This window comes from Lepus europaeus, chromosome 7 (assembly GCF_033115175.1).
Source record: "Lepus europaeus isolate LE1 chromosome 7, mLepTim1.pri, whole genome shotgun sequence".
NCBI classification, from domain to species: Eukaryota; Metazoa; Chordata; class Mammalia; order Lagomorpha; family Leporidae; genus Lepus; species Lepus europaeus.
Window position 1 is genome coordinate 14,188,253 of NC_084833.1, and position 138,254 is coordinate 14,326,506.

General features: G+C 54.1%; 5 protein-coding genes across 8 annotated transcripts; 4 read left to right on the plus strand and 1 right to left on the minus strand.

The window, feature by feature from the left end:
• Positions 1–2,959: 2,959 nt before the first annotated feature.
• PRG3 (proteoglycan 3, pro eosinophil major basic protein 2) lies at positions 2,960–7,527 on the plus strand. The gene is made up of 5 exons (XM_062197895.1): positions 2,960–3,020; positions 3,432–3,712; positions 4,996–5,127; positions 6,696–6,810; positions 7,469–7,527. Exons 1-5 carry the CDS (start codon positions 2,960–2,962, stop codon positions 7,525–7,527), a joined length of 648 nt encoding a protein of 215 aa, XP_062053879.1.
• A 5,647-nt stretch (positions 7,528–13,174) lies between these two features.
• P2RX3 (purinergic receptor P2X 3) lies at positions 13,175–44,198 on the minus strand. The gene is made up of 12 exons (XM_062197896.1): positions 44,080–44,198; positions 35,057–35,192; positions 34,602–34,673; positions 34,305–34,368; positions 33,628–33,721; positions 33,207–33,284; positions 32,450–32,591; positions 31,473–31,609; positions 14,686–14,779; positions 14,339–14,404; positions 13,704–13,781; positions 13,175–13,288 (listed from the first exon to the last, which is right to left on the minus strand). Exons 1-12 carry the CDS (start codon positions 44,196–44,198, stop codon positions 13,175–13,177), a joined length of 1,194 nt encoding a protein of 397 aa, XP_062053880.1.
• Positions 44,199–46,073: 1,875 nt separating this feature from the next.
• On the plus strand, positions 46,074–55,615 carry SSRP1 (structure specific recognition protein 1). Its single transcript, XM_062196128.1, has 17 exons — positions 46,074–46,176; positions 46,562–46,733; positions 47,165–47,350; positions 48,312–48,417; positions 48,698–48,888; positions 48,962–49,192; positions 49,344–49,447; positions 49,548–49,676; positions 49,905–50,126; positions 50,812–50,884; positions 51,302–51,440; positions 51,547–51,592; positions 53,238–53,367; positions 53,726–53,896; positions 54,082–54,170; positions 54,695–54,881; positions 55,135–55,615. The coding sequence occupies exons 2-17, from the start codon at positions 46,680–46,682 to the stop codon at positions 55,204–55,206; spliced, it is 2,130 nt and encodes a 709-aa protein (XP_062052112.1). The 5' UTR covers positions 46,074–46,176; positions 46,562–46,679; the 3' UTR covers positions 55,207–55,615.
• A 1,022-nt stretch (positions 55,616–56,637) lies between these two features.
• TNKS1BP1 (tankyrase 1 binding protein 1) lies at positions 56,638–81,703 on the plus strand. 4 transcript variants are annotated; one of them, XM_062196131.1, is made up of 12 exons: positions 56,638–56,712; positions 59,633–59,741; positions 60,817–61,450; positions 63,246–63,315; positions 68,106–69,473; positions 71,346–73,480; positions 78,573–78,918; positions 79,158–79,308; positions 79,439–79,575; positions 80,299–80,456; positions 80,715–80,787; positions 81,245–81,703. In XM_062196131.1, the coding sequence occupies exons 2-11, from the start codon at positions 59,648–59,650 to the stop codon at positions 80,773–80,775; spliced, it is 5,154 nt and encodes a 1,717-aa protein (XP_062052115.1). In that variant the 5' UTR covers positions 56,638–56,712; positions 59,633–59,647; the 3' UTR covers positions 80,776–80,787; positions 81,245–81,703. The 4 variants fall into 4 exon arrangements, with proteins under 4 accessions (XP_062052115.1, XP_062052116.1, XP_062052114.1 ...); XM_062196132.1 differs by having other exon boundaries at positions 56,654–56,712; positions 59,630–59,741; XM_062196130.1 differs by lacking the exon at positions 56,638–56,712 and adding an exon at positions 59,220–59,329 and having other exon boundaries at positions 59,630–59,741.
• Positions 81,704–133,829: 52,126 nt separating this feature from the next.
• On the plus strand, positions 133,830–137,346 carry APLNR (apelin receptor). The gene has a single exon (XM_062197897.1). The coding sequence runs from the start codon at positions 134,049–134,051 to the stop codon at positions 135,189–135,191; it is 1,143 nt and encodes a 380-aa protein (XP_062053881.1). The 5' UTR covers positions 133,830–134,048; the 3' UTR covers positions 135,192–137,346.
• The last annotated feature ends 908 nt before the right edge of the window (positions 137,347–138,254 follow it).

A 138,254-nucleotide genomic window follows, 5' to 3' on the forward strand; every position in this document is an offset into this window, starting at 1 on the left:
TGAGACCCCCAGTGAATGTAAATGCAAACAGTAAGCCAGAAACTTTGAGTTCCGTGGAAAACACTGGCACCATAGCTTAGATTATCTGGGACTATTGCATCTGAGTACACCAAAGAAAAGGAAAGCCTTGGGAGTCACAGATGAGCATCCAGTGTGTCACCTGCTACTGGCTGTGTGAACTTGGGGGGATCATTCAGTCTCTCTGAGCTTTTGAATTGAATATGTCTACTAGAGATGGCAATATCTGATTTGTAGAACAATTTTTAAGGATTTAGTCAGTAGGATGATGGATGTGAAAACCTTAGCAAAGCACAGAGTATCTGGTCCATGGTGGCCCTTTAAAGATGTTATTTCCTTTTTAAAATCAGACAGAAATTATCATGGTCATTGGTGAGATCCCTGAGGTCACTGGAATATTTAGGTCTAGGGTTTGTGTGCAAAAATAAGCAAATAAATAAAAATAATGAAAATGCAACCAAAACAAGTGAGAGCTGGTGAGGAGGTAGGACACAAGAAGGGGCTGGGGGAAGGCAGCTGTGGGATGGATAAAGAGCTGCAAGTCCAGGCTGGTGGTCTCTGGCTTGTGTGTGACCTTGGGTAACTCCTGCAAACTCTCTGCGATGCTATTTCTTCATCTGTAGAATGCAACAGTGTGTTATGAAAGCTGATAGTGGTGCTGGCTCAAGTCAGCAGCCAAGTCCATTGCTCATCCCAACCCTTAAATGAAATGGTGAACCTGGGGTGTGAGCTCCAGAGAGAACAATGGGGAAGGAGGTCTGTCCCTACCACCTCCCTCATGAGGGAGGTCTCAAGCTGGAAATCCAGAGACCAGGGCTTTGGATCCTGGCATTAACCAATCCTCCCACAGTCAGGTAGATAAGCTGAGGGTTTGGTCCCTTGGGCAAGGCAGATAATGGCTGATTAGTAATGACCATTGCTCTGCAATTAGGCCCAGAAGTGACCTCCTAGTTACTTCTCTATTTGTGGGTCCCTTGGGCTAGCAGAGGAGGGGAAAGGAACCCAGGCTCTCTGGGCCATTTCCTTGCTGCTCTGGAGAGTTGAACTGGAATGTGGGCAGCAAAGATGCACTGCCCATTAGGACAACCCAGAATTAAGTCGCCCCCTCCCTATCTAAGTGGTCCTGGTGGAGAGATCCTGCAAAGTTAGAGCTCAACCTTTGCTGGCCTCTCTTTGAATGGCAATGAATTTGGCTGGAACTCAGTCAGTTAAAATTTTGATATTTTGTTCATCATGGATATTTTGCCTTAATTCTTATTTTTAAGAAAGATCTCATGTGGCATGGCAGATTAAGCCATTACCTGCAGTGCCGACATCCCATATGGGTGCTGTTCATGTCCTGGCTGCTGCATTTCCAATACAGCTCCCTGCTAATGTGCCTGGGAAAGAAGCAGAGGGTGGCTCAAGTCCTTGGGTCCCTGCGATACATGTGGGAGATCCAGAAGAAGCTCCTGGCTTCAGCCTGGCCCAAATCTGACTGTTGTGGCTGTTTGAAGAATGAATCAGCAGATGGAAGATCTCTCTCTGTACTTCTGCCTTTCAAATAAATAAATAAAGCTTTTTTAAAAAGATCCCACTAAAGTATTATTTCCCAAGATTATTTCAATCCTGGGTCTTTTTGGTGCCTCTTTAAGATTTGTACTTGAGAGAAATGCCTCATTTGCCTGACCCTGGCCCTGACCCTGGTGGGGACAGAGGACTGGCCAGAGATGGGAGGTAAGGGTAGAGTGTGAGGGTGATTGTCAGAGTGTCTGCATAAGGTTTTTTTTTTATTAGATAGGCAGAGTTAGACAGAGAGAGAGAGACAGAAAGAAAGGTCTTCCTTCCATTGGTTCACCCCCAAATGGCAGCTACAGCTGGCGTGCTGTGCCGATCTGAAGCCAGGAGCCAGGTGCCTCCTCCTGGTCTCCCATGAGGGTGCAGGGGCCCAAGCACTTGGGCCATCCTCCACTGCCCCCCCCCCCCCGGTGACAGCAGAGAGCTGGACTGGAAGAGGAGCAATCAGGACTAGAACCTGGCTCCCATATGGAATGCCAGCGCCGCAGGTGGAGGATTAACCAAGTGAGCCATGGTGCCGGCCCCTGCATAAGGTTTTTTTTATCCCAGCTCTTTGCCAGCCCTGAAGACACACTCTGAGGTTGGACAAATTGGCACATCGTTGGTGATCCCCAAATGCTCTCTTCCTATGGTGCAGACCAGTGGGAGGTGCTCCTGCATTAAAGGGTATTGTTGAATGCTATAGGGCCACTTTAGCAGGCATAGATAATAGTTATGCCTGGATAACTGGCATGACATCTGGGGCTGTTTCAAGCAAGCCAGAGTGTATGAGCTAACATGTGAGGCACAGACCCTGCAGGCCCAGCACAGACAAAAAGGCATGACTGAGCAAACCTTATCAGTTCCATTGCTGCCCACCCCAGCCTGAAGCAACCATCCTGGCCCCTCCCCACATCCCCATATGCCTAATATAAGAGCTTCTCCTGGGGGCACAGCAGCCAAAAGCACTGAGAGCAGAGGCCTCAGGTTCTCGGACGGTGAGTGCTCTCTTGGCTGCCCAGGGAGGTGAGTCCAGTATCTGGGGGTAAGCAGGACCTTATATGGCCACTGTCCTTCCGCTTCTCCTTCTGAAGCACAAGTGAAACCAGCTCTGACTTTGCACAGCCCTGTTCCTGCAGGGGTGGTGTCTGGGCTGAGTGTGCTCCCAGGGAGCAGTGATCGGAAGTCTCAGGAACAAAGGATTTTGTTCCCGGATCACCTGTCTTCCCCATTCCTTTCCTAGTCACCCCAGCCCATGGTAGGAGGGGGAAGCCATCTCGTTGGCCTTTCAATCAATCATTTAGACAAATGTCTCATTTACACCACCTGCCACAGGTTGTTCTGGACCCACAAGGACAGACCCAAGAAAGAAGGCGAGGCCGTGTTGCCCACAAAAGACTAAGAGATGAAAGCCTCCTTGCTCATGCCCTTTCTCCTGCTGGTGACAGCGTCTGCTCTTCATCGGGGTAAGTCCTCTCCTTCCTTCTCATCTACCTTTCTCTTTTCTATGCCCTTTGATTTACCTTCAACTGATCCAGCTCCTCCTGGTAAGATTTCTCCTGGACTCAGAGCTGGGAATGGACCTTTTGTTGGGGATCCTGCTAAGGAAAGGACACTCATCTGTCAGGAGGAAGGCTGGAGACTGTTCTAGGCTCCTCATATGTGCTTGCTCTTTTCCCACTGTGCACAGCTGGGATGTCAGCCAGAAGTCAAGTGCTCATGTATTTCAGTGTGTGATCTCTGCTTGCTCTGTCTTGGCTCCAGATGGCATCTCCACTAGCAAAGCTGGAGCGGGACTGTTGGAGCTGTCCGCGGTCCTGGAATAGGGAGTGCCCTATTACCCTGTGACCAAGTGCCCTGTTACCGCCTCTCCCCAGAGAATGACGCCCCCCTTTTGGAAAGCCTAGAGATGGAATCAGACTGGGACCAGGATCTGGATGGCTCAGGGGAGCAGGAGGAAGAGTTGGCCCTGACCGAGGAAAGGATTCAGTCAATGGGAGAGGATGACCAAGATGCCATGGAATCGGACCCAGCTGTCTTAGATGAGGACTTGCAGTGCCCCAGGGAAGAGGACACAGTTCAAATGCAGGGAGGTCCTGGGTGTAAGACCTGCCACTTCCGGTTGGTGAAGAGTCCAAAGACTTTTAAAGAAGCTGAGGTGAGTGGTAGGAAGCTGCTGTGGGGTACCTGGGGGAGGGGCAGAGAGTGGCTGCAACCTTCATGCCTTATTCCTTTACATTAGTGGTTCTCAAAGCCTAGTCTCAGGATTGTCTGGAAGTCTTACATCAGAACACCTGCAGGTTTTCTTTATAGCGAATTCCCAGCTGGTATTGACACGTCGATGGTATGAAATTTTGGAGGATGGCTCTTTGAAAACCACTGACTTAGATAAAAGCCTTTGCTATTGGATATATCTGTGTTAAATCCTGCCTCTGCCTTCCCTTGGCTGTGCTACCTAGGAGGCTGTTTCAACTCCTAGTGCTTCAGTTTCTTTGTTTATAACATGAAGAAATACAGTTGTTGCTCAGCATAAGTGGAGGACTGGCTCCAGGACTTCTCATGGATACCAAAATCCATGGATGATCAATTCCTGTAAATAAAATGGTATAGTGGCTGCATGTAATCCATGCATATATTTCCATATACCTTAAATCATGTCCAGGCTACCCATAACACCTGATGCTGTGCACATAGCTGTTGTATCTTTTTGTCTAGGGAATAGTGACAAGAAAAAAGACACATGAAATTTTTTGAATAATTCTGATGCACCATTGGTTAAATTCATGGATATGCAATTGAAGGATACAGAGGGCCAACTGTAGACTGCTACAGCTTTAAAGCTGTGGTGAGGTTAAATGTGATAATATGTGGAGAGTATTGTGAATAAATGCTCAATAAATGGTGGCTATAATTATTAAGAATATTACCATTTTCTGCAAAAATGTTCTGATAACTGATTAAGAGGCAAAAGATAGGATTGAGCAAGGCAAGTACATCCCTCCTTGCCTACCTGCAAAGGGATGTGGGGCTTTCCTGGTGGAAATATAGGAACTTGAGGGAAAGGAGAGTGAATTCTTTTTTTTTGACAGGCAGAGTGGATAGTGAGAGAGAGAGACAGAGGGAAAGGTCTTCTTTTTTGCCGTTGGTTCACCCTCCAAAGGCTGCTGTGGCTGGCGCATCTCGCTGATCCGAAGCCAGGAGCCAGGTGCTTCTCCTGGTCTCCCATGCGGGTGCAGGGCCCAAGCACTTGGGCCATCCTCCACTGCCTTCCTGGGCCATAGCAGAGAGCTGGCCTGGAAGAGGGGCAACCGGGATAGAATCCGGCGCCCCGACCGGGACTAGAACCCTGTGTGCCGGCGCCGCAAGGTGGAGGATTAGCCTGTTAAGCCATGGCGCCGGCCCAGGAGAGTGAATTCTCTACCCTATCTTGTCTCTCTGCAGAAAGTCTGCAAGAAATGCTATAAGGGCAACCTGGTCTCCATTCACAGCTATAGTTCCAATAAGCGTGTTCTCTGTCTGGCCAGTGCAGTCAACCAGGCCCAGGTCTGGATTGGAGGCATCCGCAAATGCTGGGTAAGTCAGAAACCAATTGTCAGGTCCAAAGAGTTCTTTCTTTTCTTACAGATTGATTGATTGATTTTGAAGAAACAGTTACACACACACACACACATAGAAAGAGCGAGAGAGAGAGGGAGAGAATATCTTTCATCCACTGGTGGTTCACGCCCCCAAATGGCCACAACGGCTGGGGCTGACCCCGGGTGAATCTAGGAGGGTGGAACTCTATCCAGATCTCCCACATGGGTGGCAGGGGCCCTAGAACTTGGGTCATCTTCTGCTGCTTTCCCAGGTGCATCCATAAGGAGTTGGATTGGAAGTGGAACAGTGGGGACTCTAACTGGTGTGCATGTTGGATGTTAGTGTTGTGAACGGTGGCTTAACCCACTGCACCACAACTCCAGCCCTGAAGGATTCTTTCTGATTGATTGTCCTAAGGCAGCACCTGATAAGGCCACACCTCAATCCAGCTGCCAAGGAGTTCTTGGAGTGACAGGCTGGAGCTGGCTTGTACTGGCCTGGGAGAACTGATTCCACACTTCTCAGTGACTACATTCTTGTAGGTTGGGAACCAGCCATGATGGAAAAATGTACACCTAGGCAATGAGCGGTTGCTAAAATCAGGACTCCTTCCTACCCCTCAGCTTTCCCCCAGGAACAAGATGTCTTGAAACATGGATCAGGACATCGCTGGAGTTAGAAGACAGGCACCAGGCTCAGCTCAGTCACTCCCTAGTGGGAGGGCTTCCCTGCAGCCCAATTTCTCCAATTTTTTTTTTAAATGAGGACTTTCTCACAAGGGCGCTCTGGGATTGTGAATTAACAAGTGGATATATTGGACCCAGACACTTTGGTATGAAATCTTGGCATCCCAAGTAGTGTCTTTTTTTTTTTTTAACAGGCAGAGTTAGACAGTGAGAGAGAGAGAGACAGAGAGAAAGGTCTTCCTTTTTGCTGTTGGTTCACCCCCAAATGGCCGCTACAGCCGGCGCACTGCGCCAATCTGAAGCCAGGAGCCAGGCACCTCCTCCTGGTCTCCCATGCGGGTGCAGGGCCCATGCACTTGGGCCATCCTTCACTGCTCTCCCGGGCCACAGCAGAGAGCTGGCCTGGAAGAGGAGCAACCGGGACAGGATCGGTGCCCCAACTGCGACTAGAACCCGGGGTGCCGGCACCACAAATGGAGGATTAGCCTAGTGAGCTGCAGCACTGGCCCCAAGTGGTGTCTTAACTCCTGTGCCAAACGCCCACCCCGATGTGCTGTTACGGTGGGTGCTGAAGGTGTGCCAGTATCACTCGGTAGCTTGTCAGAACCACAGGCTGCTGGACCCCTTGCAGACCTCTGGACTCAGAATCTGCCTGTTAGTAAGCTCCTGAGGAGCAGTGTGTGTGCGCAGTACACGTACGGGAGGAGCCTGCTTGTGTGACAGCCCTGGAGAGAGAAGGCTGCTCTCTTGTTGCCTGCAGTCCTGCAGGGACGGGTCTCCAGGGCTCTGGCAGTGACAGTAGCCAGCAGTGGGTGTTCTCTGGGGCCCCTGGATCTGCCTGCTTCCTGGACCTTTGCCCTCTAATTTGACCCCTAGTTTCTCCTCTTCAAGAAATTCCGCTGGACAGATGGGAGCTGCTGGAATTTTTCCTTCTGGGCCTCAGGGCAGCCTGGGAATGGGCATGGCAACTGTGTGGCCCTGTGTACCAGAGGTGAGGGGGATGGGTCCCAGGGCAAGGAGAAGAAATCTCAGAGGCGGTCCCTCCCCTCTCCACAACTCATACCTCTCCCAGACTCTGCCTGGGGGGAGGGGTGGAGTGCTCTCTAGGGCACGGGGTGTTGGATGGAGGATCCTTTGTCGCCTGTGATGCAAGGGCGACAAATGGAGCGCCCGGTGAGATAAATAACAGCAGATGTGAATGTAAGGTGTGGATGGGGGAGAAGGTGGGACTGGGGTGGCTGGGAGACAGGACTCCAGCTGCGGCAGCTGCAGGGCTGCCAGGTGTGGTGGCTGAGGCCACTCGGCTGGCTTGGTGCCACGACAGGGCACCATTCACATCCCAGCTCCGCCACTCGCCGGCTGAGACTCGGGCAAGTGTTTAGCTACACAAAGCCTCGGTTTTCTCATCTGTGAAATGGGGATGATGACCACTCCCACCTCTTGGAGTCACGGTGAGATGCAAACTCTGTAGCCCATGTAAACCACTCAGCACACAGCCCGGGCCGACAAGGCTGGCGGATGACAGTGGCTGTCCAAGGGGCCGTGTGAGGTGTCGGGGGGGGGGGGGGGGGGGTAGGGGGGGTGGGGAGAAGGGGCGCATAGGCCGCACCCAGGCACGCAGCTAACGTCACTGCATTTTCCACTGCCAGGTGGCCGCTGGCAACGCATTCAGTGCTCCAGGAGGCGGCCCTTCATCTGCTCCTACTAGGCAGTGGGCGTGGGGACCACCTTGGGCGTGGGGACCACCTCGGAGCCTCCCCCTTCCCAGTGCCCGCTTCCTGTCCCTCCCTCTGCCGGTAATAAACGCAGACTGCCCACAGCACTTCCCGCCGCTCGTTTCTTCATTGCCCATTTTGGGGGACTTCCCCGGGTGTGTGTGTTGTAGCGGGGCCGGTGGGTGGAATCCTGGAAGCGTCCACTTTTGCTGGACGGGGACCGACGGGCGCCACCTGGAGGCGGAGCGCGGCCTGGCGGGCGCCCGGCTGGGGCCGGTCCCAGGCTCTGAGGCTGTCCCCTCTGCCACCCGCGAGCAACACTTGGGATTCAGCGTGGGGTGCATGGTGAAGCTGCTTTCCAAAATGGCAGTGAGAGCGCTGATGAAAGAGTTGGCGTGGAGTGTTGAGATCCCACTGGGGGGACCCAGGGACAAGTGGGGGAGAAAGTGGACTTCCTTTTCTTGGGCTTCTGATAATGGCCTCCATTCCCCCACTCTCAGCCACCTCTGTGTGAGTGCAAAGCTCTCGGCTCCTTCTGGGGTGTCCACCAGTCCACTCCCAGGAGGGGCGCAGGCCCCCTCCCTCCATCTCCTCCTGCCTGTGTGTGTGGAGGGGCACAGTCTTGGGGGGAGCTGCCTCCCTCCAGGAGGATCGAGGGCCAGAGGCGAGCAGGGGTTGGGGTGTCAGCATGGTTCCCACTTCCTCGCTGAGAGGGGTTGGGGTTCTTTGCTGTGTCCTGTGTGGGATGTTGGGTTCCAGGAAGGATTTGGTGAAGCAGGATACCCAATCCTGAGATTGGGTGTTAAGAGACTTCCTCGGGGCTGGCGCCGCGGCTCAACAGGCTAATCCTCTGCCTTGCAGAGGTTCTAGTCCCGGTTGCCTCTCTTCCAGGCCAGCTCTCTGCTGTGGCCAGGGAGTGCAGTGGAGGATGGCCCAAGTACTTGGGCCCTGCACCCGCATGGGAGACCAGGAAAAGCACCTGGCTCCTGCCATCGGATCAGCGCGGTGTGCCGGCCACAGCGCGCCAGCCACAGTGGCCATTGGGGAGTGAACCAACGGCAAAAGGAAGACCTTTCTTTCTGTCTCTCTCTCTCACTGTCCACTCTGCCTGTCAAAAAAAAAAAAGAGAGAGAGAGAGAGAGAGAGAGAGAGAGACTTCCTTGGGATGTATTTCTACAAGGGACCCAGGGAGAGTATGCAAGAATTTGTGTGTGCACAAGCCCATGTGTGCATATGCACACAAGTCAATCTTTGCATGTACGCACCTGCATACGTGGGCATCCATGTGGGCAAAAGTGCATGGTTCTGTATGAGACCCTGTGCATTGGTATGTTGTCCGGGTGTGATTACATTTAGAGCTCTCTATTTTTCTGGGTGTGTCTGTGTGCTTGTGTAGTTTTGCAACCATGCATGCTTGGATCATGTGCAGGCATGTATGTGTAAGCTCTTTCTCTTTGACCAGTTGGTGTGTGGGTGTGCATGTGTCAGGGTGTTTCTTCACATGGTGCGTTTCTGTGTGTGTATGTATATGTGTGTGTGTGTGTGTGTATACGTGTCTATTTAGACAGACAGCTGGTGGATGTGGGTTTAGGAACAGAAAGAAGAGTTCTCCCAGATGTGCTGTTCCCCAGAGTGCTGGAGTTGAGGGACTAGGATAAGATCAGAGAGCCCTGGGGAAAGTGGCTGTGGAGAGGCAGGAGGGATGGGTCCCTTGGACAAGCCTCTGGCGTCAGGAGAATGGGCCCTGGCATTGCCACAAACTTTACCAGTGCTGGACCCCAGGAGTTGTCTCTAGGCAATGGGCTTGTCCTCAGCAGAGGTGCCTGTGGCTGCCCTGGATGCAGACTGGGACAGGGGGCTCCTACGCAGGGCATGCAAGGGGAGCTACCTGGGAGGAGGCTCCCCTGGGAGTAGGGCCCCCACCCAGGTCTCTGCGCCACACACTGTGACATGAGAGTTCCTGATGCTGTGCTTTTTTTTTTTTTTTTTTTTTGACAGGCAGATTTAGACAGTGAGAGAGAGAAAGAGACAGACAGAGAGAAAGGTCTTCCTTTGCCATTGGTTCACCCCCCAAATGGCCACTTTGGCCAGTGCGCTGCACCGATCTGAAGCCAGGAGCCAGGGGCTTCCTCCTGTCTCCCATGCAGGTGCAGTGGAGGGCCATCCTCCACTGCATTCCCAGGCTACAGCAGAGAGCTGGATGGGAAGAGGAGCAACCGGGACAGAATCTGGCGCCCCGACCGGGACTAGAACCCGGGGTGCCGGTGCCACAGGCGGTAGATTAGCCAAGTGAGCCGTGGCACCGGCCAATGCTGTGCTTTTTAAAAAAACAGTGGACTCTGGCTGCAGGGGCTGGGAAGGAAAGGCAGTAGGGGAAACTGTGTGGGTCATTCGGGAGTGGGATTTCAGCTGAATGCTATGCCCCTTTTTATAAACTTCTGCTTAACTCTAGCCCAACCCAGTAGCACAACATTAGCCAAAACCAGGGGTGCATGTAGAGAGGAGGAGGGAAGGGGGCTAAGACCCCATCCAGACTAAAGACTACGTGAAGCAGCACGGAGTAGCTGACGTCTCTCAAATCTCCAGCACTATCAGTTACTGGGCCTTAACTTCAACCCTTATATATTCATTCCTCTGGCTTTTTAAGGCCTTCCAATCTCGACTAAGCCTTGATTAAAAAGCAAGTACTCTAGAGAGAAGAAGTTACCCAGAACGTTGTCTATTAAAAGCCCTGGGAGGCTGATTGGCACCTTGCAGAGAACAAGGTCTTGTGGGAAGGAACGCAGAGGGGAAGGATGTGTGGAATTGTCAGTGGGTTTGGCGGAGGTGGGCTGGGCGGGGGAGAAGAGAAGTTATTTTTAAAAAGAGAGATAATGAAGCAGAGACAGCGCTGTGTTTGCCATCTTCTCTCCCTGGAGACCCACAAAGACTACATTTCCCAGGATTCCTAGCAGCCAAGGTGTGCTCTGCACCTGGCTGTCAAATCCAAACATGGGAATGTTATTGCAGCAAAGCCTGGTTCAGCCTAACTACCACATAGAGAAGAGAGGGTGCCAACAACTTTTCTGGCTTTTCCCAGACACGTACAGCACAGAATCCAAGATCCCAGACTCCGGAGTCATAACGTTCCAGGTGATCCAAGCCCCAGTTCTCCCATTTCAGCTTTTTAAAATCAGAGTAAGCCCCTGCTTCTTCTTTTTTTTTTTTTTTTTTTTTTTTTTTTTTTTTTTTTGACAGGCAGAGTGGATAGTGAGAGAGAGAGACAGAGAGAAAGGTCTTCCTTTTTGCCGCTGGTTCACCCCCCAATGGCCGCTGCAGCCGGCTCATCGCGCTGATCCGAAGCCAGGAGCCAGGTGCTTCTCCTGGTCTCCCATGCGGGTGCAGGGCCCAAGCACTTGGGCCATCCTCCACTGCCTTCCCGGGCCATAGCAGAGAGCTGGCCTGGAAGAGGGGCAACCGGGATAGAATCCGGCGCCCCAACCGGGACTAGAACCCGTTGTGCCGGCACCGCAAGGTGGAGGATTAGCCTGTTAAGCCACGGCGCCGGCCGCCCCTGCTTCTTATGTCTCACATTTTACCCACTCTTTGTCAATGATGAGCAACTGATGCATGTTAGCTTTTATGTCGAGTAGTGCTAGGAATGACCGTGGGTGCCAGTTCCAATGTCCCTGCCCCTGTGCATTTCATTTGCCTTCAAGCCGGTCTGATAACCAATCACCCAACCTCTCCCCACAGTGGGTGTGAGGGTCCCTGCGATTGTGTTGGTGCCTGGAGTAAGTTGACCACGACACGACAGAGACACGAGAGCTGCTGTTATTACTACTGAGAGTAACCTTGCATCTGGCACGCAGGAGAGTAACTGGGTTCAGACATGGGGAGGATGGCACCAGGCTCACACACGCGCACTGGCAGGCTCAGGATGGCCTGGCAGGAGGACCACCCCAGTCTAGGGGCTGGGGAGGCCCTGGGGTCCCTACCAGGACACAGCCACCTCCGTATCCCCCTCAGAGAGCATCTCTGGGAGCCGGCCTCAGTCCAGCCTCCTGAGAGCTGGGACTCCTGGGTGGAGAACGTGGCACTGCCTTCACTGATACCTCTGTCTGCTGGAGAAATGAAGTCTGGTCAGACCTCCAGGCACAGCTCAGTTCCTGGGGCTGGCCCTGGTCAGAGGGGGGCACTATCCCACTGTCCTGAGGATGGGGCTGTGGGTGAAGGAAGGGGCAGGGGGCCGCGACTGGGGGTCTTACCCCATCTCCCCCAGGAAGGGGGGTTCATTGGGGTGGGGCAGTATCTGAGCCCCCAGCATCTCCCACCGAGGGGCCAGCCCTCCATCTACGGGCAAGCTCATTCCTGCTAAGATCTCAAGGTGGGGCCCACACGCCAGCTCTTCCAGAGGCCGGTTCACTGCGAGGCTAATGAAACTTACACTCAGGACACTCACTTGCGGGTATCCTTCTAACACCTCCCTTTGTACTGTTTTTGGAAAGATATCCCCCCAACCCTGCGCCATACACACACATTGAATATGCTTAAGGTTTCACAGAACCTGGGTGTGTCCTGAGCTCTGCCCTGGTACAATTTCACCCACCTTGGCGGTGGCCAAGTCATTTGCCCTTTCTGGCTACAGTCTGTTCATCAGAAGCAGGAGCACTGGACAGGATGGTTTCGGAAGCCCCTTTGGGCTCCAGCCTGGCCAGTTGCTTAGTACCCAGAGAGGGCCAGGACTGGCTGACCAGCTTTGCAGGGCACTGGGCCTCCTGGTGCCTTTTCACCACTGTTTTAGGTGAGGATAGCTGGCCAAGATGAGACCCTAAGTCAGGGAAACCCCTTCCACCCTGGAGGTGTCCTGAGCTGGCTCCCGGAGCGAGGGGGTCCAGGTCTGTGTGTGGTCCCAGAAGGAGGACAGGAATGGTCCCTTCCCTGGTTTGGGTTCAGAGCTGTGGGGTGAGGTAGGGAAAAACTCACTCAGTTTCACCTCTTGTTTCCTTCTGGGTTTGGAACACCCCTCCCCAAGTCATAGATGAGAACCCCACAGGCCCCCTAACCTGTGACCTGAGTTCCTAGGAAAGTGGGGACTTACTCTATGGACCTGGTCAGGGGGCAGCTGAGCCACAGGGGCACACGCCTCCCCCCGGGGGGACTCATTCTCTCGTGGGTGTGGGCGATGGAGTCAGACCTGGGGTTCAGAATCCAGCTCTCCTGCTCTCTGGCTGTGTGGCCTGGGGAAAATGACTCAGTCTCTCTGAGCCTCCAAAACAGGGAAACGAGTATGTAGCTTGTGGGATTATTCTAAGGATTAAATGAGATAGTGCATGTGAAAGTGCCCGGTACCACGTAGCCCTTGTGGCCACTTGTCCCTACTGTTATGATCTCTACTTGTTGGAAAGGGGATGACTCAGGTGCTGCTGCCCTGGGTCGGGTAGAGGCAGGCAGGGAGCAGGGGTGAGGGTGCAATCTTAGTGGGAGCAGTACCTGTCTGCTGGAGCAATGGGAGGCCCAAGGCCTGGGTCCTGGCAATGGCCTCATGGAATGGGCAACAGAAATGACAACCCCTCTTCCCCCCATCCACCTTGCCCAGGAAGGGCTCCCCTGTCAGAGATCTGCAGCCCATGGGTGAGTACCGGACTCTGGGCAAAGGCCCTAGTGGCCAATGGAGAAGGCTCCGGAATCTGTGGACTGCTTCTCCTCCGTGGTCTGGTCACTGGGGTCCATGGTGTTGGCCGAGGCAGTGACCTTCAGTGTTGTCTCGTTCACCTACAGGTAGAAGGACTGGCATTGTCATGCTCTGCTACGGGCAGGCTTTGACAGGAGCGGGAGTAAGGCCCATGGCTTGCCCACTAGGGAAGCTAGGGCAAGTCTGTGTGATTCCAACAAGACTCTTTCCACGTCCCCAAGGGCAATCAGACACTGGAGCTGTGCCATGCAGGGTTTGTGTTCCCCAGAAAAGGAGAGGGGATGAAGTTCAGGTGAGGATGCTGGCGGTGATGACCCCAAGATTTTCTGCAGGGTCCACTCTTAGCCACACCCCTCTCGTCTGAGGTTGTTTGTATGCTGAGGCCCAGTGAACTCCCCTGAGAGCCCCCGAGTGTCCCCCGAGAGTCCCCGAGGTCCAGCGCCCCTCCATGCCCTGTTTCCCTCTACCTTTCATGCTCCCCCGCCTCCAACTCACTTCCTCGAACTTCTTGGCTTTGTACTGGTCGGCCCCCTTGAGGAAGTTGAGCAGGATGATGTCACAGAGAACAGTTCCCTGGGGAGGGGAGGCGCACAGGCTCAGAGGAGCTCTCTGGCCTGGACAGGAGCAGGGTGGCTGGAAGAGGTGGGCTCGGGAGGCCCCTGAGCTGCCCGCGCCCTCCCTGGACGGAACTGCCCTTGGCAGACAACAGACCAGAGATAAGCTTCGAGTCCCTCAGCGAGGGCTGACTGAGGTTTGCTCTTAGAAAAGATCCCAGGGGCTTTGCAGGATGTCTTCATGGCCCCCTTCCCAGCTCCAGACCACAGCTGTGCAGACAGAGGGTGGAGACGTGGAGGGACAGAGGGGGAGGAGTCCCCACCTTGCCCAGGTGGGTTGCATTCCTCGTTAAGGAGTCTCGGGTTTGTGGAAACCCCTGAGTTTCTTTTCTCACCTTCACGGTGAGACTATAGGCAGGTAGCTTCAGCAGGAAATGAGCTCTTGAGACTCCAGCCCTGGGTGGGCTCAGCTTAGGTGGTGGGGAGGAGGACTTCATGTTCTAGGTAGAAGCGGGCCTTACGCCTGCCCACCCAACCATGCCACCCTGGGCCCTACCCTGGAGGGGCTGAACTCACCACTCCCACGGATGTAAAGGCTGCCACGGAGCTGATGATGGTGGGGATGATGTTGAACTTGCCTGCCTGGATGCACAAAGACCGAAGCGAGTGGGCAGAGGGCTCAGCGGGGTAAGGGTAAGGCCTAGGCTAAGCCAGAGGGACTGTGGAGCCACAAGGGCCCTTGGCGGATGAGCAGATTCCACCCCGTCATAGTACAGGTGGAGGTGGGAGATGGGATCAGCCCAGGGTTTCAAAGTTGGTCAGTGGCAGAACCCTGCCCCTCCCCCAGGGGAGCCTTTTCAGGGCCCAGGAACCGGTCTGGGCCACCTCCCCGGTCCACCCAGCTGCCCAGCCTGGGGACTCACATTCCCATATACCAGCACGTCGAAGCGGATGCCGAACGCCTTGAGCAGGGTGCGGTACTCACTGCCGTTCTCCATCTTGTAATACTTGGCAAACCTGGAGGCGAGAGGTAAAGGTGGGTCCCACCATGGGCTCCTTTCTCTTCTGCCTGAATGCCAGTGGTCCCCTAGAGCCCCGTGGCCCTCACCAACCTTGGCAAGACACCTGCCGTGGTCCTCTCAGGGGACCATCTGTGCAGACATCATCCTGGGGAGTTGTTAGAATCCCAGGGACTCGGCAACATCCCTGTAGGTGGGGCCCGAGACCCTGCCTTCTAAATACTTTGTCTAAATGATTCTGATATCTAATGACAGGCTTCTCCAGTGCTACATGGTGGGGTTTCCAGGACCCAGCTCATTACAGATGCCCCACCACGGGGGGTGCTTCTCGGCTTGCCCGGGCTCAAAGCCTGGCTCTGCCACTTGCTGGCTGTGCACCCTTGGGCCAGTTACTTAACCTCTCTGAGACTGTCCTTGCTTCTGAGTGGGAACAATACAAACGCCCTGCTTCAAGGGGCTGCAGTGAGAACTGAGTGAAACCGCATGTACTGGGCTTTTGCACTCAGAAGGTGGTTAAGTACCTGGGAAATGCTCGCTGATTGTTGTCAGTGCTGAGGAAACAGGTTGTGCCTGCGGGGTGACACCTCCTCTCCTCTCACCCTGGCCACACACCTACCGGGTTCTGTTTTTCAAATGAGCCTCTGGGGGCCTCAAAGCACCCAGAGGTCCCCCACTGCTGGGACTCAGCACTGGATTTGCCCCAGTGGGACACCTTGTCCTCTACGCCTTCTCTCTGCGTTGGCTGCTGGGGGCTGGGAATGGTGCTGGGGACTTCTGAGGAGGGTCTCATCCTCACCACCAACAGCTGTGGGCGTCCTGTCCCCACGGGGCTGGTGGCTGCGGTGGGGAAGGGCTTTACTCAGTGCCGGGCTTGGGATTCGAGTTGCATGGGTCCTTGGCTCCCTGAGCCAGGGCCATTTCCCCCCTGGGTCTGCCCAGCGTAGGCAAGGCCCCTACACTAGCACAGAGTCACCCCTCTGGGCCACTGCTCCACAGCTGGAGGATGGGGTCCTCATGCCAGTGTCTTTGGTATGTAGGAGTAAGTGAGCCGAGTCAGAGGCCCAGCAGACTGAACACCCTGGCCTTTCCTGTGAGTGTGTGGGGTTGACACGGATGGGGTGCTGGCTGCTCCCCTTGCGGGCTCCCGATCCCTGCAGATTCCCAAGCCTCTCCCAGGAGGAAGAGGGGCTGTAGATACTCCTCCCCTCGCAGTGTCACTGCTGGCTGTGACGTCCCTCCCCAGGGCACTTGCTTTGCACACTGCACAGCAGTGAGAAGGAACTCACAGCCCAAGCAAATCAATAACGGAGGGGCTGCAGATGTGGGAGGCACGAACCTGGGATGGGGAAGCGTCACCTTCCACCAGGAAACACAGGCCGCCGTCTGCTCCGGCTGCCATGCAGAAATCTTTGCAGCCAGAAAGAAACCAGTCTAAATCCCGTCTCCACCACTTGCTAGGGGTCTTTTATGTTACTTAGCCCTCGGGGTGTCAGTTTCCTTATTTATACCAATGGGTATGCTAGGGACACCTGGCAGGTCTGCTGGGAATGTGGGTAAACAGAGACCAGGCCTTCCGTGCAGGCACCATTGTGGGGTCCCTGTGTTAAATTCTGTCTGCTCTTATGCATGCATGTGCTGTCCCTACTCTGCCCAGCTCTGGGCCCTGGGCACTGCTTCCAGCAGCTCCTAGGTTTAGCCAGTGGCAAGGGCAACAGGGCATTAGAGGGTGGGAGGCAGGAAAGGTCAAGGCGCTTAGTCTCCTGGGCCTCTGACAGGGGCTTGATCCCCACCTCCATCACCACTAAGGCCAAGAACCTGTGGCACAGTCCCTGTCCTGCAGCCTTGGCTCCCTCCAGGTTCTGGGACCTGCTCCCTCTGCGTGCCGCGCCAGCCTCAGTGGGAGCTGCTTCCAGTGTTGCCAGTGCTAGGCTCCTTCACTGTCCCTCCATGCAATTGCTCCTCTTGAGCCTGTCCACTCTTTCCTCCCAGGACACCTCCTGCCCCCACCCCACCCCACCACCCCCATTCTGCAGAGGAGGAAGCTCAGGCTTGGAGAGCTGCATCTGGGCCATGGAGGGATGAGTGCAGGAGAACTGGGGCCATATTTTCTGTCTCTGCTATGCTTGAGCGTGGCCAGAGCCCATGGCCTTGGTGAGGCACCTGTTGCCCTTGTGAGGCTGAAAACTGTGGCCAGAAAAGTGTGTCGGGGGCAGCTTGATCCCACAAGGTGTTTCACGTAGGTTCTGCAGTAGAAGGGAAAAGCAGGCTTAGGCGAGAGGATCTTCTCCACAGAATAAGACCTACAGTAGGCCAGCACCGTGGCTCAATAGGCTAATCTTCCACCTGCGGCGCTTGCACACCAGGTTCTAGTCCCGGTCGGGGCACCGGATTCTGTCCCGGTTGCCCCTCTTCCAGGCCAGCTCTCTGCTGTGGCCCGGGAGTGCAGTGGAGGATGGCCCAAGTGCTTGGGCCCTGCACCCACATGGGAGACCAGGAGGAAGCACCTGGCTCCTGGCTTTGGATCAGTGCGGTGCGCTGGCTGCAGCGTGCTGGCCACGGCGGCCATTGGAGGGTGAACCAATGGAAAAGGAAGACCTTTCTCTCTGTCTCTCTCTCACTGTCCACTCTGCCTGTCAAAAACAAACAAACAAACAAACAAAAAACCTACAGTAACCATCAGTAGGGCCACAGAAAGGAGGTGATAGGAAGTACAGCCCCTTAGCTGGAGAAGAAAAGACATGGAGGTCAGGGACAGTGGGAAAAACCAGCTACGGTGTGGGAGGTGGCCAGAGAGAGCTTCACGGATCAGGACAATGAGAGCGACTCTGCTATGGCCCGGGAAGGCAGTAGAAGATGGCCCAAGTTCTTAGGCCCCTGCACCCACGTGGGAGACCCGGAAGAAGCTCCTGGCTCTTGGCTTCGGATTGGTGCAGCTCCAGCTGTTACGGCCATCTGGGGAGTGAACCAATGGATGGAAGACCTCTCTCTGTCTCTACCTCTCTCTGTAACTCTGTCTTTCAAATAAATAAAATAAATCTTTTTTAAAAAAAAAGAAAAGACAATGAGAGTGAATTCAAGTTACAGCTGCCTGAGGATAAGAGGACGGACACCAACAGGGGTGTTTCCAGAAAGATGCTGCTGCCCAAGAACCTCACCTCCAAGTAGGCTTCCAGGAGATTGGAAAAAGAAGTATCAAATGGCTAGAAGCTTCCAAAAGTCCTCCCTGAGGCTTTCAGACAGATCTGAGGCTAAGAATAGCTCGTCACCCACCATTTGTAAAGCCCCAGAAACATGCAAACCCCTTACTATAAGCACCCCAGTGAATCTCATGAAGGATGCACTGCTGTGGACCCATTAGACAGACAAGTAGGCAGATGAGAAGGTAACTAGCCAGGATTCGCACCCACACCAGAGACTCCACAGTCCCTGTTGCCACCACTGAGCCACCTTGCCCACCGGGCCTGCTAAGGAGAAGCAGCCCTTGTGAAGCTCTCAAAGCCCTCCCAAACTCTGGGTCTGTTTCCCAGGCCGGGAGAAGCTGAGGCCCCGCCTCTGAGCTGTGGCAGCTGATGCCTGGTGGGGACTGAGCCAGGGTTGGCCTGAGGCAGAGGCTTGGGCCAGGGCAAAGGTGGGGACTGTGGTCTTGCAGTCTTCATTCCCGGCCTAAGACTTCAACCATGAAAGACGCTCTGACATCGACTTGGAGAACGAGAAGTCGGCATCCGGGGCGCTGCTGCTCAAAGCGAGGGCTGGCTAAATTTATCCTGGGAAGGAATGGGAAGGGAACAGGGAGAAAAATGCAAGCGGACTTGGTTTCCCTCCAGCACCTGCCTTCCAAGAGGCAACAAGCAGGGGAAGATCATTATCTCACCACCACCCGCCCTCGGAGGAGGCTTGGCAGGGACCTGTTCCCTGCCTGGGTGGGAGGGAGGAGGAGCAGAACTCAGGGCGGGAGGGCCAGGCTGCAGACAGGGGAGGGGCCCAGGAGCCCTGACTACTGCTGGCAGGGACCCCAGGACGCAGCCCATCCCCTATGGAAGACATGGCTCGGCGGTCACCGGGGACTGGGTTAGCTTCTCTCTGGCACCTGGCTGGGCCACGGTTTCCATGTCCCTCGCACCTAGATGGGGCCCTGTGACTAGCTCTTGCCATGGAATGTGAATGCAAGCAAGGCTTGTGACTTTTTCCTCACCTGCTGGCCAGCTGCTCAGGTGCCACGCGGGGAGGATCCTGAGGCCGGAGCAGAGACAAGTCACTCCTTGAATGACTGTGCAGAGCTCCCCACCCCACCGGCCCACAGTGCACTGAGCTGTGAGCAAGGAAGCAGTGTGCCAAGCCACTGAGACGAGGGGCTGTTTGTCACAGCCGGGAGCGTACTTAACCCACGCTGCTACAAACGCCCCTCGTTTTATGGCTGAGAAAATTGAGCCTCAGGGAGGGGAAGTCATTTGCCAGAAACCAAGAGTTAGAGTTGGATAGTGATTCCAGAAAGAGAGAGAGAGAGAGCAGCAAATCACTGCACAGCTCCGTCCACAGGAACAAGCCCTCTGAGAGGGCCCTGGCAGACCTGGGTGTGGTGCCCAGGCAAACTGCTGACCTCTCCAGGGCTTTTATCTCCAAGAAAAGAGGAAGGAGACAGGGCTATAAGGGGGCTGAATCCAGAGAGGGCCTCTCAGTTCATCCAGAGCGTGCCCAGCCGTGGTGAGCACCTTTCTTTCTTCTCCTAGGATCAGGATTAAAGGAAAACATAATTCCTACATTTTCCTTCACCATCACACCCTGCCGACTCTGGGAGACAATCAGGTTCTGCAAGGGACATAGCTGGGATGTGGAGTTGGTTGCAATGTTAACAGCCAACATTTAGTTGAGTGCTTGCTATGTGCCCTGGCATTGCACCAAGTGCTCTACACTTAACTCATTGGACATAACCACCTCCATGAAATTAGGTATGGTTGTTCTTCCTATTTCACAAGTGCAGAATCGGATTCAGAGAGGTTAGGCCACTTGCTAAGCACTGCTGGGATTCAGAACCAGGCAGCTCAGCGGCCGAGGCCATATTCCTAACTAGCAATCTCATTCTTTGTGTTGCCTGATTTCTGTTAGGTCCTGACTAATTTCTTTCAGGTCTCCAGTAGCGGCTCTTTCAAATGTGCTTGATGTCGCTTGGCTGAGGGCAGAGCAGGAAGCACAGGAGAGCCACAGAGTGTTGGAAGAAGGACCCCCGTGGCTGAGCTACACCATGCCTGGGCCTTGGTCTCTCCCAAATTCTCCCATTCTCACCTCTCTGCATTTAGTGGTCTTCTCTGGGAAATGGGGTTGGTGGGGACAACCCTATCTTAGAACAATTGGCCTGGGATGCAAGGTCCCTCCCAGCCTGGCTCAGTTGCCTTTCTGGCCTCATCTGTAGGTTCCACTCTCACCACGCTCCTCAGTTCCAGCTGCACCACACCCCCTGCCTCCCTGTGTGTCCCCCAACTCACCCCATGGACACAGACAGATGTCCATGCTCCTGCCTGCACGTTTCCCCTCTTCTGCCCTTTCCACCTTGCAAACTCCTATTTACCCACTAGGGCTCAGCTCAGAGAGCCTCTCAGTCAGCAACCAACAGATGTTGCACCTGCTGTGTGCCAGACCCTGTGCTAGGCACCGCTGATAAGGCAGCAAGCTCTGCTCGCACTAGAGGCAGAAAATAGTCATCAATCACATAATCCCATAAACAGCTAAAATGAGACAGAAGGGAAGGGCTGGGAGGCAGAGGAGCTCCACTCTAGGAGCCCAGTTACCGAAGACATTTGACTTAGCTGGGGCTCTGGCAAGGCTTCATGGGAAAAAGACACGAAATTTGAGACTTGACGAGTGGGCAGTGGAGAGGAAGGCAGGCCAGGGGAAGGGGCGGCTTTCATGGCCGAGGGACCTGCAAGCCCTCTTGTGGGAAATGAGTCCCGAGTGGGCTGCACGCTGGAGGTGGATGGAAGCCCCTGTGGCCGTGTCCACCTTGCCCTGGCCAGCTGGGTGTGGGCTTTCCCAAGTCCTCCTTTAGTGACTTCATGCTTGAGATTGGCCACAGTGGTGTATTCACACCGTGGAGGTCAGCAAGCACCCCACATCTGGGCTTTGCTTTCTTTTCCTCTCCCGGGTGGGTTTACTGGTGTGAAATCGAGGCTGCGAATCACCCGAGCTGCCGTTCCTATCCCCACTGCGTCGAGACCTCTAGCGCAGCACCTGCCACACTGGCTCAGACACAACCATTTGGATTGCAGACTACGAGCTGGGCGTATCTCACAGCCCGTCTGCCCAGCGGCCTAGAGCCGGAAGTCAGGGGCTGGGCTGGATAAATGCTTGCTGGGAGAACAAATGGATTTCTGAGATTCTTGAACATCTCAGAGACTGAGTTTTGCAACATTGGCCTTAGGGTTTCCTCCTGCTAACTTGGGCCTTTCTGGATTCTGCTTGGGCAGGTGGAGCCAGGATGATGTGGTAACAACAGGCTGTTTCTCTCCCAAACAGAAAACATTTAGATCTGGCAGCTGGCGAGGTGGGAAAGGAGGTGCTGCGGGTAGGAATCAGACTCTGTGTTGGAAAGTGGGACTAAGAGTAGGGACACAACGTGTGTGGCGCCAAGCCCTAGACTGTTACAAGTTTCTGCGTCCATCATTTCTCTCAGGCCTCATAACAACAGCTCAGAGGGCCAGCTGGTGGCTTTGGGACTTTGGAATGAGGCAGTTCTGGGCCTGAATCCCGGCTCAGCCACTTGAGTTTGTTTATAAGGCCTCCTTGGGCAAGTTATTTGTCCTTGCTGAGCCTCAGTCTCTCCACCTGTAAAATGGAGATAATAGCAGTGACTGCAGGGTTGCTGTAAGGATTTAAATGAGTCCACTGGATGTGAAGGCTGGCACAGGACCTGGCACTCAGCTTTCAGAGAATAGTACCCACGGCTCAGCCGGCAACACAGTCCCGATTTTACAAGGCAGGAGAAAGGCCCAGCGATTTTCAGGCTATTCCACCTTGTAAGGTGTACAGCTGGGACGTGAACTTGGCTGTTGGCATCCAAAGCTCCTTCCTAGCCCTGCTGCTTCCCATGAAGAGCCAGAAAAGAGCCCTGGCTGCAGCCTCAGGGAGCGTGCTAAGCTGCTGTCGTGGAAACACCGCCTAGAAACTGTGACCACTGCAGGGCTGTAAGGAACAGAGGAGGGGACAGAGCCCAGACACCTGCCAGGGAAGGGGAGGGAAAGAATGCAGGGGCATAGGCAGGGTGGGAGCTGTCGGAGGCTTGGAGCCTCTCTGGGGGTGGGGGTGGGGGTCTGGCTGGAAGGGCCACCTGAGCCCAGATGCTTGACAGCGAGTTGGGGCTGACTGCCTTGCCCTGGCCCTGGGACCCAGGCTCTGGTCCTGGGAGACCTGCAGCTGCCTTCTGTAGGCTACACTCTCTGGCTCCCTGGTCCTCTAGTTGCTGGGGCGGTTGGTCCGTGGGAGGCCCCAGCAGGGCGGGAAGGAGAAAGGCGGGATGTGATTCTGCTCACTGCTTCCCTGTTCCATGCTGTGTTTGCCTGGGGCCCTGTCACTCTGCTACTGCTGCTTCTGTTGGGACTCCAGTCCCAAACTGAGCTCCCGTTCCTCCCGGGCTTCCCACCTCACAGACCTAGGTCAAGTGTGTTTTTTCACGGGCCCTTCACTGAGACACCCAAGGTGTTCTGGACTCCCTCAGGGTGGGCCGAACACAACGTGCATGTGTGCGTCCTTGTGCCGTTAGCGGTGAGAGATAAAGAATGAGTGAGTACAAACGTCAATTACCGTAATTAATCACTTGTCATATGTGCTTGTGCGGGCAGGGTTGAAGCTCCATCCCAATGTGATAGGTCTATAAATAACAGTGTGCACGCTTTGGCAGCACCAGCCTCCAACGCCCTTCCCCACGCACCCACGTGTGTTGACTCAGACTTTCAGCACCTGAAGGGGGCTTGAAGGTGAGCACCTTTAGCTAACCCATTTTATAGAAGAGGAAACTGAGGCCCATGGCAGGGAGGTGACTTGTGCCAATTCATACCCAGGATTTATGGCAAGGCCTGAACTGTAGCCTGACCACAGCCTGATCACTTTCTCTTTCTGTTGTGTGCTGATTACTCTTTGTCCTAGTACTAAACATGGTTTTATTTTTCGGATGACATTTATGTGATCTGGGTTCAGGTTGATCATTCCTACTCAATTAAAAATCCCTTGATCGTAGGAGTCGGTCTCATTTGGCTCTGTTTTGGCCAGGAAGCCCAGAACACGCCACAATCTGGCAGTTGGAGGAGACACTCCATGTCCTCCCCACATAATCTACAAGGGATTTCCCTCCTATTGCCTGAAAACACCAGGCACAAGGAAACTCACTACCTGTTGGAGCAGCCCAGCGGCTAAAAGTGCTTCCCCACGCTGAGCTGACACTGGCAGGCAGCAGCCAGCAGCCAGCAGACGCCTGCCGAATGGAGGAGGGCTCTTATCAGCACGCACGAATCCCTGCGAAGCTCTCTGACATCTGTGTAGAGATGATCCACCCTCCCCTAGAGCGGTGGAAACTCCTTCTTCAAGCAAGAACATGTAACTGTTACAGCAGCCCAGAAAAACAGCAACACGCTCTCGGAATCTGGGTTTGACTTGCAAGAGACAACTGAGGCCTGGAATTTGGGTTTCGAAGGGAGGGAGGTGGCGTTCTCAGCAAAGCTCTGTCTGGTGAGAAGTAATCTTGCCAGCTGAAGCACACTTGTGCAGTTGACTTTATCTGATGGGAAAATATCTCCTGGCAGACCCACTGCATGTGGTGGGGCCCCACCCTCAGAGCATCCTTGGAGGAGGCTGAAAACCTCCCCTCAGGGGAGGGCCCAAGGCCGTGTTTATTTTCTCCTGTTCTAGGGAGCTAGTCCAGGACATTCAACCCAGTGGTTCGCTGGTGACCTTTCCTTGAGCACTTTCCTATGAATGTACCTTTGACTAACAAGGCAGGGAAGGGCCAACGGACACAGAGCCCAGAGCTGTACCCGAGAGCCAGGTTACTTAGCTGGGAGTGGTGTTGGCCTCAGTTTCCTCATCTGGAAAATGGGGGTAACCATACTGGTCCCACCAGGACACTCGTGGTCGCAAACTCAGGCTCCAGAGCCAGGCTGCCAGGTTGAGTTCAACACTGTGAGGTGCTGTGGGCTGCAGCAGGTCCATGAAACCCCGAGGCTCTGGTTTCCAGCTAGAAGACACTGTCTTTTCCAAGTCAGAGAGATCATCTGTGTGGAGCACCTGTCAAGTCCCTGGCACACGGGAAAGTGCTTAGTGGCTGCTTGCTAACATTTTCCACTGCTCATAACTGGGTGTGAGGACAGGATAGACGGGAACGTAACGCAGGGCTTCATCCAGCCAGGATCTCTTGAATTGTCTCGCCTCCCACTGGCACCTAAAGAAGGTGAGGAAGACGGAAGCACGGAGAAGTCGAGCAAATGTGCTCCACGGGAGAGGGCGTTCGCGACGTCTGTGGCAATGATGGGAATGGCAGCTTTTTAACACATACTCTAGAGCTTCTGGAAGGAGAACAGTCCAGATTGCAGCGAGAGCGATGGGAGCCAGGGGCGCGCTTCCACTCCGTCTCTGTGGGATTGGCCTCAGATCTGGCTGATGTGCGTGTGCTGCCGTGGTGCGGGGAAGCAGAGCTGGTGCCAGATCTCAGAGATGCAGGGAAGCTGCTGCGGGTACCTCTCCAACAGGGCACGAGCGCTAGAAACACCACACGCACCACGCACATCTAGCAGCTGAACAAGTGTTTTCTCTTGGGCCCAGACAACAAGAGAGGAAATCCAAAACTGCGTTGCCTTTTAGTAGCAAAGCTGTCTTAGGAACTCTCCGGAGAGAAGCAGGCAATCAGACGTTGCTAAATGCACCATTTTACTTCTCACCCATCAAGGCAGCAATCGCTGCTGGGTATATCTCTTACAGCTACTAGAAGCAACAGAGATCGGGCCCTCTGGGTTTGAGGCCTGATGTGCCTCTTAATTAGGCTGGGTAACCTTGGGCAAAGTCTCAGAATCTTTCTAAGTCTACCTGGGTGGGTGGGGTGGGGTGGGGGAAGGTGTGAGGAGCTGAGACTTCCATCCAAAGCAGGTGTGAAATGGCTTTGCAAACTAGCAGCTCTTGATCTGAGGTCTATAACAGGAACTTTATGCTGCATAAATTTGAATGTATAGAGAAAGGACTAGAAAGAAACTCGCCCAACGGCCCACGATGTTAACTTCCTGCGCTGGAGTGGTGGTGGTGGTGGGGTTCGTGTGTTATTACTCTGTATATATATCAGCACTGCTGGTGTTTATTGCTCTCATGTGTGTTTATATCTTAATTGTGGAAATAAAGCATCCTGGGGGCCAGTGCAAGTTAAACTGCGGCTTGAGGCACCAGCATCTTGTATCAGAGTGCCGCTTTGCTTCCAATCCAGCTTCCTGCTAATGTGCTAGGAAAGGCAGTGGGAGACGCCCAAGTGCTTGGGCCCCTGCCACACACATGGGAGACTAGGATGGGGCTCTTGGTTCTTGGCTTTGGCCTGGCCTAGACCTGGCTGTTGAGGCCATCTGGGGGAGTGATCCAGCAGGTGGAAGTTTCCCTCCCTCTATCACTGTCATTCTGCCTTTCAAACAAACAAATAAATGCATCTTACAAAAAAAAAATACAGTATCCTTTAAAAAAATAAAATTGCCAGGGCTGGCACCATGGCATAGCAGGTAAAGCTGCCACCTGTGGTGCTGGCATCCCATATGGGTTCTGGCTTGTGTGCCGGATGCACCACTGCTTTTTTTTTTTTTTTAAGTCTTTATTTATTTGTGAGGTAGAGTTACAGAGAGAGGGAGAGACAGAGAGAAAGGTATTCTATCTACTGGTTCACTCCCCAGATGGCTCCAGTGGCCAGAGCTAAGCCAATCCTAAGCCAGGATCCAGGAGCTTCTTCCAGGTCACCCACATGGGTGCGGGGATGCAAGCATTTGGGCCATCTTCCACTTCTTTCCCAGGCCATAGCAAAGAGCTGGATCAGAAGAGGAGTAGCCGGGACTTGAACTGGTGCCCATATGGGATCCTGGCGCTGAAGGCAGAGGCTTAGCCTACTACGCCACAGCATCAGCCCCACTGCTCCACTTCTGATTCAACTCCCTGTTAATGGCCTGGGAAAGCAGCAAAGGATGGTTCAAGTGCCACATGAGAGACCCTGAAAAACTCCTGGCTCTTGGCTTTGGATTGGCCCAGCTCCAGCTCTTATGGCTATTTGGGGAGTGAACCAGCAGATGGAAGATCTCGCTCTCTGCCTTTCAAATAAACAAATGAATCTTAAAAAAAAATAAAAAATAAAAGGGGCTGGCACCGTGGCTTACTTGGTTAATCCTCCACCTGTGGCGCCAGCATCCCATATGGGTGCCGGGTTCTAGTCTCGGTTGCTCCTCTTCCAGTCCAGCTCTCTGCTGTGGCCCGGGAGTGCAGTGGGAGGATGGCCCAGGTGCTTGGGTTCCTGCACCTGCATGGGAGACCAGGAGGAGGCACCTGGCTCCTGGCTTCGGATCGGCGCAGCACCGGCTGTAGTGGCCATTTGTCTATAACTCTACCTGTCAAATAAATTAAAAACTAAACTAAACTAAAATAAAATAAAATAAAAAAATAAAATTACCAGGGGCTGGCATTGTGATGTAATGGGTTAAGCCACTGCCTGCAATGTCGGCATCCCATATGGTATGGTTCTGGCTGTTCTACTTCCAATTGAGCTCCCTGTCAATGTGCCTGGAAAAGCAGCAGACTATGGTCCAATTACTTGGGCCCTGTACTCAGGCGGGAGACCCAGATAAAGCTCATGGCTCCTGATTTTGGCCTGGCCCAGCTCTTGCTGTTGCAGCCATTTAGGGAGTGAACCAGCAGATAAAAGATCTCTCTGTCTCCTCTCTTCTCTCTGTAACTCTGACTTTCAAATAAATAAATAAATCTTTAAAAAAAAACAAAATTGCCTGCAAAATTGCTTGTGTCTAGGAGGGTGGGCATTTTTCTTGAGCGATGGTTGGTGCTTTCAGTAGGAGCATAAAGTCGGTGAGGGTGGGGTGGTTAGGACTCCTTCCCAGCCTCTGCAGGTGCCTCTGTCAGGCCCTCCTCTCTTCCCAACCTTGTCTGTCTCCAGCAACCGCTTCCCCCCAACCCTTGCCCCTTTTCACACTTGGGTGGCAACCGGCATCCTGTTCCTGGCCCCAGGCTCTATGCTCTCTTATATGGTTTCTCCTACACCCTGCCCACACCTTTGAAACAGTCCCTTCATTAAGCTCCCCTCAAATTACCCAATTTAAATGTGCCATCTGCTTCCTGCTGGGACCCTGACAGATACAGTATTATTAATCTGTCATTGCACCACCAATGTCTGCACATTCACACACACACACACACGTATGCACATACACACTCACACATTCACGCACTACGAACACACCCGTTCTCACAGGCTCACATGTGCGCGCACACACACACACACACACGGTCACATAGGACATTGCCTTCTGTCCTGGCACTTTGGGGAATGCTATGCTCTGGTTACAATCCTGCTCTGGTGAATTGAGGTCTCCTTGTCTAACCTGCAGGCTCTGCCTCTTGCCACTGGGGTGCCTTTCACCTGCCCACTGCTGAATGGGTAACCGGCGCAGGTTCCTGACTTTGGAAGCACTGCATTTTGTCCACTACAATGCAGATGACCTCAGCCCTTGTACGTTCTGTATGCGAAGGGGGCTTCATCAAAACGCTATCTGAAGGCGCCGCACAGAACTGTTAGCCATGGAAGTTAGACCCAGGAATAAACACAAAAATCTAGGAGACCACATAAATGAAGATGTTTTACATGGAGAGGACTGAGTACGTTGGCAAGAGTTGAAGGGGGACACATTTTGGCTCATTTTGAGGCTGCCTTTCCAATAACTGGAGCTGTTCGATGACGGACAGGGCCACCTTGTGAAGCAGACCCTTGGCTGAGGCTGTGTCACAGAGAGGCTTATTATGACTTGGGATCGAACACCTCTAAGGGTGCCCTAATGTGCAATGATGACCTTGGGCAAGGCACCTCTCCATTGCGGCCTCTGCTTCCACATCTCTGAAATGACCCCTTAGTCTGGGTGTCTTCCACAGCCATAAACGCACAGAATTTCTGATTTTGTAGGCACAGAGCTGCAGAAAGTTGGGGAGGGGGTGGCGTTTGGAAAGGAGCTGCAGAAGTAATTAGCGATGGAAATGCAAATCTCTAGCTGCCTCTGGGATGTCTGCGTTTGCAGATTAAAACAAGGCCGAATCTTGGATGAATAATTCCATTGCCTCCGGAGTCAGCTGCAACAGTAGGACATGGAAAACCCTGTTCTCTGTTGCAGGGGGAGACTGAGGGCCAGGTTATGAGTTGTGCCCCCAGCACCTGCCAGTCTTAGAGCCTCCTTGCAACTCAGTCTTTGTTTTTCTGCAGGGATGAAAATACCAACCCCAGAGGCACGCTTCTCTGAGGAATGATAAGTGCAAAGCGCATATCTGGGCCTTTCTGGTTGGGGTGCAGATCATCCAAGAAAATATTTCATCCAGGGCTCCCACACTGACCTACCCTGGGATCCTGGAGATTGCATTGAGCTCTGCGAGCCTCCATTTTCTAATCTGCAAAGTGGGGGGCCTGTAGCATTTCCCTTCTCCGGTGGGTGAGGCACACTTTGCAGACAGACAGGGTCTGTTCCTACCAAGTAGCCTGTGAGGTTCTAGGGAGCAGCCTACAATTCCTGCATCAAAGAAGCCACGCCTGTCTTAACGATTCTTTCTCTTACTTGCTCAAGCTCAAAAGCCAGCCTTTCAGCCTCTCCAGCATCTCCTAGCTTAGCCTTGGTGTCAATGCCGTGCCAGCAGCCAGAAGGGAGTGTGAGGGCCATGGGTGGACACCCAGGTGGAGGGTTCCGGGGAGCTCAGGCAGGGCCCTCTGCTTGCCATGGCTGTCAGATATTCCCCATGTCAGCCTCTGAAACTGTTTTAACCACAAGGGTCAAACCAAACAGCCTTGTCTCTTCCCATTTTGGCCTGGAGGGTTTTGGTGAGAGTTGAGTCAGTTATTTGGGGTTGGTGGGGGGGAGGGCACGCTTCTGAGACGGTTTCCTTTAGGACCCTGGGGATGATGCTGGCAAGACTCTTGGAGACCCTGTCCTGAGCACAATCCGAGCAGCATCAGGCAGGCCTATCTCCCCATCCTGCTGTGCCTTTGTGGTGGGGGGTGAGAGGCAGGGGGTGGCCCCTGCACAATAAATTGGAGATAAAGAACTCCAAACCAATTCTTCTGTAAATAAAAAGATGCTCTAAAATGTATGACACCAGCTGTCGGGGTCTTCATAATAGTTACATTCCTCAATAAGCTTTCCTGCCAAGTGAGTTATTTGGAGGATTGAAGAATTCCCTGTGGCCAGGGGGAAGTTATGAAGATGAAAACTTGCATTTTAGATCACGAGAATTTTATTAATTTGTTACTATTTTAAGCTTCCATACAAAAATCCTTTGTATTGATTTCAGTGTGATGTACTGACTGAATAAATATGCCAATTTCTTCCAGTGAGCCAAACAGTATTTTTAACCTACTTTAAAATATGTGTTGTTTCCTACGGTTTTTTAAAGTTTGGAGTTGATTATGAAAGCATTTTCAATTTTTAAAAAATTCTTCTTTCCAGAGAATATACATATATTTTAAGGTATTAAATATAAAGCTTAATGGGTGGATGAGTGTTTTCTAAGTTGCAAATGAAGGTCAAGAAAAAGAGATGAAATGATTTTTTTGTCTTATGTATGCCATTGTATTGGGAAATACTACAACAAAGAAGATTTGAATAAAATTCTCTGCATATATAATTGAAACAGATTCCTACAAGTAGCTTTTTTTCCCATCACTGCCTATTTAGTCTAATTAGTCTATTCAGTGTATACACTGTGTACTTAATCACAGCCCTGCCACAAATGTTGGAATCTTCATACATTAAGGGAAAAACAAGAGGGTGTCAGAGGTTTCCAGGCACTGGCTAATGGGGTCCTCAACCCAACAATAGGAGAGGCAGCCATTCGGCACAGCCCTTAAGACACAGCTTTGTGGGGGAGGGTGTGGGGGGGGCGCGCTTGCATCTTATCCTGGAAGGCCTGGGTTTAAGTCCTGGCTCTGCTTCCCATTCCTGGTTCCTGTTAGTGTGCACCCTGAGAAGCAGCAAGAAATGGCTCAAGTAGCTGGGTCCCTGCCACCCACGTGGGAGACCTAGGTGGTGTTGCTGGCTTCTGCCCAGCCCCACGGACTGTGGGCATTTGGGGAGTGAGCCAGGGAATGGATGATCTCTGTTTCTTTTTCTCCCCATCCTTCTGACTTTCCAGTAAATAAAAGACAAAATAAAATAAAGGCGTGGTGACTTACTGAAAAAAAAAAAAAAGAGAGAGAGAGAGATGCTAATGGTATCATCACCATTTCACAGGTGGGGAAATCAGGTCGGGAGGGGGTCAAGCGCTTGTTCCAAATGCTTTATCCTGGTGTGCCTCTCAATCGCTTTCTTCAAAATGGAAAATTCGCCCAAAGATCCCTGAGTCTCAAGTCATGAGATTTAAAGGCGGGTTTGAGTTCTTGTTGGGAAAGCCACTGTGATCACCATAGTTGTTATTTGTGACTCACATGACATTTCCTCTTTATGGCCAGAAACACAAAACTCTTCTGAAATGTAAAGTCCTTTACTTTGTGGAGTGAGAGGCCTTAGAAGATCCAGGTGCAGGACAGGGACTAGGGGCTCTCTGGGGGTCACCTAAGCACATGTCAGCATCAGGGCCAGAGCTGAGGACAGGAGAGGGGTCACAGCACCCCGACATTTCAGGATACCTTGAACACCTGGTCTGACCTCCCATCTGGAGTAGCACTTCCCCTTCCAGCGACGGAGCGACTACCCATGGAGCAGCCCACCCATCACCCAGCGATGCAGCCACTACCCATGGTACAGCCCATCCATCACCCAGCAATGGAGCCATTACCCATGGTGCAGCCCACCCATCACCCGCGACAGAGCCACTACTCACAGTGGAGCCTGCCCATCACCCAGTGATGGAGCCACTACCCATGGTGCAGCCCACCCATCACCCAGCGACAGAACCACTACCCACAGTGCAGCCCACCCATCACCCAGCGATGCAGCCACTACCCATGGTGCAGCCCATCTGTCACCAGGTGACTGACTGTACAAAGCCCTTCCTGGAGCTAGTGTTGTGGAACAGTGGGCTAAGCCACTGCTTACAATGCCCACATCCCACATGGATGCTGGTTCAAGTCCCGGCCGCTCCACTTGCGATCCAGCTCTCTGCAAATGTCCCTGGGAAAGCAGTGGAAGATGGCCTTTGCACCGACGTGGGAAACCTGGATGGAGTTCTGGGCTCCTGGCTTCTGCCTAGCCCAGCCCCAGCCATTGCAGCCATTTGGGGAGTGAACCAGCGCATAGAAGATCTCTCTGTCTCTACCTCTGTCTGTAACTCTGCCTTTCAAATAAAGCAAGCCCTTCCAGGTTTTGAGCTGAAACCCGGGGGTCAAGGAGGGTGTGTGTGTGTGGGTGGGGTCCTTCCTTTCCTGCTGCTTGAGACAAATTTCACAATAGCCTGTGCCTCTCCTCCTGATGTCCCAGGAGGCTGGGGGTTACCTGAAGTTGTAGCCTGGGGAGACGCTGCTCTTCTCAGAAACGCCGTCCAGCCGGGTGAAGGAGTATTTGGGGATGCACTGGTCCCAGGCCTTGTCCAAGTCACACACCCAGCCGATCTTGATGCCCAGAACGCCGCCCTGAAGGGAGGGGCAGGATGTCAGCTCTCCCACAGCCCTCAGACCCCCTTGATACAGTCAGGCAGCAGGGGTTGTGACTGCTGGGATTTGAATAGGTCCCCTGCAAAGTTCAGGTGTTGGAACCTTAATCCCCAAACTCCTGTGTTCAGGCTGTTTGGGGGGGGGGGGGTTGGGGGTGATTGTGAATGGATGAGGTCATGAGGGAGGGGCCCATGATGGCGTCAGTGGTTCTGGCAGAAGAGAGAGAGCCCAGCTAGCACACTCGCTCTGCCGTAAGACTCCCCAGCCTCCAGCCCCGTGCGCTAAGTAGCTCCCTGCTAAGTAGCTCCCTGCTCTTCGTACTGCTCTCAGGCATTTTGTTACAGCGACAGAAGACCTGCTGAGAGGGTGAAAAGTGATTTTCGCTCAGGAAAGAAGTGCTGTGACCAGGGTGAGAAGCCCAGAGTCTCCAAATCCTACTTTTGGACTCGGTCCATTAGCTACAACACAGGAGGAGAGAGAGACCGACCACCGGTCCACTGTCCTGGGGTGGGACCCCTTCCTGAGACCTAAGGTCTTTCCTGGTGGTGCGGCGTGAGGGCAGGAATGGGAAACTGAGGGTCAGGGACAGCTTTAGGGGGTGGACCTGCAAGGCCACACCACTCAGGGCAAGAGCAGACGGGAAGGATTGACCCAAAGCCAGTGGCAGGCCTGGGATGCTTCCACCAGGTGGTGCTGTCTCGCTGTGGCTCCTTCTTCCTGGTATCCCAGCTGCCTGCAGTGGGGTGGGGCGGCCTGGAGTCTTAGTCAAAGGTTGAACTTGCTCAGTTCAGGGTCACGAAAGAAGGGCTACGTCCTTACCGTGCTGGCCAGTTTGGCAAAATCCTGCCCCGCAAACTTGACCACATCCCCCACCCGTAGGATGGGGCAGAAGGGGGCCTTGTCTGGGTGGAAGCGGCATGTCTTCATGTCCCTGGCTGTCAGGTTGGGCAGCAGATTCCCCCTGGGGGGAGAACAGAAGAGAGAAGCAGGCCCAGGGTGACTGGGGAGACACACACCTTCTTCTCCAGCTGCTGCAGCCTGGGGGCTCTCCTCACCCAGGGAGGGGGGTCTGAGGCCTGAGTCCTGGACGCTTGCCACTCCCCTTCCCCCCCTTCCCCTGCATCTTTCTTGGGTGCCTCTCACTCTACATCCCATATGAGAGTCACATGCATCCATGTCTGACCTCCCCCCATCTCGGGCTGCCAGGCAAGGGGCTCATGGAGGGCAGGAGCCACCCCCTCATTGTCCTTTGCACCTCTCTGGTGCCTGGCATTGTGCTTTGCATCTGGTCAGCGCCCCGCCGAGCAGTTTGAGCTGAACTAAGCAGGGGACCTGGCGGCACCTGTGTTCCAGGGCCAGGTTTACGTTGTTCCCCTGCCCCCATCCTGAGAGCCTCTTGGGTTCTGAGCCCTTAGGGAGGACGTCATGGCTATCTGGGAGGTTGGGAGTTGGAGCCCCTGGGGAGGCAGGAAGATGGAGAGATTGTACAAGGGGGCACCTCTCTCCTGAAATCAAGTACAGGGTTGCGAGGAGGGGTGCTCAGCACCCAGGCTTCGGGCCGGAAGGGAGGACTCACTTCTCGAAGTTGAAGAGGGGGAAGCGGATGCTGTTCTTGATGAAGATGGTGAAGTTTTCAGCTTCCATCATGATGGGCCTGCGGGCAAGAACAGGAGGCCTTGGCTTCTCGGGAGGAAGGGAAGATGGGATGGAGAGGCGGGGAGGAAGGTGGGGAGCCTTTCTCCTTTCTCCTAGGGGCCAGCTCCCCTCCCAGGGGTCACAGCTTACAGCTGCAGGCCTCTGAGAGCTCACCATAGGAAGGCCTGGGGGGGCCTGAGGGTGGCAGGGAGAGGAGAGTGAGTGTGGGACGATGCCCTGGGGCCACTTCCCCACCCTGGGAGGGGATGTTCTCAGGGGAGCCACAGCCCTGTAACCAGCTCAGAGATGCTCAGAGAGGCAGAGCCCACCCTGGCCCTCTGCGGTCTGGCTCAGGTCCCCACCTTTCCACCGTGTCCACTTCGGTGGGGCACCAGCCCTGGATCTCACAGGTCCGAAGTTCAGCGCTGTAGTTCACACAGCGGCCAGTGAGGATGCCTGGGAGGGTGAAGCCACAGTGCTGGGTGGTCTTGCCCTGGGCCTCTCCCTTTCTACTCCTCCTCCTCCTTCTCCTCCTCAAGCCTACCCCAACCAGCAGGTGCAGGGAGAGACAGGCAGGTTTGCCCCGCTGTGCTCTCTCCCTCCTCTCCTCCTCCCTTCTCTCCACCAGAGCCCCAGCCCCAGCCCCAAGCCCACCCATCCACCACCCAGGGACTCCTTGTCTTCTCACCCTTCCACTTTTGCCCCCAGGGCCTGCTGCAGCCAGAGGAGGCCCCTCTGTCCTGCCAAAGCCCACCCAAAAGCCTACCACCTCGGGAAACCTTTGAGGTCCACCCACCCAGAACCAGTCTCGCTCCCTCCCTCAGGCTCCCAGAGTCTTTTCCTCACCTCCTTGACAGCACCTGTCACTTCACAGCACCCATCTGCCACTATGGTGCCCAGACTGGGAGCTCCTCAGGGGCCAGGGGTTGTGTTGCCCCCGTGGCCCCCACGGGGTCTGGCCCCCAAAGACAGAATGACACAGGGTGGGTTGGCTCCCACTCCCTTTCCTGGGGTGGGTTCCGGGGTCCCAGGCACTCACCCCCACCAGGAAAGCGCTCGGGCCCGCACTGGCTGTCAGACACACAGCGGTATTTCTCTTCGTTCTGTGGACAGACAGGTTGGCAGGTGGGTGAAGGGCCCTGCCCTGGCCCCCAGCTGGGCCTCTGGGTCCCCACTGCCTCCCACAGCTGCAGCCTCTGGAGGGCGGAGGTCCCTGGTCAAAGCCCCATAGCTGGATTTTGGGCCTCTGCTTACTCCCACGCCCCTCCCTGCCACCACCACCCGCACTCCCTTCAACGGCTTCCTCTGACCGACCTCCCTCCCTCCCTTCCCTCACCTCTGGGCAGAACCCTTGCATCTGGTTTTCAGTAACGATCATCTTGGTGATGATGACAAAGACAGAGGTGCCCTTGGGAAGAGAAGCGAGAAGGGGAAAAAAAATGCGAGGGCCTCAGTCCATGAGGTCGTGATGGTCGCTCTCCCCACTCTACGGATGAGGAACCTGAGGCTCCAGGTGAGTTAGCTCAGTGCAGAGCTGGGATCCAGACCAGGCTCTCTTCCACCCCCCACATCGTCCTTCTTGCCCACTTTTTGTGTTGTCCCTAGTTGAGGCAGAGCCTGGAGGGGACCTGCCTTCCTGATCTGAAAGGCAGGCCCCAGCAGCTGGGGAGAGGGTCTCTGGGTCACTGACACCACAGGTTCTGGTTTGGGGATCCCATTGCCACTGTCCTTGCTCTGCCCAGCGTCTGAGCATCCACAGGCTGCCTGGAGTAGGGGGTGGGGAGATTGTACCTGGGGTGGAGTCACGTAATCAGACACGTCCATGACTCTGTTGGCATAGCGTCCGAAGCCCTTCACCTTGGTCACCACCGAGGACTCGATGGCAGTGTCCCGCACCTGGTAAGCCTTCTCATGCAGGAAAACCCACCTGCGGCAGGACAGCAGGGACAGGGAGAGAGGGGAAGAGACAGAGAGACAGAGAGAGGTGCCCACAGGCTCAGCAGATAGGGGCTGCAACCAGATCTCCTTCTACCTACATTAGGACGATGGGGATGGGGGTGGGGGCGTCGCCTGGCAGGGGGAAGCTGGCACTGGAGGGGAAGGAGCCCTTGGTTGGTTCACAGCAGCCTTCCCCACATTTTCCCCATGACCACCCATCCCCTGAGCCTTTGAACTTTTGAAACTTTAATATCAAAGTTATCTGTTTATGCGTTTTATATGTATTTAGGATTTATGCATAAAATCAATTTGACCTCTTAAGAACCCACTTGCACCCCCTCAGGGTGGCATTGCCCCACTGAGAATGCGTGGCTCCGTTGTTCTCTCTGCTGGAGACACTAGGGGCCGAGGAACCCCAGGGACTCTCTCTCATGCTGGACATCGCAGCTTTGTTGGTGGCTGCATCCCCAAGGCCCAAATCAATGAAGGACCCTGGGGACAGGGTGCCTGGGTGTCCCTCTGTCCAAGTGTGAGGTGAAAAGGATGGAGGAGGAAGAGAGGGGCAGCAGCTGTGTGTACCTGGCAGGTAAATGGGGCTGGGTTGGAAAGGTGGTGGCCGTGGTGGTGGGAGTGGAGAGGGCCCCTAATCTTATTCCTTGGATTGTGCTGCCACCCAGTGGTCATTTACTTGTACTGGCTTCTCCTTGCATCTCTTTTAAGCCATTATGGGCCCACAAGGACCAGGGGAGGCCTTCGCTTCAGTCACCCCACGGGCCTTCTCAGGCTCTCCCAGCTGTCCCTGGCAGCGAGAAGGGCCTGCACACACTTGCTGGCAACTCCTTCCCTGCGCTTCTGCCAGGAACCAGTCTTTCCATTTGGAACCATTCAGCACAGACCTAAAATCTCAAGCCACTCTCCACCTCAATCAGCACTGCTTTTTTTTTTTTTTTTTTTTTTTTGACAGGCAGAGTGGATAGTGAGAGAGAGAGAGACAGAGAGGAAGGTCTTCCTTTTTGCCGTTGGTTCACCCTCCAATGGCCGCTGCGGCCGGCGCATCTTGCTGATCCGAAGCCAGGAGCCAGGTGCCTCTCCTGGTCTCCCATGCGGGTACAGGGCCCAAGCACTTGAGCCATCCTCCACTGCCTTCCCGGGCCATAGCAGAGAGCTGGCCTGGAAGAGGGGCAACCGGGATAGAATCCGGCGCCCCAACCGGAACTAGAACCAGGTGTGCCGGCGCCACAAGGCGGAGGATTAGCCTGTTAAGCCATGGCGCCGGCCTAGCACTGCTCTTGCAGCCTGCGTGACACACTGAGAGGTAGCTGCTGTCACTGTCCCCCCACCACAGGTGAGAAAAGCCCATCCAGTGTGTTTGCAAAATGCTTTCCACTACCCTTACCTCCTCAAGGCAAGACATCCAATGCAAACAAACAAACAAACAAACAAACAAACAAAAAAACAAATAAATCTGCTAAACCTTGTTAACCTTACTGCCTCCCAGGCTTAGGGGACCACAGAAGCTAGTTTGGGAGACATGGTGGTGACATCCCATGGAATCGAGGAGCTCACTTTTGGAAATGTTAGGGTCACTCTCTGCACCGAACCAGGGTGGAATAAGGTTGGAAAACCACCTCAAATGCAGGTGAGCGCAGGAAAGTGACACTGCACAGCTCAGAGACAAAGCTGTGGAAATCCTTGGCTGGGTGGCTGCAGAAGCCATACTAGGGCTGTGTGAAGAGTTCAGAAGGCAGGCAAGGGGTCTCAAGCTCAGGAGCTTCTTTCTTTCAAGATGTACTTGTTGGGGCCGGCGCCGCGGCTCACTGGGCTAATCCTCTGCCTTGCGGCGCCGGCACCCCAGGTTCTAGTCCCGGTCGGGGTGCCGGATTCTGTCCCGGTTGCCCCTCTTCCAGGCCAGCTCTCTACTGTGGCCAGGGAGTGCAGTGGAGGATGGCCCAAGTGCTTGGGCCCTGCACCCGCATGGGAGACCAGGAGAAGCACCTGGCTCCTGCCATCGGATCAGTGCTGTGCGCCGGCCGAAGCGGCCATTGGAGGGTGAACCAATGGCAAAGGAATATCTTTCTCTCTGTCTCTCTCTCTCCCTCACTGCCCACTCTGCCTGTAAAAAAAAAAAATAAATAAAAAAAAAAAAAGATGTACTTGTTGGGACTAGTGCTGTGGCATGGCAGGCAAAGTCATTGCTTGTAGTTCTGGCATCCCATGTGGGCGCCGGTTCAAGTCCTGGCTACTCCACTTCCTATCCAGCTCCCTGCTAATACTCCTGGGAAAGCAGCAGTTGATGGTTCAAGCCCTTGGGCCCCTGTACTCATGTGGGAGACCTGGAAGAAACTCTCAGTTTCTGGCTTCAGATTAGCCAAGCTCTGGTCATTGTGGCCATTTGGGGAGTGAACCAATGGATGGAAGACCTCTCTCTTTCTTTGCCTCTGCCTATCTGTAACTCTGCCTTTCAAAAAATATATATCTTTTTTAAGAAATATGTACTAATTTATTTGAAAGGCAAAGTCAGAGAGAGAGAGAGAGGGAGGGAGAGAGAGAGGGAGAGAAAGGGCGAGAGATAGAGATAGAGATAGAGATAGAGATAGAAAGTTTTCATCTGTTGATTCACTCCTCAAATGCTCACAACAGCCAGGGCTGGGCCAAGCTGAATCCAGGAGCCAGGAACTTTCGCTGGATCTCCTATGTGGGTAGCAGGAGCCCAAATACTAGGGCCATCTTCTGCTGCTTTCCCAGGTGCATTAGCAGGGAGTTGGAAGTGGAGTAACCAGGACATGAGCCAGTGCTCATATGGGATGCCTGTGTCGTAGGTGGTGGCTTAACTCATTATGCCACAATCACCCAGGAGCTTTTAACAACCCCAGTGCTGGCCATGAATGGTCAGCTCTGGGATGCGGTGGGTGCCACATGATTGGGGAGACTCAAGAAGAGACTTTAAAAAGAGAATTTTAAAAATGTATTTATTTGAGAGAGAGAGAGAGAGAGAGAGAGAAACAGACATGCTTCCAAATGCCCATAATGGCCAGGCCAATGCCAAAAACTCCATCTGAGTCTCTCATGTGGGTGGCAGGTACCCAACTACTTGTGCCTTCACTACTGCTTTTTAAGGTCTGATAGGAGAACTGGAACTGAAGCATTCCCAGGGCTCGAGCCAGGCACTCTGAGCTGGGATCTGGGCATCCTAATCGGCGTCTTAACAACTCTACCAAACGCCTGTCCCTCAAGGAGGAACCTGAAGCTCCCCTTCCAGGTGTGCTGGGAGGAGACCCCTTTCCTGGGTAAAAGTCAGACTGGGTGACCTCTGGGGTCCTCCACTGTTGGGAGATGCAAACACATGGGGGTCAAAGTCACTTGTAGGGTGGGAACCACAGTCGTGTTTACTGCAAACACTGGCTGACATTTGCAAGTGGCTCTGTCTCAGTTCTCAGTGCAGGGCATGTAGTTATCCTGACAATGCAGCGTTCTTCGCTTACTTGCTTAATCATTTTTATTTGCAGTGGGCAAGTAATCATTGTATGTATTTATGGGGTGCAAGGTGAGCACTGTGTAATATGTACTGTTGTGAAATGGTTTTAGCAAGCTATTGCATCACATGTCATTTTCCCCCGTCACTCACTTGCACTCGGCATGCTTTCTTGAGTTGGGGAGAAAGGGTGGAGTCACGGCCGGCCCTGGCAAATGGCTCCAAGCCTGTTACCTGTTTTATTGCTGCTGCCTACAACAGCAACATCCAAATGAATGCACCATTAGGAGTTACTCATTTGCTTGTAAAATGCTTTTATGAATGCCATACCTCTACGGAAGTCTGTGGCTCTGTCCACTTTACCTCGCTAGCACTTTGCTCCTCTATTTGGGAGAGGTGGGGTTTCCTTAAGACCTCCCGAGAAGCGTGCCTCACACAGAAACCTTACCCTCCCCACGTTAGTCCTAGCGGAGGAGTGGGCAGCGTGCAGTTCTCCAAACGGGCATGACTGGCTCGTGGCCCGGGATCCTGCACAGTGAAGCGAGTGAGGGCTCCTGGTCCAGGCTCTCTGCTCCCAGCCGAGATGGCTGCTGCTGCAGCTGAGCGCTCTCCAGAGTGGGAGCCACAGCCTGAACACGCCCTTCCGGAGCCCCAGGGTGCCTAGCCACACAGGGACATGTTTCTCAGTGTTCGTCTGAGGAGTGGGTTTCCTGAGACCCCTGCCCTCTCCTCTGAAGTCCAGGAACATCTGCAGATGCAGAGTTGAGACTGACATTGCCATATAACCGCCATGGCCTGCTCAGCGGACACCTTCCTCATGCGATAACTTCATCACTCTCAAGTCACAAATGAGGAAACCGAGGCACGGCGGTGTGTGCTGATGCTCCCAACACCATACAGCTAGCATGTGGGTTCCAAACCCAGCGTTCTGCTCCAGGCCTCACACGGCCGCCTCAATGCAGTCTCCAGCTGTGCCCTAGCTCAGGGCCCGAATTGGACCCTGGTGCTTGTCCTGCCGGCCCCCGCTCCATCACCAGGGACAGCATCTCCTGGCTTAGGAAAGTCCGCGGAGGAAGGGGCCAAGGACTCAGAAGAGCAATTCACACTCTCCTTCCTCCTCCTTTAAGGCCTTCTTGTGCCAAGCAGGGAGGAGAGGCCACATTGGTCCCCGGCGGGGGCTGAGGATGTTATCAGGGCAGCTGGAAAAAAGGGGCAGCTTTGTTTCCAGCACAGAAGGGTTGAGTCTGTCTCTGGAGGCCTGGGCTTGGGAGATGGGGCAGGACTAAGCCTCCAGTTCTTGGCATTTACTCGGATGCTTTTATTTTTTTCTCGCATTCCCAGTTTATTATTTATAGAGCGGAAGGCGGGTGGCAGCTCCTTGGCAGGTGGGATGTGTAGGAAAGAGGCCAGAGCAGTGTCCTAACACCCTCCCGTCCACCCCACAGGGAGCCAGGAGGAGGCCAGCAAGTGGGCATGAAGAATGTGCATTGTGTATGCCCAGGAAGAGTCTCTTCAGGAAGTGTGAACAGGGCAGAGGGAAAGGCAGGGGTGCACTGGGGGTCTGCAGAATGATGATAGTTTCCACCGATGAGAGTCACCATCTCAGGCAAGGCACTTGACGCCTGTTGCCTCCCCTCCTCTTACTCCCTGGGAGGAGGTATTCCTGAACTCATTCTCCAGGTACGAGGACTAAGACCTAGAGATGGACAGGAACTTGTCCAAGGCCCTGCTCCTTGTTGGTGTCAGAGCTGGGTTGCTCCATGTTCCCTGCTCCCCCAGCCAGGGCAGGCACAGAGGAGTCACTAATCTCCTTGCACCTGTGACAGGGTCTCCAGCCATAGTTGTCATCTGTTGACTGATCAGGTGCCGCAGGGTGCTACCTGGGGCTCAGGGGATGAGGTGGGGATGGGAAGAGGTGGAATTCCAAATCCTTCTCTTTAAACCAGGGCAATGCCTCCCTTTTAACTGCTTTAAGCATTGGACTCATTCATTGGATCTACAAAGAGACTGAATATTACAGGTGGTTGTGCACAGGGTGAGTTTGCAGATTGGTCTTGGTAAGAGGAGGAAGAAGACAGGCAAGGCAGGCCTGTGATTGGTTGGAGGAACCATCAACCACCACTGGTTTTCCCAAGGAATGGGGTATCAAAGGGCTGGGAAATGCCTTGCCTGAAATGAGGCAGCTTCTTTGTGAAGGCCCCTTGACCAACCCCAGGCCAAGCACCAGCCAGCATTTGTAAAGATTCAGGTCCCAGGGTTTCCTTCTACTTCCTCCTTAGGTCTCCACATGGGATCCAGAATGGGGGTTAATGTTAGGAAGTCCCACCCCATGGGGTGAGAAGCACCAGGTCAGTCCTGGTCTCTGTGCACTGGGGCTGTGTAAAGGAGACAGAGAAGATGTGGAGTCCACCACAGACACGCAGCCCAGGGCTTCAGGCGGGGGTGACTGTGTAGAGATAGCTAGATGCTGTGCCGTTGCAAATGCACGAAGAAATGGCTGGTTCTCCCTAGTTATGTTCTGGGTCAGTTCTGTCCACATGGTGGGATGACAGGGCCCAGCACTAGTTAGACATTACCATCACGGCAGTAAAAATCCTTACACAGTCTGCCAAGTCTGAACTGCTATTGTCTCTTTCCACTTCTTTTTCTTCTTCTTCTTCTTTTTTTTTGACAGGCAGAGTGAGAGAGAGAGAGAGAGACAGAGAGAAAGGTCTTCCTTTTCCATTGGTCCACCCCCCAAATGGCCGCTACGGCCGGCGCTGTGCCAATTCGAAGCTAGGAGCCAGGTGCTTCCTCCTGGTCTCCCATGTGGGTGCAGGGCCCAAGCACTTGGGCCATCCTCCACTGCCTTCCCAGGCCACAGCAGAGAGCTGGACTGGAAGAGGAGCAACAGGGACAGAATCTGGCTCCCCAAGCGGAACTAGAACCCAGGGTGCTGGCGCCACAGGCAGAGGATTAGCAAAGTGAGCCGCAGCGCTGGCTTCTTTCCACTTCTTAACAAGTTTTCCTGCACCCACTCTCACCCTCTCCAGTGCCTTGGCATGTAAGAAAAAGGTGACCTTCATAACTCAGATCTCATCATGTCTGTCCCTCTCCATCTCTCACACACATGTGTGCAGTTAAACGCTTCTGTGGGCAAGCTCTCTGAGAGTCTGGAGAATGGCCTCTGTGTGCGCATCCACCGGACAGCACCTTTGCCTCTGCTCCCTCCGTTCCAGCCACAGCACCCTCTGCTAGGCTCTTTCCCCATGCTGGGATGGGCTCTCAGCCTCGGGCCTTCCTTTTTTTTCCCCATCAGTCTTTCAGGTCCTGGCTCGGTCATCACATCTGCAGGAACACTTTCCTTCCTCCCTGCCCACCCTCATAGCAATAGTGGCTCTCCTAGTTCAGTACACCTCTGAGTCATAGTTGCAACTCGATGTTTGTGAGGTCATGGAATTATTGTTTTATACTGGAAGCCCCATGAGGGCGTGGACCCTGTCTGCTTTTGTCTACCATTCCATCTTGGTGCACAATGCCTGGCCGGAAGGGATACTTACTGGCTACATTTTTTTTTTTTTTTTTTGCTGAATTTACTATGACAGGTTCATGAAGTCACAGAAGTGCATGGGCTCATATGTCCAGAGATGGATGGGCTCAGGCCAAAGGGCTAGACGGCAGAGTGCACGGATGTAACTGGAAGGCACTGCTCCGTGGGGAGCTGTCAGGCTGGGAGATGGATGGGGCTGGAAACCAAGATGCCAAAGAGCCTCGCGTGCTTGCTGCAGCCCCCTGCACTGCAGCATCCCATCTGATGCTAACGAGGGAGAAACATGAGCAGGAGCGGCTGTCCAGGAGCCTGCATCTCTACCTCCCATGACTCCTGGCTACAGCCAACGGAGCCAGCCAGGCTGGGGATGTGCTGAGACAGCTTTTGCGCTCACCTGGCCCAGCACACTGTCTCGTGGCTATAAATGGTCCCAGCCTTGAGCAAACACACAAACATGGGATGTTTGAGAACCCACTTTGAACTGAGCTCAGGAGATACAGATGCAGAACATCAGCAAACATCACATCTCACCAAACCTCAGTACTGGAAGGGAATGCCAGGCTGTTCAACCACTCCCCAAAGCTACTCTACTAGCCCTGCAAGGAGCACCGGATGCGCACCCTTGCTACAGGATCCTCAAACAGAAGCCTACGGGCTTTTGTCAAGCATGTGGAGCAAAAAAAAATTGCTTAATAAATAATATCTTCCCATTGTTTCACGCACATCCTTACTCACTACTCTAACCTTTCATGTAAGCAGGCTCCAGCACACACACGCACACACACACACACACTCAGGACGTCTCCATCACTTGCCTGAATTCATTAATGATGGGCAATCCCTGGCTTGCTATCTCACACAGAGACCGACTGTCTTGAGAAGCATTGTGAAACTAGGCACCCACACAACAGAAAAGAAAACTTCTGAGGTTCTGCCCATGTTTTCAGATGCCCACTGCTATGTGGAAATGACCACAAGAAAGATAGAACCTGTCTTTTTCCTGCCTCCCTCTTGCCACCCCCAGCCGCTGTCTGGTCCATGGCCCTTTGTGTGTATGGAGGTGTGAGCCTCCAAGAGGTGGGGCCGAGAGGGGTTGTCTGGGCCTGGCTGGCTGCCAGGAGCTCAGGCTGGGTAGTCAGGCACCAAGGCGGGCAGAGGCAGCGAACCTGTGCTGTCCGACAACGGGCAGTCCTGGATTCTTGCAGAGGGACCCCTGCTCTGTTTAGGAACACTACCTTTCCCCTCTGCACACTCTCCCCTTGAGTGTTATCTGTGCCATCCCAGGGGGCAGCTCCCATCTTTGTCCCAGCCTCCAAGAACAAGGGTTTCTCCCCTTTCCAAGCCCTCTCACCGTCTCCCCACGCCAGGAGGGGAGTTCCTCGTCCCAACGCAGAGCGGTTCTCCCTCCCTCTCACCCACCATGAATCCCATCAACCGATCAATCCTTACCATCTCCCTTGTTTCCAGGCCTCCCCCAGGCTCCCTTGCCTTTTTGAGACCCCAAAGAGCTGACTGAAGGGACTGGGAAGATGTGGGGAGGGGCTGGCTGTTCTCTGGTTGGGGGGGCTGGAAGAGAGAGAGAAAGTAGAGGAGAGGGGCCACCTGGGATTGCTCCCGGTGGAGGGCAGTTCCGGGCCAAAGACCCCATTCCTTGGATTGTGGATCTAGAAGCCATTCTCCATCTCTGGAGGACTTACTGGGAAAAAGTATTCACCTGGGGGCCAGATCCCAGGTACGTGGGGCAGACGCTAGTCCGTAGGAAGTGGCTGCACAGTGCAAAATGTCTCCCCCAAAAGGCAAAGCCCATAAAGCTGGACAGCAGCCCTGTGGGATGGAGGGGAGGGCAGGACACCAGGCACAGGGTCACAGACTCACCCCACAAAGTAGGAGATGATCAGAAGCTGAACGGCTCGGTTGATGATCCCAATGGTCCAGCTCTTCACAACCACCGACTTGGTGGTCTCATAGGTGAAGAAGTCTGATATACAGTTCATGCTGCCAGAGAGCTCAGGGGTCCCTGGGAAGCGGCCCAATGGCAGCTCAGGAGAGACAGGTCCTTGGGACCGGGAAGCCTGGAGTAGGTAGCTCAGAGGGGCTCCAGGAATGGGAAACCTGTTCCTTTAAGCCAGACAACCCCAGCCTAGTGCCCAGGCTCTCTCTGCTCTTGACACTCTGGCTGCCAAGAGTCCAGGGCCAGGGCGGGGGACCCCCCCTTTTTATTTGTCTCCACCCCACTCTCCTGTGATGTCACGGCAGGGGTGGGGTCTCCAAGCCTGGGCTCCTGATTGCCTGGGATGCAGCTGGCTAGGGCCCTCTGGGACTCGTGTTTTATCTGCACTCTGTCTATCGCTTCTGTTCCGATCTCTTCTGTTGCATCCTCATCCCAGCTCACCAGCTGCTTTGAGCTCTCCCTAAAGCCCCTTGCAAATGCCCCATCCCCCAGCCACCTAATAATCCATCTGAACTGGGTAGCCCCTTTCATCTGTGAGTGCCTGTCTCCTTCCACCCAATTCTGCAGCCACCCCCTCCCTCCCTGAGTTGCCTCCAACAGCATGAGTTGGGGGGAGGGTGTGTCTTCAATATTTTCCCGGATCTCTTGGGAGGGAGTAAATAGCAAACAGTCATATATTTTTAAACTGTAATTGATCATAGCTAAAGCGCTACCTGTAGCATAGCAGTTTTATATGTATACATACATATAACTTATACAGCAATTATATATATATATATATATATATATATATATATATATAGCAGTTATATGTATATACACACTCTCAGGTCATTTGATGGATTAGGCTTCTGTGGAAGGCTGGGGTTGTTTTCAGTTTGTTCATTGAAATCCTAGAAGTGTGTTGGATTAATTACAGCCCCCGGTACACTGAATTTATATTCAGATAATGCTAGAATAGCCACTATCCAGAGGTTAAAAGCCATGATTTTGGGGTGGGGGTGGGGGTAACGGTCTGTTGTCTCTTATCCCAGGACTGAGTTAGCTGGTGTAACCAGCGTCAGGGAAATCTTGAGTTTCAATATTCCGTGTAACGAATGCTTTTCTGCAGGACACACGGGCTCAGAGGATGGGGACGTAAAGCCACTGTGGTTACAGCAGAAGAGAAGGGGACGGGAGTTCTGAGGAGAGGCGGCTCCCCGTCTCCACCTTGGTGGCCGACTCCCAGAGCCGCTGGGCAACTGCTCTCCGCAGGAGGCTGGAGGAGACAAACTCCCAACCTCTCTCCCAGCTCAGGCCGTCTCCGATGTTGCTAGGTGCACCTCTTCCAAGATGAGCTCATGTGGTTTCCAATCAGTTCTGGCTCTAAGGTGAACCCGACACCGGCGCTTGAACTCGATCCTGCCGTTTGCCAGTCACTGCCAGCGCCACTGCGGTTAGAGGTGCAGAATTTGGGTGTAGACGGCGACCTCATTTCAGAAAGGATCAATCCCACTTAGCAGGGGGCAGCCGGCCAGCAAGCCTGCCACAAAGGACGCGAACGCCCGCACGCGTCTCTCTCCACGACTCTGAGGTATTTTTCTTCGTGTTCCACAGCTTCCTTTCTACCCCTACAGAAATTAACCTTTCCCCCCCAGAAATCTGACAAAATAAAGCCGCAGAACACGATTTCCCTTTAGGATCCAGTCTCCGCTTGAAGTCTCCGCAACGTTCTAAGAAGCCGGATAAGCCTTCATTTTCTAGTCAGTCGGACTTCACCGCTACCACCCCGGCCTCGGGTCCTCCAGCGTCGCCGTCGCTCTAGGCGACTGTCTCTTCGGCGGGCCCGGCTCGCGTCTCTCTAGCCAGCTCATCCTCTCGATGGTCAGTGCGCGGCTTCCGGTGGCGGGACGCGGGGCCGCGCACGCGGGAAAAGCTTCCCCAGCTATCTCCCGTTCCCCGCGTCCCCGCCCCCCTCCCCCGCATCCCCCGAAGCGCCCACCGCCCGCGCCCGGCCCGTCGCGAGGCTGCAGCTTGAGGAGGTGGGTGGTCGTCGTCCCTGGGCCCCGCTCCCCCGCGGGACGCTCCGAATGGGCCGTTCCGCGTTCGAATCTGCAGGCAGCGGGCGAATCCATTTTAGCAGGAGGGGAGAACCATGAGGGCCAGGATGGAACCTAGCGCTCTGAGCTGGGGCGCGGGAGATGTGCGCGCTGCGGGCAGGCCTTGGGGTTCCGCTGCTCGTTACCATGGCTCCCCGTGTGGCGCGCACAGAGGGTGTTGGCTTGGGGTGGCTCTCCCGGCCTGGGGCTACCGGGGATGACCCCCGGAGCACGGCACAGCCGGCCTGTGAACCCCCAGGGGCGGCCACCTGGCTCCATCCGTGAGCAGAGCGCGGCGCTGCGTTTCATGACTCTCTCTTGAATTCAGATTCCCAACCTGCTGACCATCTGCACACTCACCCAGGACTTGGGGCCCAGCGCCCAGTGTATTCGGTTTCCCTTGTGAGGCCTAGGGCTCTGGCCCAGGCCACCAGGGGCAGGTCAACATGGCAGAGACACTGGAGTTCAACGATGTCTATCAGGAGGTGAAAGGCTCCATGGTGAGAAGGGCTTGGGTTTTTCATAGAGATGGAAGGAGGGAGCGAGCTAAAATTGATGAACACGAACGAGAGCTTGTCCTGGTGACGTTTCTACTGGGAAAAGGAAGTCTCTGTATAACGTGCACCTGGTGTTTCCCCCCAATAAAAGGCAATTCTGAAAAGTCGCAGGAGTTGTAGAATCTCAGGGTGTGAAGGGACCGTATTTGCTAATCTGTGTTTCAAACGAGGACACTGAGGGCCTGCACAGGTTCTGGATACCCGAGCCAGGTGCAGAACCGAGACTTCCTGGACACTTGTGTCTCCTTACTGGTCCTCACTTCAGCTGTTGCTCCTGCCCTGATCACCTGGCAGCCAGAGTGAATGCTGGGTAGAGCTGCACCCAGGACACGGTCTGTACTGTCCCCGTGCATCTGGGCTCACTTTTCCAACAGAATGATGGTCGGCTGAGGTTGAGTCGCCAGGGAATTATCTTCAAGAATAGCAAGACGGGCAAAGTGGACAACATTCAGGCTGGGGAGTTGACGGAGGGCATCTGGCGCCGGGTGGCTCTCGGCCACGGACTTAAACTGCTCACGAAGAATGGCCACGTCTACAAGTATGACGGCTTCCGAGAATCGGTGAGACGCCCTGTTGCCGTGAGCCCCCTTTTTACTGTGCCATCCTGTCTGCTTTTAATCTTCTAGAGGGAGTTGAGGTTCCCTCTGGTAGTGTTGCTGGTTTGGGCTCCTTGGGCAGGGCCATTGAGGCCATTGAGCAATCAGTGGTTCAGCTCTGAGCGTTCTGGAGTGTTCACAGCTTTTCTGTGTTTTGGTTCCAGAAGATCTGCTTCCTGCTGTTCTGGTTTAAATAGTGCTTTCTGCTTGGTTGCACGTATCCAGGTTCAGAATCTTAGCTTGATGCTTTAGTTTAGGTTTTGCTTTCCCATCTTAAACTGTTCTGAGTTAAAGACTTAACGTTAATGTCCACTTCTATTAAAACAATAAACACACAAAGTTTAGGAAGTCAGATAACATGGTGAGGTCCAGAGACAGGAATGCCAGTTCCTCTCTTTACTCCTCCCCTAGCCTGAAGTCCAGTTCCCAGGAGCAGTCTCTCTCCACAACCTTTTAAACCATTTCAGAGCTGAGCTGCTGAGTCAGCATGGATTTTTTTTTTTTTTAAGACTTATTTATTTATTTGAAAAGTAGAGTTACAGAGAGAGAGAGGTCTTCCATCCACTGGTTCACTCCCCAAATGGCTGCAAAGGCCAGGGCTGTACCAGGCTGAAGCCAGGAGCCAGAAGCTTCTTCTGGGTCTCCCATGTGGGTGCAGGGGCCCAGGGGCTTCGGCCATCTTCTGCTGCTTTCCCAGGTGCCTTAGCAGGGAGCTGGTTCAGAAGTGGAGCAGCTGGGACTTGAAGCAATACCTTTATGGGATGCTGACACTGCAGGCTGTGCCACAGCACCAGCTCCCTGCATGGATTTTTTTGGTAGAAGTCCCATTGGGGCAGTTTTTTGGATATAGGTAATGTCAGGACATTGATGTTGGTTAAGGCCACTGGAGCTGACTGTGGTTGCACTTTCTCCCTTCCACTCATAGGAGTTTGAGAAACTCTCTGATTTCTTCAAAACTCACTATCGCCTTGAGCTAATGGAGAAGGACCTGTGTGTGAAGGGCTGGAACTGGGGGACGGTGAAGTTTGGAGGTGAGTCCTGGGGAGACGGAGGCTTGGGGAGCAGGCAGGATCAAGGGCTGCAGCCTTTCTCGTGCTCTTCCTCTGCCAGTTTCCGGTTTCCTGTCAGGTGGGTTGCTCATTGCGTATTTACTGGGCACCTGGGGTGTCAGGCTTTGAGCCTGGTCTCGGGGTGCAGCGTGAACAAACAGCCCCAGCACCCCGCCCTGACGGAACTTCAGGATTGGTGGGCTTCTTGTTGATGCAGACTGGTGGGGAGGAGCCTGAGGCTTGAGCAGCGCTTTCCTCACAGGGCAGCTGCTTTCCTTTGACATTGGTGACCAGCCGGTCTTCGAGATACCCCTCAGCAACGTGTCCCAGTGCACCACAGGCAAGAACGAGGTGACGCTGGAATTCCACCAGAATGACGACGCGGAGGTGTCCCTCATGGAGGTCCGCTTCTACGTGCCTCCCACCCAGGAGGACGGCGTGGATCCCGTGGAGGTGAGGCCTCCCCAGGCGCCTCGGGTGCAGACGGGCTGGCCTGCTGCCAGGGTAACAGTGTGTGCTTCGGCAGGCCTTTGCCCAGAACGTGCTGTCCAAGGCGGACGTCATCCAGGCCACCGGAGACGCCATCTGCATCTTCCGGGAGCTGCAGTGCCTGACTCCCCGTGGTCGTTATGACATCCGGATTTACCCCACCTTTCTGCACCTGCACGGCAAGACCTTTGACTACAAGATCCCCTATACCACGGTCCTGCGTCTCTTCCTGCTGCCCCACAAGGATCAGCGCCAGATGTTCTTTGTGGTGAGCAGAGCCCCTGGGGGCGGAGGGTCCCGGTTTTTGTCTGAGGACTTTGTGACTGGGTCTCACTGAGGTGCAGGTCTCACTGTTGGTCCGTCTTACGTCCTGGTGGAGCCCCGCCTGGTGCTTAACCTTGTCTGCTGTTCCTTATCAGATCAGCCTGGATCCTCCCATCAAGCAGGGCCAAACCCGTTACCACTTCCTGATCCTCCTGTTCTCCAAGGACGAGGACATCTCCTTGACTCTGAACATGAATGAGTGAGTGTCTCCCTGGACTCCCTGCCGCTGTGCAGGCAGGAGGCGGATGATGCTGGCAGAAGTCTCTAATGCTGGTGATGTGATCTTGCTCTGTTTGTAGGGAAGAGGTGGAGAAGCGCTTTGAGGGGCGGCTCACCAAGAACATGTCAGGATCCCTCTACGAGATGGTCAGCCGGGTCATGAAAGCACTGGTGAACCGCAAGATCACAGTGCCAGGCAATTTCCAAGGGTGAGCGTGCGAGCCGGGGTCCCTGTCCAGGGAAGGGAAACGCTCCCTCTCCATGGCGGACCCCTTCGCAGATGGGATCGCGTGTAGTGACGGTGGTCAGTGTCTGCTGGAGCAGCCGAGTGAGACTTACCGGGCTGAGGCTTGGAGCTTACCTGTGTTGCCGCTGCCTGTGGGCCCTTTGTCTTTGCTGAGGTTGGCATTGAGTCGGCTCCCTGCTCCTTCCTTCAGGCACTCAGGGGCCCAGTGCATCACCTGTTCCTACAAGGCGAGCTCAGGACTGCTGTACCCGCTGGAGCGGGGCTTCATCTATGTCCACAAGCCCCCTGTGCACATCCGCTTTGATGAGATCTCCTTCGTCAACTTTGCTCGTGGCACCACCACCACGCGCTCCTTTGACTTCGAGATTGAGACCAAGCAGGGCACTCAGTACACCTTCAGTAGCATTGAGAGGTGAGAGCCCCCGCCAGTCACTGCCGGGTGTCCCCCGTCCTGACGCAGCCTCCACTGGGAAGCCTGGCCGGGCCTGGGGCCCTCTCTGGGCCTGTGACTCTTCTGCTTCTCTGAGGTTTGATCCTTCTCCTTGGAGTCCTCAGACTTTGGAAGCCTCTCTTGCTTTCTTTCTGTTCTTCAAAAGAAGGTTATTTTCCCTGTGTGGAAGCCGTGTGCACTTGATTCCAGCCCTGCTTCTCCTCCAGTCTGCCGGTGATGGAAACGCTGTTTCTTTCCTGGAGTGAGCTTCTTGTCTGAGAACACAGCCCCTGATGTTTAGGGTGTCCCCTGTGGGCTAAATGCTTTACCGAACGTCTTCGTGGTTAATCCTAGTAACAAGCTGGTGAAGCATGAAATACAGGCCAGTGAAAAGGTGCACGGCCCCCTGCCCGGACAGTCTTGACCCTGCAGTGTAGGTACCTGGTAAACAGGTGACCTCTGTCCATCTTGGCCTTCAAGAACGCCTCCTTCAGGACTCAGCTGTGACTCTTCCTGGCTGCTGTCCTCTAAGGGTGCTCTCTGAGCTGTTGGGGTTGACCGTGTGGCTCGGCGCTCCAGGCCCACAGTCCACCCCAGCTTCTGGGTATCTGAGCATCGTTTAGTCCTGCCCTACTCAGCTGGTGACGTGGTTCCTCTCCCCTCACAGGGAGGAGTATGGGAAGCTGTTTGATTTTGTCAACGCAAAGAAGCTCAACATCAAAAACCGAGGCTTGAAAGAGGTATCTCTGTGTGGGAAGGCTGGGGCTCTCCTGGTCCCTTTTGTAGGAGAGAAAAGGGAGAGTTTTTTTTCTGGCTTCTTTTTTCACTCTCTTCTCTTCTTACCCTTGTAGAAAAAAGAGGTGCGTGTGACCCTTTCCCTTCCTGATGCAGGTTTCCTCTGCATGACCTTAGACTCAGTCTGTGCAGCCTCTCAAGAGCCCCCCCTGTGGGGCTGGGAGTGGGAGGGGCTTGGACTAACCCAGTTGCCAGGCAGAACATGGGCACAGGCCCTGCACCTTGGCTGTGTGTGCACAGGCTAGCCCCAGGGCCTCCTGGGAGCTGCCTCTGATTTTACAGGCATGGGGGAGTGCTGTGAGTGTGCAGAGAGTCTGATTCAAGGGCAGATTGGGCCTCACTTGCATCTCTTCCCTGGACAGGGCATGAACCCAAGCTACGACGAATATGCAGACTCTGATGAAGATCAGCATGATGCCTACTTGGAGAGGATGAAGGAGGAGGGCAAGATCCGGGAAGAGAATGCCAACGACAGCAGCGATGACTCAGGAGAAGAGACTGGTGGGCCAGCCTCTGCTGGGGCTTGGGGTGGTCGCTGGGTGCCAGGGTTAAGGGAGTGAGATTTCCGTTGGGGCAGAAGCTGATGAATCCTGTGTTCTTTTTGCAGATGAGTCGTTCAACCCAGGTGAAGAGGAGGAAGACGTGGCAGAGGAGTGAGTTTTGGTTAAGATTTCTGGACGTTTCTCAGGTCCTGGCGTCAGCCACTGACCCAGAGTAGGAAAGTGACCTCCAATGAGGTGATACATGAAAATGTGTCAGAACTGCCAAGGGCTTTCTAAGTAAGTGCAAGGCATGTTTTGAAGCAGGAAAGGTACAGTGGGGGAGAGAATAGGAACGAGAACTGGTGCTTCTCCATTTACTCTCTGGGTGTGCCTGGATAAGTCCTTGGCTGCAGCTTCCTCACCTGGAAATGGCAGTGGTAGCCTTTGGGCAGGACTTTGGATTGCCAGCGTTAGAAATGTGACTTGGGGGCCGGCGCCGCGGCTCACTAGGCTAATCTTCCACCTAGCGGCGCCAGCACACCAGGTTCTAGTCCTGGTCGGGGTGCCGGATTCTGTCCCGGTTGCCCCTCTTCCAGGCCAGCTCTCTGCTGTGGCCAGGGAGTGCAGTGGAGGATGGCCCAAGTGCTTGGGCCCTGCACCCCATGGGAGACCAGGATAAGCACCTGGCTCCTGCCATCGGATCAGCATGGTGCGCCGGCGCAGCGCGCCGGCCGCGGCAGCCATTGGAGGGTGAACCAACGGCAAAGGAAGACCTTTCTCTCTGTCTCTCTCTCTCACTGTCCACTCTGCCTGTCAAAAAAAAAGAAATGTGACTCGGACTTGGAGATTTGTATAACTTCATGGAATTGGAGAGTCGGAATAGTAATTGGCTTCAGGCACTGTGGGATCTAGGAGCTCACAAGTTGTAGGGAGAATCTGAGTATTTCTTGCTTAGTGTTTATTCCTTAGTGCTAGAGGGGTTTGCCCCCTAAGGTGCCACAGGACTCTAGAAGCCCTGGGCAGGCTTAATCCTACTGGTATAGCTTCCAGAGGTGCCTCTGCCTCCGGTCTGCAGCTCAGTGAGCAGGTGTGATCACCTGTCCCCTCAGCCTGAGTTAGGAGGTGTGCAGAGGGGGCCCGACCCAGGCCACGTGCCCACCCTTAGTCTGGCTGGTGGTGCCCGACAGAACATTGGGACTCTCAACCTGGAAGGGTGGGGGATGAGTAGTGGGTAGCAGAAACCACCCAGCAGAGGCCTGCAAGCGCTGCATGCCACATGCTTGTGAAGCGTAACGAGCAAGGCCTTGGGACGGTGCCTGGAAAACTTGCGCAGCTTGTGGGTGAGGTGATTGCTGCTTTCTGAGGTTAGGGCACATTGGATAGGACAGCTGGGTTGTGCTACATTGGGTTTCATCGCTTTTGGTAGTAACTGTCTTCATCAGAAACACAACACTGTAGGAAGTGGTGAGGTGGACTTGGAGCATGCTGTAGGCCAGAGCGAGACGGTGTCTCTGTCCCTGGGCACTGGGGATGGAGTAGGCCCTGGATCAGGCCATGACGGAGAGTAGTGGAAGCCCAGTGGCTCCTCGTTTCTTGTTGATGGACTGAAGAAGTAACCTGTGGTCATTCCTGTGGTCTGCAGAGAGGGTGGTTGAAGCCACCCTAGCACAGGGGAGGGAGCAGCACTGGGGCCTGGCACGGGGGTGCTGTGGGGTCTGTGGTCTCCCCCTCCCCACCCCCTCGCTGCTTTCTGGGCAGACGACTTTGGATTTGTTTTCCACCTCCTTTCCTGAGTCCAAGCCCCACTCTCCACCAGGTTTGACAGCAACGCCTCTGCCAGCTCCTCCAGCAATGAGGGTGACAGCGACCGGGATGAGAAGAAGCGGAAGCAGCTCAAGAGGGCCAAGGTGGCCAAGGACCGTAAGAGCCGGAAGAAGCCTGTGGAGGTGACGGTTCCTCCGGACGGGAGGCTGGGGGGAGGGGCTGTTCCCTTCTGTAGCCAGTGATCGTGGCCTTGTGGGTTATCATCGGAAATGTTTGTCTCTGGTCCTGAGATAATGAGCTTCTGGAAGATCTGAAACAGGAGACAGGCTGTGTCTGCCTCAGGAGCCCACGGGAAAGGGGGCCCTTGGTGGGTACCGCCCTGGGTGTGGAGGGGAAGGCGGCACCATCTTGGCAGTCTGGCCTGGGCTACTTAGTCCTTCCTCCTCCGTTCCTCCAAGTTAAGTGGTCTGGATAGTTTCTTTGGGAGAGTGGGAGGTCTGGGAAATATGGCTGAAGGCATCTGGGATCTCTCCTGTGTAGGTGAAGAAGGGCAAGGACCCGAATGCGCCCAAGAGGCCCATGTCTGCATACATGCTGTGGCTCAATGCCAGCCGGGAGAAGATCAAGTCAGACCACCCTGGCATCAGCATCACGGATCTTTCCAAGAAGGCAGGCGAGATCTGGAAAGGAATGTCCAAAGAGAAGAAAGAGGTGGGTGGCAGCCGAGAGCAGGGGCCGGGAGGGGTCTCGTTGCTGGCGAGAGAGACTTTGTTGGGTGGGGAGTCTTGTAACTGGCAGAGGGGGCACGGGAGCCACAGTGGGACTTCTGGGCAGGTTTTGCCTGCGTCACAGAGGGAGCGTCATCGTCCGCTGTTGTCTCTCTGTGTGAGTGACAGGAGTGGGACCGCAAGGCTGAGGATGCCAGGAGAGAATATGAGAAGGCCATGAAAGAATATGAAGGGGGCCGAGGCGAGTCTTCTAAGAGGTGAGTGTTGGGAAGAAGATGGCCCAGAGGCTCTTGGCAGGGTTTTTTTTTCCGAGTGAAGTTGGGAGTTGAGGTGTTGGAGTAGATGTAGGGCTTTGACAAAGCAGGCCTGTGCTTCTCGAACCTGGGTAGGCCATTGCCCAAGAGTGGCTGAATTCAAGTCACCAGTGCAACATGGCCCTTTTCCCTGGAGGGTCAATTTCATTTGAAGATACAGGGAAGTTAAAATTATTATGGAGAAGGGTGAGAAAAATCACCTGAATTTTCAAAGATAAAGCAAGAAATGTCAAATAAGTTTGGCCTGTGGGGCTGCCTTGGGCTATGGCTTTTGAATCTTCTGGTGTATTCACTTAGGGAATGCCCTGGGGGCACCCTGGGCAGAACGGGGCAGCTGTTCACCTTGAGAGTGAACGGGGCAGTGTGGCTGGGACTGGGCACGACCTGATGTAAGCTGGGAGAGGTCTGGCCTCACCGATGACAGGGGGAGCCTGCAGGCCCAGCTCCCTTTACCTCTCCCGGTGCAGAGACAAGTCCAAGAAGAAGAAGAAAGTGAAGGCAAAGATGGAAAAGAAATCCACACCCTCCAGGGGCTCGTCGTCCAAGACGTCATCCCGGCCGCTGAGCGAGAGCTTCAAAAGCAAGGAGTTTGTGTCCAGTGACGAGAGCTCTTCAGGCGAGAACAAGAGCAAAAAGAAGAGGCGGCGGAGTGAGGTGCAGCAAGACAGCGGGCGCCCTTGGGCGGGGAAGGGTTTGGGGCGTGTGCGTCTCGGGGTGCGGGGTGTTTCCGGCTCAGGGGTTGTGGTGGGTCTGAGAGGGAGGAACTGGCAGTGGATGGGAGGGGTTCTGAGGCTGGTGAAGGTGGGTGCTGGAGCTGCCCGGGACGGGGACCAGAGCCCCGCACTGAAGCGTGGCCAGGTGTCTGGCGTGCTCTACCTTTCCCATAAGAGGCCTCTCTGGCTTTCAGGACTCAGAGGAAGAGGAGCCAGCCAGTACCCCGCCCAGCTCAGAGGACTCGGCGTCAGGATCCGATGAGTAAAGAGGAGGAAGAGAATTCGCTTGTCCCGTCACAGCCCCAGGCTCCCCACCGGGTTTTGGGCCCGGTTTCTGCTCACATGACGCGTGGTCCTCAGAGTCTGTGCCCCGGGGACACGCTCTCCCGGTGGTACGCACTTCCCTGGGATGGGGCGGTGTCTCGCTTCTGCCGCTTCACGGGATGGCGCCTTACAATCTGGGGAGAGATTGGGTGGGAGGCGGGGCACAGGACCTCGGGCCCTGCCCCGCTTTGCCCACCTTCGGGATACAGCCACCGCTATTTCTCCTTCAAGTTGCCGCAGCAGGAGTCGTGTGAAGTCAGGCCTGAGACTCCTCGGTGGGGACTATTTCTACCTTTATTTTGTATTTCTGGTCTGTGAAAATCAACATTTAATAAAGGGAACTGACTTTGGAACACGTGTCCTCCGCGTGCCTTCTCTCTAGCCCTCTTGCGCTGCTCCCCCTCGGCCCACTGTTCCTGGGCAGGGCGCTGCCGGGCAGCCGGGAAGCAGGTCTCCCAGGTCCGGCCGCACCAGCATTGGTTTTCACCCCCTCTGCCGGAATGGGCCACCTGAGAGTCTAGAAATGGGAGCTGATCTGATTAGTAAGCCTCCCTCACAGCGCCACTCCATCAGCCAGGCCAAGGGGGAGGCGGCCCTCTGCTCCTTGCTTAAATCACCTTAGGAGTCAAGGGGTCTTGGAAAGCTTGGGCTAACACAATCAGGATCGACTGTCCTCCCTGGCGAGCGGGGGAGTGGAAACCGGAGCTGGCGGAGCAGAGCGAGGGCGTGTGTGTGTGTGTGTGTGTGTGTAGGGCTGCAGGAAAGGTGTGCAGGGTGTGTGTGCGAAGCTTTTGTTCTGAGGTGCGGGAGGAAACAGAACCACACGTTAGGGTTGGAAGGAACTTAGGGCTGAGACACCGATAATGGGAGTGACCCAGGGAAGCAGGGCCGCCCAGCTGGGTGGACACACGTCCAGCAGCCACGTCGCGAACGGCCTCAGGACTCAGGTGGCTGGGAACAGGAAGCCAACCCAGTCCGCCAACACTACCCTCTCGCCCGACGTGGCTCTATGGTGCTGCAGTCCCTACGAGCGGCCGGGCCCAGGAGGGGGGCCGTGCCAAGGCTGCCTCCTCTCTAGGCGATCGTCTCGGTGGCCATTTTACCCAAGCGCTCCCAGCCGCTGAATTGCGTCAGTTTCGCCCGAATCTGAGCCCCGGGGCGGGCCCCTCATTTGCAAGATCATGAATAATTGAGTAGCGGGCCGCGTCTGTTTGCATACGGCGGGACGGGCTCGGCCCGGGCTTCCCACTCGCGGGTTCCACCGGCTCATGAATATTCACGAGGCGAGCTGGGGGCGTGGTCGTGGGCGGAGCTGGGGGCGGGGCCCCCGCCGGGGCTCGCACTGGCTCGGTCCCGCGGTGACGGCGGCGGCGGCGGCGGCGGCGGCAGTGGCGGCGGGGACTGGCGTCGGGGCGCCGGCGGAGCGGAGCCGGATCCCGGGAGAGCGCGTGAGTGTGCGGGGCCCGGCGGGCGGGAGGGCCAAGGAGGAGGCGGGGTCCGCGGTGGGGCGGGGAAGGGGCATGGGAGGAGTGGGCGCGTTCCAACCAGGACCTCGGGTTGCGGTGGTGGTGGTGGTGGTGGTGAGTGTGGGGGGGATCGTGACTAGGAAAGTTTGCAGGGGCTGGGGGCGCCGGGGCAGGGGGGAGGGGGCGCTGGCGCGTGTGCGCGGGCGTGGGGGGCGCAGGTCTGGAGCTCGTGCTGGCGGAGCCAGAAGAAAGGGGGGAGGGGGCGAGGGCTTGGGGCGGGGCTGGGGGCGGGCGGAGCGGCTGGAGGGACCCCCGCCTCCCCGTCCCCCGGGCCCGCGCCGTCCCCTCCTCCGGCTCCCTCGGCACGCCCCCAGCCACCCCAGTCCGCCCCCACGTAGCCGGGCCACCGTCTGCTCGCCTGCTGCTTCTCGTCCCGCGCGCAGGTCCTCCGCTGCTGCCGGCGTCGCCCCCTCCTCCTCCACCCTCCTCCTGCTCCTCGGCGGCCGCCGTCCGCTCTGTGTCCGGAGCTCCCCACCGGGCCCCTCCAGACAGCCCCTTGCCCCGGGCTGTTCTGTCTTCCCGCTGGCTCTCCCTCCTCCTGCAGTTTGCACGCTGTCCCTGCCGACCTCTCTGGCCCCGGACCCGCCTGGAGGAGGTTCTAGGGTCCACAGAGACGCCCCGGCCTGCGCCCCCCTACGCGAGCCCGGAGCCGCCTGGCCCCTTCCCAGCCTTGCTGGCGATCGCCTGTCTCCCGCGAACTCCTGCGGGCGGGGAGTGCTCCGAGCTGCTGCCGCATCTGGCCACCGCCTTGGTCACTGGGGCTCCTGGCCGGGGCCTCTGAGTTGCTGCGGCCACCTCCCTAACTGGGGTGGGGGGGCTCTGAGCCCACCTTCATGGCCACAGCCTCTCATCCTGCCGAGGGGGCTCATCAGGGCCCCCAGGTGAAAGCGCTTTTTGGTTCTGGGCCGGTTCGTCTGGGTTTCCACCCACTCACACCATGTCCCTTTTAATGACGTTCAAGGACAAGGAAGCAGCCTTGTGTTTTTTAATTTATTTTTTCTATCATGTGCTCACCCCCTCCCCGTGCGCGCACTGCACACTTGGCTTGGCGCTGCAGTTACTCGCCCACAGTGGGCAGGCCTCCGCACTGGTTGCCTGACCAACGGGTTGAGTATCTCTGCTGTCTTTGCACCCTCTTCTGTCTTTGCAACCAGCTGGGGCCGGGGCAGAGTCGGGGGTGGGAGGGTGAAGGGGACAGGTTTGCAAAGGTTAGGCACCTGTTTTTGGGGATTTGGTGCTGTCTTTCCAGACTACCTGGAGCAGGTAAGGAAGGTGGTGCCAGGTGCATGTTGGAGAGCCTTGCGTGGCCCTCGCCCGCTCTGTACCTAGCAGGTGATAGGTGACATCCCCCTTTCTTTGGAACCAGAGTGGCAGGCTGGAGAGCCTGGTGTGGGGTGGGGGGTGTCGTGTGGGTGGGAGGGTGCCTCAGGAGCCGGGGTGGGAACTGAGGAGGTGTGCAGCCCAGCTGACAGGACTGGGGCCTGGAGAGTGAAGGAATGGTCTTGGAATGCAGGCAGCCTGGCCTTGGGGGGAAAGGAGGAGGTGGTTGCCAGGGCTGTTAGCTCATTGGTGGTGCTGAACGGAATCCCAGGAATACTGGCCAGCGTTTATTGGACACTAATGTGCTGAGCGTTGTGTGAGCAGTTTCCATGCATCATCTCCCCGAAGCCTCCGGAGAGCCTCTGTAACCCCACTTCTCAGACCAGGAAGTTGAGGCCTGGAGAAGTTGCCCAGCTAAGGAAGTGGCAGACCCACCTGACCCACCCAGATTGGAGTCCTGAGATATCGCAAGTGGAGGCTCACCTGTGTGGCTTCTACCATGGGGCCGAGTCACTTGATTGGCCTGCTGATGCCCCCCTCAGAACCCCTTCAGGCCGGTCCTAGCCTGTGGGGACTGCCCACCTACCCCCTTCCCACAGGCTCTGGCTGTCCCACCCTGACTGTCCTGGAAGGGGAAACCCCAGGGAGTTTTCCCCCAGCACCCCCCCACCACCACCACCATGTTCTCAAGCCCTGTCCCGTTCTCCCAGCCCAGGCCTGGGCCGGCTCCTCCTTCCTCTTGGCGAGGCACTGGAAATCCAGTGGGAGGCCATTGCTATGGCAACGGGACTAGGCCCTGGCTTTACCTCATCAAATTCCAAGCTGAAGCCAAAGCGATTGAGAAATTAAAGAAAAAAAAAATGTGTTCCAGATGTTTACTTTTTTATTCCTTATTTTTCCGTGTTTGGATGAGACAGCTCCAAGGAGGGGGGGGGGGGGGAGAGCCGGAGAGCCGGGCAGGGATGTGGAAGGAGAATGGGGAGAGAGAGGGGAGAGGGAACCACTCCCAGCTGCTGGAGGGAGGGAGGGAGAGAGGGAGGGAGAGCGGGAAGGGGGAGGCATGCCGCGGGGCGGAGCCCCAGGTTGGGGAGGAGCGGGTTTTTCCCGTCTCCCAGGAGGTGATTCACGGAGAGGCTTCAGACTGCACTCTTCTTGCTCTGTCTGCAGTAGATTCCTTCCAAGGGGCTCCTGGCCCAAGCAGGGGGGCTGCCTGGGAGCTGTAAGTGGGGGTGTCTCAGGGAGCTGGTAGGAGGAGGCAGCTCCCTAAAGCTCCAGGACTTTGGGGTTAGGAGAGCAGAGCTGGAGAGGATGTGGGAAGAGTTGAGGACACGCCTGCTGGGGACCTGGCCTGACCTCCCCAGCCCCCTCCTGAAGTTCCCTCTTCCTGTCCCACACTCCGCCTCTGTGGAAGTAGGAGACCCCTGGGCTAAGCCCGCTGCCCACACCCAGCTCTCTCCCGCTCTCTTTTCCCGAGCCTCCAGCCAGCGCCGCTCACGCGCTCTGCTTCCTATTTCTCAAGCAGGATCTGCCGCATGTGATGAAAGTGTCTACTCTCAGGGAAAGCACAGCCATGGCTTCCCCACCGCCCCGGGAGACGGAGGAGGAGCTGCTGCCCGCTGGCTCCGAGCCAGGTACCCATGGGTGCAGGGTGGAGCCGGTGGCTGAGAGGAGTGTGGGAAGGGCGCAGGCTGCACCCCTGTTCCATCCTGGGGGGTAGCTGAGTTGAAGTGTGTTGAGGTAGCTGCAAGGGAGGGCGGCAGTACTAGGAAGTGCGGGCTAGGGTGGGAAGGCCCTCGGCTCGGCTCGCATTGAGAGCATAGATCTCCAGCACCTCTAAGGGCAGACAGGACCCATGGGGGTGATGTGGGTCAAGCTGTGTGTTTTGCAGGTGGGGGTAGGGGCTGTGGCCAGGAGAGGGGACCCCTGAGACCCAGAGGGAGGCCTGGAGTGCACCCACCCGGGTTTGAGCCCAGGCTCCTGCCTCCATGTCTCTAGACTCTTAGCCAGCTGAGTGGGTGCTGGAGGGTTCCACTAGAAGGGCTGTGACCTGGAGTAACTGCGATGCTGTTTATCCGGCATTGGAATGCCTTATATAGAAGGAAGATTTCTGGTCTTGGTTTTGAGTCCCCCCCACCCCCCTAGCAGATTTACTTTTGTTTGGCTTAGGTCAATAGTAAGTTTGCATTCCTTGGTCACACACCGGATGACAGTGGGGAGGTGGCCTGGGTGTGTGCTGGAGGCGGGGGTAGCTGGAAGGCAGGGTGAAGAAACAGAGTTGGGGTGAGAAGTTTACTGTGGGGGATGCAGTGGGGAGAGGGCTCCATGGGAAGACAGTGGGCTGACTGGTGTGGCGGGAGATATTTGTTTATTGGCTCATTCATTCATGTGTTTGATTAGAGCATGTGTTTGATTAGAGTAGGGTGCAAGGGGAAATGAGGTGCCAGCAGGGCCCTTACGTAGCTTTAGTTTAAAAGGGGAACTGGTGAAATAACTTTGGGAGTTTGGAGAAGGGCGAAGATGCTTCTGGAACGTGTGTAGAAAATCAAGGAAGCCTTCATGGAAGAGGTGGTATTTGGCTTGTGCCTACACAAGCGTGAGCATTCTGAAATTGGAGGGTGGGAGATGAGGTGGAACAAGAAACACAAGAAATTCTGCTTCTTGGTTCTTCTGACAGCCCCCCACCCCCACTCCCCTTTCCTTTTGTAGGTGACCCTCGAGCCAAACCCCCTGTGAAGCCTAAACCCCGGGCTCTGCCCGCCAAGCCAGCCCTGCCTGCTAAGCCCAGCCTCCTGGTGCCTGTTGGGCCTCGTCCCCCCCGGGGTCCCCTGGCCGAGCTGCCTTCTGCCCGGAAGATGAACATGTTGGCGGGACCCCAGCCCTACGGGGGCAGCAAGCGTCCCCTTCCCTTTGCACCGAGGCCTACGACCGAGACCTCTGTTGGAGGAGAAGCCACCCCAGAGCCTGGGAAAGAAGAGGCTGGGAAAGAGGAGCTGCCTCCTCTGACGCCCCCAGCTCGCTGTGCCGCCCCAGGGGGCGTGCGCAAGGCCCCTGCTCCCTTCCGTCCAGCCTCGGAGCGCTTTGCGGCCACCACGGTGGAAGAGATCCTGGCCAAGATGGAGCAGCCCCGGAAGGAGGTGCCTGCCAGCCCTGACCGCCTCTGGGGCTCCCGCCTCACCTTTAACCACGATGGTAGCTCACGGTATGGCCTCAGGACCTACGGCGTGGCTGCTGGTCCCAAGGAGGAAGACAGCAGGAGCCTGGCCAGAGATTGTCCCCAGGAGGGGTTAGCAAAGACTCCTCCAGAGTGCCAGGAAGAGAACAGCAAGACCCCCGAGGAGAGGTGAGGGACAGGGTGGGGTGTGCTGCTATATATTTTGTTGTAGCTTGGAGGTCCCTGAGGGCCAAGGACCAAGTGGGTGGCCCTGTTTGGGGCCATGACTTTCATCTTGAGGCTGGTTGTGTGCCGTGAATATGGACAGACCTGGTCTAGGTCACAAAGCCCTGCCTTGGTAGATGGCGTTGTCATTGCTGTGTGCTTTTGAAACAAACATTGTCATTCTCTTTACAGAACTGATGCGTGTGTATCGCAGAGTGTTCGTTCACACAGGATAGAAGTTTGCTTTCTTTTTTGCTTGCTATTGTTTAAAATATTTATTTATTTTATTTGAAAGGTAGAGTTACAGAGATACAGAGAAGGAGAGAGATCTTCCATCCGCTAGTTCACTGCCCAAATGGCCGCAGTGGCTGGAGCGAGGCCTGACCGAAACCAGGAGCCAGGAGCTTCTTCTGGGTCTCCCACCTGGCTGCGGGGGCCCAAACTTTTGGACCATCTCTACTGCTTTCCCAGGCTCACTCATCAACAGGAAGCTGGATAGGAAGTGGAGCAGCCAGAACTTGAACCATGGCTCCTATGGGATGCTGGCACTGCAGGCGGCGGCTTCACCCACTGTGCCGCAGCGCCAGCCCAGTTTACTTTCTATATACTGAGAACTGGGCAGCAAACCTTGCCTCCTGGAATCCTGTTTGGTGAAGGGAATATTAGATCCATTTTAGAGATGGGGAGACAAAGGCTCAGTCCCTCAGCAAGTAAGGAGCAGAAAGGGGGTTTGCATTCAGGTCTGTCTGATTGCCAGGCCCCTCCTGTGTGCAGAGTGTCAGGTTTGGGGTGATGTGTGTGTGTGTGTACCGGTAGGGCGCAGCCCCCTGTGGAGGGCTCTATGGGAGACAGAAGACAGGAGCACATGGTGATGCTGGCCCAGCTCTTACCTGCACAGAGATGACACCTGGTTGGATACATTTGCATATTGCATATGATCCATTTCCCTTTTGCACTGGAGCAAAGGAAGACTGGCTAGGAGGTACCCCTGCGGGTGGGGGTGGGGGCACAGGTCGCTGGAGGAGGCGGCTGAGGAATCTCAGGAGCGATCAGCTGCACAAGGCCCTCTGGGCAGGCAGAGTCAGCTGCAGGCTGGGCTGGGCCCAGGGACTCTCTTCTGCCTTGCATTGCGGTGAAGGCCAGGGCTACTGTGGTCTGGCTGTGTGGAAGCCGAAGGCCCCTGCCCGGCCCTGCCCTGCTCTCCAGCCCTGCCCATCTTTCACCCATCTTTTCACCTGGAGACGTAGACCAGGGCACTGTGAGGTTGTCAGGCTGGGTTCTGCTCTCCCTTCTCTGCCCCTTCCTCTCTCCACGTGGAGCTTAAGAGGAACAACTTCAGCCTTGGAAAACCTCTCCCCCCCTTCCCCCCGAGCCTCCCTCCCACCCCCAATCTCCCAAAGAATATTGGCAGGACAGTCGGGACCAGCTGCAGTCTCCTGGGCTGGAGGAGAACTTTAACCCCTTCCAGGGTAAAGGAAGGAGGCTTTATCTTCTGGGCATACAGGACACTTTTCCTGCAGGAGCTGGGCCGTTTAACTTGTTAGGTGTGGGTTGGGGATTAGCGCTGTCCCCTGGGACGCTTGCTGAGTGGAAGCTGGACAGTCTTCCCGCCCCTCGCCCCTTGCCTGCTCCTCGTGGTGCCAGGCAGGGCTCAGAAGTAAGTGCTTGGGGGTGTGACCTCGCTGGGGGTGTGACCTTGCTCCATACTGAGACAGCCTTTCACATTGGTGCTTCCATTTCCTGTCTCTCTCCCTCACAGGAGCCCCACTTCTGCCGTGGCCGTCAACGGGGACCTGGCTAAGCCGGCCAGCTCTGAGCCAGCTGCTGATGTGAGTTACCTGCGGCGATGAGTCAGGACCACAGTGTTTTAGAGCTGGAAGTGTCGCTGAGAACCTCTGGTCCACTTTCCTGTAGCTCACACGGGGACACGGAGGGAGTGACTTGGCCCAGTGACTGGCTCCAGGACCCCAGGCCGGTGCTCGGGATCACTGAAGGGGCTAAATGTGGCTGATGCTGTCAGACTGTTTGCTATAAACAGTAATCAGAGTGCCCGAGCCCACTTGCACTGATTAAGCACCTACTGTGTGCTGACCAACTTGATCCTCACAGTAGTTCTGGCTAGTAGACCCTGTTAGTCCCATGTGACAGGTGACAATGCCAGAGCTCACAACGACTGAGTGACTTACGCAGGCTGAGGCAGGGACTGAAGTGTCTGCTTCCAGTGCCCTCTCTTCTGGGTTTGGAAGAGGGAGAAGTCTTTCTCTTTGGAGCTCCTGGTTTGCCTCCCCTCTGCTCCCACTCAGTGCCTCCTTGCCCGAGGAAGCATGGTAAACTGTGGCCCTTCTTGCTCAATGCCCCTGCAAACCAGACGCCACCACCCCCTCTACCCTGTGCTGGGGACTAGACTCCATGTAGTTGTCATTCCAGCAAATATTTACTGGGCAACTGCTATGAGCCAGGTGCTGGGGAAACAGCAGAGAATGAAGCACGTACCTTCCCTGCCCTCAGGGAGCGCACCTTGGGAGGCAGTCACACAGCCTGGCGTCTCTGTAAGCCCAGCAGATACGCAGTGTGTCACACAAGTGCGAAAGCTTCAAGGGGAAAGGGTGCTGGACCAGGTAGCCGGGGAAGCCCTCCTTGCAAAGAAGGTGTGGACCATGTGCATGTGTGGGGAACAGCGTTCGTGGCAGAATGCATCGCACGTGCGATCCAGAGAGCTCTGGATCCGGGAGCTCAGGATCGCAGGGAGAGAGGCGGAGGACTCAGCGGTGATGGGGTTGGATGACAGGGACCCCGCAGGCTTCTGTCCCTGTGGGCCTTTGGCTTGAGTGGGGAGAAGAAATCTCAGGTGGGTGGAGTTGAGGAGTGTCGTGCTGCTGACTTGGATGGAAGGTCACTTTGCCTGCTGGGCTCAGAAGAGCTGGTTGTCAGGTGGAAGGGGCAGCAGCAGAGACCAGGGAGGGGGTTCTTGGGATAATCCTGGTGGTAGACGGTGAAGGCTTGGACCCTTGTGGAGCTGAGAAGTAGTGAATTCTGGAGAGAATGCAAAGGTGAGTTGGGCGGGGCCTTCAGGTAGATTGATACCAACAGAGAGAGAGAGCAGAGCCCAGGGCGACTCCAGGGTTTGGGCTGAGCAGCTTGGAGGATGAGGCGGCTGTTTACTGTGATGGGGGCTTCGGGGGAGGAGCGGGGTGGGGGTGGGGGTGGGAAGGATTGGGAAGACAGGAAGCGTTTGCTCTGGATTTGTTGAGTTTGAGATGTTTTTTTAAAAAAAATGTTTGTTTATTTTCATCTGCTTGGAAGGCAGCGTGACAGAGAAAGAGGGTCAGAGAGAGAAATCTTCCATCTGCTGAATCTTTTTTTGTCTCCCAAATGCCCGCCATGGCTAGGGCTGGGCCAGGACAAAGTCAGGAGCCAGGGACTCTATCTGGCTCTCCCATGTAGGTGACAGGGGCCCAAGCTATCATGTGCTGCCTCTCAGGATGCATCAGCAAGGAGCTGGATTGGACATGGAGCGCTCCACCATGGGATGTGGGCATTCCAAGCTGTGGCTTGACCCGCTGCACCACAATGCCTACCTTTTGTTTTTTAAAATTATTTTCAGTTAATTATATATAGAGTTCTTCCCCACCTGCTGGTTCACTTCCCAAATACCCACAATGGTGATTGGTCCCGGCTGAAGCTGGGAACTCAATCCAAGTCTCCCATATGGGTGGCAGGGACCTAATTACCTGAGCCATCACCTGCTGTGTTAGCAGGAAGCTGCAGTTGGGAGTGGAGCCAGGACTCAAGCCCAGGACACTCTGATATGGGGGCCAAGCATCTCAATGATTGGGCCAAATATGTGCCCCAGGATGCTTTTTAGATACCCAAGTGGAAACATGGAGTGGGCAGTTGGAGAGCCAAGTCTGGCACTCAGGGGGACGTGAGTTAGGGAGAGAAGCTGAGGACTTGGCAGTGTAGAGACTGTGGTTCAGACTGGCTGAGGTCACCAAGGGAGCAGGTGAAGGTGCAGGAGGTAAGAGGCCTGTGGCATAGCCCAAGGGACTGGGCGCGAGCGAGAATGAGATGGGAGGGGAGGCCTGTCGAGCTAGGGCAGCCTGTGGCCGTCCCGTGTGCTGTCAGGTGCCGCTGCCAGGTCATCTAGGGTGAGCACTGAGAACTGGATTTGGCTTCTGGGAGGTTCACAGTGACCTTGACAGGAACAGGTAGGTAGGTGGCAAGATAAAGGAAAAAGCCTGTTTGGACTGGGCTCAAAAGAGAATGGGACAGAGAAACTGCAAAAAATGCCTATAGACCACGCTCGCGAGAAAACAGTGGTGGCTCAAGAGAGAGCTGGGGTCAAGAGTGATTGTTCTGATTTTGTATTCTGAAGGCAGAAGAAATGAGAGCAGTTGGTGTGCTGATGGAAAGAGTCCAGTAGCAAGGGAAAAGTCAGTGATGCAACAGAGAGAGGAGGGGTTGGCCTTAGCCAAGAGCAAGGACAGTGCCCTGCAGTGGGAAGGGAGGCAGAACACTGGGCTCACCGGCAGGTGGCAGGTGGATGTGGGCACAGGACACGAGGGTTCTCTGCTGATGGCCTCTGAGTTCTTGGAGAGGACACAGAGAGGTTGGGGAGGAGGTGCTGGAGTTGGAGGAGAGATGTGGAGGCAGTGCCTGGGAGCGTGGGGGAGCAGATGGAAGGGGGACTGCGTTAGGATTCTGGGCAGCTCCGGACCAGTTGGAGTCAGTGGTGAATTTCAAGAGAGGTCAAGGCTGGGTGCTTTCTGCAGCCACATCCAGCTGCTCAGGAAGGCCAGGCTTGGTGGAGACTGGGTTAAACTGTCTGAACAACGTGGGGAAGGGAACGAGGGAGTTGGGGGTGTGTAAGAGGTGGTAAAAAGAAAAGTGAGGAAGGCAGTGGGAAAGATGAGGGGGAGGTAGGCTTCGTGGGCTGTGCTTCCCAGAGGAGTTCAAGAAGGAGAGGATGAGCTAGGGGCCGGCGTTGTGGCACAGCTGGTTAAGTCACTGCATGGGATGCCTGCATCCCATGTCTGACTTCCGGGTTGGAGTTTGGGCTACTTTGCACTCCTGGTCTAGCTTCCCACTAATGTGCCTGGGAGGCAGTGCACTGTGGCCCAAATTCCTGAGTTCCTGCCATCCACATGGGAGACCCAATTGGAGTCCCTGGCTCCTGGCTTCAGCCTGGCTCAGACCTGGCTTTTGGCCATGATGTGGGGAATAAACCGGAAGAGGGAAGATCCGTCTCTCTTTCTATCTCCCTCTCTCTGCCACTCTTTCAGACAAATAAATACATCTTTAAAACAAAAGCAAACAAGAGTGAGCGAGACAGAGAGGAGTAGGGACAGGTGAGCAGGACACACAAAGGTGGCATTGTGGAGGGGTGGCGGGTATTGTTGAGGACGAGATCTGTGGCCTTGGAGGAGGAAGGCCCCAGGATCACTGGGGACTGAGGAAGAGGAGGTCAGAGCACAGGGAGCCAGGATGTTGGAAGGTTCGACTCTGGCTGTGGATTAAAGCAGCAGGGTGGAGGGGGCTGCAACGGGAAAGGGCTGTGGGTGCAGTTTAAGGCCGTGAGCTTTGGAACTAGAATGTTGTAGAGAAGAGGGAGGGTGGCAGGAACAGGAGGGGCCTTGAGAAGCAAGTCAGACCCTTGCCTCTGTCCAGACCTAGGAGGCGCTGGTGCAGAAAAAAAAATGCAACAGAAGCCAGGGGAGCTTGACCTCTGGGGAGGGCAAGGTCAGAGGGAGCCAGACTCACTTCGTTGTCTGGGGACCAGCAGAGCAGAGCAGTGAAACGTGCCGGGCCTTGGTACCCCCTCTGCTGCCTTCCTCCCGCCAGTGTCTTCCTTCTGCAGCAGCTGTTGTCCTCTGTATACCCCAGGGGCTGTGTGCGTGAATCTGACACAGTCCTGGCCTGTCCGCGTCGGGTGGACGTTGTTGTCATCAGCCCCGTGGCACAGACAGGCTCAAGAGACCAGTGGTCGCCATCCAGAGCGAGGGCCTACAGCTTGTAGGAGCGGTGCTGGGTGGCGCCATGCTGGACACTTTCCCTGGCTCCCCAGCTCCCTTTGCCGAGTCCCACGGCCTTCCTGCTTTGCTCGGGCAGCACTGGGACCTGGGGACACACAGGGGGAGTCAGGGGGAGCTGGGGGAGTCACTACTCCTGTGTGCTTCCCTGGAGCTGTACTGGGCTTCCGGTCCTCCCGCTCCTGCACGCCCAGATGGTCAGAGTCCCGGTTCCCCTTTTTGCTTTTATAAAGCAGGTGTTCTTGACCCATTACCATGGCCTGCTAGGGGATCCTTAGATGCCCTTTGGGTTGGGTGGGCGGGGGGTGGCTCCAGCCTCCTGAAATAGTGTCAGTGACCCTGAGTGAACAGAGCCAGGAGCCCTTCCTGGGACAAGACCCACAGGACGGCTCCAGGACCCCAGGAAATTTGCAAAGCCCTCCCTGGGCCACCTCCAGGGCCTCTTCCCACTGTCCTGAGCTCTAGTTTCCTCCTCCCATCTGGGGAGTGAGAGGCCCAGGGAAGAGCTGGCCTGGGGTTTCTACGGGGTTGGAGGGGCCTCCCCGACCCAGCGGAGAGGGGAATGATGGCTCTTGACCTTTCTCTTGCAGGTTTCCAAGCCCTGGGATCCCTCAAGTCCAGGCCCTGCGTCAGAGCCCGGAGGCTCTGCCAGCCTGGACCTTTCTTCCCCAGCCTCTGCCCCCGGGTCTCCTCGCCTTCCTTCCCCCAACGAGGGCTCCCCCTGCCATGCTCTGCTGCCAGAAGCCCAGAGTCCTGTAGCTCCCCACGCTTCCCCCTGCCTCCCTGCGACCCCAGCCTCCCCCAGGGCAGCCCTCCCTAATGAGGGCCCCTGGCGTGGCCCTAGCCCGGGACTCCCTGCTGAGCATGTCCCAGAGGCCCCCGCATCCGGCAGCCCTCCCCTTGAGGGTGTCTCAGGGTGCCACGGTGTGGAGCAGCCCCCACCCGTCTCGCCCCAACCCCCCGTTGAGGGGAGTGAGTTGCTGGATATCACTCGGACTTTCCCGTGTGGGGAGGAGGTAGCAGCCAGGGCTGACCCAGACCCCCGCCCTGTTAGCCTAGCCCAGCGCAGATTCTCTGAGGGGGTGCTCCGGCCATCCGGTGGCGGCCAGGACCAGAAGCTGGGGGGCTCGCTAGCTGCCCTGCCCCAAGGCCAGGGGAGCCAGTCGGCTCTGGATCGTCCCTTTGGGAGTGGGACAGAGTCCAACTGGAGCTTGTCGCAGTCCTTTGAGTGGACATTCCCCACACGGCCCTCGGGCCTGGGGGTGTGGCGGCTGGACTCCCCACCCCCCTCCCCCATCACCGAAGCCAGTGAGGCCGCTGAGGCTGCAGAGGCTGGCACCTGGGCTGTATCCACCAGGGAGGCAGGGGCAACCCAACAGGGTCCAGGGGCCGGGTCACCTGCAGGGGGCTCGGGAAGGCCTAATTCCTGGGCTCAGGGGGATGATCCAGGCATCTCCCCACCTCCAAAGGGCGATGGGGAGAGTCACCCTCAGTCCCCAGCTGTTCCCCCGGAGCCCCTACCCCCAAGCAAGGGCTCCCCTGAATCGCCCTTGCTGCAGGCAGAGGAGCGCTACGAGGAGCGGGAGCCTGTGGCTGGACAGGAGTGCTCCCTCCCCCTGGCCACCAAGGAGGAAGCCCTGCCCATGCTGGAGCCGGTCCTGGGGCAGCAGCAGTCAGCACCCCCTGACCAGCCCTGTGTCCTCTTTGCTGATGTCCCTGACCCTGGGCATGCGATGCCTGCCGAGGAGGAGACCCTGACCCTGGCCCGGGCTGAGACCACGCAACCCAGGACAGAGGCACCAGACCCCTCTCGAGTGTCGCCGGAGCCCACAGGCCCTGAAGGCGGCTCTCGCTGGCTAGACGACCTCCTGGCTTCTCCACCACCCAGTGCCGGCAGCATGAGGCGGGGAGCTGGAGTGGAGCCAAAGGATGCCCAGTCACCGACTACCTGCTCTGAGGTGAGGACAGGGGCGTGGGGAGGTGGGGCCTTGGGATAGAGTTGGGAGCGGGGCAGCTCTGGACCTGCACCCTTAAGCCCTGTGATGTGGCGAAGCTGGCAGAGTTGTACAAGATTGTGTGTAGGGTTTAGAGTGTGTGCAAGTCCTGATGCCAGCAGTCTTGGGAGTGTACCTTAACCTCCAAGCTTCAGAGTCTGTTCATGATAGTAGCGTTTGCCTCTGAGACTTGTACTGCAGGTCACATGAGATGGGAAGGGCACTTGGTACAACGCATGGCCTAAGTGTTCCTTCCATCGTTACCAGGAATGTTCTGCAAGGCCAGACAGCGTAGCCATTCTGAGTGTGGGCTCTGGAACCTGATGGCATAGCTTTGTCACTTGGCTCTGCTATTTCTTTGTCTAGTACCTTGACTAGGTTGCTTTTTTGCCCTCTGCCTCAGTTTCCACATCTGTAAAATGGGGATAACAGGTGAGTTGTGGCTCAGAGGGCGATGGTGAGGATGAAAAGAGTTATGATGTGGAAAGTGCTGAGGATCCTGCTGGGCTCATCATAAGGGCTTTAGTAAGTATTGCATTTTACAGATGTTATTATTATTGATCTTAAGGCCTCCTGTGTAGACCGGCAGCTGAAGCCTAGAGTAGGCAGAGCCTTGTGTGGAATTATCCAGCAAGGTGGTCACTGGACCTGGGCCAGGACACCAGTTCCCAAGCCTTTCTCCTTCCTGGCTGCCTCTGAATTTAAGGCCCAGGGTACGTGTCTTTTGACATCTATTCAAGCCTGGCCTAGGCTGGAAGGGGCAGGGCTACAGGGAGAAAGGGAGGAGCCTAGGGGCTTCTGGGGTGGGCAGAAGAGGAGCAGGAAGGGGTTAAGGCCAAGCTGACTCTTGCAGTGGGTGTGTCTGTCCTGGGATGTGGGTGACTCAACGGGCTTCTGGGCGGGGCTGCCAGAGCCGCAGCTGCTCCTGGAGGGAGCAGAGTGGAGCCGAGTGGAGTGGGGCCAGGGCCAGTGAGAGCCAGAGCTGTCGGACAGGTCTGGGCTAGGGAACTGAGGGAGCAGCCCAGCCCTGTGTCGGTGCCTGCCGCACCCAGCAGCCCCAGGCTGATCTGGGGGCGGGGGCCATGTCCCGGCCTGGGGACGGGGAGGCCAGCATGTCTGTCCTGGAGCGCCTGCTGGCCAACGCAGCTCTTCGAGATGAGGCCGGCCGGCTCCGCGCCCCTGAGCCCCCGCCTCGCAAGCCCACAGGGGTGAGTCAGAGCCAGGTGTGTGTGTGTTGGGGGGATGGGGAGCCCTGTGCCAGTGGCTGCCTCTCCTGTCTTTCTCGGGAAAAGTGAGGGCCCAGAGGTCTTCTGGGGGGAGGGTATTTGCTGCAGGGAAGAGGGGCCTGGGTCCTCACCCGCTGGTGTTGAGACCTCGCCTTGCAGTAGAGGTTGGGGAGGGGTTTTGAGGCTTGACAGCTGAAAGTGTGCTCCCTTCCCCTGCTCCTATACGGAGACCACTCCTCCAGGCAGAATTTCTCCTGGCCTTTGGCCAAGTGTTGCCCAAGGGCTGTAAACATGACCATGGGACCATCGATTGAGTGCCCATTGTACGCCAGGCGCTTCACTGAGTGCTTGGTTTCCGTGATCTCGCTTAACCCCATCACAGCAGCCCGGTGCAGTAGGAATTACGCCAGCCTGGGGATGAAGACCCCGAGGCTAAGAGAGGTGAAGTCATTTGCTCAAGGTCACACAGCTGGCACCCAAACCCAGGCGTTTTGTTACCAGAGCAAGGCTCTCATGCACCAGGCAGCTCCAGCTCACGGTCCAGATTGACTTCCACCCCAGCTGACTCTAAACATTGATTCTTCTTCCCCCCTGCCCTCCCCCTTCCCAGGGACTCCTCGGCTGGGCCCAGAAAGATCTGCAGAGTGAATTTGGGATTGCTGCAGACCCACATCCCACCGGCTTCAGTACTTCCAGCTGGTCCCAAGAAGCTTCTCAGGACTATGGCCTGGGGAGTTCGAGCCCTGGAGGAAACTCAGGCCTTGGAGAGAGGGACTGGAGCAGCAAGTATGGGCAAGGAGCAGGGGAAGGGCGTGCCAGGGAGTGGGCCAGCAGGTGCGGGGGCATCAGCCTGGAGGAGATGGAAGTCACCAGCAGCCAAGATGGGAGTCAGGCATCTGCCCCAGGGGGCTTCACAGCCCAGGACCGGGCCTTTGGAAAGCCAGCCCAGCCGAGCAGCCCGCAGAGCCAGGAGGTGGACATTCAGGACTGGGAGTTCAGAAGGAAGGATTCGCAGGGCACTTACTCCAGCCGGGATGCCGAGCTCCAGGACCGGGAGTTCGGGAAGAGAGACTCGCTGGGTACTTACAGCAGTCGAGATGCGAGCCTTCAGGACTGGGAGTTCGGGAAGAGGGATTCTCTGGGCCCTTACGCCAGCCAGGAGGCAGATGAGCAGGAAGGAGGCAGGGAGGACCACCTCCGCAGCTACAGCAGCCAGGATGCTGAGGAGCAGGACCGCGAGTTCCAGAAGAGAGATTCCCTGCTCGGCTCCTATGGCAGCCGGGCTGCCGCGCAGCAGGACCGGGAGTTCGGGCAGAGTGCTTGGCTGAAGGACTACAGCAGCGGGAGCAGCTCCAGGGTCCTGGGCGCCCAGGACACGGGCTTTGCAGCAAGAACCCTGAGCTCAGGCTTCAGTGCCGAGGAAGCCCAGCAGCAGGATGAGGAGTTTGAGAAGAAGCTGCCCAGTGGAGAGTCCAGCAGGGATTCAGGCCGGCCAGAAGAGAGAGAGTCGGGGGGCTTGTTCAGCCCCAGCACCCCGCAGTTGCAGGACGGTGGGACACAAGCACAGAGAGACCAGAGCAGCTGGCAAGGCAGCGACACCAGCCAGGAGGTTGGAAGGCTGCAGGGGAGAGAGCAGGCAGGGGGCCAGGGCCCTGATGCTGCCCTGGAGGATGGGGAGACGGGGAAGCGAGGCTGGGCCGATGAGTTCAGCCTCGGTGTTGCCCCCCAGCTGGAGGCAGCGTTTAGCCCCGGGCAGCAAGCCTGGAGCAGGGACTTCCGCGCTGAGGCCGCTGAGAGGGGCCGTCAGTTCGGCGTCATCGGCAATGACAGAGTGAGCGGTGCTGGCCTAAGCCCTTCCAGCAAGATGGGAGAGACTCACCCTGGGCCTTCGGGGAAGACCACAGCCGGGCCCATGGACTGGACTGACCAGCTGGGTCTCAGGAACTTGGACGTGTCCAGCTGTGTGGGTTCTGAGGGCTCGGGTGAGGCCAGGGAGAGTGCTTTGGGACAGATGGGCTGGTCAGACAACCTGCACTTGCGAGACGTGGACCTGGCTGGCAGTTTTGAGACTGTAGGGTCTGCAGAGCCCAGGGGCATTGGAGCTGGGGAGAAGGACTGGACCTCCGATGTGGGGGTGAGGAGCAGAGATGTGGCTGGGGTAGGGGAACTGGGAGGCCACGGCCAAGCCAGAGAGAGCGGTGTAGGGCAGACCGACTGGTCAGGCGTGGAAGCCGGAGACTTCTTGAAAGCTCGTGAGCGTGGAGTGGGACAGGCAGACTGGACGCCTGACCTCGGGCTTAGAAACATGGTCCCAGGAGCTGGCTGCAGCCCTGGAGAGCCCAGGGAGCTTGGGGTGGGCCAGATGGACTGGGGCAACAGCCTGGGCCTGAGGAACCTGGACGTGCCCTGTGCCCTGGAGTCTGGGAGTGCTCGGGGGTGTGGAGTGGGCCAGATAGACTGGGCCCAGGACTTGGGGCTTCGGAACGTGGAACTCTCCGGGGCCCCAAGTGAAACCAGGGAGCATGGGGTAGGAGAGGTGGGCCCAGGCCCAGAGCCGGGCCTCAGGAGCAATGGTGGCTTGGCCCTTGACCTGGAGGCCAGCGATGCCTTGGAGACCCGGGAGCTGGGAGTTGGTGAGACAAGTGGGTCAGAGACGCAGTGGGAAGACAACACCTCACCTTCCTTGGAGACTCACCCTGAAGACCCCAGGATGGAGACAGGAGAAGCCCCCAGCTTTGGAGCCAGGTAAGGGAGCTGCATGGTGAGATGGGGGTGGGAGGGTGGGGAGTGCGGTGGGTGTCGGAGCTGTCCAAACAAGCTGGACCTCTTTGATGGGGCCGAGAAGCAGCTTTTCCCATGGACTTTGAGTGTTTGGGAAATGCAGACACTTTGGACTGTCAATATTCAGTTCTGTTTTTGAAATTTGACACCGACAGGTGAAGGTGAGGTGTTTACGTTTTCACAACCCATGCTTGGGTCTTTCTTGGTGGTTTTGCATTGTGTGCTTGGTTTCTGTTGGGTTCCACCCGTGGACACTCTGGTGCTGTTTCCCAGGCTTGCTCTCCCTGAGGCTTCAGGGGCTGCTAGGCAGGCAGCATGGATGCTTTCATAGGCATGGGGAGGAGGAGCCCACGTGTTCTCGGCCTGGGTCACCGGCAGCCCAGGGTGGAGTGAATGGTGGCTCTCACTGGTTCTGAGGGGTTAAGCGCTTTGGGCTCCTGGCCTACTCATGTCATAGAGCCAGGAAGAGCGCCTGAAGGGTGTTGGGACCTGGCTCCTGGCCTTGTGACCTTGGCCTCCGTAAACCAAGGTACTGATAGGGAACTTTCCAAAGGTTCACACTGGTAGTTTCCAGGCCAGCCACAGTCTGGCTGATGGCTGCATCCATTTCAGACATTCCCATCCATTGAGATCTGGCTTTGTTCTCTTTAATGGGTAGGAAACAGCATTTCCAGCCCTGGCGTGGGAACTTCACCCTGGGCCCAAGCAGGGGGCACCGATGATAGGGGGCAGAGAACAGGGACGAGAGAGATTCCTTAGGAGGCTGGAGGGTTGGGAGACACCGTTTAGGGTGGAGAAAAAAGGAGGGAGAGTTGAAAGTGGACAGAGCATGGGACCAGCAATGTACCCAGTAGGGGTTGAGCAGGGGCCTCCCTGGGAAGTAGGCTGTGGTGAGGCCCTCAGGGAGGGGGGTGCAGGTGCACAGGACCAGGCGTCAGGAGGGATCCCGGAGGAGCCGCCAGACCCCCTGAGCCTCCTTTTGAATGGTTAGACCCAGGAAGCCCAGGGGCCCAGCTGCGCTGTTGCTGGTGCAGGGGCCTGTGCAGGCACGGCGTGGCTGCTCCCAGTTCTCTGCCTGTGTCTCTTAGAACTCTGCACACCCTGGTGCTCAGCTGTGCATCTTGCTCTCCATCCTCCAGGGCTGCCCTGTGAGATAGGAAAGGGATTTGGATCCTGTTCCGGGAGGCAGGGTGACCCGCGTGGGTCAGAGTCCGCGGCAGCTCATGGAGACTCATGTTCACTGCCTTCAGGTGTGGCTCCTGTGGTCCGGACTGTTAGACTACCCAGGAGCGGGGCCCGCCACTCTCTGCCTGTCCCTTCTGACTGGGACAAGTCAGGTGGCACTTGATTGAGACAGAGGGACAGAGGGAGGCTGCCAGCAGGTGGGTGGGAGTGGGGGTGGCGATTGTGGAGGCAATGGGTGAGTGGCAGGAGATCAGGGCGGCAGAGACACGTGCTGCTGTGTGAGCTTTTGTGTCCCTCCGACCTTGGTGTGCTCAGGTTTTCCCAGCTGTGTGCCTGTAACCTGGCCGGTGTTGACATGACCTGAATCCAGGGCTTCGCTGTGATGTCACTCGGGCTAGCCTCGCTGCATTGCCACTGAAAACATGCCCCCTCCGAAGCTGAGAGGAAGCAGTTGCCTTGGAGGGGCTTGTTTGCATCTCGGCATCAGCAGGCCACCTTTTCCGAAATGTGTTCTCAAGAATCCCAGGCTGTGAGCGCGTTTGCAAAACGCAGTCCACTCTGGCCGTGCTGGCCTCGGTGTTTGTACCTCGGGACAAGGGCTGCAGTCTTTCCCAAACCTCTTTAACAGACGGCCAGGGACTTAGTGTTCTGAGCACAGAGTCTAGGAAGAGTCCGCATTGTGGAAGGTTGCGCTTGCGAGTCCTGGAGGTTCCCTTTCTAATGAGAAGTCCTCGAGGTTGGCTCCCGGTGGCCTGGCTTTGGGCCTGCCTGCCAGGTTTGGATCCCGAGTCTTTCACCAGCTCTGCGACCTCAGTCAAGGTCCTTCTCCTCTCAGGGCCTCCAGTTCCCTATCTGTAAATTGGGAGTGCTTTGATCCTAGTACCAGGAGAGCTAAGAGTGTCCTGATAAACCAGCCTGGAAGAACAGTCGATGCCCACATTTGCATCTGTTTTGCAAATTTGGATGTGAGGTGTCCATAGAGCATGCCCTGGGGGACATTTCTTGTCATTGTTCCTCATTTGGACAGGGGTGTCCCTAATGGTAGTCATTGGCTATACCACTGTCTGGCACAGCTGTGAGAGACAGCATGGAGGTGGGTGGGGGTGGGGAGAAGATTGGGAGACCTCTGGGTCTGGGGCCACCTTGTCCTGGTGGGAGTGGTGCTCCTGCCCCTCCACCCCCCCCAGAGCTGGTGCACTGTCCTCTCTCTCCCTGGTCTCCTGCCCCTTGCCTGGGCCCCGGAGATACAGAGGCCATTTTGGGGTCTTCACAGCGTCCAAGAGGACCCTTAGAGATCATTGAGCGCAGTTCCCCCATTTCGTGGGTGGGGCAGCTGAGGTCTGGCTGAGACCTCCTCTCAGGCTGGGCACCTGTGGTGAGGAAGATGATGACGACCCTGATAATGTGATGTATTTGCCAGGCACTAGCATGTGCTAGGCGTGTGTTCTGCCAGCACCCGCAGCAGAAGTTGAGGTCCTTTCATTAGCCTCACTTTACAGGTGAGGATACCGAGGCTCAGTGTGGTGCAGCCCTCTCCCCCAACCCCCTGCCCATGGTAGGGGACAGAGCCAGGTCTGTTCTGAGTGCTGGGGCTCAGCACCCACTTCCTAACCACTCTGCTTCTTCTGTGTCCCTGCCGGAAGGGCATCAGGATGTGGGTGTTCTGGGCCCTGGCTGGGGGTGGAAGTGACCTGAGTACAGTGGAGGGTGCAGCTGGGCGGGGGGGGGGGGGGGGTTGGGAGGGGTGCACACTGCATTCCCCAGGACTCTCCCACCCTCTGCCCTCCCTCCCTATGCCTCCACCCCCACCCCCATGCCCCCAGAGCCCTCCTAGCTCCTGCCACTGGCCTCTGCCCAGGTGGCTTGGAAGTAGTTCTGGACCTGGGAGTGGATCTTCCTACCCTCCCTGGGACGTTTCACATCCGCTTAGCTGCAGGGCCTGCCCTCAGCCTCCTCTTCACCCCACCCCAGGGAGAGCCTCTGGGCCTGGCCTCTCCAGGCCGGGGTGGAGTGCCCTCGCCCTTCCCAAGCCTCCCTGACTTTAAGCTGCCCGTCAGGGTGGGTTGGCTTTGGCCCCCAGCCAGGGCCGCTGTCCCTGCCGCTGCCTTGCCGCGCTGCTGCCTCCCTCCCTCCCTGCCACCCCCCACCCCCGCCCCAGACTGCTTTAATTCCAACTGTCAGCAGCTTGTGGAAGGACAAACTGACACGTTCTCCTTCTCCCTGCCCCCTCTTCCTGTTCCACATTGACTCACCTGCCTCACTCTCCTCCCCCGCCAATCCCGCCGGGAATTCGGCGTCCTGGCTTCCGGGCACTGCCCCGCCAGCCTTTCCCACACTTGAGTGCACAGTGTGAGTGTGTCGGGCGTGGCTCTTTGTGGTGCGTGGGGGCCAGCACGCCCCCTCCCTGCCAGAAGTGTGCATGCAGCACGTTCGTGGTGTCGGGAGTGGCAGCTGGACATCAAGCGGGTGCCGATGAGAGTGTGTCTGTGCCGTGCTTTGCTTTGCCGGAGCAGCAGGCAGAAGATGCCTGAGCTGTGTCCGGGTCCAAGGTGACTCAGTGTCTCTTTCACTCTGCAAACATTTGCCTGGTCCGGCTCCTGGCCAGGCACAGGGCCAGGTGCTGGGGGCATAGAGGCAAAAAGGAGAAAAGGGCCCTGACTTTGCCCTTGAAGAGTTCCCAGACAGGCCGTGGTGACAGAGTGGCAGAAGTAGGCGCTGGCACAGGCGGAGCCCATGCTGTAAGGCTGAGAAGGCCCACAGGGGCTGCGGGCAGGGCAGGCTGGGGGCATGGAGGCAGGACCTGAACTTGAAATGAGGGGAGAACCAGTGAGGGGACATCTGGGTATGTGGGGAAAGCTTGCCCGGCGAGGGGCGGCTTGTTCAGACATTACTCAGTGAGGGCTGGGAGTGTTGCTGCCATTCCAGGTGGCTCTGAGACATTGGGAGCAAAGGGCTGTGGCATGGGGCATGGGGCTGAAGATGACCAGAGTGGAACAGGCAGGCAGGCAGGCCAGTACCTGACCCATCCCAAAGAGCGTTACGGCCCCAGCAGATACTCCTGGGAGGGAGCACTTTGACAGCATGGGATGTAGGTACACTAAATGTTTTATATAACATTGTGTTCAGGCTATGTGTGTAAGCTGTATGTAAATACAAATGAACTTTATGTGTGTGTGGGTGTGTTTTTTTTTTTTTTTAAGATTTATTTATTTGAAAGGCAGAGTTACAGAGAGAGAGAGAGTGAGAGCGCTCTTCTATCCTCTGGCTCACTCCCCAAATGGCTGCAATGGCTGGGGCTGTGCCAGACCAAAAGCCAGGAATCCAGAGCTTCCTCTGGGTCTCCCATGCAGGTGCAGAGACCCAAGCATTTGGACCATTCTCTGCTGCTTTCCCAGGTGCACCAGCAAGGAGCTGGATCATAAGTAGAACATCCAGGTCTCAAACCAGCACCCATGTGGGATGCTGGTGTCACAGGCAGTGGCTTAACCACATGCTAGGCTGCAACACCAGCCCCAAGTTTCCTGTTTAGACTTGGGTCCTGTCCCCAGAGTATCTCACATGTATGTGGATATTCCAAAATCTGGGAAAAACCTGGAATACGGAGCACTTCTGGCCCCAAGCATTCAGATAACACAAGCTCCATCTCTAGGACGTGGCAGATTGGGAATTTGAACCCCTCAGGCTGGCCCAGCCCTCCTTCCCCCTGTGCTGTGCTGCTCAAGGCCTTGACCTTGTCCTTGCAAAAGGAGTCTGGGCAGGAGAGGGAGGGAGAGGCTGGGGCAGGAGCAGGTGACTCCTGTGAAGCGGGCTCAGGAGGCTGGGGGAGGTGGGCCTCATGGGTGACCTTGTTCTCTGTCCATCCCCTTTGCAGCCCCAGTGGGTGCCTGGCCCGCTCCCCACCCTCCGGCTCCCAGGACCTGCTGGAGGGCATGCTGGCATCTGGCAGCTCCAAGGCTGGGGCCCGTAGGGAATCAACTGCTTCAGGCCACAGGGACCTGTTGGAGGACCAAGGAGCCACAGCGAGTGCCGACCAAGGGGAGCCTTTGCCCGCCTGGAGACCCCAGCCTGATGGTGAAGCCAGCCGGGTGGAAGAGGTGGATGGCACTTGGGGCCCAGCCGGGGCCAGGCAGGGCGAGCAGGGGCCAGCCCTGAGCCCTTGGCGCCCTCCGCAAGGGCCTCCCCCCAGCACTCCCAGCCAGGACTTCTCCTTTATTGAGGTCAGTGGAGGGTGAGCCCAGGGCCATGGGTGGGCTGTTGGCGGTGCAGGGGCATGGCAGATGGCGCCAAAGCCCCGTTTATGGAGTTTCCCGGAGGAGCCTCAGCCTGGGAAGAAGAAAGTGGCTGTGGGGGGGGTCCTGGGAAAAGGAAGCTCCACCTGCTGCTATTGAGGGTGCTCCTGTGGGTGGGGCAAGGCCATGGCGTAGGGATGGCAGGGTGTCACCATTGTCCTAAGCAGGATACCGAGGTCCTTGACAGTGCCATGTACCGGAGCCGTGCCAACCTAGGACGCAAGCGTGGCCACCGAGCCCCGGCCATCCGGCCAGGGGGTACCCTGGGCCTGTCGGAGGCGGCAGAGTCGGATGCACGCCTGTTCCAGGACTCCACGGGTAGGGGCAGTGTCTTCTTTGGTGGTGTTTCCATTGGCGTTGGGGTTAACTGGGCCCAGGTTGTGGGAGGTGAGGGTGGACATCTAGCGATGCTACCTGCACTCACCCCCTCCCTCCCGGGCCTGTGCAGAGCCACGAGCTGCTCGGGTGCCATCTTCAGACGAGGAGGTCGTGGAGGAGCCTCAGAGCCGCCGGACACGGATGTCCTTGGGCACCAAGGGGCTAAAAGTCAACCTCTTTCCTGGCCTGAGCCCGTCAGCCCTGAAGGTATCATTGGATTGTTCAGCAGACACGTGCAGCCCCTGGGCCAGCTGACCACCTTGCACCCAGCCTTTCTGCTACCCATCCTTCTACTCATCACCCATTTCCCATGCCTCTCTCCATTCTGCTCTCCAGTGAGGGCCTCAGGAGATCCCTTCGGGCCCTGGTGGACCCTGTGCTGTGTGCTAAGTGGGATGGAAGGAGAACACAGTGTGTTCTGGTCCAGGAACCTCAGGAGTAGCAGTGGACTTGAGCCATGCTCATAACTAGCTTGGGTGAAGGGAGAAGTTTAGGGGTCACCAGGGTAGGCATAGATAAGGGCTGGGCCTCTCCAGAGAGGGAGGAGTTTACTTCCTGAGGGTGGGTGGGAGGGGGAGGTAGGCTGGCTTGGGGAGAGTCTCAGGAAAGCACCTGCCCTCAGCCTTGAGGTAGGCACTGCCGTTGGCTGTGGGGGCTGGGGCAGTTGGAGGCATTGCAGACAGAGATAACAGATGAGCAAATGCATAGGAATGGGAAGTGACCGGTCCAGCTTGTCTGAATGCAACCCGGTGGTATGTTTCTGAGGACCTACTGTGTCCTGGCTCAGCTCCCAGGGAAGCTCACCTCTATGTGCACTGGGGTAAACAGCCTGCAGAGGAGTCAGTGCGTGGTCCTGGGGACTGCCTGGTGCTCCATGAGTCCTCCTGCCCGTACCTTTTACATCTGTCTGCACCCGGACTTGTCTCTCAGGCCAAGCTGCGGCCCCGGAACCGCTCAGCAGAGGAGGGGGAGCCGGTGGAGAGCAAGTCCAGCCAGAAGGAGTCTGCAGTACAGCGCTCCAAGTCCTGCAAGGTCCCGGGGCTGGGGAAGCCCCTTGCGTTACCTCCCAAGCCAGAGAAATCCTCAGGGTAGGTGACCGCAGCTCCAGGCACCGCTGACCCTAGAGAATTTGTTTGCAAAGGGAAACCGCACTTCACAGAAGTGCAGAACTGAGCCCGAGGGAGGAGGGTGCATGCCCCCGGTTTACTGTACGAGTCAGTGGTGGAGTTCCAGGCCCCCGGCCGCTCTTCTAGTTGGGAGACGGAGTGGGGGTGGTTCCATCCCTGCCACATCTCCTTGTGTTGTACCCTTTTCCCAAAGTTTGTCTTCCACCCCCTGCCTTGTAGGTCGGAAGGATCCTCGCCCAACTGGCTGCAAGCCCTGAAGCTGAAGAAGAAGAAGGTCTGAGAAGTCACTAAGGTGAGGCAGGTCCTGGGCATGGATCCAGGCTGGGGTTCAGGTGTGAGCAGGGCCTGCCCTGGAGGACACGGGAGAGTCCCTGAACCCACTTATAGCCATGCAAGACTGGGAACAGGTGGGGATGCCAACCTCTCAGCACTGACTAAGGCCATTGGCTCCCCAGGTTTTATCCCCAGGGCAGGCTGTTGTCTGGCCTGAGATGGAAGACGAGTTGGGGCATCTGTCCTGATCCCCGGGCTCAAGGACGGTCCCCCATGCCCGTGGCCCATCTGAGCAGGGTCAGCCAGCTTTTCTGGTCTGGGACCTGTGGGGGCACTCACCAGGCTCAAGGTCTCAGCGGAGACCTCGCTCACAGCTGGGCTCCAGGAGGGGAGCCAGGGTGGGTGCCGGGGAGAGGAAGCAGCAGAAGCTTCCCTAGTCTGCCTGACTGACCTCTTCTCCTCCCTCCCTGCTGCAGGCCCTACCATCTGGCAGTCTCAGGCAGTGCCCGCTCCTGTGGGGTCCCTGGGTGAGGAGACGGCTGGAGCCCCACCATGCCCCAGGCTGCAGCCTCTGTCCCCCTGCACCTCTGAGGAGCATCTGGGGAGGCACATTTATGCACTTTGTATCACCTGCCCAACTTCCCCTGCCCCATGCCCTCCCCTTTCCCCTCGCCTGGATTCCGTCACTAGTGGTCGAAGGTTTTGGTCCTTCCCTCGCTGTCTTCCCTCCCCTGTCTCTGCTTCCTCCTCCAGCCTCCCTTGGGTTTTCTTTTGATACCAGTTTATAGCATTTTTTATAAAAGCCTTTGATTTTTGTAATGGGTGGAGCACTGCCCCAGGCCCACCCTAGGTCTCCCCTCGTCCTGCCAGGTGCCTCACAGACACCAATGACATTTTGCCACTTGAAACAATAAATAAAGTTCTTTTGGAAATTGGTGCTGCCCAGGTCTGCAGTGTGTGGTCATGGCTGCCCGCCCTCCCGTCTGAGACTGTGGTGGACAAATGCTGGTTCTGTCCCTGGAGCATACTCTGACATTGGACGTGTCACTTCCTTTCTACTCCCTGGACTCTGTGTCCCTAAGGAGGGTGTGTTGGTAATAGGATTCAGACAACCCCTAACCATGGCCCAGGCCAGGGTGGGCTATGGGTGGGGAGGCGCTCTGTGCCCTGAGGTCAGTGGAGCCCAGGTTCCTGCCCTGTTGTGGCTCAGCCACAGCCAGAGGCTTTGTAGTGACAGTGGGGAGGGGGCCATCCTTTGGGAGATGGCCGTGGGCCTTTCAGGATGCTGTAACAAAATGTCATGAAGTAGGTTCTTAGAAACCATAGAAAATGTGTTTCTCACAATTCTGGAGGCTGAGACGTTCACAGTGAAGGCACCGGCAGGTGTGGTGTCTGGTGAGATCCCAGCTCCTCTTGCTGCGTCCTTACACGGTGGAGGGGCAAGGCAGCCCTCTGAGGCCTCTTGTGTAAGGACTCCACCCTCATGACCTAATCACCCCCAGCGGGCCCTGGCCACCTCATGCTGTCACCTTCCAGGTTAGGATCTCAGTGTCTGTCCACAGTCTTCTCTCAGTTAGACCTGGATGAGACTTGAGGTATGATTCACGCCAAGGCAAGCTGCTCTCTGGTTGTGAATCTGACACATGTTGTGAGCTTCCAGATATGTCATGTGAAATCAAACACGGATGTCCAAAATACAACAGTGGGATAGGCTCAGGACAGATCTTACCATTCCTAAAGGGAGAAATAGGTAAGAAAGAAAGGGTAACCGGACCCAGGCAAGTCCAAAACCATATGCCTTGGTGATGGATCATCTTCAACTTGAGGCTCTGCCCTCTGGGCCCATGGGGCAGAGGTCCTGCCTCTATATCTGCCAAGGTTGTGGCTGTGTCCCTTGACAGATCTTTGTGTTAGCTTCCCTTCTGTGATGCTTCTGGGCCTGGGCCATGCACCCATGGCTTTCTGTGGGCTGGACATGCACACTGGGGGCTGGTCTGAGGTCTTAGGGGCAGCCCCGCTCCGTGGCTCCACTGGACATTGCCTTAGTTGGGGACTGTATAGTGGCCCTGCCTCTGTGGAGGGTCTCAGCCTGGGCTCTGAGGTTCTTACAGGAATCCTTTGAAATCTAGGGAAGTTGGGGCCTGGTGTTGTGGCACAGCAGGTTAAGGTGTCACCTGTGATGCCAGCATCCTATATGAGCCCTGGTTCAAGCCCTGGCTGCTCCACTTCCCATCCAGCTCCATACTAATGCATCTGGGAAAGCAGTGGAGGATGGCCCAAGTGCTTGGGCCCTTGACACCCAGCTTTGGCTTGGCCCAGCCCTTGTTGTTGCTGCCATTTGGGGAGTGAACCAGCAGATGGAAGATCTCTTTCTTTCATTGTCTCTTCCGCTCTGTAACACTGCCTTTCAAATAATTAGAAAAATAAATCTTAAAAAAATAAATCTACGAGAGTTAACAGCCACATGCCCATAGCTTATGCACTCTGTGTACTGGCTGAGATGGTCACCTGTGTCCTCTGGGGATGGGGTGGCTACTGTGGTTCCCATGGCACTTGGACCCACTGAGATTGAACCTGTGGTGGCAAGAAGAGCTGTGATGGAATGGAGGGAGCGGAACCTTGAGCCACTGCTGGGCAGTGAGTGTTGCTGTCCCTTAGGTGCATGTGGTCTCTGCTTTCAAACTGTTTGTCCCTGACCCTGGCACCGTCCGGCTGCAATGGGAGGGCCAGCTGGATAGTATGACGTGCCTGTGGAACTGTCCTTCCACTGCTTGGATGAACAGCACCTGGCTGGTCCCTACTACTCTCCTTATCAAACAGTTGCTTGGCCATACCTTTGTTTTTTCTCTCCTGAACATCATTCTGTCATTTTTGTTTTTTTGTAATAGGCACAGGTTGAAACATTTCCAAATTTTTAAGTTCTGCTTTTTATTGATCAAGACTTCCATCTTGAAATAGTTTTTGTCTTCTTGCATTTCGCTATGAGCATTCAAGGGAAGCAAAGCTTTACTTTCAACACTGCTTAAAAATGTCTTCAGGGGCTGGTGTTATGGTACCATGGGTTAAGTCACCATCTACGACCTCAGCATCCCATATGAGCGTCCATGTGAGTCCTGGCTGCTCCACTTCCTATCTAGCTCCCTGCTAATGCGCCTGGGAGAGCAGTGGAGGATGACCCTAGTACTTGGGCCTCTGCACTCGCGTGGGAGACCCAGATGGAGTCCCTGGCTCCTGGCTTTGGCCTGACCCAGCCCTGGCTGTTGTGGTCATTTAGGGAGTGAACCAGCAGATGGAAGATCTCTCTCTCTGTCTCTTTCCTCTTTCATTGTTCACAAGTTCTACCTATCACGAAGCACTAGTACATGAACTGAACTCAGCCAAGTTCTTTGCCACTTTATAGGAAGGGTTGCTCTCCGGTTTTCAATAATGCGTTCCTGATTTCCATCTGAGACCTCATCAGCATGGCCTTTACAGTCCAAATGCCACCACACACTGCTGGTGACCGTGGAAGCATCGCCCGAGAAGATGGAGGCTTTCTCTGCAGCTTTCGCCTTCCGAGCCCCTGACAGTCAGCTCATGGCGGTGAAGGCTTCCTCTTGCCCTCATCGCAGCATCCGTCCAGCCTCTGCCCGTTACCCAGTTCCCGAGTTGCTTCCGCGTTTAGGTATGTGTCGCAGCATTGGCCTGCGTGTCGCAGATTTTGTCTTGGCTGGTTGTGCTGCTGTAACAAAATACCACAGCCTGGTGGATTATAAATAGCAGAGACTCATTTCTCACAGTTCTGAGGGCTCGGGAGGCTGAGATGGAGGCACCGGCAGCTTTGGTGTCTGGTGAGGCCCTGCTTCCTGGTTCTCACAGGCTGCCTTCTTGCTGTATCCTTGGGCAGTGGGATGGTCAGGACAACTCTCTGAGGCTCCCTTCACAGCGACTGATCCCACTCACACGGTGTCCACTCTCGGGACCCAGTCACCTCCCGTGAGGCCCCACTCCTAATGCCATCATCGCCTTGGGGGTGAGGATGTCGGTACATGGATTATAGGGGCACACTTTCAGGCCCTAGCAGAGACCCACATTGCACTGGGCAGAGTTCAGTCACGGCTCTTGCTAAGCGCAAGGGAGCCTAGGAAATGTGGTTTGCTGTGTGTCCAGCGAGACAGAGGACCTCATACTGATGGAAAGTCAGGCTTCTTGACTTGAGGTGGGTTTCTTTGACCATCAGGGACCTTTGATCCCAGGCTTCCTGAAGTGTCCTCTAGGCTCTGTCCCTCCCTACCCAAGTCCCTGGCCACAGGCATCCTACTGCCCCCTTAGCCTAGTTCTCTGTCATCCTGCTTTTCCAGGCTTCCCAGCCCTTTGGGGTCAGCATTGTGTTTGCCTGACATTTAGCAAAATGAGGACTTCCCATAGTCTAACCCTGCTAGGGGTCTGAACAGCCCTGAGTTGTAGCAAATCAGAGCTACAAGTGGACTTAGAAGTTATCTCATTTACCAACATCTCTTAGCCTTTTTTTTTTTTTAAAGATTTATTTATTTATTAAAAAAAAAATCACAGAGAGATCCCTCATCCTCTAGTTCATTTCCCAGATGGCTGCAATGGCCAGGTCTGGGCCAGGCCAAAGCCAGGAGCCAGGAGCTTCGTCCACGGGGGTGGCAGGGGCCCAAGCACTTGGACCATCTTCTGCTTCTCCCAGGCCATTAGCAGGGAGCTGGATTGGAAGTGGAGCGGTCAGGAGTTGATGCAACACCCTTATGGGATGCTGGCATCACAGGTGGTGGCTCTACCTGCTATACCATGATGCCAGTCCCAAGCCTTTCTCTTTTGAAGGGGCTTGGGGGCTACTGACCTACACTGAGAATCTGACCAAAGCCGTGGACTCTCTAGAAAGATGCGTGTATACACAATTTCGTGAATCAGCCCGGAATCCTTTTCATTGACTTCCTATAGCAGTGCTTATCAAGCTTCCCTGTGCATCAGTTTTCAGGGGTATTTATTTAAAAAGCACATTCCTGGACCCACCCTTGGGATTCTAGTCCAGGAGGTGTGCATTTGCAGAACACCTCGAAGTGGAGGCTAAAGAAAGGCCGTGGGCCCCAAAGTGCCTGGGTGGGTTTGTGCCAAGCAGCTCCTGCGCCAGCCCTCCCAGGGCTCAGCTGAGCTGAGCTGGCATGAGCGCTGGCCCATTCTCTCCCACCCCCACCTCCCTGTAGGAGTTGGACTGGCAAGAGCCCAAGCCAAACACTTAAGACTCATTAGTGGAACAAATGGAGCCTGGGTGGATCCCAGCGCCTGGGTTCTGTACTGGGATGGAGATGAGGCGGGGGACACTGCTTCTGGGGAAGACAAAGCCGGGTCTGGAGTGCAGGTAGGAGTGTCACACCCTCCTAGTGATTCTAATCACGGATCGAGGGGACAACGTGCAGGCACACTTGGACACAGAGGCTGGAGTCTGATGAGTAACACCGCTGATGCCAAGATGCTATTCTTATCATGCAGTGGGGTTCTCAGGGTGGTGTCAGAGGGGCAGGCCTTGGTCTTTTGGGTATGGATCCGGGGTCCGTCCAATATGGAGTGGTTTCCAGGATGATGGAGTGTGCCTTGGGACTTGCACAGGAGTGGGACCAGCGAGCAGTCCCTGGTGCTCTCCCACATTGCTCAGGACCCAGGAGTTGGTAGTCGGGCTTGAGCACAAGCTGGCTGTTGCCCATGGAGCCCTCGATATTTCAGTGGTGGTGGTGGGGTGTCGTGGGAAGTCTTCAGAAGGGTCACTGCTCCTTGGTGTGGTATTTCCTGCCTCCCAGCATCCTGTCTCTCAGAGTTGGTCCGGCTGTAGTCACAGCTCATCCTGGGGAGGGTTAGAGACAGGAGCCCCAGTGAACTGGGGACTCTCTCAGAGCCTCAGCTTAAATTTTTAAAAATTAATTTATTTGAAAGGCGGAGCGACAGAGAAGGAGAGAGATCTTCCATTCTACTGGTTCATTTCTCAAGTGGCTGGACCAAGCTGAAGCCAGGAGTCAGCAACCCTTTCTGGCTCTCCCACCTGAGTTTAGGAGTCCAAGTATTGGTCCCATCTTCTGCTGCTTTCCCAGGTACATTAGCGGGGAGCTGGACCGGAAGTAGAGCAGCGGGGACTTGAACTGGTGCTCTGATATGTTATCCCTGTGTCACAAGCAGTGGCTTAACCTGCAGCAGCACAATGGTTTAAAAGAGGTGCAGAGGGGCCAGTGCTATGGCGCAGCGGTTAACGCCTTGGCCTGAAGTGCCGGCATCCCAGATGGGCGCTGGTTCAAGTCTTAGCTGCTCTACTTGCAATCCAGCTCTTTGCTATGGCCTGGGAAAGCGGTGGAAGATGGCCCAAGGCATCTGTGTGGGAGACCCAGAGGAGGCTCCTGGCTCCTGGCTTCGGATCGGCGTAGCTCTGTCTGTTGAGGCCAATTGTGGGGGTGAACCAGCAGATGGAAGACCTCTCTCTCTCCCTCTCTCTGCTTCTCCTCTCTCTGTGTAACTCTGACTTGCAAATAAATAAATATTTAAAAATAAAAAAGAGGTGCAGAGATAGACAATCTACTTTCAGGAGTGTGAAGGGCGGTGAACAATATGCCTGGAGCAAGGGCGCGTGGTCCCTGCTGGGCTGGTAGGAACTGCAGACCATAGCAATGCTCCTGCCTCCTGGGCCGATGACCTGGAAAAGCAGGCTGACTCGGCCTGCAAACTGATGCGATTTTCCTGGGGCTGATTTACCTCCAGGGCCTGTCTGAACGAGAAGCCTGGGCTCACCTGGAGCAGCCCACTGGCCGCTGCAGCAGCTGCCCTGGCTCCCTGCCTCTCCCTGCCGGCAAGCGCCCATCTCAGACGGGGAAAATGCTGGGGGGCTTCAGAGGCAGCACCACCCTCCTCGGGGAGAGTGCCAGGCCCGCGTGGCCGGAGCCACCCGGGCGCAGAGTGATCAAGTGGGTTTTAATTGCTACCCAGGGAACAACTCTAATAATAATTTTATGTATGTAGCATTCTGTTTCCAAAGAGCCCAACACCCATTCATTTTTTTCCCCAAGGTTTATTGAATTTTTTTCTGATGACAAAAGCAAAGTGTATTCACAGTAGACCATTTACAAAATACAGAAAAGTACAATAAGTAAAGAAGTGGCCTGTAACAACCACATCATCAGTTAAACTACTGGTGTTTTTAAAAAGAGCTGTTTATCTTAGAATAGATTTAAGCTTACAGAAAACGTAGAAGTGAAAGTACACAGTCCTCCTACCCCTCACTCCCTCATTCCCCTAATTTTTTTTTTTTTTTCCCAAGATCTATTTGTTGGACCCAGTGCTGTGGCGTAGCGGGTAAAGCCACCACCTGCGGTGCAGGCATCCCATACAGCCACTAGTTTGAGTCCTGGCTGTGCCACTTCTGATCCAGCTCCCTGCTAATGCACCTGGGAAAGCAGTGGAAGGTGACCCAAGTGCTTGGGCCCCTGCAGTCATGTGGGGGACCTGGAAGAAACTCTTGACTCCTGGCTTGGGACTGGTCCAGCTCCGGCTGTTGCAGCCATTTTGGGAGTGAACCAGAGGATGGAAGATTTTCTCTTTCTCTCTGTTGCTCCCTCTCTGTGACTCTATCTTTCAAATAAATAAATACATCTTCAAAGAAAAAGATTTATTTTTTCATTTGAAAGGCAGAGAGTTAACAGAGAGAGGGAGAGAGACAAAGAGAGACATCTTCCATTCGCTGTTTCATTTCCTGCATGGCCTCTGCTTTCCCAGGTGCATCAGCAGGGAGCTGGATCAGAAGCGGAGCCTCCGGGACTCTCTGATATAGGATGCCAGCAACGCAGGTGGTAGCTTAACCTGCTGGGACATGACATCAGCCCCATTCCCCTAATGTTAATATCTTCCATGAGTATGGTACATGTGTCATATATCGATATATTTTTGGTAAGTAAAGTCCATACTTCATCCACATTACTTTCCACCTAGTGTCCTGTTTGTTGTTTTGGGATCCCACCCAGGATCCTACATTCTATTGAGTGATGCTCCTTAGGCTCCTATCCCTTGTGATGGCTGCTCAGACTTGCCTTGTTTTTGATGAAGTTTTGAGAAGTCTTGGTTAACTGTTTTGTAGACTGCCCTTTGGTTTGAGTTTGCTGGTGTTTTTCTCATGATAGCTGGGTATGGAGAGGTGGAAGTAAAGTGCTGTTCGTCTATCTGTCATCTCAAAGTCCATGCTATTGGCACTGTTTATTGCTATTAACTTGAACCTTGATCAATCGGAGAAGGTAAGTCCTGCCCATTCTCCATTGCAATGTCATTCTCTCTCCCCTTTCCCCACTGTACTCTTGGGAAGGAAACCACTAGCTGCTAGCATTTTCATGTGATTTACTTCTAGTCTAAGCCTATCCCTTCACCCACACCATCTGCAGAACAAAGGCCTGGCTTTCCTAGATGGCTCTGTTCTGGACGGTTCAGAGAAATTGACTGGCAGCTCCCCCCGGGAGCCTTTGCCTGGGGGCTGATGGCTCTGTAGCCTAGGATAAGTTGCTTCTCATCTGTATACTTCAGTTTTCTTACCTGTTCAATGGAGACATTAATATTATCTTCATTATAGGGCTGTTGTCAGGGTTAAATTGGTTAAAACAATAATCAGCTCAGGGTAAGCAGTGAGTTTTCATTTGCCCTTCTGGCCAGAAATCTATCCAACCAGCTGTGCACCCATTATCCATCCATCCATCCATCCATCCATCCATCATTAAGAAGCACTGCCTAGGGGGCTGACATTGTGATGCAGCAGGTTTCGCCACCTCCTGTGACACCAGCATCCCATATGAACATTGGTTTGGTCCCAGCTGATCCACTTCTAATCCAGTTCCTTGCTAATGCACTTGGGAAAGTGGTGGAAGACAGTCCAAGTGCTTGGGCCCCTGTCACCCATGTGGGAGACCCAGATGGAATTTCTGCTCCTGGCTTCAGACCCAGCTACAGATTCCAACACCCCCCCCCCCCCCCCCCGCCTCCCTCTCTGTCTCTGTCACTCTGCCTTTCAAATAAATTAAGTACACCTTTTTTTTTTTTTTTTTTTTTTTTTTTTTTTTTAAAGAAGCACTGCCTGGGGCCGGTACCGTGACTCACTAGGTTAATCCTCTGCCTGCGGCGCCAACATCCCATATGGGTGCCGGGTTCTAGTCCTGGTTGCTCCTCCTCCAGTCCAGCTCTCTGCTGTGGCCTGGGAGGGCAGTGGAGGATGGCCCAAGTGGTTGGGCCCCTGCACGCACATGGGAGACCAGGAGGAAGCATCTGGCTCCTGGCTTCGGATCGGCGTAGCTCTGGCTGTTGTGGCCATTTGGGGAGTGAACCAATGGAAGGAAGACCTTTCTCTCTGTCTCTCTCTCACTGTAGGAATTCTCCACCTTTTTTGTATCATGGACATTTTTGGCAGGCTGATAAATAGTATGATGAAACTTACTAATTATCCTAAAATACAGTTATCAAAATATTAAAAGAAAATTTGTGATGTAATAATAATACATTTGCTTATTTGTTAATCCGCTAAACTCATGATGTACCCAGCTGTTACAGTTTTGGCACACTAATAATAAACAATGTTTTGAGATTTCTGCAAAGTCTGTACCAAGCTGTGAAAAGACCTGTCATTATTCGTGATGACAAAGTATTAGGTACACCTATTTCTGATTTGCTTCCTACTCTTCTAATAGAAATGCTAAATTTCAAAGTTACAGAGTAATGAACCCTTTCCCCCTTAATCCAAGTTTGTGGATGGCTGAATTCTTTTTTTTATTTATTAAAACTTTTTTTATTTAAGGGAAACAGATTTCACATATTTCATACATACAGATTCAGGAACATAGTTATGATGGCTGAATTCTTATCACAGACCCCAGGTAAAGGACTGAACTGGGGACTACCTGGGCGCTGCCCAGCTCTGAGTCTTATCTGAGGGAGTGCTTGGGGGAGGGGGAGACCCTGTGCTCTTGGATGACAACCCAGCAAGGCCCACAGAGGGCCTATCACAAGCCTGGGCAGGCTTTCCTGGACATTTCAGACCAGCTGGCCAGCTGCTCCCTCTGGAGCCTCGCCTGTCGATCAATGGCGGCTGCTGTGGATTTATTGACCCAGGCCTTTGTTTTCGGGAACCAACCTATCTCGCTCTTTTTAACCCCAGCCAGCCTGGCTCAGACAGGACGCCTTCTGTGCCGAGGGCAGATTGGACACCAGGAGAGGAGCAGCATCTCTTGGATGAAGGGCACCCATATTTCGTCTAAACGCTTGGCTTGTTTCATCCGCTGGCGCCGGAGGAGCTAAGCTTCTAACCAGATCTGTTTGAACTACAAAGGCAGTGCTCTCCTGAGGGTGCCAGAGGCTTCCAGCCCTGCTTTATCACATAGGTGAGTTTAGGGGTTTTTCCACCATAAGGTTCCTCCTCTGGGCCTTCCAAAACATGCACACACACACATGCACACACACACATTTCCTGGGACTCACAGATAGCCCAGGGCTGGTTTCACCCAGCAGGAGAAGGAGCCATGGACTCAAGCTTCGGGGTATTGGGAAAGTTGGAAGGGCTGCCCCTCCCCTAAGTTTGCCTGTGTTCAGATTCTGGCATCCTGCACCCTCTATCATCACTCAATCCCATGTGACTGTGGGTTGAGCATTTCCTTTTCCTGGGCTTGCTTCCTTCCTTCCTTCCTTCCTCTCTCTCTCTCCCTCCCTCTCTTCCTTTCTTTCTTTCCTTCTTGCTTTTTTAAAGTTTACTTGTTTATTTATTTGAAAGGGAAAGAGAGAGAAAAAGACAGACATAGACAAGAGAGAATTCCCTTCAGCTTGTTCACTCCCCAAATGCCTGCAACAGCAGGTCTAGTTACAGGCCAAAGCTGGAGTCTCTTATATGGATGGCAGGAATCCAACTACCTGAGCCATTGTGGCTGCCTCCTAGAGTCTGCATTAGCAGGAAGTTGGAGTCCAAGCAGAGCTGGAACTTTTTTAAAAGATTTATTTATTTATTTATTTGAAAGTCAGAGTTACAGAGAGAGAGAGAGAGAGAGAGAGAGAGAGAGGTCTTCCATCCGCTGGTTCACTCCCCAGATGGCTGCAATGGCCGGAGCTGGGCCAATCCGAAGCCAGGAGCCAGGAGCTTCTTCTGGGTCTCCCATGTGAGTACAGGGGCCCAAGGACTTGGGGCATCTTCTACTGTATTCCCAGGTCATAGTTGAGAGCTAGATCGGAAGTGGAGGAGCTGGGTCTCAAACGGGTGCCCATATGGGATTCTGACACTGCAGGCAGTGGCCTTACCTGCTACGTCACAGTGCTGGCCCTGAGCTGGAAATTGAATCCAGGCACTTAGATGTGGAACATGGGCATCTTAACCACGGGGCTAAATGCCCACCTCTGGGCTTTGGTTTTAGAATATATCACCTCTAATTCCCTGCTAAGTCTTGGCCTTAAAGTGTTTCTTAGTGCAGAGTGCAAGGTGGATGCACGGAAGGGGAAAACAAGAGGTCTGAGACTGGAGAGCCTGCTGGGGGTTGCTGAGACAAACTGAATTCAGCCCAACAGATGTTTTATCATCAAGCCATCTGTTATTCATGCTGGAGATGCAGACATAAGTCAGGTACAGAGCCAGAGACTGGCAAGGGAGATGGCTCCAGAAGATAAACCAAAATGTGAAGTCATAGTGATTATAATGACAACACGTGCACAGTCTTCCCTGTGATCCAGTTTTGTTTTCCATGGCTTCCATGGCCTATGGTCAACCATGGCTTGGCAATATTAAATGGGAGATTACAGAAATCAACACGTTACATGTTTTAAATTGTGTGCTGTTCTCAGCAGTGTGATGAGATGTCTGCACCACCCTGTTCCATCCTGTCTTGGGTGTGACTCTCTCCTTGTTCAGCATACTGACATTGCATACATGACCTGCCCATTAGTCACTTCGAGGTCTTGGTGGTTGGATCAGCTGTCTTGGTATTGCAGCGATTCCGGCCCCAAAGTGTAAGAGGAATGCTTGCAGCAGTTCAGATATGCCAGAGAGACGTGATATAGAGCCTCCCTAAGTACTGTATTGGTTTCTTGTTACTACAACTAGGTAGCTGGCACAAGCTACTTACAGAGGAAGGAGGTTGAGTTTGTCTCATAGTTTCGGAGGTTCACAGTCCAAGATTGGGTGTGACCTTTCAGTTTAGCCACCTGGTGGGGATGGAGGATAGAGGCTGGCAATGGCAGACCGTGGATGGAGAAGCAAGCACATGGTGAATTGGAAGGCAGAGAGAAAAAGAAGGAGCACCCTTGTCATCTGTGTGATCCTTATCTCTAAAGCCACCATGATGGGGTCCTGGGGCTTCAACCCCAAGAACCTAATCCAATCTCACCACTTCCCCAAGGGCCCATGCTAAGCCACCATAATTGGGTCTAAGTTTCCACTGTGAACCTATTGACCATTAACACAAGTCTCTGGGGACCAAGCCTTTAACACATGGGCCTTCGGAGGTCACTCATGAATTTCCAAACCAAACCATAACAGATATCATCTTGGGCCAGTGTTTTGGCACAGTGGATTAAGCTGCCACTTGTAACACCAGCATCACATATGGGCACCAGTTTGAGTTCCATTTGGCCCATTTCCAATCCAGCTCCTTGCTAATGGACCTGGGAAAGCAGCAGAAGATGACCAAAGTCCTTGGGAACCCTGCACCCATGTGGGAGACCCAGCTGGAATTCTGGGCTCCTGGCTTCAGCCTGATCCAGCCCTGGCCATTGTGGCCACTTGGTGAGTGAGCCAGGGGATAGAAAATCCCTCTCTCTCTTTCTCTGTCTCTCCCTCTCTCTGTAACTGCCTTTCAAATAAATAAATCTTTAGGGAAAAAAAAAAAAAAACAAGTATCATCTCACATTATTATAAAAAGAAAGGTTAGTACAGTTACAATAAGATAATGGCAGAGTATCAGAAGGAGAAGACTCATATAACTTATTACAGCATATTGTTATAATTATCCTTTTATTATTATTGGTGTTAATCAGTTACTGTGCCTAATTTATAAACTAAATTTTATTTTAGGCTTGTGCGTATAGGAAAATCACAAGTGATATATATATATAATATATATATGTGTATATATATACACACATATATATATATAGGGCTGGGTACTAGCCAGGCTTTCAGGCATCCACTGGGAGCTTTGAATGTAACCCTCTGTATTAGTCCACCCTCTGTTACTTTAACCAAAATACCCAAGAGGAGCTTCTTGGGAAAGAAAAGGCTTAATTCAGCTTACGATTTGGAGGTTACACTCAGGATTGGGCAGCCCCAGAGTCGGGTGTCTGAAGGTTGTCAGAGCAGGTGCACAGCAGTGATCATGTGGTGAGCCAGGAAACAGAGAGAGAAGCTGGGCTGACCTGGAACTTGGGAATAATTAACCTCTCGCTAAGGCACACCCTCAACGACCCAAACACCTCCCACCAGACTCACTGCAATTAGATCAGATCTCCACCCTTACCCCATCAACCATGAGCATGAAGACCTCAGGGTTTAAACATCAGTGTGAGTTTCGGGAAGACAAATCCTGCTCAGCCCATGACACCTGCTGTGGATGAGAGGGGACCGTCTCAGCAGTTTGCTGACCCAGGGAACCGGAAGGGCTGTCTCATTTGAAGTTAGCGACGAAGGCCTGGATGGGGTTTGGGGTGTGTGTGTGTGTGGGGGGGGGTCTGCTGGAGGGTGAGGGGAGGGGGGGCAGTCACCTCGGCATGGGGCTCAGCACTGGCAAAGGACGGATATGCAAATGTGTGCCACTTGGAGGTAGGAGTGGGTGGCCAGGCTGCTTGCTGTACCAAAATGCCACAGACCTAACAGAAATGTATTTTCTCACAGATCTGGAGGCTGGAGTCTGAGAAGGGGCTGCTGGCAGGTTTGGGGTCCTCTGAGGCCTCTCTCGCTGGCTTGCAGAGAGTGCCTTCTCGCAGTGTTACATGTAGCTTTCTTCTGTGGACAAGCATCCTTGGGGCCTTTTTGGGCGTCTAAATTTCCTCTTCTTGGAAGGTCACCAGTCAGGTTGTTTCTAGGTTTACCCTAATGGCCTCGTTTCAACTGAATCAATTTTTTATTTTATTTTTTAAAAGATTTATTTATTTTATTCAAAGGCAGAGTTACAGAGGGAGAGACAGAAACTGAGAGATCTTCTATCTGCTGGTTTACTCTCCAAATGGCCGCAATGGCTGGAGCTGGGGTGATCTGAAGCCAGGAGCAAAGAGCTTCTTCAAGGTCTGTCACATGAGTGCAGGGGCCCAAGCACATCCTCCACTGCTTTCCCAGGCCGCCAGCAGGGAGCTGGATTAGAAATAGAGTAGCTGGGACCCAAATCTGCTCCGCAGGCAGAGGCTTAAGCTACTACCCCACAGCGCCAGCCCCTGAATCACTTTTTTAAAGGTGTCAAAAATCAGCCAGATTCAGAGGAACCGGGTGGGGTGAAGACTTCAACATTTGAATCTTGGGGGAGACAGCTCAGCCCATAACAGGAGCCAAGTGTGGAGGAGGGGAGAAATGGGTGTAGGGGATTGTGGGGGTGGGGTGGGCAGAGCTAGATCAGAAAAGCCCGAGACCATCGGCACTGAGCATCATGTTTTAGGACTCAAAGGTGCTGGCTCTTGGTTCTGGCCTCGGGAGGCCCATTAGGAAGCAAAGCGTCTCCTCTTCCTGTTCCCAGTGCTGTGGTAATTCTGGGAAGGGTGAGATCTCTCAGGCCCGAGGCTCCCAGGCCTGGCCCCGGGGACCACGCCCCGAGGAGGGGCCAGCCTTGGCCCTCTGCCTGGGTTCTGGGAGATCTCCGCCCAGCTGGGTGGGTCCCGGAAGCTTATCAAGTGGGAAACTTTTCTGCTTTCCAGAAACTTCCACTTGGAGAGACTTGGTTGCCCAAAGCCCACCCTGGGCAGGGGATGTTGGGCCGTGAGGAGCTCAGCTGTGCTGTGAGGAAGACAAAGGCCAGAGGAGCAGGGTTCTGGTTTCAGCATAACATTGCTGTCAGAGGAGGCGTGCAGTGGTGCGTGGCTGTCCCGGGCGGGGAGTCGGGAGGCCTGACGTCCCAGGCTGCCTCCCTGGGTACACGTCCAAGGCCCTCCACCTCTGCTTCCTGCTTTCCTCCTCCATAAAACCAGGGGCTGGACTCAAATCGCTGAGGGCTGGCTCTTCCTGCACCTGGAGATTCTGAAACAGAGAAGGAAGTGGGGGTAGAAAGGCAGAGGAGTGGGTGGAAATGTCACCCCCCATTTGCTACTCCCCCCCCCCCCCACCCCGCCCCTGCTCCCATGCTCCACCTGCCAGCCGGAATGGGAAGGTCTGGGAATCTGCTTCTCCAGGATGTGTCAGTCTGGCTGAGGGCACCGATGGAGAGGGGGCTGTGCTCCGGCTAGAGAATGCTTCATTTTCTCTCTTTCTTTCTTTCTTTCTTTTCTTTCTTCTTCTTTCCTTCTTTCCTTCTTTCCTTCTTTCCTTCTGACAGGCAGAGTGGATAGTGAGAGAGAGAGAGACAGAGAGAAGGGTCTTCCTTTTTGCCGTTGGTTCACCCTCCAATGGCCGCTGCGACCAGTGCCTCGCGCTGATCCGAAGCCAGGAGCCAGGTGCTTCTCCTGGTCTCCCATGCGGGTGCAGGGCCCAAGGACCTGGGCCATCCTCCACTGCCTTCCCGGGCCATAGCAGAGAGCTGGCCTGGAAGAGGGGCAACCGGGATAGAATCCGGCGCCCCGACCGGGACTAGAACCTGGTGTGCTGGCGCTGCAAGGTGGAGGATTAGCCTGTTGAGCCACGGCGCCGGACTCATTTTCTTTCTTTTTTAAAATTTGTTTTAAATTTATTTGAAAGGCAGAGTTGAGAGAGAGAGAAACAGAGTGAGATCTTCCATCTGCTGGTTCACTCTACTCCCCAAATGGCCTCAATGGGTAGGGGCTGGGCCAGACCAAAGCCAGGAGCCAGGAGCTTTTTCTGGGTCTCCTGTTGTCCCTGAGCAAGTGCAAACAGAGGAGCACCACACATTGATAAAATTTAATGGTCCTTTATTGCTGGCGGTGGAGAGCAGACTCGTGCCCTAAGGAACTCTTGACCTTGAAGCTCAAAGCAACAGGGTTTATAAAGGCAAAAACCACAAAAATGGGAGGGGGAATACATGGTTGCTAGGATTGAGGTGGGGGAATACATGGTTACTGGGGTCAAGCTAACCTAAAGCCTATGCGAAACTAATATCAATTATAACCTTAACAATACCAGTTACGATCTTAACAATTTTAATTACAATCTTGACATTAATCCAGGTATTGGCCTAAATCATATGTGGGACATAGACAAATTACAATCTTATCATTAACCTAGGTGCAGCCTATCTGTTTTTTTTTGACAGGCAGAGTGGACAGTGAGAGAGAGACAGAGAGAAAGGTCTTCCTTTTGCCGTTGGTTCACCCTCCAATGGCCGCTGCGGTAGGTGCGCTGTGGCTGGCGCACCGCGCTGATCCGAAGGCAGGAGCCAGGTGCTTCTCCTGGTCTCCCATGGGGTGCAGGGCCCAAGCACTTGGGCCATCCTCCACTGCACTCCCTGGCCACAGCAGAGAGCTGGCCTGGAAGAGGGGCAACCGGGACAGGATCGGTGCCCCTGCCCCGACAGGGACTAGAACCCGGTGTTCCGGCGCCGCAAGGCAGAGGATTAGCCTATTGAGCCGCGGCGCCGGCAGCCTATCTGTTTTTAAGCTTGAGCCATCATGCTAGGGGGTTTCTATGTTCTGCCAAGTGTGAGGTAGTGGACTGTTATTGTCTGTTTTAGGTCACAGTTTCAGACCAGAGTCTCACATTGGGGTGCGGGGGTTTGCTTTTTCAAGATGGAGCCTCAGGTGCTCCGAAATGGAGTCCCTACTGTCCAGGTGTTACTTCACTCCCACGTGGGTGCAGGGTTCCAGGCACGTGGGCCATCCTCCACTGCTTTCCCAGGTGCATTAGTAGGGAGGTGGATCGGCAGTGGAGCAGCCAGGACGTGAACCGGTGCCTATGTGGGAGGCTGGGCATTTCAAGCAGTGGCTTAACTGGCTGCACCACGATGCTGGGCCCTGGAGAACTCTTTAAATTTTTTTTTTTTTTATCCAGGTAGAAAATGCATGGTATGGTCAGAGTGTGAATTGTAAGTGTGGAGCTTGATTAATTTTTTGCAAATGAATACATGAATGTGACCACCACTGGGATTAAGAGAGGGAACTGCCAGAGGCCACCACGCTCCCTTTCTTCTGCTCGTTTGCCCCCTCCCCCAGGGAATGATGACCCTGTATTTCCCATGTGCAGTCACACAGTGTACCACGTTCTTTTGCACTTGGCCTCTTTCCCACATTGTTATGCCTGGGAGATCTTTCCAGTGGGTTCTGTGGGAAACAGGTGGTGGAGTAGGGAAGATGCTCTTCAGTCTTTGCTGCATTTGCCCTGAGTGTGGCTGCTCCCTGGAAGTCAGGGCGTGGAGTGGGTATTTAACCTGGTGCTTAAGAGACTGCATTCCACGTGAGAGTGCTTGGGTTCAGTTCCCAGCTCTGGCTCCTGACTCCAGCTTCCTGCCAATGCAGGCCCTGGGAGGCAGCAGTGATGGTGTCCCCAAAATGCCTGCGATTTTGGACAGGGCCAGCTAGAAGCCAGGAGCCTGGAACTCAGTCTCCCACGTGGGTGGCAGAGACCCAAGCACCTGGGCTAGCATCTGCTGCTTCCCGGGGTGTACATGATCAGGAAGTGGAGTAGCTGGGACCTGAACCAGGCACTCCAATATGGGATATGGGTGCCAAAGTGCTGCCCCTTTGGAACTCTTTTCTGAGGGCCCAACTCAGTGTCAAGTTCATTACTATGTTATGCAATGCCACCCTTACTACAAACATGGAGTACAGTCTGGAACATCAAATGAGGAGTTGGACATAGTGGTTTCACCACTTGCTACCCATGTGACAGTGGAGAATTTGACTCTTCTGAACCTCAGCTCCCTCATCCCTAGAAAGGGCATGGTAATAAATAGTCCTGGCTTTGCAGTGGAGGCTCACAGAGATAATAGTGCACGCACAGCATTTGCTTAGAATATGCAATGCCTTCCATCAATGTCAGCTAACGAAGACACAACACAGCCACACCAGGGCGGGGGTGGGGGCAGTTTGTATGATTGACATCATTACTGAATATTTTAACAGAGGGAGATAGGCTTGAAGTAGCAGAGCTAATTGATAGAAGAGATGTGGTGCCAATTTGGGTCTGTCTGTTGCCAAAGCTCACTCTGCTTCCTCTCTGTCTATGGAGCAGGTGCCTGTGGGTCTGGAGCACCTGCATGACCTGCAGAATTGCGTGTCTCACCTGGACTCAGCCATGCCCCAGGCTGGCCGAGCTGAATTATTCTCCTTGGGACTGCAGCTCATCCTCCAGCTTCAATGAGCCTGGCCAGGCTGGCCATTGCCAACTGCTGGAGAGCTTTGCCTTCCAGAAGACCCTGTTTACTCCTCTGCCACAACCCCCATATCCCCCCATTATGTAGGGATGAAGAGTCTGATTTATTATCTTATTAAACAGCTTCATTGAAAGATATCACTCCTTGAAAGTGTGTGGTTCAGGACCAGGGTTGTGGTGCAGCACGTTAAGCTGCTGTCTGTGAAGCAGGCATCCCATAAAAGTGCTGGTTTGAATCCCAGCTGCTCCACTTCCCATCCAGCTGCCTGCTAATGCACCAGGGAAAGAGGCAGAGGATGGCCCAAGTGCTTGGGTTTCTGCACCTACGTGGGACACCCAGCTGGAGTTCCAGGCTCTTGGCTTCTGTGTGGCCCAGCCCTGGCCATTGTGGCCATTTGGAGAGTGAACCAGTGGGTGGAAGATACTCTCTCTGTCTCTGTCTCTCTCTCTCTGTAGTTTTGCCTTCCAAATAAATAATTTTTATTTAGAAAACATTTATTTCATTTATTTGAAAGGCAGAACTACAGAGACAGAGAGAGAGAGAGAGAGAGAGAGAGAGAGAGAGAGAGTATTCCATCTGATGGTTCACTCTCCAAATGGCTGCAGTGGCCAGAGCTGGGCCAGACTGAAGCCAGGAGTCAGGAGCTTCATCCAGGTCTCCCGCCTGGGTGCAGGGGCCCAAGTTCTTGAACCATCTTCTGCTGCCTTTCCCAGGTGCATTAGCAGGGAGCTGGATCTGAAGTGAAGCAACTTGGTACTTGAACTGGAGCCCGAATGGGATGCTGGCACTTAACTTTCTATGCCATAGCGCTGGCTCCTAAATAAATAATCTTAAAAAAGAAAGAAAGTGTGTAGTTCACTGGCATTTAGATATTCTGAATTTCACAACCATCATCACAATATATTTCAGAACATTTTCCTCACCTTGAAAAGACACTTTGCCCATTTTTGCCATAATACTCTACCTCCTCTCTCATCCCTAGTCTTAGGTAACTCCTAGTCCACTTTCTGTCCCTACAGATTTGCCTGTTCTAGGCACCTCATATAAACAAAGTCATAGAACATGTGGTTCTTTGAGATTGACTTCCTTTTTTTACAGTATTTTAAAAAAAGATTTATTTATTTGAAAGGAAAAGTTACAGAGAGAGAAGGAGAAATTCATCCATTGGTTCATTACCCGGATGGCTTCAATGGCCAATGCTGGGTCAGGCTAAGGCCAGGAGCCAGGAACTCTATCTGGGTCTCCCATATGGGTGCAGGGGCCCAAGTACTTGGGCCATCTTCCACTACTCTTCCCAAGCACATTAACAAGGAGCTGTATCTGAAGTGGAGCAGCCGGAACATGAACTGGCACTCATGGAATGCCGGCATCCCGGTGGTAGCTTTACCCACTATGCCACAACGTTGGCCCCTTGCTTAGAATATTTTTTAGGTTCATCCATGTTAGAGCACTTGTCAACACTTTATTATTTTTATTGACAAGTAAGATTCCACTGTACGGCTGTACCCCTTTTTATTTGATGGGCATTTGGGTTGTTTCCATCTCTTGGCTATTATAGGTAATACTTTTATGGAAAGTCATGTGCATGCGTTTATGGGGTCCTTTGCTGTTTAGCCAGGTTGTTTCCCAGGAGGCTGCTTCCATTTTGCATTCCCTGCCCCTGCAGCGAATGAGGGCTCCGATTTCTCCACCTCCTCACCAACGCCTGTCTTTTTGATTCTAGCCGACCCCGTGGGTGTAAAGTGGTATGTCTTTGTGGTTTTGCTTTGCATTCCCCGATGGCTAATGATGTTGATTCTATTTCTCTTTGCTTATTGGCTTTTGGCATAACCTTGGAGAAATGACTATTCAGCACCCTTGCTGATAAATCTTTTTATTGTTGAGTTAAGAGGTTTTTGTATATATCCTTGGTACCAGTCCCATGTGCTGGTGTGTTTTCAAGGCTCTTTAGGAGAGGCCTTTTCCATAACTTCCTTGTTGCCGTGTTTTCTGGCTGGAGAATCATAGCAGAAACAAAACTTTGGCTGAGCTAACATCTCTTGGAAGCAACAGTGCACATGCATTCCTGTGCTGATAGCTTCGATGCCTGCGTCCCACATCAGAGTGCCTGGTTTAAATTCCCAGCTCCAGCTCCTGACTCCAGCTTCCTGCTAATGCAGGCTCTGGGAGGCAGTGGTGATGGCTGGAGTGACTGTGTTCCTGCCACCCCAGCTCCTGGCTTTGTCCTGGCCCAACTCCAGCTGTTGTGGGCATTTGGGTAGTGAACCAGCTCTCCTTGTCTCTTATATAAAAAATGAAAGCAAACCCAAATCACCCGAATCCCAAAGAATCACCTGTGGGTTTCTGCCAGTCTTCGCAAGCCCCAACTACGTGACAGAGTTGAACTTTCTTCCTCCTGCCTTCTACTTTTGAAAATCCTCCTCCTCAAAGGAATACTTGTGAGAGTAGCCGTGATATAGCATGACATGGCCCCTGGGTGGCAGCAAAGCTGAGACAAAGGCCCAGAGAGGGCGTAGTGGCCAGTGTGACTCTCAGACAAAGGAAAGAACATTCCCTCCTCACAGGCATGTGAAGCCGGGTTAGGTCAGACTGTCCTCTGGCTGAAGCCAAGGGTGTGATGTCCTGAGACGCGATCATACCCTGGGGGATGCAAGAGGGAACGGTGGCATCTTTTTGTCTCCAAGATGGGCCTCCTGTTGTACTAAGCTGTATGAGTTGTATTAAGGCATGGTGTCTTATGTTGTGTGGAGCCAGATGGGTGTTAAGTATTTTATATTCCTCATCTCATTCAATCCCCTCCATAACCCTATAAGATAGGTACAGTTCATCTTTATTGTTTAAAAGAGGAAAGTGAGCCCAAATAGGTGCACTTGCCAACTATCACTCAGCTGGCAGGTGCCAGAGCTGGGAGTAAAACCCAGGTTGTTTGCTTCCTTGATCTCTTGAATCCAAATCCTATTGACATCCATCTTTACGTTGTCAGTTTCTATAGAGATTTGCATGGGAGGCAACTGAGCTGCGGAAGAAAACGCTGAGCGTGGGTTAGAAATGCATGGCACTCCCGGGTTCTGTGTGACTTTGATCCATTACATCAGCCTTCTCTACATTTCCTTACCATACAATGGAGATAGCACACCCGCGTCATAGGGTTATTGTGAGGGTCAAATGAGATTAAAGTTGTAAGTATGATTTGTGAGTGCCCAATGTTTGAAAAGTCAGGGATTGTTATTCTTATTACATTGTTTGCTTAATTCAGGTCAAATCCTGTAATTAGCAGCCCCAAACTCCGATAACAAGAGTCCCAAGTGCTAGCCAAGAAGTTCAACCTCACTTACTTCTTCTGAGTAATATTCAAGACAATGGAAATGAGGTACCGCCCAAACATTAGGTTTTGGAGCTTTGTACTCGGTTAATCCAGGACTCTTATCCATTCCTCCCCACTCCTCAGTCATCAGCCTGGATCTTGGCCCTTTTCCATCCTCCACTCCCTCCACCCCACCCTGACTGGCTGAGCAGGTTAAGCCTTTCTACCTTGGCAGCAGCTGTGTGGTTCTTTGTGGCAGAGATAGGATGTGTTCAACAAATGCGCACACATTCTCCTTGGTTCAGCCAGTGAAATGTGGGCAGACATGACAGGTGTTCTCTCGAGGCAGGGGCAACTGGGAGACAAGTTCCTCTTTCGCCTCCCCCATCCCCCTGTAGGATGGAGGAAGGCCACTTGACCCACATCAGTCTGTAACATGAGCAAGAACTCATATGATCAGCTACTGAGGTTTGGGGAGTTTATTTGTTCAGAGTGTGGCCAGAAGTATTTCCTGCGTCGCGACATAGACGGGAGGAGCAAAGACCCCATTGCACGCAGAGTAGCATGCGTGAAGATTTGACCTGCAAAAGGAAGAGTGAGAACATTGGTGTGGCTGGAGCTGCGCTTCCTTGTGCACAGGGCCCTGGGAAGCGTTTGCCACGGAAGAATTCCTCTCTCTGAGCCTTGCTTCCCTTCACTGGAAATTGTAGACAGTGACAGCCCCCAGGTCATGGAGTTGTTATGATGGTGGGGTGAGTGCTTGGCTCAGAGCCCAACGAAGGATACGTGCCTGATAAAGATCAGCCGTGTTAAGTATCAGTCACTGCTATGGCGAGGGAAACTGAATGTCGGGACAAGGGAAATGCTCTCTATCCTTATAGTAATCTGGAGCCTAGGGTGGTAAATATGAAAAGACAAGGAGATTGAACACTAGCAGGACTCTAATTCATCTGCCTTTCACCCCAACCTTCCATCCCTCTAAAAATAATTCATAAATTTCATTCTCTGAATCTGTAAGGAAGTCTCTAACCAATGGGGATACAGAGTATAAAACACTAGGATTATAGGAGAAGCCCATTTAAGGTCCTGCTACCTCTTTAGCAGGAGCTAGGGGGGAAAAAATAGACAAGTTGGGAAGAGAGCCAAGGTCAATGACGTCTGGATAGGAAGGGCAGCGGCAGGAAGCCAGCATCAAGGCCAAGTGCTTCTCCCTGGGGCGGGTCCTCCCGGTGTGAGGAGCTTGGTGGGGAGTGGGACGTGGGGAGGGGGGATATGGGGGAGGGGAGGAAGAAGGGGGGATGGGGAGGTGGGGGATGGGAGGATGGGGGGTTGCCATTCTAGGGTATCATAGTGAAGGGTGCCCAGCTTTCAGGCCACCAGGCTTCTGGGCTGGCTGGTGCAGGGGGAAAAGAGCGGTGAGAAGCCCTAAGTGAAACCTCTGAGCCGCAGAGTGGGGAGCAGCACCAGGAATCTCTACAGCAGCTCTGGCAGCCCCGGAGGCAGGTCAGGAGCGTGGGTAAGCAGAAGTGAAGAGTGGTCAGAGTGAAGGCGGTGGGTTTTGTGTGCTCTGCTTCATAGCCTTGTCTCTGACTATCGAGGCCGCTCTAAACCCGCTGTTTCAGTGGAGGGCTGATTCCATCTCAGATCCAGGGCAGGGTGAGACCGAGGCCTGAGCGGTCTCAGAATCAATTCTTCCGGGCCACTGTGACAGGCTCTGGGCTGGGTTTGTGATCAGATTGGTTCAATGGGATTCTATTTGTGAACCTTTGTTTGAACTGTTGGGGAATAGAGTCTGTCTTTTCAATAAGCCTACAGCTGGAAGGATCTGGGCCTGGAGCTTTTGGAAGCCAGAGAATACAGAGAGAAATTCTGCTTAGGCAAGAAGCTAACAGCAAAACATAGTGCTTACATCCTGATGCCACTGCATGTGAGACCCTGGATCCAGCCATGCCTGAAGGCTCACTGAACTTTTCAGTTATTTGGGGGTCCTGATTAGTATACTGGCTTGGTTTGCCTCAGACTTATTTATTTAAAGATTTTATTTATTTACTTGAGAGGTAGAGTTACAGACAGAGAGACAGAGAGACAGAAAGGTCATCCATCTGCTACTTCACTTCCCAAATGGCCGCAAAGGCCAGCGATGAGACAATGTGAAGCCAGGAACCAGGAGCTTCTGCTGGGTCTTCCAGTTGGGTGCAAGAGCCCAAGCACTTGGGCCATCTTCCACTGCTTTCCCAGGCCATAAGGAGAGAGCTGGATCAGAAGAGGAACTGCCAGGACACTAACTGGTACCCATATGGGATGCTGGTACAACAGGTGGAGGCTTAGCCCATAACGCCATAGCACAGTCCCTATTTATTTATTTAAAAAGGAGAGAGACAGAGAGAGAGAGAGAGAGAGAGAGAGAGAGAGAGAGAAATGTTTCATCACTCCCCAAATGGCCACAATGGTCAGGGCTGGGCCAGTCCAAAGCCAGGAGTCTGGAGCTCCATCCAGGTCTCCCACATGGGTGGCAGTGGCCCAAGTGCTTGAGTCATCATCTGCGGCTTTCCCAGGCACATTAGCAGAGAGCTGGATCAGAAGTGGAGCAGCTGAGACTCAAAGCAGCCCGGTGTTACAAATGGAGGTTTAATCCACAGTACCCCCATGCTGGCCCCTGGTCTGATTCTTGAAGGCATCTTTGGCTCTCTGAACACCATCACATGGGGCACCTCACCACCAGGATGCATCTCCATTGCCTACCCTCCCACCCTCCCACAGTCACAATGGACAGCTTAGTCTGCATCAGCTCTGAGCTGCACTCCCTGGATAGAAAAAGGAATGGAGGCCTGGGCCTTTTCTTCCAAGGGCGACAGTCTGGAGGAGGTGACAAACCCAGCGAGAACAACTCAATGTAAGATGTACAGAGATCAAATAAGAACCAAGTGTCGTGGGAATCAGAGGAGAATTTCACAGACAGAGGAGAGTTTATTAAAGCTTCCGAGAGGAGGTGATTTCATTCAACCATCCATTCAACAGGCATTCACTTGGTGTTTAATGTGTGCCTTATACCGTGCTGGGCACTGGGGATGTAGTGGTGACAATGGACAGACCTGGTCCCTGACCTCGAGGAGCTGTGGTCCAGTGGGAGCAGGGGCATCAGACTGCTAAAAATGACCTGTGGGGAGAGGACAGGAACATGGTGCTTTGAGAACAAATAACAGATGGACCGTTTGGGGTGGAGTGGAGGTTTCTCTGAAGATGTAATGCTTCCATGAGAGTCGAAGGAGGAGCAGGAATGAACCCGAGTGAGTGGAGGGAATGCGGAGCAGAGGGAGGTGGTGGAGGGAATAGCATCTGCAAAGGCTCTGTGGCAGGAAGGAGAAAGACATAGGAAGAGAACTAACAGGACCCTGGGGTACAAAGAGAGGGGAGGGGTTGGCTGAAGGTGAAACTGGAGAGACAGACAGGAGCCAAGGCCTTGAAGGCTTTTGCTTTCCTATGGATTTTTGGTGTTTGCTCTTGAATTGGATCTGGAGGGGTAAGTGAGTGAGTGCCAGGTCAGGGAGAAGAAATGGTGTGTATGCAGGCAGAAGGTTTCAGAGAAGAGCGGGTAGCTGTGTGAGCCTGGAGTAGGAGGAAGCATCTTGGGGCCAGTATATAAGAGATCTTGTCGGTCTAACTGTGCATCATCAGGTTCTCTTGCCGGATCTTGCCCTGACCCCTGGCCCTGCCCTCTGCCTATTGATGACGTGTCTTCCTCATTTTATACCCCCATAGCTCCTCCCTCTCCAGGTAGTATTTAATCTAACTGTTGTAGAAAAACAAGCTACTCCAAAACTTGATGGCTTAAGACAACAAGGATGATACCACTTTTCATGATTCTATGGGTTAGGGATCTGGGCAGGGTTCAGCTGAGCGGTTTTCTGTCAGGCTGTAGTCACTCACTCTATTGCATTTATCTGGAAGCTGGCCCGAGGATGCTTCTTTCAAGTATCTGGCATCTTGGTGCTCTTGCACTCGGCCTCTGTCTCTCCCTCCATGTGTCCTTGTCTATGACAACCTTGGGCTTCCACACAGTGTGGTAGTCCCAGGGCATCTAGACTTTTACATGGTGGTTGCCTTCCAAGAAAGAAGCAGTGGAGTGTCTAGAGTCTCTTTGGGTCTGTTCTGAATTGGTACAGCATCACTTCTGCCATATTTTATCAGTCAGGGCAAGTCATGATGAATGGGGCAAAAACATAGATTTTAGGTCTTTTTAAAAATTTATTTAGTGCTGGCATTGTGGCATAGCAGGTAATGCTGCCACCTGCAGCACTGGCATCCTCTAAGGGCACTGATTCGAGTCCTGGCTGCTCCACTATCTATCCAGTTCCCTGCTAATGTGCCTTGGGAGACAGCAGAGGATGGCCCAGGTCCTTAAGTCCCTACACCCACATGGAATACCTGGATGAAACTCCTGATTCCTGGTTTCTGCCTGGCCCAGCTCTGGCTGTTGCGCTCATTTTGGGAGTGAACCAGCAGAAGGAAGGAAGATCTCTGTCTCTGTCTCTGTCTCTCTCCCTCTGCATTTCCTTCTTTGTAACTCTGACTTTCAAATAAATAGATCTTTTTAAAAAAGAGAAAAATTTTGATTTTGTTTATTGACTTGAGAGGTAGATGGATGGATTCAGACACAAGCAGAAACACACACATACACACACACAGAGAGAGAGAGAGAGAGAGAGAGAGAGAGAATATCTCCATCCACTGGTTCACTCCACAAATGACTATCACAACCAGGGCCAGGCCAGGCTGAAGCCAGATCTCCTATGTCGGTGACAGAGACCCAAGTCCTTGAGCCTGCTGCCTTCCAGGGTGTGCAATAGCAGGAAGCTGGGATCAGAATGGAGCTGGGCCTCATATCCAGGCTTTCTGCTATGCGATGCGGTGTCCTGAGCAGCATCATAACTCCCAGGCCAAACACCCACCTGACCTCAGTGTTTGACAGGAGGAGTTGTGAACATGAGCCGAGGGGGACGGACTCTATGACACCATCGGTAGAGACAACCTGAGCCTTCCTAACTCCATCTCTACACCCATCAGTTAGGCATAATCCTGGGCTTACTCCTTCTAAGACTGATGTGTGACCTCCAGGGAGGTGGGCTTTTCCTCCAATCACCCCTCCTAGGCTTTAATGTGGAGAAAACATGAGATGCATCTACAAACCCGTGTTAAAGTCCCAGCTCTGCCACATGCCAGGTGTGCGACTTTCAGCAGATAACTTCACCTCTCCTGTTACAGGTTCAGCATGCATGCGATGCCGGTGTGTGTGGCAGAGAGGTTTTGGGTACAGGAGTAGTTTTTCTTTATTTTTCTATGTGATGTGAAAATGTTTTATTAATTTTACATCTTCACCAAGCAGATAGAATGAACTGTCTGCTGTTTAACTGAGGAGTTGAGATGTCTGCGGCTTCTTTAACAATAGATTTATTTTAAAAAAAGATTTCATTTATTTTTTTGAAAGGCAGAATGATAGAGAGATATCTCTATCTGTCTCTGTCTCTATATCATCTATCTATAGATCTGGAACTCCATTCAGGTCTCCCATGTGGGTTGGCAGGGGCCTAAGCACTTCAGCCAACTTCTGATGCTTTCTCAGGTGCATCAGTAGGCAGCTGGATTGGAAGTGGAGCAGCCTGGTCCCAAACTGGCACACATATGGGATGCCAGCATCGAAGGCGATGGCTTAACCCGCTATGCCACAATGCCGCCCATCATCTCCCACCCCCCAACTTTTTGTCCTGTGTCTACACTATGGATTAACAACACCCACTTGACAGCTCATGGTGGGGATGTAGGGAGATGAAGAGGTAAAGAGATGAGGAAGAAAAGGCCTGGAAGGGCAGTCAGGAACCTGCAAAGATCAACAGCGCCCTGTGACCCATCCCCGCCATCACTGCTCCCAGAGCCTCTGCTTCCCTTCTGTGAAGACACCCCTCCACTCACCTGCTCCCCACAGCCACACTCCCCCTGACTCCTCCAGGTGGCCAAGAAATGGGGGTTGGGCCTTGGGCTGAACTGTGCCTGCCCCCGCCCCCTCCTCAGGGAGTGACTACCTTTGGAGACAGGTTCTTGAGAGAGGCCAGTGAGTTAAAGTGGGCTCATCAGGGTGAGCCCTGATCCCGTCCTACTGGCGTCCTACTGAGAGGAGGGCGTTTGGAGGCAGACGGGTGAGAGGGAACACGATGTGAAGTCACACGGAGGCCAGGGCCACCTACACTGTTCCCTCTTGGTCCTCAGAGAGAACCAATCCTGCCGATCTTGAGCTCAGCCTTCTGCCCTCTGGCACTGTGAGCAAAGAAATTGCTGTTAGTCCTCTTGTTCTGTGGTATCCTAACCTGTGGTTAGGATAGTCCTAGCCAACACAGAGCAAGCTAAGAGCCAGAGACACAGGAAGGCACCTGCTTCCTCCTAAATGCTTCATCCCGCCTCTCCCCAGCAGTCCCCTGGGGCTGGGAGAGGAGGCTGCATTCTCTTCTGGGACACAGGTGATGGAAAAGACAAGGGAAAGGAAGAGAGAGGCCCTGGGGAAAAAAGGATCTTTGTCTTTCCCCTGTTGCTTTCACCTGTTTCCCCTGTTGCCTTCACCTGTACTAGGATGTGGACAGCGAACTATGACATCTCTTAAGCCAGGCTGGGATCAGCCTCCTTGATTTCTTATATCCTGACTTCACCACTTCCTGGCTGTGTGACTTTGCAGAAGTTACCTACCTTCTCTGTGCCTCAGCCTCATCTTCATTAAAAATGAGAACATTAAGTATGCCTACCCCACTGAGCTGTTGTGGAGATTACACAACCGTGTCTGCAGCAGGGTCGATGCTATGCAAGGCCTCGTGAGATCTGGGATAGGAGGGTAGGACTGTTCCTGGCCTGCTGAGCTTCTGCTAAAGCCGCATGAGGTCGTGGGACATGAAAGGGCCCACGCATGTTGGGTGTTAAGAACCCAGCTCAAGCCCTGGTTCTGCCACCTGCTGGAGACATCTTGTCATGGGTTTCAGTTCCTTCCCTGGTAGGAGGCTCAGTGTCTCTTCATGGCCCCTGCCTGCCTCAAGGAATCGTCGTGAAGTGCAAAGGAGACAGTGACTTTGAAATCGCCTTGTAGAACTGTGAGGCCCCATGCAAATGTGAATTTATATCTCCATCGCAATGATGTAACAGGAGCTAATACCGACAGTGTGCTCTTCTACTAAGCTCAGCATTTTCCTAGGTGTCATACACACATTTATTGCTTATTCTACTATTTTTAAAGATTTATCTGTTTATTTGAAAGGCAGAGTGACAGAGAAAGAGAGACAGTGACAGAGAGAGAGAGAGAGGGAGATCTTTCATCTGCTGGTTCACTCCCCAAATGCTTGCAACAGCCAGGGTTGGGCCATGCTGAAGCCAGGAGCCAGGAGCTCCATTCTGGTTTCCCACATGGGTGGCAGGAAGCCAAGTCTGAGGGCCATCATCTGCTGGCTCTCAGGCACATTAACAGGAAGCTGGATGGGAAGTGGAGTAGCTGGGACTTGAACCAGGCACTCTGATATGAGCTTCCGTGTCGCAAGTGGTGACTTAATCCAGTGCGTCACAATGCCCACTGTGCATTTCCCATTTAGTCCTTACAACATGCCTGAGGTCTGAGGCCTATAATTCCCCGATTTGTAGGTGAGAAAGCCAAGGACAAGGGCAGCTAGGTGCCTGAGGTCTCCAGTATGTGGTGCATCTGTGAATCGACCTTCAGCGCTGGGACTCCATCACAGGGCCAGCCTGCCCAGTAGGATTTTCTGTCATACGGCGTTGCTCCATAGCGGCCCTATTTCATATTGTAGCCCTGTTGAGCGCTTGAGACACGGCTAGTGTGACTGAGGAACTCAATTTCTAATCCAAATTGATTTTAATTAATTTAAATTTAAGCGGCTACATGTAGCTTTTGGCTACTGTACTGAACCAGGAAAACATTAGGCTACACTGCCTTCCCATTATGTGCTAAAGCTGAACTGTGGATGACACTCAGGTGAGAAAATTCTCTAAAAATTCACAGCTTCCAGCTGCAAAGCTGGGGCTCTAACTCATCGCTGCTGGTGTTAACCCAGGCTCCAAGCCAGTCCTGGCTCTTCCTTAGTGAAGCTTTAAACAACTGGTCTACCTGCCCATTCCCGAGAAGCCACAAAGGCAGAGGAATTGCCTGGTGTGGGGACAAAGTCTTCCACTTCTGAGAGGGGAGGTGATAGCTGGGGTTGGCTGTCCCTCTGCTGCTCCCCGACTCTCCTCCCTTCTCACCCCTTTGGCTGTGAGCTCTGTGGCCCCAGCAAGGTAGAGGGAGAAGCTGCAGGAGAAGCGGAGACGAAGTGCTTGTGTTTCCTCTCTGAGCTGGCAGCTGAGCTGGCTGGAGCTCAAGGTTTAATTAGCTGAAATAACTGTGCATAATAATCTTTAAAATGATAGTGGTTAAAGCTCAGGCCTCACTGCTTCTGATTATGCAGCCGCCCGGCATGAGCATCCCGTTGCCAGCTCCGCCATGCCAGCAAGTCTGCGGGGCTGAGTGGATGACTCCGGCGTGCCCCGCTGCAGCTCTCCTCCCGCCGTCCATCCTCCATCATCCTCCGTGTGCAGGGGGAGGCTGGGCTCAGCGTCTTAGGGGCTCAGCTCTGCACCTGTGCGATGCAGGACGCTTGAGGGGGGCTCAGCCAGAGGCTTTGCAGAACCGAAAGAATTCCCAAAGAGAGACACTAGGACAGGCTGCGTGGAGGTCACAGACGAGGGGATTTGGGGCGTTGCTGGGTGACCTTGAGCTTGGCATTTCACAACTCAAAACTCCTTTTTCTCTGAAAAAACGGGAACACTCACCTTTTAAGGTTGTCATGGAGGATTAAACGAGCCCCAGGGCCTGGTGCAGGGCGGCTGCACCACACACGTGACCGTGACCCCTTTGGCTTTTTCTCTTTCCTTTCTGTTAGCTCCTTGGAAAGTTTCCTGGTGCACAGTGAGAGGCAGGATGTGGTCCGGAGGCTGAAATGAGCTGACACTGCAGAAGGCGTCTTTCCCCACCTCACCTGTCAGCTCTGTCTGAGGCTGGAGAGTTTGGGATGGTGGGTGCAGGGCTTGTGGGGAGGAGGAGGAGGAGGAGGAGGAGGAGGAGGAGGAGGAGGCAGCGTGCAGGACCCCTGTGAGAACAGGCTGTGTTCTCCCACAGACGTCAAGTGAAGGGGTGGCCTCCAAGGCTAAGCCGTGGCCATTGCCATTTTCCTAGGTTGGCTGCAAACAAGACTTGTAAATAAATGAGCCCACTGCACTTGACTTCAACGAATTAATTCAATCTGCATTACCGGGTGTGCTGCTTCTATGGAACTACTTAATGACATAAGAATAAAATTATAAATATTTCAATAAGGAGACTTGAATAGCCCTTCAAAACACAGCAGGAGAGAGACCAGCAAGCTGGCAGTAATGAATTGGCAACAATTTGTAAGAAAGTGATTAGCGTCTGAAGTGAGAGTTGAGTCCCTTTAGGAATTCAACAAATACATATTATGTGCAAAGCCAGCTTCCGGAGGGTAGAGAACAGCCCTCTAGGATCTCACCATTTGTCGGTTTTTGGTCGATGGGTGTGGCCCAGGCTGTGTTAGTCGGGGTGAGTTAGATCATGCTACAGTAACAAGTAAATCTTGAAGCCCAGTGGCTTACAACAACAGCCCGTCTCTTGCTTACTCTGCATTTCTGACCCAGTCCAGCTGCAGCACTACCTGTGAGAACTTTATTTAGGGTCTTGGCTGAAGGGGTAGTGTATCTGAGACATTACTGCTGTTGGAACGGAAGGAAAATGAAATGTGATAAACCCCATGCAGGATCTTACAGCTTCAGCTCAGAAGTGAGGCATTTCAGGGGTCAGCATGTAACACATGGGTTAAGCTGCTGCCTTCAGCGCCTTCATCCCGTATGAGTGCTGGTTTGAGTCCCGGCTGCTCCATTTCCGATCCAGCTTCCTGCCAATGTGTCTGGGAAAGCAGTGGAGGATGGCCCAAGTCTTTGGGCCCCTGTACCCATGGGGGAGACCCAGATGAGGCTCCAGGCTCCTGGCTTTGGTCTGGCCCAACCCCGGCTGTTGCAGTCATTTTGGGGAGTGAACCAGTGGATGGAAGACCTCTCTTTCTCTCTCTCTCTCTTTCTCTTTCTCTCTCTAACTCTGCCTTTCAAATAAATCTTTAAAAAAAAAAAAAGTGAGGTGTTTCTTTGCTAAGAGCAGGCTGTGTGGCCAGGCCAGACTGAGCTTTTTCAGTGGGGTGGGGAAACATCAACCCATCCCCCTTCCCTGGGGAGCAGAGGTAAGTGCCTCTGAACTGAAACCAGCAGTTTCTCACTGACATTTGCATCGGCTGAGAGTGATCGGTGAGGGGAGTTGTGATCAGGGCTTCACTCTTTTTCTGTTGTAGAAAAGCCGTTTAGTTTCCTCCCATAGCCATTCACGGGCATTTTCTGGGTAAGAGAGAGTTCTTTACAAGACAGGTTGCATTGTGCGTGAGGCCCCAAGACAAGTACACATGTGACGTCTCCTATTTAAAGGCTGTCAAGGCTTTCAAGACAGCAAGAGCAGAACCCATGTTGGGCACTGGGTGCCGTGCACCTTCACCAGCCCTGTTTAAGGCAACCCCTGGTTCTGGTTCCATCGCATCCAGGCTGCAGGGAGTGCTTCCAGCTCCCCTGCTTTGCTCATTCTGACGCCTGCCTCTCTTTTGCGCTCCTTGCATCTCCCTGTTCTCCAGGTCGGAGCTGGGCTGTCCATTTGTCACTGGCTTGGCGAACATTCCCTCCATCCCTTTGATAAGAAGTTATATTTGAGATGTGCATGGAGGCCCAGAGGGAGAGGTTGGGAGGAGGAGAGTTGGGGGCAGGCATGGGAGGCGACATCAGGGCTGCAGCACTCCCAGCAGTCTGCATCTCACCTCCGCAGCTACGGCAGCCCTTCTCCGTCTCTTCCCACCCAGGCCAGCGTCCTGCTGCCTGCTGTCTCCTGTTCATGCATCAGCTTGGATCAGCCATCCTCCCAAGTCCACATCTGCACCCTCTCCCAACATCTGCACCCTCAAAGCGAACCGTTTCTGTCTTTCTGTCCAGGGCTAATCTCTGTTATCTCCTCTTGCCCTTATTGGTTTTACTGCTTTTCACTGAATCCTTTCTATGGGCTCCAAAGGAGATGACAGCTTTATAAAGATATAACTTATAGGGGCCACCGCTGTGGGGCAGCAGGTTAAAGCTGCTGCCGCAGGGCCGGCATCCCATATGGGCGCCGGTTCAAGTCCCGGCTGCTCCATTTCCTATCCAGCTCTCTGCCATGGCCTAGGAAAGCAGTAGAAGATGGCCCAAGTCCTTGGGCCCCTGTGCCCATGTGGGAGACTCGGAAGAAGCTCCTGGCTTTGGATTGGTGCAGCTCCGGCCATTGCGGCCATCTGGGGAGTGAACCAGTGGATGGAAGACTCCTCCCCCTCTCCACCTCTGCCTCTCTGTAACTCTGACTTTTAAATAAATAAATAAATCTTATAAAAAATATAACACATATATCATATAATTCAATTTAAAGTACAATTTAGTGGTTTTTAGGATGCTCAGACTTATGAAATCATTCCTGTAATCTCTGGAACATTAAAAAAATTATTTGATTTTTATGTATTTGAAAGGGGGAGAGGGTCCGGCACTGTGGGGCAGCAGGTTAAAGCCCTGGCCTGCAGTGCTGGCATTCCATATGGACGCCGGTTCAAGTCCCTGCTGTTCTACTTCTGATCCAGCTCTGTGCTATGGCCTGGGAAACAGTAGAAGACGACCCAGGTCCTTGGACCCCTGCACCTGTGTGGGAGACCTGGAAGAAGCTCCTGGCTTCTGGCTTCAGATCAGCTCAGTTCTGGCCGTTGCAGTCATTTGGGGAGTGAACCAGTGGATGGAAGACCTCTCTCTCTCTCTCTCTGGCTCTACTTCTCTTTGTAACTCTGTCTTTCAAATAAATATAATAAATCTTTTAAAAAAATAATAAAAAAGAAGGAGAGAGAGACATTTCTCTGAGGTTCTGTTTGCTTTCTGTTCTTTCTCTCTCTCTCTCTCTCTCTCTCTCTCTCTCTCTCTCTTTTTTTTTTTTGGACAGGCAGAGTTATACAGTGAGAGAGAGAGAGAGACAGAGAGAAAGGTCTTCCTTTTTCCGTTGGTTCACCCCCCCAAGTGGCTGCTATGGCCAGTGGGCGTGTTGTGCTGATCTGAAGCCAGGAGCCAGGTGCTTCCTCCTGGTCTCCCATGTGGGTGCAGGGCCCAAGGACCTGGGCCATCCTCCACTGCACTCCTGGGCCACAGCAGAGAGCTGGACTGGAAGAGGAGCAACCGGGACAGAACTGGCGCCTCAACCGGGACTAGAACCTGGGGTGCCGGTGCTGCAGGTGGAGGATTAGCCTAGTGAGCCACAGTGCCAGCCTCTTTTTCTCTTTGTTCTTTATGTTGCATGATCTTTATTGGCCTCCCTTCAAGGTCACAGATTCTTATAAAATTTTAAGAATATTTTATTGAAATACAGTACACATACCAAGAAATGCACATATGTGTACAGATAAATGAGAGTTTTGTTCTTTGATCCCATTTAAAATCACTTCTTAAAATTAAGAGCAAAACATTACTAGCACCCCAAGAGTCCTCACTATTTCCCCTCTCCATTTCTTTCTTTCTTTTAACACAGGGAAGAAAGGTATATTGTCATATTTGTGGTATGACTCAGTGAAGCAATGTTTATAACTATATACCAAATGATATGACCACCACACAATTTTTATACTCTTATAGTAACTAGCACAAATAAGAGATTTTTGTACATTTATTGTTGGTTACCTCTAGTGATTTTTTTTCATGTAGCTATATATTATTACCTTCAGAATTTCCTTTTGTTCTCTTAAAAATAGTTTCTATCTCTTTGTTGCTGTTCTCATTTTTTCATACTTTTACTTCTGGAAGCACAAGTCCCTTTAGATATTTGGATAGATTTATGTTGGCAGCTTTGGCATCTTTGTTAAGTCTGACATCTGGGCTACCTCACGGGTAGTTTCTATTTCCTATCTCCCTCCCCCCGTCCATCTCCCCGCTTATGGGGGCACATTTTCCTGTTTCTCTGAATGTCTTCTAATTTTTTTGTTGAAATTTGGACACTTTAGGTAGTGTAGCAGTCTGGAGATTGATTCTGTCTTCTGTCTGTGGTTTGCTTTTGTTGTTGTTTGTGTATTTGTTTGTTTAATGATTTGGCTATCTTGGGGAAGCCTCTGATGTCACTCTTCAGAGTGTACCCTTGGATATGTGTAGTCACTTTGTGATGAAGGGTTTAGCAGGACTTTTTCTCTTTGATCTCTCTGCAAAACCATCTGCTAGTATCACACCCAGATTTTAACCCCCCCTCTATTTTTTTTTTTTTTTTTAAAGAAAGAGAGAGAGAGAACCTTCGGTCCTCCTGTTCACTCCCCAAATGGTTGCACCAGCCAGGACTGGGCCAGGCTGAAACTAGAAGCCTGAAACTCTATTCTGGCCTCCCACCTGGGTGCAAGGGGCCCAAATCCTTGAGCTCTCTGCTGCTGCCTTCCAAGGTGCATTAGCAGGGAGTAGGATCAGAAGTAGAGGAGGCCGGCGCCATGGCTTAACAGGCTAATCCTCCGCCTGCGGCGCTAGCACACCGGGTTCTAGTCCTGGTTGGGGCGCCGGATTCTATCCCGGTTGCCCCTCTTCCAGGCCAGCTCTCTGCTATGGCCCGGGAAGGCAGTGGAGGATGGCCCAAGTCCTTGGGCCCTGCACCCGCATGGGAGACCAGGAGAAGCACCTGGCTCCTGGCTTCGGATTAGCGCGATGCGCCGGCTGCAGCGGCCATTGGAGGGTGTTGGAGGGTGAATCAACGGCAAAAAGGAAAACCTTTCTCTCTCTCTTTCTCTCTCTCACACTATCCACTCTGCCTGTAAAAAAAAAAATTAGAGGAGCTGGGATCCCAGCTGGTGCTCACATGGGATGCTGGCGTTGCGGGTGGCAGCTTGACTCGCTGTGCCATAACGCTGACCCCAGGTTCTATTATTTCGATCATGCCCTTGTACATAAAGAGACTGATTCGGTTACATTTGGGCCTCTTTGCTGAAGTGGTTTTAAAGGCAAGATGGAAGGTGGCTTGCTGTGATCCCAGGAGGGTCTTTTTAGCTGTCTCCTACCCTGATCATCTGTAGTCAGATGGCTGCTTACGGTGTGGCCTGTGGCTCTAACGGAATGACCCACCACCGAGTCTCTGCTGTTACTGAGCTTGTCCTTTCTTCAACTTCCCCACGCTCTGTTTCAATTGTCCTGAGGAGAGCTTTGGAAGTTTCTGTTCTTATCAACTGCCTCTTCGCTTGGCCACAGTCTCTGAACCCCTTCTGGAGGTTGGGGGCAGGAACAGGGGTCCACTTCTCTTGCGGTGACAGCCCCTGCTTTATGACTAGGGTGTGAGTGCTGATGGTTCCTCTGCTCGTCTCAGCTTGCTCCTCTCTGCATGGGGCCTCCACCCTACACATGAACTGGGGTGAGGGCCATCGGGGTCCTGGTACTCTTTTTTTTTTTTTTTTTAAGATTTATTTATTTGAAAGACAGAGTTATAGAGAGAGGCAGAGACAGAGAGAGAGGTAGGTCTTCTATCCACTGGTTCACTCCCCAGATGGCTGCAACAGCCAGAGCTGTGCTGATCCGAAGCCAGGCCAGGAGCCAGGAGCCTCTTCCAGGTCTCCCACATGGGTGCAGGGACCCAAGGACCCAAGTCATCCTCCAGTGCCATCACAGGCCATAGCAGAGAGTTGGAGCAGCCGGGACTAGAACCGGCGCCCATATGGGATACTGGTGCTTCAGGCCAGGGCGTTAACCTGCTGCGCCACAGCACAAGCTCCAAGGGGTCCTGGTATTCTTAGCCTTCTGTGCCTGGGGTAAGTGTAGGGGATCCAGGCAGAGAAAATGAGCCCTGATAGTTTGTCCACATTTCCCAGCCACTTAGCCGCTGTAACCTGGAGTTTGGGAAAAGGAGAGAGGCTGGCCGACTTTGTCTCCTGGTAAAATACTCTGTTTCTTGGCTGGGAACTTAGGGGAGAAGAGGCACCATTCTGTTAATCACATCCACACCCACAATGGTTTCCACTGAATTTCTGAATTACTAAGTTTTAGTTTTTGAACACGTTTCATTTTCTGTGTTAGGAAACGGGCGCAGTTTTACCTATGGCGTGATCTATACCCTGATTTACATCCTATGCCCCGGTTCCCGCCACCATTGCTGAAAGCCAGGTGGTCACATGGCCCAACTACCTGTGCCAAGCTCCACCCCCATCCTGATGGGATTCGCTGCTCCTGCTTCCCTGCCCGCCCTCCGGCCAAGTTTTAAAAGGACCTGTTCCTGAACACGTGGCGCTCTTGGCTCCTCTCACCTGCCCTCTTCTCTCACTCCCCTCTCTCCTCCCCTCTCTCCTCTTTCTCTCTTACTCTCCTTTTCCCTCTTTGTCCCTTCCCTCCGGTCTGCTGGGTTTTCCCCAATAAGCCCTTTCCCTTACTCCGGTGTTTGGTGTGTTTTGTGATGGCCTAACAGAAATACATAACAGTATGCCCTTAGGACAATTTCTAAGAGGCTTACAAGGATTGGGCTCAAGAATTTTCACCAGTTATGGCTATTTCCTGCAGAGCAAGACTGTGGAACTCTGCATGGTGCCACCCCAGAATTCCCCCGTGGACTTTAAACAAGCTCAAGGCATCACCATTACAAAAGAAGTCTTTCCTGCTACAATGACTGCTTGATTTCCTTTTTGTTTTCATGGTCAGTGTTCTAGAAAAAGTTCTATATTTCCTCTTTTCTGACCTCTTCAATTATTCTACATGGGTTTTCCAAGCCCGTCAGTCCTGAAGAACCAGCTTGGATCCGAAGGTTACCACTGCCTTCCATACCTCAGTCTACACTGAGTACTTTCTTTCTTTTAAAGATTTATTTATTTATTTGAAAGGTAGATCTACAGGGAGGCAGAGGCAGAGAGAGAGGGAGGGAGAGCGAGTGAGCAAGCAGAGAGAGAGGAGAGAGAGAAAGTCTTCCATCTGCTGGTTCACTCCCCAAATGTCTGCAACGGCTGGAGCTGAGCTGATCCAAAGCCAGGAGCCTCTTCTGGGTCTCCCACATGGGTGCAGGGGCCCAAGAACTTTCGCCATCTTCTACTGCTTTCCCAAGCCATAGCAGAGAGCTGGATCGGAAATGGAGCAGCCAGGACTCGAACCGGTGCCCATATGGGATGCTGGCATGGTAGGCGGCGGCTTTACCCACTACACCACAGCGCTGGCCCCCATCCTGTTGATCTGCCAGCAGCATCATCCCAACACTTGCGTGTTCCTTCCTCATTGTTCACTTCTCTTGGAGTCTGTGATTTGGCATCCCCCACCCCTGGATTGGCCCTTGTGCCTGAAGTTGTTCTCTGCCTCCTTCATGGGCTCATTCTCCTCCCGCAGCCCTGAAGGGGGAGGTGCTCAAGAGTCTTAGCTGATTCCTGAGAAATCAACTTCACTAGGCATCTGTGGTTAGAGCCTCGGAGGCTGCAGTTAGGCGTTGGCTGGGGCTGGAGTCATCTGAGAGCTTGCCTGGGATTATGGCCTCTGCTCCAAGCTCCCTCCCTGGCTTCTGCAGTAGGATTCTTTTCTGGGTAGCACAGTGGACTAAGGGCTTGAGTCCCTCACTGGCTGTTGGCTGGAGGCCTCCCTCAGGCTCCCAATATGGCAGTCGAGTCTTCTTGGAGCAGGTGATCAAGACAGAGGGCCATCACGATGGAAGTCAGTTTTCTCGTGATGGCTCATCTCTCTTGCCATTGTATGTCTCAGAAACATGTCACCAGCCCCAGCCCCATTCAAGGGGAGCAAACCACACAAGGATATAAAAACCAGGGGGTGGAGCTCTGTGGGGCCATTCTGGAAAGTGCCAAGCACAGACAGCATCTCTCACTTTCCATCTTCTTCCTAAATTAGGCACATTCAGGCTGGAATCACCAAGCACAGACCAGGGGGAGATAATTCAGCCCAAGGGCCTTCTGGCTTCTAGTTGATAATTTGCATTTCATTGGATTTCTCCAAAGCTCCTAACTTAACTCAATCCCGGTCTCGTCCCACAGTCCCTTATGTGTCAGTAAGATAGGACACAAAGAGGCGGGACATTAAACGTAGTCCTTTTTCTTGCTGCTAACATGGCAGAAGCAGAGGATGGTCCAGGTCCCCTCCACATGGCCTGGTGGCTCCACCAGCCCCTTATTTGCTGTCCTTGTCTGCATGGCCACCAGCTGGCTCGCTGGCCCAAAGCCATGTTTCAGTCTACGGGAGAGGGGAAAGAAGGGAAGCAAAGAGTAAACCATATCCCCTCTTGAAGGATGTGACACAGGAAAAGCACAAAGCCCTTCTGCTCACATCCTGTTGATGAGGTCATAGGTAGCGGTAAGGGAAGCTGGGACAGCTCTGTGTCCAGTTCAAACCTAGGGGCTGTGTTCCTGGCGTAGTCTTTGGGAATGAGGGCTTCTGAATAGGCGTAGCTAACAAGGACTGCTCGAATACGTGCCTCCTGGCGTGTTAACGCTTTTACATTTCTGCATTTGCGTGCAAGAACGTGGGTGTCCAGCCAGGTGCAGTGGTATCAACAGAGGATGGGGGGGTGGCATGGCCGAGGGGCTCAGAGGGGAAGAGCTGGCAGGCTGTCCCTGCTGCAGGGCTCTGATGGGCAGCTGAAGGTAGGGAGCCGGGGGGGACCTGCAGCCACACAGCAGACGCCCCCGTTGAAATCGCTAAAGGGAGGAGGAGAAAGCTCCAGGCATCTCTTGGGGGACCGGGGTCTCCTAACTGTCCCTTGTCCTCCTTTCCTGGATGTTCCCTGGAGGTTTTCAGTGACAGTGGCTGGATCATCTCCCCACATTTTGCTGATGAAAACTCTCTGCCGCTTTCCACTGCCTGAAAGATAAAGACGAAACTCCTCAGGGTGGTTCAAAAGCCCTGGGTAGTCTGGCTTCTGGTCCCCCGTTGTTTTTTTTTAAGATTTATTTTATTTATTTGAAAGGCAGTGAGAAAGAGAGAGAGAGAGAGAGTCTTCCACCTGCTGGTTCATTCCCCAGACAGCTGTAATAGTTGGCGCTGGGCCAAGCTGAAGCCAGGAGCCAGGAGCTTCATCCGGGTCTCACACCTTGTTGCAGGGACCCAAGGATTTGGGCCATCTTGTGCTGCTTTCCCTGGGCATTAGCAGGGAGCTGGATTGGAAGTGGAGCAGCCTGGATTCGAACTGGTGCCCATATAGGATGCTGGCACCGCAGGCGCAGCTTCACCTGTTGTGCTACAATGCCAGCCCTTGGTTGCCTGTTTTAACACAGCCCCTGTTGTCCTCTGTTCCAGCCCCACCAGCTTTCTTTCAGCCTCTGTTTTCCTCAGCTCCAAGCTGCACGTGCTCTGCCCGATGCTCGCTGTAGTTTGTCATCCTTTGCACCTGTCTGCCTTCTCATCCTGCGATTCAGCACAGCCACCCTGTTCTCGGGACGTCTCCCCTGGGTTTTCTGAGTAGGTCAAACTCTTTCATATATGCATCCCCAGTAAGCACACTAAGGCTGCATTTCAGGCTTGGTGACCCAGGATCACTCTTTTTTTTTGGACAGGCAGAGTGGACAGTGAGAGAGAGAGACAGGGAGAAAGGTCTTCCTTTGCCGTTGGTTCACCCCCCAATGGCTGCCGTGGCCGGTGCACCACGCTGATCCGAAGCCAGAAGCCAGGTGCTTCTCCTGGTCTCCCATGGGGTGCAGGGCCCAAGGACTTGGGCCATCCTCCACTGCACTCCCAGGCCACAGCAGAGAGCTGGCCTGGAAGAGGGGCAACCGGGACAGAATCCAGCACCCTGACTGGGACTAGAACCCAGGGTGCCGGCGCCGCAGGTGGAAGATTAGCCTATTGAGCTGCGGCGCCGGCCCAGGATCACTCCTAATACGCCATGCTTTGCTATTTGCTTTTGAAAATTAAACTGGTTTCAAAAATGTCATCATGGGGTTTCTTTCCATGGACCCTTTTTACTCTGTTGGTTTTTATTCTAAAAGATTACGGAGAAGGTCACACTTTTTCTGGTGCCTAAATCCTCTCAAGGTCAGACTCTAAAATCCTGAGTGTGGATGTATCTCCATCATTGCAGCTCCGCTTTTCTATGTCACTTGTTAGTAGGCATCTCTCTTCCACAAGGCTCTCAAGGGCAGCGGCCCATGAGGTGCTATTGATTTATTTGAGAGGCAGAGATATGGCGGTTGTAGGGGGAGAGGAGCATATATAGAGAGAAGGAGAGAGCAAAGCAGACAGAGAAAGACGGCTCCCTTTGCTGTCAGTGCTGGGCTGGGCTGAGGCTGAAGCCAGGAGTCTGGAGTTCAGCCCAGATCTCCCGTGTGCATGGTAAGATCCCAGTGTCTTGAACCACCACTGCTGCCTCTTGGGGTCTGCATTGGCAGGAGCCAGGAGCTGGGTGTTGGACACAGGCATTGCCGTGTGGGGTACAGACATCTTAACCTCTAGCCTGCACACCTGCTCCTGAGGTGGCGTTTGGACTCAATGTCCACTGAGCTTAGTGCAGGGTGCCCCTCCGAGGAGCCACTCCAGGAACAAGCGCTGAGTGAGCTGTGGGGCCCGGAGCTCCAGCTGACACTCCGCTGCTGACCTCTCTCCCTGACCTGTCTGTCCTGTCTTACCAGAGCGGCTGGTGCCTGAGAAATAGGAAGATGTATTTCCTCAGAGGGAGGACGAGGGAGAGAGGAAAGGCATGCTTCTTCTCCTTCTTTTAAAAATTGATTTATTTGAAAGGAGGAGTTACACAGGGCCAGGGCAGGGAGGCGGTTGGACTGGAAGAGGGAGGGAGAGGTCTTCCATCTGCTGGTTCATTCCCCAAATGGCCTAGACAACCAGGGCTGGGCAAGGTTGAATCCAAGATCCAGAAGCTTCATTGGGGTCTCCCACGTGGGTGCAGGGGCCCAAGGACTTGGGCCACCATCCATTGCTTTCCTAGGAACATTAGCAGGGAGCTGGATCGGAAGTGGAGCAGCCGGAACTTGAACCAGCCCCCATATGGGATGCCGGCGTCCCAGACAATGGCTTAATCTACTGCACCTTGGTGCTGGCCCCACACAGCTCTTTAAAGAGCTATGATTAATCGTTGTGTGATCTTCATAGTATCAGGCCTATGACAGGAACCACTTGGAGGGCTCTTGGAGAAGCATACCTCTTGCTTGGGCCAACTCAACGGTGTACCCATTTTTTCCCATGTGAAAATTAGTGGGTTTAGTGAACCAGATTTACGTACAAAGTTCTTGTAGGTGACAGGTCCAGATAAAGGGTTTACAGATGGAACTAAGGCGAAAGGGCACGGAAAAAGTGCTCCCTGATCTTAAAACGAAGCAGCGAGCTGAAGCCGAGGCTGGGCTCGCTGTCCTGAGAGCAACCACAAGGTGGCGCTAGGTGCTCAGCAATGAGGTTCTCGCCTCCAGGGACTTCCCTGCCTGTCAACTACTTTCTTACCAATTGTCAGTTTATTAAAACAATTTCTTAGTCTCTTTCTAGTCCGTAATTTTCCTTTATAAGTCAGAGTTGTAGTTTCCCTTGCGCGTGTTATCTTCACAGACTGACAAGCTCAAGGAAATCATGCATAATATTCGGGATGATTCAACGTCTCTTAGTTTTGCTCCTGCCCCACAGACACTGTAAGAGGAGAACACATCTTTGCTGTGGCAGTGGCACAATGTGATGCTGTGTTATCACAGTGCAGGGTGAGCAGGGTTCAGGAGAGAACTCGCAGCTCAGAACTCGGAACCGGGGTGGAGGGTGGGCAGGGCTTGAGTTTCCAGGAGACAGAACCGGTGCTGGGCTCCAGGCCCTTTGCAGCCCCGGAATCATCAGTTGCTTTGAGCGTGGGCGACGCCCTTGTGCTGAGCGTTCTTCCAGCCTCGGATGCACAAGATTCAGGGCTTGGTCGTTCCACGTGCCGTGGGAGTCCAAGAGGGAGAGGGGTCAGCTTCAGCCGGGCCCTCTGAGCCCCGCAGAAGCCGGGCTGGAATCCTGGGCTCAGGCGAAGGTCTAGGCTGAGTCTCCACCAGGGGTCAGCCTCGCCAAGCGGCTGGTCCCGGGAGGAGGCTTTTTGGCTCAAGTCTGTCTCACCCAGGGTTTACTTCCACCTAAGCCACCCCTAGACCCCCCGAGGGTGGGAGAGGCTGTAGCAGGAGCATGGCGCTTTCTGGCAGTTGGATGCCTGCAGTCCCTGTGGTGTTCTGGGGCTGATGGGTAGCTGCATCCAGGAGCAGCTTCCTGTCTGTGCTCACACAAAGCTGCTCACGGTCCCAGGGGCTGCTCTCGAAGCCTTGGGCAGGCAGAGCAGGCAGCTTGTACACTGTAAAAAAACAAAGGTGCAAGATAGTAACACAGAAAACCACAGGAAAAAAATACCACTTTGTGGATTGTTCAACATCAGGGACGTAGTAAATAAAACTGCAGACCCCACAACCAGCTGTCCCAGGTTCAAATCCCTGGCAGGGCTTAGACAAGTGTCTTACTTTTTTTTTTTTTTTTAAGATTGATTTTATTTGTTTGAAAGACAATTTCAGAGAGAGAGGGAGAGACAGAGAGAGAGAGAGGTCTTCCATTTGCCGGTTCACTCCCCATATGGCTGCAACAGCCGGGACTGGGCCAGGTGGAAGCCAGGAGCTTCATCTGGGTCTCCCATGTGGGTGCAGGGGCCCAAGCACATGGGCCACCCTCTGCTGTTCACAGAGAGCTGGATCAGAAGTGGAGCACCTGGGACTCGAACTGGCACCCATATGGGATGCCGGTGCTGCAGACGGTGGCATAACCCACTGCATCATGAGTGCCAGCCTCTCATGACATTTTGAAGAAATGTTATGCGGGGCAAAAACATTAAGTGATTTTTGTTTGGTAAATTTAAAAGTATTCAGAAATACTATGTTAAAAACACTTAAGTGGTCTTTTAAAATTTAACTAATTTTTATTTCAGAGACAGAGAGTGAACTTCCATTTACTGGTTCACTCCTGAAGTCTCAATAGCTAGGACCATGCTAGACTGAAGCTGGGAGCCAGGCATGCAATCCAGATGGCAGGGACGTAAGTACCTGAGCCATCACCTACCCTCACCTGCTGCCTCCCAGGGTGCACACCAGCAGGAAGCTGGAGTTGGACACAGAGCTGGACCTGGAACCCATCCACTTGGATATGGGATGTGGGCATCTTAATGGCTAGGCTGAATGCCCACCCCCAGGGTTTTCATACAGGACCCAGTCATGACTCTTACCTCTCAGCATGAGAGAAGCAGTCTGTTACTTGTGGTTCTGTTTTCGCAAAGGTCTAGCTTGGGCAGGATTCTATCTTGTCACAAGAGACTATGACTGGGGGACCAGTGCTGTGGCATAATGGTTAAAGCCGCTGCCTGCAGTGACGATCCAGCTCTCTGCTCTGGCCTGGGAAAGCAGCGGAAGATGGCCCAAGTGCTTGAGCCCCTGCACCTGCGTGGGAGACCCAGAGGAAGCTCCTGGCTCCTGGCTTCAGATCGGTGCAGCTCTGGCCGTTGCAGCCATCTGGGGAGTGAACCAGCAGATAGAAGATCTCTCTGTCTCTGCCTCTCAGACCACGACTAGAAGATTTAACTCTCAGTCTTATTCCTATTGCTCCCTTCCAGGACTCCTTCCAGCCCTTTGGTCTGGAAACTTCCTCTGCTTCCTGGAGACCCTCCCCCCTGCACCCCCAAAGATGCCTCAGAGTGAGGATCCCAAATCTGTCAGCTCAGTGCTGTTCAAGAAGGAATAGAAATAAGCCCACAGGTGACTTTAATTTTTTTGAAGTAGCCACACACACAACACACACACAAACACAAAAGCAACACATAAACTTCATTTAAATAATACATTGTATTTAGCCCAGTGTAGCTAAAATATTATCAATTTGACATGCACTCAATACAAACAATTACCAATGAGATATGCTGGGTTCTTTTTTTTTTTTTAAAAGATTTTTATTTATTTATTTGAGAGGTAGAGCTACAGACAGAGAGAGGGAGTGACAGAGAAAGGTCTTCCATCCGATGGTTCACTCCCCAAATGGCCGCAATGGCTGGAACTGAGCTGATCTGAAGCCATGAGCCAGGAACTTCTCCTGGGTCTCCCACACAGGTGCAGGCGCTCAAGCACTTGGGTCATCTTCCACTGCTTTCCCAGCCATAACAGAGAGCTGGATTGGAAGGGGAGCAGCTGGGACTGGTGCCGGTATGGGATGCTGATGCCTCAGGATGAGGCTTAGCTCACCACGCCACTGTGCTGGCCCCTACTGGGTTCTTTCTTTTTCCACACTAAGTCTCTGAACCTCAGCGTGTGCTTTGCACCTGCGGCTCCTCTCTGTTGGCATGGCCCCTTTCCCAGTGCTCCCCAGTCACACACTAGGGTGGCCAATGAATTGGGCGGTATAGGGCCAGCTCTCCAGCAGCTGTTGCTATTTTTTTTTCTTGGCATGTAGAACTTTAATCCTGGGATGTTTAAGCTCCTTATTTTTTGTGTGTGTCTCTGCTCCTTGGCCCACATCTTTCTGCCTGCATGCTGGGTCCGTTATCTCCCATTGAATTCTAATACTACCCCCTGAAAGGAGATACTATAATAACTCTCCTTTTACAGATGAGAAAACTGAGGCTTGAAACCAACGGGTTCCTTGCCCAGGCTGATGGCAGCTTGTTAAGTGATGCCCTGACTGCAGCCCCTGTCCCCTGAACCGCTCTGCTTCATGGAAGGTAACAGAGCCGAATGAGTAGGGATAGACTGGCTGGTACAGAAGAGGCCCTGCAGGGCCCTTGGACTTGGGTGCCCTCCATCAGATTTCTGCACTGCCTCGGGGTGGTGCCTCTCTAGCAGTTCTGAGGCCTAGGATGGTTTCCCTTCTCTGGGGAGAATGGATGGGCTCTATTGTCTCCTCTGTGCCTGCCTGCTCAGGCCCCAGGGTGGGGAGCTGGGTTTCCTCCCTCAACTCTGCACTGCGGTCTTCTCCCCAGCTCCAGGCCCCCTGGTGCAGCCCCTGGGCTGATTGCGTTGATCTTCTCCCCTGGAGGGCCCAGCCCTGCATCCTGCCATTGTCAGCGCTGATACAGAGCCTCGTTAATTTAGCCTTACTGTAAATATTTTTGGAAACAGCGCATTGCTCTCCTGAAGGCTGGTAGGGCTTGGGTGTGAGCTGGCCCAGGTCCTGGCCGCCTCTTCCTGACCTCCTTCCTGCCTCTGCTGTTTCCGGTCCTAGCTGCCTCCTGCCCAAGTCACTCTTCACAGCAGAGCAAAGGTCAGCGAGTCCGAGGAGGAGACACGTTTCTTCGGCATGCGCTCTTCAGAGGTGGCAGGGGCGGCACCGGACACCTGGGCAAACCGATTCCCTCTCTGGGCCTCGCTTTCCCCACCTGGGAGGCCCCGTGTGTGCAATGGATGAGAAGTCCTGAGCTTTCCACCATCAAAGGCCACTTTGCCTGCTTTCCTGTCTTTCTCCGCCCCCCCTACCCCCCTGCCCTTCCCTTGCCCTCTACGTGAATTCTCATTTTGGCCAGGATTCTGTTTATCTAACCCACTGCGTTTATAAAATAATAATAAATTCATCATCTCAGTTTTTATTCATCAAAGCATCCTGAGCAGCACGGGGTAACCCGAGTCATCACGCCAACTTGTTAAAATCCAAGCTCAAAGGCCTTGACATTTAGAGCGTTGTCCTAGATGTGGAGAAGGCAAAGGGCCGTTTCCAAAGGAGTCCGTGGGATAATGATCTGGGTCCCCTGCTCCCGCCTTTCCCTCTGCTGCCATTTTCTAAGGGTCTCCCACTGCAGCCTGGGCAGCCATAGCCTCCGTGGACTTTTGGAGTCTTTTCTGTTCGAAGTCCTAGCACTCCAGTCTCCTCTCCCTCATCCAGGCTGCCCTACAGGAGGTCCTGGCTGCTTCTGAGGTTATGGAAATGGTGGCCCTAGAATCCCTGCCTTTCATACAGGCCTCCATGCACAAGGTGCTGTGCTAAGTAACGGAACGACGGGGGGGGGGGGCGGTGATGGGGAGATGAGGAACGGCTTCTGGACCCCTACTGCTCACTGTCTAATGAAGAACTCACCAGGTAGGGCTTGGCGCCCCGACAGAGAGAATGGATTCTCGTCCAACCCCGCCATCCACTGATGGGGAGGCTCCACTTGCCCCCCCTTTTTGATATGTTTAGCAAGAAACTCTTTTCTCCAACCCCTTCTGGGAGCCACTGCCACCACTGTCGGAATCACAGACAGCCGAGGCCCAGGTGGCTCAAAGTCCTCTTGTCCAGATGAGGCTCAGAGAGGGTACAGCGCAAGCTCTTCTTGCAGGCTTTAGCCAGAATGTCAGGGATCTGTGCTGGCTAAAAGCATGGCCCCTCCTCTGTACTCTGGGGCATCACCCACTTTAACTGCTTCTAGCACCCATCTATATCTGAGGGTGTGCATGCATTGTTCATTCCTGGGATTCGTTCTCTTCCCCACCTCCAGAATCTGCAGCCTGAGGTGTGCACCCTGCATCCCCCGTGTCTCAGCAGACTCTGCCCAGTAGTGCAGCTCCAGACATCTCTCTGCTCAGGGAGTGCATCAGAAGCCAACGTGGGATTAGAACTCATGTTCCCAGGCAATGAATCTGCCCGCCCTTGCTCTCCTGGGAGCCCAGGGAGTTCTTGCGGGGTGTTTTGGAATAATGCCAAATGGTGGGGTAGGGCTGCTGATGGGGGTTCTACTTTAATTGCCAGCAGGCAGCTGGCCATTTGTTTCGGGTCAGATAAGCTGCTGAAGCAGGATGTGTGTGTGTGTGTGTGTTTGTATGTGCACGCACAGGGCTGGGATGGTAGCGGGTGTTATGGGGCTGGAGAAAGGTAAGAGGGAATTCTGAGGAGTGGACTGAGCAGCCAAGTTACATCCCACCCGCTCTTCTGTCCTGCCCTCCCCTCTTCCTCGGCTAACACGGCCAGCTGTTAGTGACACAGCTGTGGTTGCCTCTTGGGAAGCAGAGAAAAAGGCCCTGTTGCCCTGGGTGAGTTCCCAAGCTGTGGAGTTCAAAGCAGACCTGCGAAGTGAGGCGGCTGCAGCAGAGAGCAGGGAGGGAGGAGGTGAGAAGTCAGGGAGGGGCAGCTGAAGGCAGCCCTTCCACTTTGATGTCCGCAGTCCAGAGCTTTGGGCAAGGGCTGGGTGACGTCTCAGCAGAGGGCTTCTGCATTGCCCCCAAACTCTTGGTGATCCAATTAACCACCCCTTCCTGTCCTCCAAGCAGGATGTTTACCCAGATCCCTGATCCACTACACGTGAGCAAGCCCGCTCTTCTCCATGCACAAATACCTGTACCCAGTGCACACGCACACCTCACACACACGAGCAAGCCTGCTCTTCTCCATGCACAAATACCTATACCCGGTGCACATGCTCACCTCACACACACACAAGCAGGCATGCTTCTACAGGCACGAATGCCTGCATCCAGCACACACGCACACCTCACACACACACAAGCAAGCATGCTTCTACAGGCACGAATGCCTGCATCCAGCACACACTCATACCTCACACACATGAACAACCATGCTCTTCTACATGCATGAATGTCTTCATGAAGTGCACACTCACATCTCTCTGTCACACATACACATGAGCAAGCATGTTCTACAAACACGAATGCCTTCATGCAGCACACACCCACACCTCACACACACACAAGCAAGCACTCTTCTACATGCAGGAATGCCTGCACTCAGTGCACACTCACCACACACACACATACACACACATATGAGCAAGCATGCTCATAGCATGCACAAATACCCACATCCAGTGCACAGTCATACGCCAGGCACACACAGGAGTCCAGTCTGCTCCCAGGCATGTGCAGACTTAGTGCCCGAGTGAAGAAAGCACACACAAAGCTTGCACTCACAAAGTAAACACATCCACACACATCCACAGTCCAGGCATCCTTGGCTGCTTAGGCCAGGAACAAACCTGGGGGTGGGCTGCATGAGGACTATTTGAATCACTGACTCCAGAGGTCTCCCAGAATCTGTGCCCTCCTTGAAGGGCATTGCAGCAGGCTTGGCGCACTTTTCTGCCAGGAGCTGTTCATCTCAGGCTCATCACAATCTCCTGAAGAAATCACTCAGGGGGAGAGAGAGAGAGAGAGAGACAGACAGAGAGAGAGAGAGAGAGAGAGAGAGAGATCACCTAGGAAACCTCCTGTGTTCTCCAGAACAGGCCAGTCCCGGGGACCCTGGCCAACAGTCCTGCCTTGGCTTTGGGTTTGCCAGATGGCTGAGAATAGATTATTTGGCATCCACTTAGCCAAAATGATGCTCTTGGTAATGCAGTTGAGCAGCCCTGAGGTGAAGACCCACGTCATCACTGCCCTTCTCTTGAGCACATTTGTATGGCTTTAATTCAGCAGACATATACCAGGCACCTGCCAAGTTGAGGGGCATAGAAATGAAAAGCAGGTCTTTGTCCTGGGTTTAGCATGTGCCCAGTGCTCCCAGGCACACAAGGTCAGCCTTCAGCCTCCAGTCTTGTTTGCCAGTCTCTCTCTCACCCTCTGTTTGGGATGGGGCAGATTCTGCTCATTTCAGTCTATCACTGTGGGGGGCACTCAGGCCATCTGGCTTCAGCTGGTTCCCAGCTGGAGGTCGATCTTATCAGCATTCCGCCAGCTCTGTCCTCAATCAGTAGCCACCTCCAAGCCCCCCATGCCTCCAATTCCCTCCCCTTCCAATAAGTCTGGTTCCTCTGGTGAGAGTCACTGCTTCTGCACCCGCTCTGGGTGGCCACCTGGAGGCCAGTGGATCCCTATCCTCTCCCACAGGGTCTCCAGGCTCCTAGGTGGCTCAGGATCCAAGTGGGAACAGCTGGGGAGAGGGAGTTGGGACCTGATTCCAGGGGCAGCCAAGCTCCCTTTCTCCCCTCCCTGTGTTCCCAGCTGCAAAGTGCTTGGACATCTGCATTTTCTGGGGAGAAGCAGGGAAGATCTGGGGTCACCAGGGCCTTCCGCCTTGGTCCCTATCCTGCTATGTCCGGAGCAGTTTGACTCATAGTAGGGCCCTCCATTAGGACTTGACCTGTGCCAGCCTGGTCCCTGCACACCTCTCAGGTGCCTTTAGATAGGTCAAGGTAACCTAGCTCTGAAGGGGTTAGATGGAAGTAAACATTGCCTCCCAGATGTATTGTCAGGTTACAGTGAAAGCCATTCTGCCATTTGAGCAGGACTTCTTCAAAAATTAAAAGTTTTATTTGAAAGAGGGTGTGGGGAGAGAGAGAGAGAGAGAGAGAGGGAATTTTCAATCTACTGGTTTACTCCACAAATGCCTACAAGAGCCAGCATGTGGGAACTCAATCCGGGTCTCCCACATGGGTGCAGGGACTCAAGTACTTGAGTGCTTACCTGTTGCCTCCTCTGGTGCACACTAGCAAGAAACTGGAACAGGAATCAGAGTTAGGCCTCGAACCAGGCACTAGGATATGGGATACTCCGGTCACAAGAGCTGTCTTCGCCGCTGAGCAGAAGGCCTGTCCATACGTACCTTTAATTAGACAAAGCTGCAGGATCAAACAGGCCCCCAGGCAGTTCTGACCCTGTGTTACTAGGACATTGATGATGTCCCAGTGCTGGCTCCTATGGGGTGTCCCGACCTCCGTTTCATAGACTGCCAAGATTCCAGAAGCAAGGTCCTGCGAACTTCCTGGCAGGTGCTAAGCATCTCGGAGTTCCTTTTGGCAATGGCTGGACACAGAGAAGTTTCTGGATCAAGTTTCTGAGGCGAAGGGGTGCATATTGTGCCCTGGCACGATCCCTATATCCTGTCTAATCAAGGGGGGGGGGGAACTTTCTTTAAATAGTCAACCTATTTTAATCTTACCTAAATGAGCGTATTTTAAAGCAAATCACAGGTCTCCTAGCATTGTTCTACATTTCTACAATGCTTAACAGACGACAAATCTCCCAGTTTGAACAGAGTTGGAGTGCTTTATTCGGGGGCATAGTGGTTTAGTCCATGGGCTCCAGGCAGCTCTGGGCTGTGACAAACATTAGCCGGGTGACCTTGGCCAAGTCATCCATCTCCCTGTGCCTCAGTTTCCCCACCTCTGAAAGGAGGCTGATGAGGGTGTATTTTGATGACTCAGAGAGATAATAAGTGCATGTAAAGTGGGTAAGGTGTTTAGGAGCCTGGCACGCAGTGTGTGGGCAAGACGCGATCCCAGTGATGCTCACTACTGCACACCTGCTCGAGGGGGAGTCATCACAAGCCCTTGGCACCCTTTTCTTTCTCTCCAGCTCTCCCTTGCATCTCCCCCACGGCCCCTGGGGGCGTTGACCAGGCCCCTTCCGCATTGTTCTGCCACCTTTAGAGAGCACCGACTGGGGTTTGAGGACATGTCTGACTTGTCTTGTTCCATTTCTTTTTTAAATGGAATTAATTCCCAGATTTACAACTCTGGGAATTTATCATAAGAATCTAGATTTTGAAATTGTCTTGAAAAAAAAATCCCAAGGCGTGGTAATGCTGAGGTCCACATTTCTGCATGGTGCCAGAGGCCGAAGCCGGGGCTGGAGGCTGCACATGTCAGTTTGCCAAAGTCCCTGCTATTCCCCATGGTCTCAAACTGGTTGTTCTGACCCATGTACACTAGGCCTGCTCCTGTAGGTCATTGAGCCCCTGCTTGAAGATCCTTGCAGGACACTCCGTGACCAATCCTTCCTCCGGGCAATGGATTCCAGCTGTATGAGCCTTTGCCTTGCAGCTGGTTGAGACTCATCTGATTTTGCTCCATCTCACTCCTGTCCAAACTTAGGTGGTCTCCCCTACTCCTGAGAGTGATGTAAAGTTTGCTGATGTATCTTGTCCCATGCCTCCTTCCTTTTTTTGTACCTGGAGGCCCTGGAGGCCCTGGAGAGGTGAGCAGACTGAGCAAAATGAGTTTCTATGGGTCTCTGCCCATGGTGTCCACTCTGTATTTGTCTCTTTCTTTGCATCTTCTTCTAGCTCAACTTTCTGACCTTACATGGTTGTTGGTCCGGGCTGGCCGTAAGAACCCGAGGACTGAAGTGTGCCTGTGTTCTCACCACTCGGTGATGCACACACTTGCTCCTCTCTCTCTGGGCTCCTCACTCCTTTCCTAATTCAGCCACCCCTCACCCCCAAGCCACTCAGTGATCGCCTAGTACACGCCAGACACTGTGTTCCACACTTGCCTGCAGGAGACAAAGAGCACACAGTCAACCCCAAGACAGTTCACCCTGTGACCCTGGGCAAGACGTTACCTTGTTGGGCCTCAGTGTCCCTGTGGATTTAATGACCCGTGAGGCACTGTTTCTGTCCCGAGTTTCTGGCGCCCCGTGACTCGGTCCTCAGCCTTCTCAAACTTCTCTCTGCACACTGCACACTGCCATCCTCTAATGGCTTACAAATGCTGGAGAAATCCCCCTTACTTGTGTGTGTAAACCACAGGAGTTCTCAGAGAGAGAGAGAGAGAGAGAGAGACAGACAGACACACACAGAGAGAGAGAGAGAGAGAGAGAGAGAGAGAGAGAGAGAGAGAGAAAGAGAGAGAGAGAGAAAGAGAGAGAGAGAAAGAGAGAGAGACAGACACAGAGAGACAGAAGAGAGGTAGTCAAAGCCGGGGGTAGAGGAAGAGCAAGGAAGAGGGTCCGGTGCAAAGTCTGCTCTGAGTGGGGGCTGGGAGTGCAGGAGGGGAGCGGAGGGGTCAGATCCCCAGATCTGCCTGCCAGGAGGCCCAGCCAGATGCTCCAGCCATCCTGCGAAATCTCACACCCTCCTCGCCCCCTGCCCGCCTGGCTCCAGTTCAGGCTGGATTCCAATCTGCATAATTTGTCCTATTTAGAGGGGATGGGAAGGGGTGAGAACAGGAGAGCTGGAGGGGACAGAGGAGGGGATGCCCCCAAGGGTGGGCATGAGGTGGTGGCCAGAGGAAAGAGAGGGAGGGAGGCTGGGGAGGGGCTGGGTGGCAGCCAGGGGGAGGAGGCAGGGCCAGGAGAGAGCAGGCTTGCAAGCCACAGATAACGTTCTGCCCAGCACAGCAGGGGTCAATTTGGTCCACTAGTCCAGTGACAAGAAGAAAAAAAAAAAGTGGGCTGTGACTTAAAGATCTTAAGACTCACAAGTGAGGGGTTGGGCTGGAGGTGGGAGGAGGAGACAGAGACCCAGGAGGGGGCAAGGAAGTGTCAGAGCTAGGCTGGGACAGGGCAGGAGACTGTGGAGGGAAGTGTGCAGGGCAGAGGCGTCCTCCGGGGTCCAGGAATCCAGAGGCTGCGCCTGGGACTGCGTCTGGGAAGGGTTCCGGGCACTTTCAGCCCTTCTCTTCCTCTGAGGCTCAAGCCAGAAGCTCGGGCTGCTTGCTGAGTTGTGACACAGCCACGGAGCTGGTCCCCGAGGGATCCCCTGCCCGTCTCCTCTCCGCTCCCCAGCATGGAGGAAGGTGGCGATTTTGACAACTACTACGGGGCAGAAAACCAGTCTGAGTGTGAGTACACAGACTGGAAGTCCTCGGGGGCCCTCATCCCTGCCATCTACATGCTGGTCTTCCTCCTGGGCACCACGGGCAATGGCCTGGTGCTCTGGACCGTGTTTCGGACCAGCCGGGAGAAGAGGCGCTCTGCCGACATCTTCATCGCCAGCCTGGCGGTGGCCGACCTCACCTTCGTGGTGACCCTGCCGCTCTGGGCCACCTACACGTACCGGGACTACGACTGGCCCTTCGGAGCCTTCTCCTGCAAGCTCAGTAGCTACCTCATCTTCGTCAACATGTACGCCAGCGTCTTCTGCCTCACCGGCCTCAGCTTCGACCGCTACCTGGCCATCGTGAGACCGGTGGCCAACGCTCGGCTGAGGCTGCGCGTCAGCGGGGCTGTGGCCACGGCGGTGCTGTGGGTGCTGGCCGCCCTCCTGGCCATGCCTGTCATGGTGTTCCGTTCCACTGGGGATCTGGAGAACAACACCAAGGTACAGTGCTACATGGACTACTCCATGGTGGCCACCTCGAGCTCGGAGTGGGCCTGGGAGGTGGGCCTGGGGGTCTCGTCCACGGCCGTGGGCTTCGTGGTGCCCTTCACCATCATGCTGACCTGCTACTTCTTCATTGCACAAACCATCGCCGGGCACTTCCGCAAGGAGCGCATCGAGGGCCTGCGGAAGCGGCGCCGGCTGCTCAGCATCATCGTGGTGCTGGTGGTGACCTTTGCGCTGTGCTGGATGCCTTACCACCTGGTCAAGACGCTCTACATGCTGGGCAGCCTGCTGCACTGGCCCTGCGACTTCGACCTCTTCCTCATGAATGTCTTCCCCTACTGCACCTGCATCAGCTACGTCAACAGCTGCCTCAACCCCTTCCTCTACGCCTTCTTCGATCCCCGCTTCCGCCAGGCCTGCACCTCCATGCTCTGCTGGGGCCACAGCAGGTGCGGGGGCACGTCCCACAGCAGCAGCGGGGAGAAGTCGGCCAGCTACTCTTCCGGGCACAGCCAGGGGCCTGGGCCCAACATGGGCAAGGGCGGAGAGCAGACGCAGGAGAAATCCATCCCCTACAGCCAAGAGACCCTTGTGGTTGACTAGAGCTGGGAGCAGAGAGAAGCCTGGTGCCCTCGGCCTGCCCCGGCCTTTGCCCTTGCTCTCTGAGAATCAGGCAGCGTGCTGCGCCTTGTGTGCTGCCCATCACTCTTTCCCCTGCTCCCTGCTTCCTGTCTCGGTTTGGCCCTCCTCTGGCTCCTGTATGCTCTCTCAGAGGTCTGGGGTGTAGTAGGAGGGGCTGAGGCCTGCAGGCCCTTGCTCCCTCATTCAGTGTTCGAGAGGCTGACCTTGGACAAGTCTCGTTCGGAACCTCAGATTCTCCGCTGGTATAAAATGAGGGGAAGTCGTATTGACCCTGAAATGCTGACGTGTGAGTCATGGCTCTGTAAAAACTTGTTTCCTGCCCTCCACCTCCTTTTCTTAGATCTCCAGCCCGCTTTGCTCTCTCCTTTCCGTTTGATTTTTCTTTTCTCTCTGAAATTTTTACACCCAATCCTTTCTTTCTGGGCTCTCGTCCCTTCTCCCCCCAGTTCGTTTCCTCCTCTCAGCCCCTCATCCCTCTCCCATTTACTTCTCTATGCTGAAAAGGCTCCTTAGAGTTAAGAATCCTGAAACTTCCAAAGACAGACCTTGTCCAGGCTGTTTGTCCTGTTTTCTGAGAGCAGGTTAGGAAAGGAGCCGGGGCAGGAGTGAGTTGTGTATCAGCAAAGACTTAACTGCTCCAGTCTCTGGAGCCAGGGGCTCCAGAACTTGCTCCAAAACTGGGATCAGTTCACCGTGGGCTCACGCACTGAGCCAGAGTGATTCCCAAAGAATGTTCCCGAAGTGAGTCCTGCAGCCTCCTGGGGAGGCCAGCTCTGGCACTTCCTCAGGCCCTCTTCTTGCCTGTTTTCTGTAGGAATTGGAAGGCAGTGGGCTGAGGAAGCTACAAACTCCTTGATTTGAATGGGGAGTTGGGAAGGGACACTAGAGAAAGAGAGGGTGGAGAGGTGTGAGAACCTACTGTGTGTGCTGCCTGGTTCCCTCCTCAAATCCTCATCCCTCCAGCCTCTCCGACAATGGTGGGCTGCCCCCACCCCACCCCCATCTCATCTGTTGGATGTTTATCTTGGGCACTAGTGATACTTGGTGCCAAGTGTCACTTTGGATGGGTGGGGTGCTTGCTTTGTGTCTCTGTGAATATATATCTGTATACAGATGAGCGGAACATGGAGAATGAATGAACTTGGACATTTCTCCCTGCCACCCCTCACTCTGCACCGCATCTCTGTCTTCACACAACGCCATTAAGAGCAGAAGGGACATACTGGGGCAACATAAGTATAAGAACAAGTCCACTCCCCACTGGACTTGGGGGGCTCTGACGGCTGGTCCGTGCTTCAAGGGAGAAGTCCATATGTGTGCCAGGCTCCCCATAAGGAGCTGTCTGGGGACACCCAAGGCTTGGGGATCCTACTGTGCTGGATGCCTGTTCCTTCTCTAGTTCTCTGCTATGAAATAATAAGCATTCCCATCTCTACTCTCACCTTTCCCAGGGTCAGGGGTCATCTTGCTAAGAAACCATTGCTTGTGATGGGTGAAGGGCAAGGGGAGTGGGCTTTTTTTTCTCCCTGTGCTATCAGAATTGGACCTCCTGGCTCCTCCTGCTGGGTTGGGGGGCTGGGAACAGCGCCTGGAGCAGCTGTGGTGGGGGAGGGGACTGACAGTGTGATGTCTACACTACCTTAGAGGCCTCGAGGACAAATGAATAGTGGGGCCTTGATGAGCCCGTGGAAAGGGGTGTTTATTCCGGGTTTTGTTCTTGGAGAACGGTGGAGATGAAGGACAAGACATGTGCGGCGGCGACAGGAAGAGCTCTGCTCGATGGAAATGGACATCTTGACCATCACTGGCGTGGAGCCAGCTCTGGGAGCAGGGGGAGGAGGAGGAGGAGGGCGTCTCCTCCCAGCTTGCTCTCCCTGTCTAGGCCAGAATCTTTCACAGTCACGTTCTCTGCCCAGGGCTGTCCTGTAAGTGTGCAGCAAAGGTTGGAGAAGGCTTCTTGAAGGCACCTGCTGGGTGGCCCGCAGAGACTCCCAGCCGGAACCAAGTCACTTGCTGTCTGGGACAGAAGGCAGAGGAGGCTGCCTCGTGGCCCACTTGTCCTTTCTTGAGAATGTGCTATTCACTGATCCTGTTAGTCACTGTGGTTCATCAAATAAAACAGTTTCGTGTTAAGTGTTGTGTGCAACGCCTTGTCTCACAACAGTGTTTCAGTGGGAGGAGGGATAAGTGTGGTGGCTGGGGGAGTGAGGAGGAGGGAGTCAAGTGGGAAGCTGGAAAGGAAATGGGGAGGGGTCGAGCAGATGGAGCCATAAGACAGCAGGAGAGGGACAGCACGGGGGAGGAGGGGGCAGGAAAAGGAAATAAAGCCACTGGGGGAGGGTAGGCTACGTTTTGTGCTCTGAAAAGCCACAGAGCAAATGGGGGCATGCTTTGGAGCCCAGAGAATATGTCTGGGAAAAATACTGGCATTTCTTCCCTTGAGGGAAGATCTATTATCCATTCATTCATCCTGTTAGTCACTTACCATCATCTATTAGCTCATTGACCCGTTCACTTAGTATCACTCGAGTGCCACCTGGTTCAGACCAGAGGTTTGAGTCCCTGTTCTCTATCAGAGTCACCTTGGATGCTGCCTGTCACCCCAGACCCAAGGAGTCAGAATCTCCAAGGCTTTCCCCAGTATTCATACTTGCCACCAGCCCCTCCCTTGGGTGATTTCCTGGGAAGGCCAGGCCTAGGGAGCTGTCCATCCAGGTAGATTCTGGCCCCATGAAAGTTTGCCCAGAAGACCAGAGAGTGAGGGCCAGAAGGACACAGTTCTGGATGGTGGCCTCTTTGGGGGACCAGGGGCTGATCCCTGGGGAGGAATGTTCAGGGCAGAGGTCTTACCATTTCAGGGATGACACAAAGGGCAATCAGCTCTGCAGAGCTGACAGGAAGTGCGGATCGCGCGGCTTTACCGCTGTGCCAGGCGATTTCCAAGCGTGATCCCTTGGACTCCTTGCAGCTGTCTGCTGGGAGGGACGTTTTAATTCTCATTTTGTGCTGAGGAATCTGAGGCTC

Bases quoted from the DNA above. Each gene is read 5' to 3' on its own strand.
- SSRP1 (XM_062196128.1), top strand. From the start codon at position 46,680: ATGGCAGAGACACTGGAGTTCAACGATGTCTATCAGGAGGTGAAAGGC. The intron at 49,677-49,904 runs GTGAGCGTGCGA...TCCTTCCTTCAG, and splicing joins GTGCCAGGCAATTTCCAAGG to GCACTCAGGGGCCCAGTGCA. The intron at 53,368-53,725 runs GTGACGGTTCCT...TCTCCTGTGTAG, and splicing joins GCCGGAAGAAGCCTGTGGAG to GTGAAGAAGGGCAAGGACCC.
- TNKS1BP1 (XM_062196131.1), top strand. From the start codon at position 59,648: ATGAAAGTGTCTACTCTCAGGGAAAGCACAGCCATGGCTTCCCCACCG. The intron at 59,742-60,816 runs GTACCCATGGGT...TTCCTTTTGTAG, and splicing joins GCCCGCTGGCTCCGAGCCAG to GTGACCCTCGAGCCAAACCC. The intron at 69,474-71,345 runs GTGAGGACAGGG...CCCCCTTCCCAG, and splicing joins CACCGACTACCTGCTCTGAG to GGACTCCTCGGCTGGGCCCA.
- PRG3 (XM_062197895.1), top strand. From the start codon at position 2,960: ATGAAAGCCTCCTTGCTCATGCCCTTTCTCCTGCTGGTGACAGCGTCT. The intron at 3,713-4,995 runs GTGAGTGGTAGG...GTCTCTCTGCAG, and splicing joins AGACTTTTAAAGAAGCTGAG to AAAGTCTGCAAGAAATGCTA. The intron at 6,811-7,468 runs GTGAGGGGGATG...TTCCACTGCCAG, and splicing joins TGTGGCCCTGTGTACCAGAG to GTGGCCGCTGGCAACGCATT.
- APLNR (XM_062197897.1), top strand. From the start codon at position 134,049: ATGGAGGAAGGTGGCGATTTTGACAACTACTACGGGGCAGAAAACCAG.
- P2RX3 (XM_062197896.1), bottom strand. From the start codon at position 44,198: ATGAACTGTATATCAGACTTCTTCACCTATGAGACCACCAAGTCGGTG. The intron at 35,193-44,079 runs GTGAGTCTGTGA...GTCCTGCCGCAG, and splicing joins ATCATCTCCTACTTTGTGGG to GTGGGTTTTCCTGCATGAGA. The intron at 32,592-33,206 runs GTGAGTCCTCCC...TTCTCCCCCCAG, and splicing joins CCCCTCTTCAACTTCGAGAA to GGGGAATCTGCTGCCCAACC.